Source organism: Salvelinus fontinalis, chromosome 11 (assembly GCF_029448725.1).
Source record: "Salvelinus fontinalis isolate EN_2023a chromosome 11, ASM2944872v1, whole genome shotgun sequence".
NCBI classification, from domain to species: Eukaryota; Metazoa; Chordata; class Actinopteri; order Salmoniformes; family Salmonidae; genus Salvelinus; species Salvelinus fontinalis.
In genome coordinates this window covers 11830083-11974261 of record NC_074675.1, presented here as the reverse complement: position 1 = coordinate 11974261, position 144179 = coordinate 11830083, and the positions used below count along the sequence as shown (strand labels likewise).

The window sequence follows — 144179 nt, the reverse complement described above, 5'->3', positions numbered from 1 at the left end:
GGCTGTTGAGTGTGTTTACTGTTCCGACACCGCGCAGGCAGGGGTCAATCAAGAGCCACCACTTTGCAACAGTGGATGACAGGAGAGAAGGGGATTTTTCTGTCCAATTCTGGGAACAAAGCAAACCACTTTGCTAACCTCCATTGCCAATAGCACACACATCACAACAGTAAGCTCTGAGTTTAGTGTGTCCAAATACAGTTTAACAACATTGTTAGCTTGAGGATGACATATGATCAAATCTGAACGTCCCATCAAAGTTTCCTTCCTGTTTGACCAGTCAATGGTGAATTATTCATGAGGATTTTACACCATTTCTTCCACAGGTGATTCCGCATTTCACAAATCATTACCCCCCCACCCCCCCAGAAAAAGTATAAATATGTTGACTCAATGACATTGCCCCGAGACAAGAGCAAACACCAGGTTACAAAGGAAAAACTGACAGTTACAGGGTGTCTGTCACGCCCTGACCTTAGAGATCGTTTTTATGTCTCTATTTTGGTTTGGTCAGGGCGTGAGTTGGGGTGGGCATTCTATGTTTTGTGTTTCTATGATTTTCTATTTCTATGTTTTGGCCGGGTATGGTTCTCAATCAGGGACAGCTGTCTATCGTTGTCTCTGATTGGGAACCATACTTAGGTAGCTTTTTTCCCACCGTTCTTTGTGGGAAGTTGACTTTTGTTTAGGGCACACAGCCTGTAGCTTCACGGTTAGTTTTTGTAGTGTTTATTGTTTTGTTCTGCGTTTTTTCTATTAAATAAAGAAAATGTACGCTCACCACGCTGCACCATGGTCCTCATCTTTCAACGGCCGTGACAGTGTCTAAATGCCCCCATGAAAAATACTACTGAATTCCTTAACAAAGCCTATTTGTTCAGTAGTGATTATGTAGAGACTTGTAGGGATTGTGTAGTGAAGATGTATCTTATGCACAACTCAAGATACACAAGAAGAGTGTTGTAGTGTTCAGTAAGAAAACAGTAGTTTCCAGTAATAATCAGGTAGAGACTTGTACTACTCAACACTGAAGCCAGACTACACCGGCTTTTCATGACCACAGAAGAAGACAAAATAGGAAGAAGTTGGTTGTCAGCTAGCTACTGTTTTTGACAATGCAATCATCTTCCATCTTTTGTCATCCTCTTTCATAGCCCTTATGCTGGCACCTTCTATAAGCTTTAACTTTCCTTTATGTTTTATGAATACCTTCTCGTCATTGTTTAGCTGTTTATATAACTTTTTTACCACATTAAAAAGGTTGCTATCCAAAATGCTCATGTTTAGCCTAGATGTTTGCTAGCCACATTGACATTTAATGTTTTATTTCACCTTTATTTAACCAGGAAGGCTAGTTGAGAACAAGTTCTCATTTACATCTGCGACCTGGCCAAGATAGAGCAAAGCAGTGCTACACAAACAACAACACAGAGTTATACATGGGATAAACAAACATACAGTCAATAATAAAATAGAAAGTATATTGTATGCAAATGAGGTATGATAAGGGAGATAAGGCAATACATAGGCCATAGTGGCGAAATAATTACAATATACCAATTAAACACTGGAGTGATAGATGTGCAGAATATGAGTGTGCAAGTAGAGATACTGGGATGCAAAGGAACAAGATAAATAAATAACAGTATGGGGATGAGGTAGTTGGATGGGCTATTTACAGATGGGCTATGTACAAGTGCAGTGATCTGTGAGCTGCTCTGACAGCTGATGCTTAAAGTTAGATAGGGAGAAATAAGTCTCCAGCTTTAGTGATTGTTGTAGATCGTTCCAGTCATTGGCAGCAGAGAACTGGAAGGAAAAGCAGCCAAAGGAGGAATTGGCTTTGGGGGTGACCAGTGAAATATACCTGCTGGAGCGCATGCTACGGGTGGGTGCTTCTATGGTGACCAGTGAGCTGAGATAAGGTGAGGCTTCACCTAGCAGAGACTTGTAGATGACCATGAGCCAGTGGGTTTGACGATGAATATGTAGCCAGGGCCAGCCAATGAGAGCATACAGGTCGCAGTGGTGGGTAGTATATGGGGCTTTGGTGACAAAACGGATGGCACTGTGATAGACTGCATCCAATTTGCTGAATAGAGTGTTGGAGGCTATTTTGTAAATGACATCGCCGAAGTCAAGGATCGGTAGGATAGTCAGTTTTACGAGGGTATATTTGGCAGCATGAGTGAAGGATGCTTTGTTTGCGAAATAGGATGCCGATTCTAGATTTCATTTTGGGTTGGAGATGAATAATGTGAGTCTGGAAGTAGAGTTTACAGTCTAACCAGACACCTAGGTATTTGTAGTTGTCCACAAATTCTAAGTCAGAACCGTCCAGAGTAGTGATGCTGGACGGGCGGGCAGGTGTGGGCAGCGATTGGTTGAAGAGCTTTTCAGTAGTGATCAGTAGTGACAACACTACACACACAAATGGCAGTAGTAATTCAATGGGGATTGAGTAGACATACAGCATTAATGTGTAGGCATTACGTAGTAATTCCGTAGTGAACGTGTAGGTTTTAAGTTGTGGATTCCAAAAAGCTCAGTAGTTACACAGTAGTCAAGTGCCTTGCAAAAGTATTCATCCCCCTTGGCGTTTTTCCTATTTTGTTGCATTACAATCTGTAATTTAAATGGATTTTATTTGGATTTCATGTAATGGACATACAAAAAAATAGTCCCAAAAATTAAAAAAAAATGAAAATGTAAAAGTGCTGCGTGCATATGTATTCACCCCCTTTTATATGAAGCCCCTAAAGAACATCTGGTGCAATCAATTACCTTCAGAAGTCACATAATTAGTTAAATAAAGTCCTGTGTGCAATCTAAGTGTCACATAATCTGTCACATGATCTCAGTATATATACACCTGAAGGTCTGCAACACCACTAAGCAAGGGGCACCACCAAGCAAGCGGCACCATGAAGAACAAGGAGCTCTCCAAACAGGTCAAAGTTGTGGAGAAGTACAGATCAGGGTTGGGTTATAAAAAAATATCAGAAACTTTGAACATCCCACGGAGCACTATTAAATCCATTATTCAAAAATGGAAAGAATATGGCACCACAACAAACCTGCCAAGGGAGAGGCGCCAACCAAAACTCACGGACCAGGCAAGGAGGGCATTAATCAGAGAGACAATAAAGAGACCAAAGATAACCTTGAAAGAGCTGCAAAGCTCCACAGCGGAGATTGGAGTATCTGTCCATAGGACCGCTTTAAGCCGTACACTCCACAGAGCTGGGCTTTACGGAAGACTGGCCAGAAAAAAGCCATTGCTTAAAGAACAAAAGAAGCAAACACATTTGGTGTTCACCAAAAGGCATGTGGGAGACTCCCCAAACATATGGAAGAAGATACTCTGGTCAGATGAGACTAAAACGGTGCTTTTTGGCCATCAAGGAAAAAGTTATCTCTGGCACAAACTCAACACCTCCCATCACCCCGAGAACACCATCCCCACAGTGAAGCATGGTGGTGTCAGCATCATGTTGTGGAGATGTTTTTCATCGGCAGGGACTGAGAAACAAATTATACAACCCCAAAATCTATTTAATTCCAGGTTGTAAGGCAACAAAATAGGAAAAATGCCAAGGGGGTGAATACTTTCTCAAGCCACTGGATCTAGTGATTTGAATTGTAAATATGTAGTGTTCACCTGTAGTGAAACGTACCAATGTATCACTCATTACTACAAAAATGACGACTGGTGTACTAGACATCACACTAGTAATCAAGTAGTAAAACTAGCAGGTTTTGTGTAGCTCTTGTGAAGTAGTGATGAGTAGTAATTCAGTACTACTTTTTCATGAGGGTGTAGAAGCTTGGCAGAGGCATTGGCACAGGTGTAAGGTCTTGGTGCTCCGCGTGAGTTGCAGACGGCTGGTGAAATGGGGTGCTAATTCAGGGTTAGTACGGCTTCATTGTAACTCACAGAAACGGCATTCAGCACCATTCAAATGTAGCATACACACTCCACTCTTCCATCTTTCTCCCGAAATAGCTCCTGCCTCCCACGACATTTGAGCTCAGTTCCAATCTCCTTTATCCATGTTCCAATAATGGCATTATTGAATATTTACATATGAACAGATGCAGATGACATCACGTCACGAGAGTCATTCTGTCGGTGGCCACTGATTAATCAAAAGGGGCCGTCACATTTCAGGTTGCAGCAGTATCTAGAGGCAGTGAACCTCACTGCAGCCATCTCTCCATCATCTGAAAAGGCAAATTAACCACTCTGCTTGAGTTATCATAAAGAGTGAACGACTCCAGCCTATATGGGTGGGAATACTAATGTGCAAATGACCTCACGTCTTTAAGAGCCTCTAATCCACTACAGTGATTCACGTACACCTTCTAGCAATGAACCCATGTGTGTTAATGGACTGGATGCCTTTATGAATTCACAAAGCTTGAGTGACTGGTGCAGATCCACTGACCTTTCTTGTTTTATCCGCATGCTGTACAGATCTGTGAATGCTGCACAAACACAGCCGTGTTTAGTCACCGTCTGGAAGGTCGTGACTGTCTGTGCTTGGTTGTACCCCACGGCCCCCTGGGGGTTCTTATCAGGGTTGGGCGGCCGCACGGGGAGGCTGGGTTGCCGGGTTATTGATTTGAAGATTCTTGGAATATGTGAGTGTGGCCCCTGAGGGCCGGAGGGACTAAGCACGGTGGGTGAGAGCTCTGACATTGAGGCCGTCCTTGCCTCCTGCCGGCCACTAAATAGAAACAGTTTTAAAAATCCTCTATGTAGCTAGGACCCGTGGTATTTAGTGGCTACTGCTGGTAGGCGTACAAGTTCCTGCTCTTTCATTTTCAAGAATATCTGGTGTTTTTTATTTGTCTGCTGTTCTTTTGTGAGTACAACGTGAGTAAATACATCTATTCTAGTGCGGTAGCCCTTTACACTCGTACCCATATACAGGTTGAAAATGGCATATTTGGGCACTAATAAGCATCTAAATTGGAACATAATGTCAGAGTTCTGGCTCTGCGATTCAGAGCTCTGAATGGGTTTTGACTGACAGACGTTCTGAAGTTGAACCACCCCTCCCGCAAATCAGGCAACTTTTGCACATTTTTTGCTGTCCGAGTGAGGGAAATGCTGTAAATTAAGAGGACTCAATGTATATATTTTGAAAGATGAGACTATTATAATAAATACTGCATTATAATAAGTACTGCTTTAATGTCACACAAGCAAGCCAAATGTGTCCAAATGTGCACGTCACATATCCAAATCATAAAACTCATGTCAAATAGAGTTTCATCATTTATGGTCAATATGTTTGATGTACAGTTACAAGATGACATGGCGTCACACCCTGAACAGAAGGAGCCTATGTTTGTCTACTGTGAAGAAGATTTGCGGCACGCACCTGAATGCACACATGACTCCTTTCTATGGCACAAAAAATTACGCTCTGTTTCTCTGAATTGCCTTGTGAAAACCTAACACTGTAAGATCATATTTTATAACTTAACTAGTCATGTTGGCAATAGAACAAGCTTTCAAATCATGCCCACCTGACACAGATTGAGATTTATAATGGACCGGTGTTAGTGTGATGACGGGGAAGCGGGGTTGTGTTCCAAACAAAACAACTACAAGTGTGCTTGCTGTAGTTCCTAAATGGCACAACTAGGAGAGCTAAAAAAAAAGCACCTTATAGTTCAAGACTCTTCTTTGGGTCATAAAGTGCATTGAAATTGCTTAGTAACCGTGCACACTTTGGAGAGGTTTGTGGCCACTTGGAGACACTCAAACCTTTGTCATTCTTTTGTCTTACATTATGTTGCACCTACAACACATTCTTATCATGTTACTGAATGTATCCAGAGTATTTTCAGATTTCATTATCAACAAATGCTGTGAAAAGTAGAGTGAATGTAAAATGCACATATAACAGTGTATTGTTTGGATGAACCTTTGGTCACCTTTTGTCTAATAACTGCCCCATTCTCTCCAAACTGTTTCCTTTCAATTGCTACCAGGGTTATGCATATGCTTTTCATACTTCTTCAATGTAGCCCTATCCATACAGGCCAATTCCCATGTGTGTAAAGGGGTAACACAAAATGCCTATTCAATAAAACAGTGTTTTTATATTGACAGAATTTAAGGAAATCATGAATGACATTGATGCAACAACACTGATGCTGATGAGGAACATGAGAAGACCATTTAGACATATGATTGGTTACAAGAGCAGTCTGTTTTCTCTCAAGGCAGGACTATTTCTATGGCTCGATTTATAATCCTTAAATTAAGGTGAACAGACCACAGCATAGCCAACAGTGGGCTAAGCAGAATGGCTTGGAGGTGAACAAGTCCAATCCTTCTCCATCGGCTCATTCTTCTTCTGTGCTGCCCTAGGGTGGGGCACACTAACCAATCAGAGTGTGCTGTGCTGCCCTAGGGTGGGGCACACTAACCAAACAGAGTGTGCTGTGCTGCCCTAGGGTGGGGCACACTAACCAATCAGAGTGTGCTGTGCTGCCCTAGGGTGGGGCACACAAACTAATCAGAGTGTTCTGTGCTGTCACAGGTGTCAGATAAGACAAAAAGACAGTAGACATGAGTCAAACGGACTTAGTCAGCAAGAGACTGGAATAAATGCTCTTTCAAATAACATCAAATGCTCGGAATGCTCTTTTTGCATTGAATGCTATATTAATTATGAAAGGGTTCACCTCAAATATCTTGTCATAAGATAGTAAGGTACTGTATGAATCTGATTTCTGCAAAGATAATATTAACAGGTGAATATCAGAGAAATGTGTCACATCTTTTTTTTTTTATCTTACAAAGAGCACACAAAGACCATATAAAGGAAATCTGACAGAAGATGAAAAAATGATCTAAGGTTCACTTGTTGGAGTTAACAAAGCCCTTTGAATAATTCAATGTATTACTGTATTAGCATAGTACAATCTAGTTTTAGCATGCACCTCTTGAAAGCACTGCTACAGTGGTGTGTGCAAGGTTGATTAACCCATTTACACTCCATGGAAGGAAGCTGATAAATCATTTACTGAGCAACATCTGTAACAATGCTGCATGTTCCACATGCATCTGGACTGGGGTGAAACACCTTGATTGTTTCCCACATTAGCAAAATTGTCATTAATGCCAGCAGCCTCAAAGTTTGTTGTACAATGCATGCATAATCAATGTTTCTTAGTGACTGAGTATGTTTCTGAGATGAAAACATGAGGAAATCTGCCATTATCATATCTCTGCTATCATCCACCATATCTCAGGTGAGATCTATATCATCCTGCACCAATTGGCATATAATATGCAATTAAAATAAAATGCCAGGGAAAAAAGGAATTGACGTGAATAGAATGGTTTGGCACTTAAGGTTCTTGGTTCCCAGTAGCAAATGGGAAGAGTATAGGCTATCAACAGGGGAAGGAAATGGGTGTTACGCATGCTCCACGCCCCAGAAGACGGTTGTTGCCCATCCATATAGTCCATCTTGTAGCAGAAATTTGCTGTTGGTTGTGCTAGGTGTTGCTAGGTGTTGGCCCCATGCTGGGGAGACCTAGCTGATGGACAAGGTCAGACGAGACCCAGCTGAGATCTATCTAAAAGCCTTCCCACCTCCTGTCCTGGACACACACTCCCATCCTCATCTCACTGCCCATTACAATCAATCAAACCGCAAGCCAGGGGGAAATTGCACACCCAATTTACGCCCACAACTGTTTGTTATCTACGGCTGCCTCACTTTTGTAGTGGTGGAACAATGACGACAAACCCCCTGAGTGGGGTCCTCTGTGCGCTGAGCAAACAGCTATTTGTTGAGATTGCTTTGGTGGTGTTGTATGAGGCCGAGCGATGCTAGCAGAGCCTTGCTCTGCTTTGATATACCTTCAGTTCAGAGGGGACATGGCCACAGGAAGTCTATATACTGTAGGAGGGAGTTATATTTTTGCCCCAGATCTTATCTTCCTTCATTTTCTTTCTCCTCAAGAGTATTCATCTGACTGTAGAGTGAAGTAAAAATCAATGGCGAGAGCAGTGGCGAGAGTTAGAACCTGGGCTGGATATCTATCACCGTACATATGGGAGAGGACAGCCATGTTTCATTAGAAATTCAAGGCCAATATGTGCAGGGGATGGAAGGCAGGATGTCAAGGTAATGAGTTCATTTAGGAGATAAGGAACGGCAAATGTATGCTCTGAGATTTCCCCACCAGCAACAATATGGACTCTCCAGCCACCGCCCACTGAAGAGAGGAGAAAATGGCCTCTATTAATGCTGCAATATGGGATTTCATCAAAGTCGTTCAATAGCTGCCAAATGTGATAAAAATGGCCAAATATGCAAATGTTCTACATTCTCTACATTTATTCAATAGAAAACGTTAAATATTATGCTTCAAGCTGTGCAATACAAAAGTCCCAAGGTTTAATAGAGAATAATATTATCTGTTACTACACTCCAGACTTCAGACTAGACACAGAGCTAGTATTACAGTTTAGCAAATTTAACCAGATGCATGGCTATTATCCCCAACGGGGCGAGTTGCCCTCTTGGCGCTGTGGTAATAAGTGTTGTTTTCTGTCTGACTGGGTGGACATGTTTTGGGGAGGCCTCCTCTGTCTGGCTCTGTTCCTCAGAGCCTGGCTCTCTCTCTCTTCTGACGATGCGTCCCACTGGACACAGACGTCAATTCAACGTCTATTCCACGTTGGTTCCACATAATTTCATTGAAATGACGTGAAAACAACGTTGATTAAACCCGGTGTGTGCCCAGTGGGATGTGCCATTCCGTAAGCATGCCTACTCATTTGTATTGTCCTTCAGGGGATCCCCAAATCCGTCAGACTGTTCCATTGATGGAGGGAGAGGAGACCAATCAAACAAAATATAAAACTAGGCTAGTTGTCGCTATTTTTCACTTTTTTTATTTTTCATTCTGAGAGCAGCAGAGGCAGAGCTATGGGCTTATTTTGCTATGATATTATTATAGCAATTGAAGCGCGCTTAGCTCGCGGGGAATTTCATCTTTCAGCCACAAGAGAGAAAAATTGAAGAGCCATGACTGGGGGTGTAATGTAAACGCAGCACCCTGAAAGACAGTGGACTGGAAGAGGGAGAGGCTCATTTTACAGATTAGGGAGATAACTAGATGGAGCACGTTGTGGCTTGTAACAGGGAACTGCTTGTGTTCATATACAGCGCTCACAAGGGAGGAAGAGGGAGGGGTGAGGGAGGAAGAGGCGGCAAGACAACCCACGGCAGGCGGGATACTTGGTTGCCATGGTGACAAACAAGGATGTTTGTATCAGAGGCTAATCTCGTCAGGCGGCCATGAAATCCCACACACACCTTCCACCGGCAGTAAGAGAGAATCACCGGAGCTCGACACTGGCTATTCATTCCAAAGAGATGGGGGGGGGGGGGGGGGGGGGGGGGGGGGGTGAAACAGGTGTGGGAAAGGCATACCTTTTCTTATCACTCGGCATTCCTCCTCAATCAGGGTCGAGTCGAGCCGTGACCAGAAGGGGGGTTCCATTCTAATATGAGACGGGCTGGGGCTGCCATTGGTCTAGCAGCTCTAATGTTTACTACCGCCTTGCTCTTCGGAAGGGAGGGACACTAGCATCCACATACCAGATTTCACTGTTTACTACACATTATGGCCACACTGACTGTATTTGTAGATTCAATAACAGCAGGATATCACATTTCATTCATCCTTAGTAAATGATCAACAAGGATCAACAATGACCTTGGCTGGCAGTAAGACAATAGAGGAATGTTATTGGCTAGTGTGGGATTCATCCAACCAAATCTCCTCCTACCGAGTCACATCAGGGCAGAGGGAGGTCAAGAGCCAGACATTAAATACACTGTTTATAATCAATGTTAGGGGTATAGGATGTATGGGCAAAAAAGACCGTCCATACTCACATGTACTGATGTTATTCGTTTCTACTAGGCTAATCAGGTTAATATGGCCACAAAAACTCAACGAAGGATGTTTTCTGACATGGATGCAGCAGTAAGACATTGATTGTAATTGCTTTTATGTTTTGGTGGTGGCACTGTGTCTTGTACATTGCTGTCTGTCCTGTCCTTTATGACTCATGCATCTTCCAAGGGCACCAGAGGCACTTGCTGTTGTTGTTGCTGTGCAATAGCGCAGAGGCCAATCTCTTGGAAGTAGTTTCTCTCATTTCGAAGCTGTCATGCTGGCCCTATTTGAGGGATTTCAACAGAGGGACAGGAGATAAGTAACTGAATGCGCTTTTATAGTCAAATGTAATATAACAACATAAAGCAGCTCTTCAATATCCCGCAACGTGGATCTTCTGTACTCAGGCTGCTTTGTCCAAATAGATACTGTATTAAGAAGCTATTTAGTCTAGCTGTCATGTCTTTTCACCCTAAATGTAATATAACGACATGAGCCAATTTCCCGATCCTCTTTTTATTGTTAACCTTATAAAGCAGTGAAAGGGGGTTTTCTCTGTGGTCATGGCTCTGATGAATGAGGATTCACATTATGACTCACCACCACAGTGCCCACCGAAACAAGTCTCCTCTTTCTGAAGAGACTGTCCAAACCATGTTAGCCAAAAACCATTGTACAACTCAAACAGTCATTACAGATACTAGACATAGTGAAATGAAACAGCATCCTCTGTTGTATTAGCTTTTTTTTTATCAACTCATTGCATGCTGACCACAGATGCATCTTGGGATGCCACGGAGTGGCTGAGTGTGAGCATTTTAAGAAAGTGGGAGAGCGGAGAAGAGGGGAGGTAAATAGCATTCCTTTGAATGCTGGTCCCGTTCCTTATTGCATTCATAAAACAGTCAAAATGTCCTCCAACCCACCTCTGTGGCTCGGCTTTGTAATTATTAATATGCTCAGAAGCCTGGCGTTGAGCTTTTCTCCTCCAGGGCTGGTCTCTCTGAGAAGTTCTGCCCATACAGATAGTATTAAACTCTAATAACTTGTCTCCGCACCACCTTCAGGGTAGCAACAGCAAAATGCAGCTGGGTATTAGATGCGTTTCACTTGGCTCTGTAAAAATCTGGATATTAAAAAATTGTAGAAAGCGAAAAGCAATATCCTCTTAAAGGGATTTTGAAATTACAGCTTTGAGGGGGTAGTACAGTAAGTTTGTTGGCTGACAATTAATATATATTTTTGGGCCCACCATGTTCTACTTCTCCCCTGTTTATACACCTCCAATCCCTTATAAATGACAATACTTATCTTTGATGTGGCCATAAACTAAAGGCTGCTTGAACAGGTGAAGACGTGTCGGAAGTTCAAATGTCCGACTGAATGGCTTGACAAAAAAGGAATTTGTACTCTAGCATACACTCTTAGAAAAAAGGGTTCCAAAAATGTTCTTCGGGCTGTCCTCATAGGAGAACCCTTTTTGGTTCCAGGTAGAAATCCTTTTGGGTTACATGTAGAACCCTTTGTGGAAAGGGTTCTACATGGAACCCAAAAAGAGTCTACCTGGAGCCAAAACGGGTTAATCTATGGATTCTAGATAGCACCTACTATGCTATCGCTCTTCCATACTTACAGTTGAAGTCGGAAGTTTACATACACTTAGGTTGGTGTCATTAAAACTCTTAAAACTCGTTTTTAAACCTCTCCACAAACTTCTTGTTAACAAACTATAGTTTTGGCAAGGCGGTTAGGACATCTACTTTGTGCATAACACTAGTAATTTTTCCAACAATTGTTAACAGACAGATTATTTCACTTATCATTCACTGTATACACAATTCCAGTGGGTCAGAAGTTTACATACCCTAAGTTGACTGTGCCTTTAAACAGCTTGGATACATCTAGAAAATTATGTCATGGCTTTAGAAGATTCTAATAGGCTAATTGACATAATTTGAGTCAATTGGTGGTGTACCTGTGGATGCATTTCAAGGCCTACCTTCAAAATCAGTGCCTCTTTGCTTGACATCATGGCAAAATCAAAAGAAATCAGCCAAGACCTCAGAAAAAAATTGTAGACCTCCACAAGTCTGGTTCATCCTTGGGAGCAATTTCCAAAAGCCTGAAGGTACCACGTTCATCTGTACAAACAATAGTACGCAATGATAAACACCATGGGACCACGCAACCGTCATACCGCTCAGGAAGGAGACGCGTTCTGTCTCCTAGAGACAAATGTACTTTGATGCAAAAAGTGCAAATCAATCCCAGAACAACAGCAAAGAACCTTGTGAAGATGCTGGAGGAAACATGTACAAAGTATCTATATCCACAGTAAAACGAGTCCTATATTGACATAACCTGAAAGGCCGCTCAGCAAGGAAGAAGTAACTGCTCCAAAACCGCCATAAGAAAAGCCAGACTACGGTTTGCAACTGCACATGGGGACAAAGATCGTACTTTTGGAGAAATGTCCTCTGGTCTGATGAAACAAAAATAGAACTGTTTGGCCATAATGACCATCGTTATGTTTGGAGGAAAAAGGGGGAGGCTTGCAAGCCGAAGAACACCATCACAACCGTGAAGCACGGGGGTGGCAGCATCATGTTGTGGGGGTGCTTTGCTGCAGGAGGGACTGGTGCACTTCACAAAATAAATGGCATCATGAGGAAGAAAAATGATGTGGATATTGAAGCAACATCTCAAGACATCAGTCAGGAAGTTAAAGCTTGCTTGCAAATGGGTCTTCCAAATGGACAATGACCCCAAGCATACTTCCAAAGTTGTGGCAAAATGGCTTAAGGACAACAAAGTCATGGTATTGGTATGGCCATCACAAAGCCCTGACCTCAATCCTATAGAAAATGTGTGGGCAGAACTGAAAAAGCGTGTGCGAGCAAGGTGGCCTACAAACCTGACTCAATTACACCAGCTCTGTCAGGAGGATTGGGCCAAAATTCACCCAACTTATTGTGGGAAGCTTGTGGAAGGCTACCCAAAATGTTTGACCCAAGTTAAACAATTTAAAGGCAATGCTATCAAATACTAATTGAGTGTATGTAAACTTCTGACCCACTGGGAATGTGATGAAAGAAATAAAAGCTGAAATAAATCATTCTCTCCACTATTATTCTGACATTTCACATTCTTAAAATAAAGTGGTGATCCTAACTGGCCTAAGACAGGGAATTTTTACTCTGATTAAATGTCAGAGATTTTGAAAAACTGAGTTTAAATGTATTTGGCGAAGGTGTATGTAAACGTCCGACTTCAACTGTATCTCATTTGCCAGTTAGTTTGATTTCCCCTCAATAAAAAAAGATTGCATGCAGGATGATGAAATGTTGGTGTTCATTAGTTTTGACTACTGTGAATCCATTCAATTGTTTTGAATTGTCACTTCATGCGCTTCTTCATTCCATTGTTGCGGCTCAAATAGGAAACAGACATATCCAATATAGACGGTTCACTTCTACAGGCCTCATTAAACACACTGTTTCCAGCCTGTCTACTGTCATTGGGTCCTCAGGACTAACTGCAATGGAACTGTAATTGTTTTCAGCACAGCGCGCTCTGTAAATATGAATAGAAATGTTGGACAACAACATTTGTAGGCTAAACAGATTGAGCCTCGTTAAAAAGAGCTGTTTGTTTTTATGTCTTGCTATTGCACCAATGACAATGGCCTGAAAAACTTCCACATGAAAGGAAGGATCTTAACCCAGAGAGTTCACCCAGTTGAGTTCAGTGTCAGTGAGTCACTTTCAAACTCCTCACAATATTCTTTGTACATACAGTACATTCAGGGTCTGAGACAAAACTGGAGCAATACCACAAAACAAAGATGTCCATACCTCTTATCCACCCGTTCTCTATGCATCAGCAGGGCCAGCGATTGCATTGTCAGGAAATGTTGAGTGTGGTGTGCACTGGGTCTGTATTATAGTAAAGGCCTCATTGATCATGTAATCTCTGTCTTATCTCCCCAGGTCTAACAGAGATCAAGGAGCCCTGAGTCCCGTAGACCTTGTTAAATACTGAGCCTTGTATCAGGATTTAGCCTTAAACCAGCCTAATTAGACTATCAGAGCCAGGCATTATAACAGAGTAATACCACAGGACCAAGCCCAGCAAAGCCAGAAATAAGCCATCACAAACAAAATAGAGGAGATCGATGGGCTAGAATTCAATGCTAACAAATAGTGTTTCAAAGTGCAACAAACCATTTGAGTTTCATGCTCACCAGCGAGCCAGTTATTTGAATGTGGATGTTACATCACATTGGTTGACTGTGGGCATACTGTACTGAATGTAGCACCATGGTAACACAGCTAGTCAAATGAGAGCTCCTCCCTCCAACAATCCTTCCTTGCCTGAAACCAAACCTCAACATGCCATTGAGTCATGAAGGCAATATCTCATTGTTCACTATGTACTATGTTCACTCTCTCCCCTGCAACAAACTCTTTTAAACAGCAATGTTCTAGTGGTGGTGGTAGTCAAATACATTACTGATACAAATGTATTGGTATTCAATGCTTAGCTATAAACTATATACACACAAAAGAATGTGAATGTGGATTGGCAGTAGAATGGCCTAACTGAAGAGCACAGTGACTTTCAACGTGGCACCTTCATAGGATGCCACCTTTCCAACAAGTTATTTTGTCAAATTTCTGCTCTTCTAGAGCTGCCCTGGTCAACTGTAAGCGCTGTTATTGTGAAGTGGAAACGTCTAGGAGGAGGAATGGCTCAGCCAAGAAGTGGTAAACCACACAAGCTCACAGAACGGGAGCGTCGAGTGCTGAAGCGCATAGTGCATAGAAATCGTCTGTCCTCGGTTGCAACAATCACTACCGAGTTCAAAACTGTCTCTGGAATGTCACCACAAGAAGTGTTCGTCGGGAGCTTCATGATATGGGTTTTCCATGGCCGAGCAGCCGCACACATGCCAAAGATCACCATGCGCAATGCCAAGCGTCGGCTTGACTGGTGTAAAGCTTGTCGCTGTTGGACTCTGAAGCAGTGGAAACGCGTTCTCAGGAGTGATGAATCACGCTTCCCCATCTGGCAGTCTGACAGACTAATCTGGGTTTGGCAGATGCCATGAGAACGCTACCTGCCCCAATGCAGAGTTTCAACAGTAAAGTTTGGTGGAGGAGGAATAATGGTGGGGCTGTGTTTCATGGTTAGTTTCAGTGAAGGGAAATCTTAACTTTTAGACGATTCTGTGCTTCCAACTTTGTGGGAACAGTTTGAGGAAGGCCCTTTCCTGTTTCAGCATGACAATGCCCCCGTGCTCAAATCGAAGTTCATACAGAAATGGTTTGTCGAGATTGGTGTGGAAGAAGTTGACTGGCCTGCACAGAGCCCTGACCTCAACCCCATCGAACACCTTTGGGATGAATTGGAAAGCTGACTGTGAGCCAGGCCTAAACGCCCAACATCTGTGCCCAACCTCACTAATGCTCTTGTGGCTGAATGGAAGCCGCCTTTATTTTGTGGCCGGCGTTGAGGGCGCAGTACGGGTGGCACTGTACTATCCCCCGTTAGAAACGATAGTGGATGCAAGTCCATGCAGAAATGTTCCAACATCTAGCGGAAAGCCTTCCCAGAAGAGTGTTGGCTGTTATAGCAGCAAAGGGGGGGCCAACTCTATATTAAGGCCCTTAATTTTGGAATGAGATGTTTGACGAGCAGGTGTCCACATACTTTTGGTCATGTAGTGTATTTCATGAGAGTTGGCCCTATGGCAAGGTTAAAGGTGCTAGCAGTGCGATTATATTGATTGGTTGTTGATTGAAGCCTTCTTTAAAGGATCTCAGAGGGGAAAGGTCAGGGAGGGTAGCTGGCCCAGGAGCTAAACAGGAGCAGAGAAAACCACAGACAGGAGCGTTCTCTTTGATCTGCCCAGGGGCTGTCACACCACCCTCTCTGAGCCCCGTTGTCTGTTTGAATTAGAGGTGTGAGAAATGTAACTGAATTCAAGCCTTGGAAATAAGATGATAAAACATATCAAAGGCATTTTTCCAATAGTAGTCACTATCTGTACCAGGAAAAAAAAACATTTGGACAGTATAGAATTCTGTTCCACATATACACACTGTTGCACTAGGTATGTCATGACTATTCTCCCACTCTCCTCCACTGTGAATCTGATCTTGGGACGACTTGCTGCCTGAACACAACATGATTTATCCGGCTACACTACACATCCCTGGGGACCTCTTGCCCTCATGATGTATCTGGTCCATGCAGAATGGTTAGCCAACTACAACCTGCTCTGTGATCGTCTGTCTTTGTCATTGGTTTGGATGTGAAAAGGTGCTCTATGATTCTTCACACTCAAGGAATCTAAAATGCATTGCTTTTTATAGGTGGCTATAAAAGCTTTTTTAGATGAAAATAACAGCCCATTCCACCTCTCAGACAGACACACTCAGACACCGTCATATCTGTACAGGGCCGGCTGTACAGTGGCCCCACCTCTTGACAGCTGAGAGAAAAATATATGTTTTAAAGTGAATTTCTGCAATTCTACAAATTTTGCCATGGGGTGGAGAGAACAGTTTTTAGTTTTAAAGCTACTGTAATTTCATGCAATTCGACACATTTTGCCATGACTTACTGCTCATGTCGCTTATGCCTGGAGCCGGTCCTGTATCTGTACCATCTAGCCAGCAGACGTGAGTGTTTCTGAGGCTACTGTGAAGTTGCTTTTGCCTTTGACATGGACAACCGAATTAGCTGCAGAGAGTGAAAGGTCAGCGGGACGTCAGGACTTGATATTGGAAACATTCCTCATTGGCCAACGCCGAGACACAGGCCACTTCATGAGCATGTCATTGACAGGTGCACTTCCTTTCAGAGCAACCTGCTGCCAAACGGCCGCACAATGTCGAATCATAATAGAGACTATTTTTAACCGCCTGTTTTGCTCCGACAACAGCGCCCTCCCCCTTCTCCCTCTCACCTCCTCTTCCCCCTTCTCCTCCTCAATCCCCAGCTCTCATTAACAACAGTTGTTTAAAGTAAAGAGCTCTGAGCAAACACCAAGTCATCCTGCCAGCCGGCCTTTATGACCCAGAAGCCTTGGGTTTTGAAAAGGCAAACCCAAAATAACCATGGCTGAAACAAAAGGTTAGGGCTGGTTTCGGGGCAGCAGCCTCCTAGTCCTCATTATTGGCGATTTAACGAGGATGATAAAACATGATGCTACATCCGGCGACAGAGGGGATGCTTGAATTATTTAAGGTCAACATCTGCCCCTCCCTCTCTGGTTGGGTTGTTGTTGCTCTCACAAACATTTTCTTGTTAGGGTTCCTCGAGGCCTTATTGGATTACTGGCCTAATTGGCCTTATTGTGGCGGCAGGTAGCAAAGCGTTGGGCCTGTAACCGAAAGGTTGCTGGTTCAAATCCCAGAGCAGACTAGTGAAACAGGTGAAACAAATGTGTCAATGTGCCCTTGAGCATGGGACTTAACCATAATTGCTCCTGTAAATCGATCTGGATTAGAGTGTCTGCTAAATGACTCAAATATAAATGTAAATGGATGGAAAAACCATGTCACACAGATCTACCACAACAGTGTTTCCTGTATTCCCATATGACCGATGAATGACAGAAGTATTCTCTGCCTGTTGTGTTTCAATAAGTCATCACAATAACACAGTGCACATGGCGTCCACCAGCTAGAGACCAGCCCCATCTTCCCCTATCACATCTGATTCAGTTAGTGGTTATGAAACGAAGCGTCTGCAAAGCTCTCCCAGACAGTATGTAAACAACAAGCTGCTGTCTGGAGAAATGAGCTGGGGAGGTAATTGTGATTTGGGAGAGGTGGAAGGGTGGGTGGAGGGAGAGAGGGAGAGTTGCTTCCCTTCTCGCTGCTATCACCTGGCAACAGTTTGACATGGGCACCTCCCGGCTAATATATTCACAGCGACCGAGGGAGGCTGGGGCTGAGAGGCTCAATTGCATGAGCCCAGGGCTACAGCTGAGCAAACCCGCTCGGTAGTCTCTCTCGGGTGGACTCTCATAGCAACGGGCTTATCCATACCACCTGAGATACGAGGTAATAATGGGCGGGTGGGGAAACAGGCGACCTGTGCCCATGCCTTGTTTGTCAGAGAGAGAGCAACAGTACAATAAATAGGGATATGCTTGACATGTTTCACACTGGGCTTAGTGCATGGGGATATCACAGTACCTGTGTTCACTGTGGCAAAGGCCCCATGTTAGTGGACCTGACGCCACCTGAGAGTGGTGATAAGAAGCTATCCCATTGGGGGTTTCCAACAATCACGACAATGACAGATGTTTGCAGCTCGAGGTCTCGCAACGGCTTTTCAATCTTATCAACAGCTATAGACTGCTGTGCAAAGAAGATACTGAATGTATATGATGTTTATCCCACACACCTGTGGAGAAACAGGAAGCAGCACAACTAAGTGGTTAAAGGATTGAGAGCGACGTCTGGCTCCCTATTCCAAATGGCATTATAGCTCTTTTCCAAATCAATAGTGTGTTCCGTTCCTTCCTAAGCAAGTCATGCCAAAGATAAACCCATCACGTGACGGATGGAGGAGGAAAAGACGGAGCCACAGCCGGGCCATTTTATCTGATGGTGAGAGGGATTAGCTTCCCCAGGATGAAAGCAGCTGCTCGTCTTCCGCCCCCTTCCCTCCTCCTCATCCCTCCATCCATCCACCCAGACATCAACACAGTGGTCTCTGTTTCTCAACCGGAGCCGTGCCTCCAGCTACCCACCTCTCTGCTGATATCACCTCATCTCAACCTGTACACACTGCCATCTCCTAATAACCACGGCAACACCTTGCCCGCTGGGGCGCAGCCACACAGAAAAGGGCGCCAAAAATGGTGCCACGGCAAAAGGGTGGGAGTTGTCAGAGAGTTCCCATGCCCCTCTCCCTCCACTCCTCTTCTCTTCTCAATATCAATCAGATAGCAATCACACTCACCCAAACAAACACAGCCCCTCCCCCACCTCCATGCTACTCATCCCCATAACTTTTGCGGTACCCCAGAGAGGGAATGTCTCATTTTACCTGGCACAGCATGCTGTCAACTCCCGATCCGTCCGTCCGGATGTGGAGAAGATCTCATCTGGAGGGAACGAGGGAGTCTCTGGGAGAGAGAGAGAGAGAGAGAGAGAGAGGAGGAGGAGAGCAGAGAGGAGCCTCCTGCTGCTAATGCTGATGCTGTCACCGTCTGCCGCCTTTATTTTGTGGCCAGAGTTGAGGGAGCAGTACGGGTGGTGCTCTATTATCCCCCGTTAGAAACGACAGTGGATGCCCCGAGCGCTGGGCTGAGAGAGAGAGAGAGAGAGAGAGAGAGAGGGAGGAGGTGGAGAAAGAGAGAGAAGGGAGAGACTGGGCTGTTTAAGCGAAACGTCGTCACGCAGCAGTTCCTTCGGAATCCCTCAAGTGAAAGGGGCGCTACATCACAGAGTCCTTGGCTGTGATTGGTTGAGCCGAGGGGAGATGCTAGAGACGGGGGAACTGTCGTGCTCTGCTCTGGCAGCGGTAAAGTAAGATGACCCTTTCAGCACACATAACATCCCTTCCTGTGTCTGAGCCCACCATCGCAGGGCACACCATCAATGACAAGCAAGGACACTCCCAAAAATCCCCCCTTGGGAGCTGTGTGAGTGTGTGTCTGTGCGTGTGTGTGCTTGCGAGTGTGTGAAGGGAGAGTGGTTTCAGTATGCATGGAAAACCCTGTCTTGCCTCTGCACACACACTAAGACATACTGTACATTCACACGCACGCACGCACACACACACACACACACAGGTCCCATCAGATCATGCCCATGAAGGAGACATGATTTCCCCAGAGAGGAAGGGAGGGCTCATCCATGGAGGAGCTTGAAAAACACTGCAAAGCAATCTTTCATTAAAATGATGAATGGGTCATGACTCTGACCCAGACACTAGAAGGGGGATGCTTATTCACTCCATGTTATACCAGCCTGCCTTCATTCATTTTGAAACAGCCTGGAAGGAGATCAGCAACACCATCTAATAAGTGCTATCCTCTGGCCTGCTCTGTATCCTTCAGGAAAGTTATTTGAAGAGGATGTGTAACACTGGGCACCATGATAACATTGCTGAACGTATATATTTTTACAGGAAATTGCATACAATACCTCATTATGCAACATACACATTATTCCCTCGTGGATCTTTACGTTTATAAGGAGATGGAATTCACGAAGGAAATATACAGTAGTTCACCGTTCAAGAAAGTGTTCCTCTGTGCCTCAAATCAAAATCTCTGAAACAACAGGAAGGAATCAATAGGGGATTGAATGAGGAGCAGGGCTGGCTGGGCTGAAAGGTCATGATGGAGGGCTAAGCAGGAATGCACTCTGACTCCTTTCATGTTCCCACACACACAGTGTCAAACACAGCCTTGGGGCATTCTGGGAGTGAAAAGGGGATAATCTCAATCTGGAGATGTCATATTGAGCGGCAGCCGTCTGGCTTCCACCTCATCTCTCGTGTGTGTGTGTGTGTGTGTGTGTGTGTGTGTGTGTGTGTGTGTGTGTGTGTGTGTGTGTGTGTGTGTGTGTGTGTGTGTGTGTGTGTGTGTGTGTGTGTGTGTGTGTGTGTGTGTGTGTGTGTGTGTGTGTGTGTGTGTGTGTGTGTGTGTGTGTGTGTGTGTAAAATCATTTCATTTCAATAACTTTTCAATGCATTATCAAAAGGGCTCTAGTTGAAATTCAGAAGACAGAGGGGCAAACCAAGTTGTCATTTCTTCACCTCAGAGTGAGATCCACAAAACCACCTCACCAGTCCTGAGTGGATGGGGTTCAACACGATTCTTTAAACAATTTGTACAACTCAGATGTTCCGGTATAATTAGAAAATTCTCATCTTTCTTGCCATGAGTTCTTACATATGTGCATCACCACACCAGAAAAGTGGTGGTGTTTTGAGAGAAATACATTTTGCCTATGGTTATGCTATAATGAGGATTAACAGTTTAAGCATGTTGACAAGAACAACCACTCCACCAGGTGCTTTATCAATTCCTCCATATTGATACAATGACATCATTCCCTCATCACAGAGTAACATAGTTCATGTCACGTTCCTGACCTATTTATGTTAGTTTGTTATGTGTGTTAGTTGGTCAGGACGTGAGGTTGGGTGGGCATTCTATGTTTTCTGTTTCTGTGTTGGTTTTGGGGTGCCTGGTATGGCTCTTAATTAGAGGCAGGTGTTTGGCGTTCCTCTAATTAAGAGTCATATTTAGGTAGGCGTTGTCACAGTGTTCGTTGTGGGTGATTGTCTTCCGTGTTTGTGTATGTCTTTGCACCACACGGGACTGTTTTCGGTTTGTTTTGTTCAGCGTTGTTTTTGTGTAGCCTGTTTTCTCTATTCGTGCGTTCTTCTTGTTTCATGTAAGTTCGTCGTCTAGGTCTGTCTACACCGTTTGTTGTTTTGTTAGTTTAGTTAAGTTCGTGTTTTCGTTTAAAATAAATATGTGTTCAAACTCCACTGCGCCTTGGTTCGATCAATACTCCTCCTTTTCGACCGAAGAGAAGGAGGACCACCGTTACAGTTCATTGATCATTCTCGTGGTTCCGGCAGGGTGTGCAGACACAGAAACAACATGCATCAAGAGGTGTTAGTCATTTCCACCTGGCGGTGTGCTGATCAGAAGTAGCTTCTGCCTGTGTCTTTGTGTGTCCCCTCTGGCGTGGCGTGGGGGAGAGTGAGTCATTCAGGAGGAGAGGAAAACAAAATAACTGAATCACTATGAACAGTACGAGTAAAATCATTTCACTTCTATTACTTTTCCATGTTTTATTCATTCAAAACGGCTCTAGTTGAAATTCAAAATACAAGGGGGCAAACCAAGTAGTATTTTCTGCACAGAACTAGCCTGAGTGGGCGTCATGTTTAATAACATAGCTGACCCTTTTAGGATTTACTTTGACATCGGCCCCTGCCAACAAATAGGTTACATACAGTATGCATGTAGATACACTGTGCATCTTCAGTTAGAAGCCGTTAGACGCCTGGTGGTGCCTCTGAACAACTGCTTACCTCGTACAGATAGTCATCACAAATACCTACAGTACACTCTCAGCAAACAGTCTCTGTGCACTCGGGGATGGGGGAGTACCAATGGAAGTCCTGTCTAACTAACGTTGGTGTGTAGCACCAACAGCTGCCTGGTCAGTGGCTATAATAACATAATGACAAAAGCTAGTCCTTCAGAATGGTAAAGATCAGTCGCCATTTTAGTCAAGAAGATTATTGGTATAGATGACCTTGGCAATGACAGCTTGAACCCACCTCCATACAAATGTCAATTTGATTTCCTTTGCCTTTCAGTCTATATCTTTACTCTACATAAGGTCATTTACATGAATACAGGCACATGACTATATCTACTAGATTTTACAATGCACATCAACATAACTGATGTATGAATTCAACTAGAAATCAAGCTTCCCCTGGTCTAATTCATTCACAAAAGGCAATGAACATTTTCATATGCAAGCCCCATTACATCCAGTAATTACCCTATGTCCAATTTCCTCATAAGACACTCGTTCGAGAATCACGATTTACAACCATGATTCCCATATTCCAAAGCTTCTCTCTAAAGGTGAGTCACCAAGCTCCCTGCTGAGCTATCCCCACCTCCCACACTCCAAGGTCATCCTCCTACCACACACCACAGTTACACAGAGCCATTAGCAGAGAAACATTAGAATATTCATACTTACATGTAATTGCCTTGGAACTTTGCGGCCATTCAAATTCCTCATCTCAAACTGAGTTTACTGAACTGTGTATTGGACAATTCCACAGTAACACAGTGACACAGACTCAGATTGTTCACTTTTTTTGTTGTCAAACAATAAAGAATGATTGAAAAGTTAAACAAATCATACAGCACCATGCACAAGGACTACTTTTAACAATTTCCACAGAAAATTTGACAAAAACAAATTTATTTGAAGAACGATGATTTGTGCTGTTTGTGCCGCCATTCTCTTACAAAACGTTGCGTCTGCACTGTTCTTCAAGTAAATGTATTTTTGTAAAAAAAATCTGTAGCAATTGTTCCGAGTAGTCCTAGAGTAGTGCATAGAGTTGTATTTTAAAGTGAAGAATCTAAGTTTCTGTGTTACTCTGTTAACGTGGAATTGCCCTACTATATTATTGGCTTTGGCCATAGATCTCTGTGCTGATTGTAGAGGGGGGGCCGGACCCATCTCATTTGGAGGCCATACGGCAGCTCAGTGGCTCTGGGCTGAATCCCCGTCAGCAGAGTTGGCCTGGCTGTGCGCTCCACAGTGGGGACACCAGCTGTACCCTCCCCGCTGGCCTTCACACATAGCCTGGCCCAGCGGCAGCCTGGCCAAGCCCCAGCCAACGCCTCAACCCACTACGCTCCAACAGGCCCTGGCTGGCCCAACAGTAGATTTTCTGGAGGTTAGACTTCAGAGACTAAGAGGGAAGGGGGGGGGGGGGGGGGCAATATAAGGTTAGCACAGGGGATTGACGTAATGTCATTCACCCCTAGTTGTGATTCCACAGTCTGCAGTCACATGGTCTCTATAATTTAATGTCCTGACGAGAAAATCAAAGTGACAATATTAATCATGTGGTGGGGTAAAAAAAAATGACAGACTAATAAAAAAGTTAATTAATCCCCCCTTCAGCCATCTGCACGGACAGATTACTGTTTGGCCGAGTGGGTAATGAAAGTGTGCATGCCTGTTTCTGCATGCAGTCATCAACAGCCAATCCGCCCGCAGAAACCTGAAGTCTTTCTGCCCTAATGGAGAAAATATACAACCCAATAAAACTGTCACAGTCTTCATTTCATCACCTCAGAGTGAAAACCACAAAATCACCTCGTCAGTCCTGAGTTGTGTGGGTTCATCACCATTTTTTAATCATTTGGACAACTCAAATGTTCCGGTATAATTTTTAAAAATGTAATCCTTCTCGCCATGAGTTCTTATGTGCATCACCGCTCCAGACAAGTGGTGATGTTTTGAGAGAAATATATTTTGCCTATGGTTATGCTATAATGAGGATTTAGGTTTGCCGTTGCCAGACAACCTTAGAAGAATCCTTTCAACGTCTCAATTTAAGCATGTTGACAAGAACAACCACTCCACCAGGCGCTCCATCAATTCCTATTGATATAATGACATCATTCCCTCATCACAGAGTAACATAGTTCATTGATCATGCTCGTGGTTCCGGCAGGGTGTGCAGACACATAAACAACATGCATCAAGAGGTGTTGGTCATTTCCACCTGGCGGTGTGCTGATCAGAAGTAGCTTCTGTCTGTGTCTTTGTGTGTCCCCTCTGGCGTGGCGTGGGGGAGAGTGAGTCATTCAGGAGGAGAGGCCTGCTTGGCCTGCTGCACGGGACACAGGGACGGCTGCGTCTCTCACTCCATTGTTTACAGATCCGTGGCATTCCCGGTCCGGTCGACAGCCTCTGACAGCCTGATGGATGATGTGACACGGCAAAGCGCCATGTCACCCCCGAATCTACCCAGGGGGGGAGGATGGGGGGATGGGGGTGTAGGGGTGTAGGTGGCTCAGGAGGTGTTACGGCACATACAGCATAGACGGCGGGGCCGAGTGGGCGGCTGTCAGCACGCGTGGTTGTCAACGGCTGGATGACAAGGCCAGACCTGCCCCAGATGATGCTGCGAGGGAAGCGAGGGAGACGAGACGGGCGACAGGCGGGAGGACGAGAAATTACGAAAACGAGGCCAAATGCATCTGCATGGAAATGAGAGCCGCAGTGTCCAAATTACACATCTGAGGTCTTCTCTTTGAGAGGCACACCTTCCCCATCAGGTGAAGGAAGTAGAGGAAATTGAGACCACAGTCAGAGTAGCAACACGGCCTGTCAAGAGGATTACTGACCATATTTCAATCGGGCAAATGGCATGCATAACTAATGTAGTTTTCCTGTCCACGTCGATGCTTCCTTACTCAGAATCGCACCAGAGGTGACTCAGCCTATGCATGTTCCTCGGATACGCACACAAACAAAACAACAGCCACGGACTACAAGAGATTCTTTAATTGCAAACGAATTAAGAGACGGTTCAAGCGATCAACATTGCTATTGAAGTATTCTTTCTTCCAATCAATATGATGTCTCCAGGAACATCTTAGCATGTATGAAAAGCGGAATGACATCAAAATGATGAACTGTGATCGATGCTCTTTTAGATGAGACATTGTTGTTGATCTATGAAATTCATAGACCTTTAAATAATCCCATCATCGCCCTGTCTTATTAGTAATGCTCTGCGTGCTGTTGGCTCAACCCATCGGCCTTCACATTGATCTGTTTTGTCTAGCAAAGCACTCGCTCACATAATTAAACCCGTTTTACACAGAAAAGACACAACAGAGAGAGGTCACCGGGGTTCAAACCCCAGACATAATGGGTAAGGTGTTCAACGTGAACACACATTCTCCACGGACATAATACTGACAAATAATTACAAGAATTTCTAAAGCTGAATTGATTTTTCTATGAAACATTATTTGATTCCCCCAGAAGGACAGGGATGGATGGTTAGGGAAGAATGTTTGGCTGGAAACCATAGAATTTACTAGCCATTAGGAGTGACATTCAGATTAGAATGTTGGGCTTTACAGTCCTGTTAATTGGATGTAGGTTTGGGTAATATAACGTTTATACTGTGTACTGGGGTATTTCAAAAATACCTACACTACCGTTCAAAAGTTTGACCTAAATTTTTTTTTTTTTTTTAAAGAAAAGCACATTTTTTGTCCATTAAAATAACATCAAATTGATCAGAAATACAGTGTAGACATTGGTAATGTTGTAAATTACTATTGTAGCTGGAAACGGAAGATTATTTTATGGAATATCTATATAGGCGTACAGAGGCCCATTATCAACAACCATCACTCCTGTGTTCCAATGACACGTTGTGTTAGCTAATCCAAGTTTATCCTTTTATAAGGCTAATTGATCATTAGAAAACCCTTTTGCAATTATGTTAGCACAGCTGAAAACTGTTGTTCTGATTAATAACCTGTTGAGGATGGGGGCGCTGTTGAGACTATTTATGCTAATTGGGTAATTTTTGAAACGGCTTCCCACAAAATCCTTGATCGTACAATATGCATATTATTATTATTATTGGATAGAAAACAGTCTATAGTTTCTATAGGAGTTTAAATTTTGTCTCTAAGTGGAACAGAGCCCATTCTACAGCAATTTCCCTGACATGGAGTCAGATTTCAGAAATGTTGGCCACTGTTCTGAAGTCAGTTAAAAGGGCACTGTTATTGCTATGACTATACGGACACTTCTTACGTCTTCCCCTGGATGCCTTTACGTGATGACGATTCCAATGGGGTCGATTGCGCGTTCACAGGCCCTATAAATTAAAAAACCCTGTAGCTAGCAAGTCTTTTCTTGGTGCGTCACGCGCGTGGAGGACACCGACCCTCTCCTGTTCCAAGCGTTAGTTTAGCCTGTTATATTTCTCCGGTCATCTTTTCACTCGTTATAGGAGTTAAAAACATCATAAGGTAGTTAATTTAAAGCGTTTTATAGCAATTTATATCCGTTTAGTGCGATTTTGGGACATTTATTTTTGAAACGATGTGAATAGCTGGGCACGCTTTTCAGTTCATCCCGAACGCAGTTGGCATTTCCACATGGCAAGAGGACAGCTTTCCACCAAAAGACGATTACTCCCAAGAAAGGATCCTTTGCCCAAGATACTGATGGAAGAACAGCTCAAAGTAGGACATTTTTATTATGATAAATCGTGTTTCTGTCGAAACATTTTAGTGGCTTAGGACGCCATGTTTTTTGACGTAGCTTCGCTTGGCGCAAACTGTATTGAAAAGTAAGGATAAATTAAAAAATGTAATTCCGCAATTGTATTAAGAATTAAATTGTCTATCAATCCCTGTCCACCCTATATTTTTTAGTCACGTTTATGAGTATTTATGTATAAGAGTAGATCACTGTCTAAGTGGCGCAAGGACATTTTCTGACCAGCTGAGCTACATTTCACATTGTCTAACCATGATTTTGGTGGCTAAATATAAACATTTTCGATCAAACTCTATATGGATTGTGTAATATGATGTTACAGGAGTGTCATCGGAAGAATTCTGAGAAGGTTAGTGAAAAAATTAATATCTTTTGGCGATGTTGACTTTTATCGCTCACTTTGGCTAGAATCAATGCTGGGCTGCTATGTGCTATGTGCTATGTTAATATAACGATTTATTGTGTTTTCGCTGTAAGACACTTAGAAAATCTGAAATATTGTCTGTATTCACAGGATCTGTGTCTTTCGATTCGTGTATGCTGTGTATTTTTACGAAATGTTTGATGATTAGTAAGTAGGTAAACACGTTGCTCCAAGTAGTTTTTCTATTCCATTTGTGACGGTGGGTGCAATTGTAACCTATGCCATCTACCTGAAATATGCACTTTTTTCTAACAAAACCTATCCCATACCATAAATATGTTATCAGACTGTCATCTAATGAGTTTTTTTGTTGGTTAGGGGCTATAAATATCTTAGTTTAGCCGAATTGGTGATGGCTACTGGTGTTGGTGGACAAATAAAAGATGGTGGATTATGCTAATGTGTTTTTAGGTAATAGATGTACATCTTTACATATTGTGTCTTCCCTGTAAAACATTTTAAAAATCGGACATGTTGACTGGATTCACAAGATCTGTGTCTTTCATTAGCTGTATTGGACTTTAATGTGTGAAAGTTAAATATTTTAAAAATATATTTTTTTTGAATTTCGCGGCACTGGTTTTTCAGTGGGGGGGGGGGGGTGTGCCGCTAGCGGCACGCTGATCCTAGACAGGTTTTAAAGAAGCAATAAAACTGGCCTTCTTTAGACTAGTTGAGTATCTGGAGCATCAGCATTTGTGGGTTCGATAACAGGCTCAAAATGTCCAGAAACAAAGAACTTTCTTCTGAAACTACTGATAGGCATCAACAGGAGTGTTAGGAAATCATTCAACAGCAAGGTTCCAAACTGACATTCCAACTGAATTTGAATCATTTAAATTTAAATCATAATTAATTTTAAGAGGCCATGAGTTTACCATTTCCTGTAAATTAGGCAAAGTGTGCTTGAAGTCAGTCAGATTGGATTCCACTTCCAGGGCTGTGCATGATACACTCCCAGTAAACCTATACTCTCTCTTCCTTCCAATCAAGGTGACCCCAGGTACGCACTGGGTCAATGAGGGCCCACCGCTCCTCAGGCTGTTTGACTTGCTAATCCTCTCTCTCCCTCCGTATGTCTCTCTTTCTCTGGTCTCTCTGTGTGTCTCACTCTCTCTCTAATTACTGTCTCTCTCTCTCTCTCTTGCACTCCCTGTCTCTCTCTCTCCCCATCTCTTTTCATCCCTCATCTAGGGAGGCTGTGTCGCTGTGCTGGGATTTTATTGGCAGATTACTAATACTAATCGTTTCTTTTTGTCATATGGAAATTGAGTTCAGGAAATGAGCCATTAGATGAAACGTGAGGCAATCCTCTGCATGCACAATGTGCATGATTGACTTAATGGGGAGCTGTCATTATTATCTTGTCTGTCAAGTAAACAAGCAGCCAAATACTCAAAGGAGAAGCTCCCTTGAGATGAAGAGCCAAGGTTACTCAGGTCATTAAATGAAATGATCACAATCATATCGCATTCTTCTTCTCTAATGCCAGATAATGTATATAATTTGGAGTGATACTGGCCATATTGACCGCTAATAATTTGCCATATCTTAAAGGTAGACTCAGCAAGATGTCGTTGCATGCACTACATTACAAACACAAAGTCTGGCATTGTGCTCATCTCAATAACTGCAGTGCTCTTCGTTGCAACATCGTTTCACTGGGTCTACCTTTAAGGTAAATCAGATTTACACCAAATGCTTAGAGACAACTGCAGGTGGTGGGGGACTACAGTAGCTTTAAAGGGTTCAATCCTCTTAAACCTGTTGAGGACAGAGGGCGCTGTTTTCACTTTGGGGGAAAATCGTGCCCAATTTAAACGGCCTCGTGCTCAATTCTTGCTCGTACAGTATGCATATTATTATTACTATTGGATAGAAAACACTCTCTAGTTTCTAAAACCGTTTGAATTATATATGTGAGTAAAACAGAACTCATTTGGCACAAACTTCCTGACCAGGAAGTGGAAAATCTGAAATCGATGCTCTGTTCTAGGTCCTGCTTATAAATGGGCATGATACGTATTAGTATACATGCACATCATACACCTTCCCCTAGATGTCAAGAGGCAGTGAGAGAAGAAATGGAGTGTTTATCTTGGTCTGAGATGGAATAAATCCTCTTGGAATGACGTGTCACCCATTTCCTGTTTTCTGGAAAGTGCGAGGTTGGACCTGGAATTGCCTTCTGAAAAGCTTTCGTTATAGGCGACTACTATCTCCGGCTTTGATTTTATTTGATACATGTGATAATATCATCGTAAAGTATGTTTTTTCAATATAGTTTTATTAGACTATTGAAATTTATTCGGGACGTTAGGCGTGTTGCGTTGTGTGCCTTTATTCAGGAAGGAGAGCTTCGAGCCACTTGGCTAGTGCGCTTGCTAATTCAAGAGGGAAAAAGGACGTTCTAAATCCAAACAACGATTGTTCTTGACAAAGGACCTCTTGTACAACATTCTGATGGAAGCTCATCAAAAGCAGGACCCATTTTATGATGCTATTTCATTTATCTGTCGAACTGTGTACTATTAGTTTTGCGTCCGGGTTTTGGGCACTCGCTCGCCATAACGTAAGCCTTATGTCGTAATGAAGTTATTTTTAGAATTCTAACGCGATTGCATTAAGAACTAGTGTATCTATCATTTCCTATACAACATGTATTTTTTAGTTATGTTTATGAATAGCTATTTGGTCAGAATATGTGTGTCAGAAAAAGTGTCCGAAAAATATCCGGACGTTGTGGGAAAAAGTAGCTACGTTAGCACAATGTATAACCACTGATTTCATCTCTAAATATGCACATTTTCGAACAAAACACAAGTGTATGTATAACCTGATGTTATAGGACTGTCATCTGATGAGCATATCAAGGTTAGTCAAAAATTAAATATCTTTTGCTGGTTTGTTACGATCGCTAACTTTTGCTGCTGGGAAATGGCTTGTGTTTCTGGCTATTGTGGTAAGCTAATATAACGCTATATTGTGTTTTCGCTGTAAAACACTTAAGAAATCGGAAACATTGTCTGGAATCACAAGATGCCTGTCTTTCATTTGCTGTACACTATGTATTTTTCAGAAATGTTTTATGATGAGTATTTAGGTATTTGACATTGGTGTCTGTAATTATTCTGTCTGCTTTCGGTGCAATTTCTGATTGTAGCTGCAATGTTAACTATGATTTATACCTGAAATATGCACATTTTTCGAACAAAACATAGATTTATTGAATAACATGTTATAAGACTGTCATCTCTTGAAGTTGTTTGGTTAGTTTGGTTGGTTCTTGGTTAGTTAGGTTGGCTTTGTGCATGCTACCTGTGCTGTGAAAAATGTCTGTCCTTTTTTGTATTTGGTGGTGAGCTAACATAAATATACGTGCTGTTTTCGCTGTAAAACATTTAAAAAATCGGACATGTTGGCTGGATTCACAAGATGTGTACCTTTCATTTGCTGTATTGGACTTGTTAATGTGTGAAAGTTAAATATTTCTAAAAAATATATTTTGAATTTCGCGCTCTGCCTTTTCACTGGAATGTGGGAGGAGTTCCACTGGCGGAACGCCAGAGCAGTACAGGTTAAGGGTATACCGAGCGCACAGGTCTTGAACTGAAGGCCCACCTTTGATGGCGGGGAGCCACTTCTTATTATCAGTGGATCCAGACCTCCAGCCACCTGATCTCTGCTCATGCCCTTAGAGATGAGCCTGCAGTCACCATATGCCCAGGAGGCTCCACAGACATGTGCATCATATACAATCGACTTGTCTGTCGTCTCAGCCCTCTTTAGGAGAGGGTCTGCCTGAGAGCAGAAACGTTCTTCAGGAGCCATATGAAGATGCCTCCCACTTTTGCCCTCCAGCCCAAATGGTTGTGTGCCTTGCTGACAGTATTGATAGGTATTGATAGGATGTTGTGTTTCAGTTCATACCTAACAAGAGGGGTTTAGATCTACATTGAAAACATAGGAAATCCTTGGGCATCAGCTGATGGGAAAAAAATCTATATTTTGAGTTCCTTCTCCTTCATAGGACCACAGGTAATGTATGATGGCATATATAGATTTATTTTATTTTAATATTGTTGTTTAACAGGAGAAATGTCATCAAAGTAACAATTGAATATAGCCATGGGTAATGCCAAGCCTTTACAAAACAGAGGCTGAGCTGCCCGAATTGGTTACAAGCTTACATAAACACAGAGAGAGCTAACAGGCAGGCCTAAGGTTATCCCCAGCAGAACACTAAAATATTCAGATCCATGGACTTGATCAGGCCCTCTCTGAGAGTGTCTTATTTGCACATTCCCTGCTTCCAAAACTTGCCCCCGGAGGCTCTTTATTGAAAGTGGATGGTTTAATGAGATGTGTAATCACATTATGTGGTCTTGAGATGTTTGATGGCTCATAAAACAAACAATAAGGTACAGATGTAGGATCTTAATTAGAGAGAGTTTGCTACAAAAATAATCCTGCAGCAAAAGGAAATGTGAATTATTATGTGGATAATAATTAATGGACATTTTTTTGAAGGGGTTAATACATTTTTCATTAGGGCAAATCAAGTCTGACATTTTAAAGTGGAAATTACAAACTTTAGAAGCGTTTTTAAACCTTGAATAAACTACAAGTTAGCATTTTCATCAGCAGAATTTTTTTTGACCAAATGAAGATCCTTTTATGAGCCGTTTCCGGCCTCCTCAGGCTCAGCCTTACCCTGAACGTTCTGGACTCTTTAGTATGCTACCTGATGCTCATGGTCATTTCCATGTAAAAGGACCCATGAGAACCAACATGTGAAGTTTATAGGAGCATACCAACGTTGGTGTCCTATGACAACTAAGTGTCACGCCCTGGCCTTAGTATTCTTTGTTTTCTTTATTATTTTAGTTAGGTCAGGGTGTGACATGGGGAATGTTTGTGTTTTGTTGATTTTGGGTGTTTTTATGGTAAAGGGGTTGTTGGGTATAGTATATGGGTTTGTGTTGAGTACATGTGTCTAGCGTTGTCTATGTATGTTTAGTTGTCTAGGAGAGTCTATGGTTACCTGAATGAGTTCCCAATTAGAGACAGCTGATTTCGGTTGTCTCTGATTGGGAGCCTTATTTAGGGTAGCCATAGGCTTTCATTGGTTGTGAGTAGTTGTCTATGTCAGAACGTTTGTAGCCTGTTGTATGTACACGACGTTTATTAGCTTCACGATCATTTGTTGTTTTGTTAGTTTGTATTAAGTGTTTCGTGTTTATTTTTCGTCATCTTTAAAATAAAAGAAGATGGCTTATTTTCCAAATGCTGCGTTTTGGTCCGTCAATCCGCCACACGATCGTGACAGAACTACTCACCATTACAGGACCAAGCGGCATGGAAAGCGGCAACAGGACCTACCTACACAGGATTCGTGGACATGGGAGGAGATACTGGATGGTAGGGGGCCGTGGGTACAACCGGGAGAATATCGCCTTCCTCGTGAAGAGCTGGAGGCAGCTAAAGCCGAGAGGAGGCGATATGAGGAGGCAGCACGGAGACAAGGCTGGAAACCCGTGAGTACAACCCAAAAATTTCTTGGGGGGGGCCTTAAAGGGAGTGTGGCGAAGTCAGGTAGGAAACCTGCGCCTACTCCCTGTACTTACCGTGGAGAGCGAGAGTAAGGGCAGACACCGTGTTACGCAGTAGAGCGCACGGTGTCTCCTGTATGCGTGCATAGCCCGGTTCGGTACATTTCAGCTCCACGTATCGGCCGGGCTAGACTGAGCGTTGAGCCGTATGTCATGAAGCCGGCCCAACGCATCTGGTCACCAGTGCGTCTCCTCGGGCCGGCATACATGGCACCAGCCTTACGCATGGTGTCCCCGGTTCGCCTACATAGGCCGGTGCGGGTTATTCCACCTCCCCGCACTGGTCAGGCGACGGGGAGCATACAACCAGGTAAGGTTGGGCAGGCTCGGCGCTCAAGGGAGCCAGTACGCCTGCACGGTCCGGTATTTCCGGCGCCACCTCCCCGCCCCAACCCAGTACCACCAGTGCCTCCTCCACGCACTAGCTATATGGTGCGTGTCTCCAGCCCTTTACCACCAGTGTCTAAACCACGCACCAAGCCTCCTGTGTGTCCCCAGAGTCCTGTGCGTCCTGTTGCTGCTCCCCGCACTAGCCCTGAGATGCGTGTCCCCAGCCCGGTGCCACCAGTCCCGGCACCACGCACCAGGCCTACAGTGCGCCTCAGCCGGCAGGAGTCTGCCGTCTGCACAGCGATGACTGAACTGCCCGTCTGCCAAGCGCCATCTGAGCCATCCGTCTCCCCAGCGCCATCTGAGCCATCCGTCTCCCCAGCGCCATCTGAGCCATCCGTCTCCCCAGCGCCATCTGAGCCATCCGTCTGCCATGAGCCTGCAAAGCCGCCCGTCTGCCATGAGCCTGCAAAGCCGCCCGTCTGCCATGAGCCTGCAAAGCCGCCCGTCTGCCATGAGCCTGCAAAGCCGCCCGTCTGCCATGAGCCTACTGAGCCGTCCGCCAGACAGGAGCCGCTAGAGCCGTCCGCCAGACAGGAGCCGCTAGAGCCGTCCGCCAGACAGGAGCCGCTAGAGCCGTCCGCCAGACAGGAGCCGCTAGAGCCGTCCGCCAGACAGGAGCCGCTAGAGCCGTCCGCCAGACAGGAGCCGCTAGAGCCGTCCGCCAGACAGGAGCCGCTAGAGCCGTCCGCCAGACAGGAGCCGCTAGAGCCGTCCGCCAGACAGGAGCCGCTAGAGCCGTCCGCCAGACAGGAGCCGCTAGAGCCGCCCGTCTGCCATGAGCCTACTGAGCCGCCCGTCTGCCATGAGCCTGCAAAGCCGCCCGTCTGCCATGAGCCTGCAAAGCCGCCCGTCTGCCATGAGCCTACTGAGCCGTCCGCCAGACAGGAGCCGCTAGAGCCGTCCGCCAGACAGGAGCCGCTAGAGCCGTCCGCCAGACAGGAGCCGCTAGAGCCGTCCGCCAGACAGGAGCCGCTAGAGCCGTCCGCCAGACAGGAGCCGCTAGAGCCGTCCGCCAGACAGGAGCCGCTAGAGCCGTCCGCCAGACAGGAGCCGCTAGAGCCGTCCGCCAGACAGGAGCCGCTAGAGCCGTCCGCCAGACAGGAGCCGCTAGAGCCGTCCGCCAGACAGGAGCCGCTAGAGCCGTCCGCCAGACAGGAGCCGCTAGAGCCGCCCGTCTGCCATGAGCCTACTGAGCCGCCCGTCTGCCATGAGCCTACTGAGCCGTCCGCCAGACAGGAGCCGCTAGAGCCGTCCGCCAGACAGGAGCCGCTAGAGCCGTCCGCCAGACAGGAGCCGCTAGAGCCGTCCGCCAGACAGGAGCCGCTAGAGCCGTCCGCCAGACAGGAGCCGCTAGAGCCGTCCGCCAGACAGGAGCCGCTAGAGCCGCCAGCCAGACAGGAGCCGCTAGAGCCGTCCGTCAGACAGGAGCCACTAGAGCCGTCCGTCAGACAGGATCCGCCAGAGCCGCCAACCAGACAGGATCTGCCAGATCTGCCAGAGCCGCCAACCAGACAGGATCTGCCAGAGCCGCCAACCAGACAGGATCTGCCAGAGCCGCCAATCAGACAGGATCTGCCAGATCAGTCAGCCAGCCATGAGCAGCCAGATCCGTCAGCCAGCCATGAGCAGCCAGATCCGTCAGCCAGCCATGAGCAGACAGATCCGTCAGCCAGCCATGAGCAGACAGATCCGTCAGCCAGCCATGAGCAGCCAGATCCGTCAGCTTACCATTGAACAGTCAGATCCGTCAGCTAGCCATGAGCAGCCAGATCCGTCAGTTTGCCATGAGCAGCCAGATCCGTCAGCTAGCCATGAGCAGCCAGATCCGTCAGTTAGCCATGAGCAGCCAGATCCGTCAGTTAGCCATGAGCAGCCAGATCCGTCAGTTAGCCATGAGCAGCCAGATCCGTCAGCTAGCCATGAGCAGCCAGATCCGTCAGCTAGCCATGAGCAGCCAGATCCGTCAGCTAGCCATGAGCAGCCAGATCCGTCAGCTAGCCATGAGCAGCCAGATCCGTCAGCTAGCCATGAGCAGCCAGATCCGTCAGCTAGCCATGAGCAGCCAGATCCGTCAGCCAGCCATGAGCAGCCAGATCCGTCAGCCAGCCATGAGCAGCCAGATCCGTCAGCCAGCCATGAGCAGCCAGATCCGTCAGCCAGCCATGAGCAGCCAGATCCGTCAGCCAGCCATGAGCAGCCAGATCCGTCAGCCAGCCATGAGCAGCCAGATCTGTCAGCCAGCCATGAGCAGCCAGATCCGTCAGCCAGCCATGAGCAGCCAGATCTGTCAGCCAGCCATGGGCCGTCCCTCAGTCCGGAGCTGCAGTCCCTCAGTCCGGAGCTGCAGTCCCTCAGTCCGGAGCTGCCATTCCTCAGTCCGGAGCTGCCATTCCTCAGTCCGGAGCTGCCATTCCTCAGTCCGGAGCTGCCATTCCTCAGTCCGGAGCTGCCATTCCTCAGTCCGGAGCTGCCATTCCTCAGTCCGGAGCTGCCATTCCTCAGTCCGGAGCTGCCATTCCTCAGTCCGGAGCTGCCATTCCTCAGTCCGGAGCTGCCATTCCTCAGTCCGGAGCTGCCCCTTACCCTGGTGCTGCCCCTTACCCTGGTGCTGCCCCTTACCCTGGTGCTGCCCCTTACCCTGGTGCTGCCCCTTACCCTGGTGCTGCCCCTTACCCTGGTGCTGCCCCTTACCCTGGTACTGACCCTGGTACTGCCCCTGACCCTGGTACTGCCCCTGACCCTGGTACTGCCCCTGACCCTGGTACTGCCCCTGCCCCTGGTACTGCCCCTGACCCTGGTACTGCCCCTGACCCTGGTACTGCCCCTGACCCTGGTACCGCCCCTTACCCTGGTACCGCCCCTTAGTCCGGAGCTGCCCCTTAGTCCGGAACTGCCCCTTAATGCAATGGGGTTAATGTGGAGGGGGGGCATTTGGAGGAAGCCTAGGAGGTGGTTAGGGACTGTGGTGACGTGGGGACCACAACCGGAGCCGCCACCGTGGATGGAAGCCCACCCAGACCCTCCCCTAGACTGTGTAATGGTGCGCCCGGAGTTCGCACCTTAAGGGGGGGGTTATGTCACGCCCTGGCCTTAGTATTGTTTGTTTTCTTTATTATTTTAGTTAGGTCAGGGTGTGACATGGGGAATGTTTGTGTTTTATTGGTTTTGGGTGTTTTTATGGTAAAGGGGTTGTTGGGTATAGTATATGGGTTTGTGTTGAGTACATGTGTCTAGCGTTGTCTATGTATGTTTAGTTGTCTAGGAGAGTCTATGGTTACCTGAATGAGTTCCCAATTAGAGACAGCTGATTTCGGTTGTCTCTGATTGGGAGCCTTATTTAGGGTAGCCATAGGCTTTCATTGGTTGTGAGTAGTTGTCTATGTCAGAACGTTTGTAGCCTGTTGTATGTACACAACGTTTATTAGCTTCACGATCGTTTGTTGTTTTGTTAGTTTGTATTAAGTGTTTCGTGTTTATTTTTCGTCATCTTTAAAATAAAAGAAGATGGCTTATTTTCCAAATGCTGCGTTTTGGTCCGTCAATCCGCCACACGATCGTGACACTAAGAGTCTATATTTTTGGGAAACGAAGGCATAGATATGTTTCCTATTCTAAAAATGCGGAATAAACAAGGGTTTTGATTTCTGGTCACACAGATAGGAAAATGGGTCTTAAAAAACATCTACGATAAAAGTCTTAAAATGTATTAGAAACACATACAAACATAATAATGTTGAAGAAAAGATCCCTGCCAACTAATATCAACATTTATATTTAGATTTGCAGAAATGATTTGCCTTCCATAAGTTTAAGAAATATTGTCTAGCGTTTTGTCATTCTGTTACCAAAACCCCACATATCTTTAAGATAGTCTAATTTCTCTCCTCCGTGAGGAGGGAACATTCTGAAAGTTCACAGAAGTAACAAGTAAAGGCAAATATAACAATTATTAAGTGATTAAAAGGAGTCCCTCTGTTACTAAATCGTTAATGGAGTGACTGAAAAATCTGTTGCAGTAGATGACAGTAGATGACAGTAGAGCACAGTACAGTAAAGTACAGTATACTACTCTATTGGACTGTAATATACTCTACTTTCTTTACTCTACTGTCTTTATTTTACATTTATTTAACTAGGCAAGTCAGTTAAGAACAAATTCTTATTTTCAATCACGGACTAGGAACAGTGGGTTAACTGCCTTGTTCAGGGGCAGAAGGACAGATTTTTACCTTTTCAGCTCGGGGATTCGATCTTGCAACTTTTCAGTTACTAGTCCAACTCTCTAACCACTAGTCATTTTCTATCTTTACTTTTACTCAAGTATGACAATTGAGTACTTTTTCCATCATTGCAAATTTGGTCTTGTTTGGGGGAAGATTTCATTACAATAATAGCCAGTGTGTAGAATAATACCCAAGCATGAAAAAGAGGCTTTTACATTTGTCTACCTTTGTGTACTTATTTAAGATACATCACAGTGAAGACAATGACATTCATAATTATGTATTTCTGTATAGTACAGATCAAAGACCCATGATGTCATTCTGTTACCTTCATTCTGTTACCAGATTTTGATCCACTTCACTTACTGTAGTTCAATAACCAATATAAACTCAGCAAAAAAAGAAACGTCCCTTTTTCAGGACCCTGTCTTTCAAAGATAATTCGTAAAAACCCAAATAACTTCACAAATCTTCATTGTAAAGGGTTTGAACACTGTTTCAAATGCTTGTTCAATGAACCATAAACAATTCATGAACCTGCACCTGTGGAACGGTCGTTAAGACACTAACAGCTTACAGACGGTAGGCAATTAAGGTCACAGTTATGAAAACGTAGGATACTATAGAGGCCTTTCTACTGACTCTGAAAAACACCCAAAGAAAGATGCCCAGGGTCCCTGCTCATCTGCGTGAACGTGCCTTAGGCATGCTGCAAGGAGGCATGAGGACTGCAGATGTGGCCAGGGCAATGAATTACAATGTCCGTAATGTGAGAAACCTAAGACAGAGCTACAGGGAGACAGGACGGACAGCGGTGGCCGACCACGTGTAACAACACCTGCACAGGATCGGTACATCCGAACATCACACCTGCGGGACAGGTACAGGATGGCAACAACAACTTCCTGAGTTACACCAGGAACGCACAATCCCTCCATCAGTGCTCAGACTGTCCGCAATAGGCTGAGAGAGGCTGGACTGAGGGATTGTAGGCCTGTTGTAAGGCAGGTCCTCACCAGACATCACCGGCAAGAACGTCGCCTATGGGCACAAACCCACCATCGCTGGACCAGACAGGACTGGCAAAAAGTGCTCTTCACTGACGAGTCGCGGTTTTGTCTCACCGGGGGTGATGGTCGGATTCGCGTTTATCGTCGAAGGAATGAGCGTTACTGTACTCTCGAGCGGGATCGATTTGGAGGTGGAGGGTCCGTCATGGTCTGGGGCTTTGTGTCACAGCATCATCGGACTGAGCTTGTTGTCATTGCAGTCAATCTCAATGCTGTGCGTTACAGGGAAGACCTCCTCCTCCCTCATGTGGTACCCTTCCTGCAGACTCATCCTGACATGACCCTCCAGCATGACAATGCCACCAGCCATACTGCTTGTTCTGTGTGTGATTTCCTGCAAGTCACGAATGTCAGTGTTCTGCCACGACCATTGAAGAGCCCAGATCTCAATCCCATTGAGCACGTCTGGTACCTGTTAGATCGGAGGGTGAGGGCTAGGGCCATTCCCCCCAGAAACTTTTGATTTTGACCCCCCCTTTGTTCAGGGACACATTATTCCATTTCTGTTAGTCACATGTCTGTGGAACTTGTTCAGTTTATGTCTCAGTTGTTGAGTCTTGTTATGTTCATACAAATATTTACACATGTTAAATTTGCTGAAAATAAACACAGTTGACAGTGAGAGGATGTTTCTTTTTTTGCTGAGTTTAGATTTTTTTCAAAATCAAGGTGTTATATTAATACTGACACCCCATTCTCTCTGCAGACATCTTTGAATCTTAATTTGGAGTAGATATTTAACAGTGTTTTGGAAAATGTGGTTGCATAAAAAAAACTGGAGATTTTACTGTCATTCTGTTACCAAACTTTGCATCTGCTCTGATCCTCAAGTAAATGTGTTTTAGTAAAATGTTCAGAGGCAATTGTTAAAAGTAGACTTCCGCATATTCTGTATGTGTGTGGTTTGTAAAACTTCACAATCAATGGTTTTTGCTTGGCATATATTTTTTGGTGAAAAAGTCAGTCCCAGCATCACTCTGTGACTGTGGAATTGCCCTCATGCATTAATAATGAGGACTTAGCTGGGGCAGGTGGGAGCAGTGTACAGACTGCATTTCTATTCATTAGATTAACGGTCGAGTGCCTTAGCGAGACTCTCAGGAGTCTTATCAACACTCCAGCAGGGGCTCAATGCCCCATTTGAATTAATGCATAGGGAGGTGGACATGGGGTACAGTAAGGGCAGCAAAATGGCTGCCATGGGGAGGTGCATGTCATATACATGTATCTGCATAATGACACTGTCTTTGGTCATGAAAGCAGTATTGTCTGAGACCTGAGAGTGGCGCCTGCGCAATATGAGCATCTATTGGCCCTAGTCCTATAGGCTAAAGCTCTTAGCCAGAGTGACGTACAGAAGCAATTTTGGTTAAATGTTTTGCTAAAGGACACTTTGACAGATTTTTCATCCAGTCAGCTCGGAGATTCAAACCAGCAACTTTCAGTTACCGGCTCAACACTCTTAACCGCTAGGCTACACGCCTTAATTTCATATTTTCTTCATTTTAATCTTAATCAAACCATTCCTGTGGCAACTAGCAGAGGAGGATTTCCATTGATGGGCGCATAGCATAGTACAGTAATGGGATGAGCCTCATTTACCTGACAGATACTAATTACTGCACAATGCACATTACTATGTCACTGACGGCACTGGAATCAATCTATTGCTCAATGTTGAAACTCCTCCTTATGGCAGCCATCGCTAACTGGTGATTTAATCCCCTACTTCCCTCCAGCGAGTCTATTTAGAGTTATGGGCATTATCCCCATTGTATGTTGGGAGTGAGGTTATTTTTAGGCGGGTAGACACGTGATCACACCAGCTAGCTCGAGATTTAATTATGGCTCTCGTAACAAGAATACACGGCATGTGGAGCCACACAGCTCCAACATGCTAGACCCACACAGCCCAGAGCCTGAGACAAATAACTACTATCCTGTAGCTTTCAGTATATTCAGTAATACACAATAATGCATGGCTATCTACAGACATTTTAGTCATTTCCTATGCCCTGAGGCTCTGTCAACCAACAGGCTAGTAGTTAATGTAATGGCACTGGCACTTCCTCCAGCGAAGTCTGATGGGAACTGTGATGCTTGGGGAGCCCCTGGGCAGTACACCGCCTTTACTGTAAGACAAACACACATTATCTTCACCTTATCTTCACGCCCCAGTGAACAGATATTACGCCAGTCAACCACTGTCATGTTAACTCTCTGTAGTTTAGCCTACACCCCTCTGTATGTGGTATTGTACTCACTCACCTCAACACAGGTTAAGCATGGACAAGAGAGGTCACTACTTATCAATACATCACACTTCTACGACAATGTCTAGAAATCGCGGCTGTGCTGTAAAAAAGAAAAGAATGCACTAACAAACAACAAACTGTTCTTAATGCAGAAATGTGTGCCAGACTAACACCCTCACACACTCCTGTAGGGATCGAAGCTGATCTGAGGCCAGTACAAATGAAACGGGTGTTTAAGTAGAAATGACAGAGATGACTGACACCATATAATTTACCGATGCGACTCTATCCATAATTTACCTCATTACATGGCACAAAGGGGTCATTACTCAAAAGCGCTCAATTAAATACTTTTGTTTTATAAGAATGGAGACTTTGTCACACATGGCGTGCTTGAGAGACAACTCTGTCATTTAAATTTCAAATCATCGGTGGGGGTTATAGTGGGCAGCAAGCGGCGGGCATGGTCAACTGCTTCTGTTAAAAACAGTCACAACTCCCACACCTGAGAGAAAAATGATCTAAACCTGGGGTGGTGATTTCCTGCAGAACAATGGGAGAGGTGTGTTCACTGTCAGTCACTGCACTTAAGGGGTGGACCTCTCATTATCTCTCTCGTCTGAAGCTGTAATCACCAAGCAGATTGTCTGGTGTTTTGCAAAGTTCAGCAACAGGAGCAGCAGTTTGTGATGAAAATGAAAGTTCAGGTGTTTCATGAATAAGGTAAATCGGTACATTTACTGAGAGCGTGCTGACGCACACATGCCCTCCCTTTTGTTTATCTGTTGAATTAAGAAGTTTGAGCAGGTTTTCTTAATCTCACACAGATGCAGCAAAATACTGATGGGAATAGCGGCGTATTGCCTCACTATGGGGGATATTAAACCACATTAATTTCCAGCCGAATAAATTTCCATATAGCCTTTCCTCTTTCTCACCATTTGTCTCTCACTGTATTGCTGACTGACATTAGCAGATGTATTTCTGCTTTCTCCATTTGCATTACAACTACTCAGACTTTTAGTGCATCGAAAAGAAAAAAAATTATAATGGCAAAACAGATTTGCTCCATGTTCAGACCTTTTACTAACGGAAAGGCTTTCAAAGCTTATTTTTACACAAATTATTCAAATACAAAGAGGAACGTCGTCTTTCATAAAACACGAGTGTCAGTGGAAGTCCCAGACCACTTTATAATGTAATTTTAAAGTGGGCTTCATATACACTAAGTGAGCTTCATATACACTATGCAGCAATGACAGGATAAATAGCAACCCACTGTGTGTCGACATAAAAACATGCTTAGGCGCCATGCAGACACGTCCACGTCGCTCAGGGAGAGAGAGAGAGAGAGAGAGAGAGAGAGAGAGAGAGAGAGAGAGAAAGAAAGAAAGAAAGAAAGAGAGATAGATAGAGAAAATTAACAGACATCTCCTTGGAGGCCCTGAGGCATTGTTCGAAAAACCCTCTCCACCGGCTTCCTGAGACACAATGTCCCAGCCTCATTTCAATTACGTGATGCCAACTCATGCAGATCGATAAGTGGCTATTATGAAATTAGCCAGTGATAAGCCATTCATTTATCTGACAAGACTGTGGCTGGAAAGCAGTGCCGAAGGAGGAGATGGTGGCAGGACACAAATGCAGGGGGACAACACAAGGCATGAACAGCTGCTATCTGGTACAAATGGAACTGAATGAGTATTGTACTCAATATATTTTAAATGTTAGATGTGGGTTACTATAGATTGGCTTGGTAGACTCTAAGCCTAACTCGTAGCTTCGAGCAAGTACAACGACTAAGGTAGATGTGATCTTGGGTATTTTGTACCTCTGGCACAAGGTGCCCTTTCTTGATCCGCTGTCAGAAAGTCAGAGAGGCAGGGTTTAAACCTGCTTAGTTATGCTTCTAATCAGATAGATCACATAGTCGCTCTCCTTCTCAGAGTTCAACGTACGACCAGACAAGGTCTAAGGGTGGCACAATGCCTCAATATTCAGGTCTTAAACAGGGATGTTGATAAGATGTATAACATGCATCATCTTTTTGCTGTGAAAGACATATTGCTGTATGCTCAAAGGCATGCTTTCAGTCATTCTTTCTGAAAATGTCTTGGCATCCAAACAATCCGCTTCATGAATGAATTCACATCACACAAATACTCACAAGGGGTAGAATAGCATTTAATGGTACAGTTTTCATGAACCTCGTCAACCACAACAAACATTGAGTCATGATCCCATTTCCCCTTCTAACTCTCACACAGCAGGCAAATCAGAGTGTGAGGGTCGACTGATTGCAGCTTTGCAGCCAGTCAGCTGGAGCTGCTCAACCACCATTGTCTAATCACCAGAATGCTCTCCTAAAGGGTTGGGACAAGATGGAGTACAACTACAATCAGAAGTGACTTTTCATAGCAGGTTAGGAAAGCATTCAATCTAACGCTAACCTTTTTCCTAACCTTAACCTGATTCTCAAACCTACTACGTTAATTCTCCTAACCTGCTATGAAAAAATCACTTCCATTCATCGCTGTATATCACCTAGTCAAACCCTCATGTAGGTGTCTGTTCCTTTCTGCTGCAGAGCCAACGAGGGATGTGGGTACTGTATACCCCACAGTCAAGCTCCCCACTGAAACCTATACCTAAAAACCCAGAGACAAATGTGTTTTGAGGGCACACTGGGCCAAGTCACAAGATCAGACGGACACACTCGCTATCCTCGCCTCCCAGCTGTACAATGGCATTGTGGGAGAACACTCCCTGGGCTGAGAACCTACCTGATCCCCTAAGCTGAGCGAACGTCAAGTCCTTAGATCCCATTTCCCCATATCCTGCTACTGCCAAGTCCATCTTCCCCTGGTACATGATTGTCTGTGGAGTGGCAAGTGGATATATATCCCTTTCAAGTCCTTTTATGACAGAGCATAATGGCCATTCTATACAGGCTATGAAGTGAACAGCTCGCAGGCCTGAGAGGATATCTCAGCTGCAATCATCGAAGGAGTGTGTTCAAAGAGGCGGTGATGACCTGCAATTGTTTGGCTGTGGAGTCGCACCCTAGTCAACTGTGCACTTAGTACCTACTATAAGGATTTAGTGAAAACGTATCATGGTGTCTGTCACGATCGTCTTTACGTGAATGAGTGGACCAAGGCGCAGCGTGAGAGAAATACATCTTCCTTTTATTTGACGAAGACGTAACACGAAACGAAACACACTTACAAAACTAACAAAACAATAAACGACCATGAAGCTATAAACGAAAGTGCACACACAAGCTACTAACGTTCAACATAGACAATTACCCACAACAGCCTAATGTCCATGGCTGCCTTAAATATGGCTCCCAATCAGAGACAATGAAAGACAGCTGTCTCTGATTGAGAACCACTCAGGCAACCATAGACACACCTAGACACCTACACTGAACACAACCTCATAAACTCTACTAAAACCCCCTAATACAATATAACCACCCAATATGAGACAAATACACATAAACATCCCCCATGTCACACCCTGACCTAACTAAAATAAGACAGAAAACAAAGATAACTAAGGCCAGGGCGTGACAGTGTCTTTCATGGACACTGAATCATGACTACCTACAGTACAGTTCGGCCCGAATATTATACGGTCTATACGGTCTATATACGGTCTTCTCAAGAAGTTGCTGTTCTATATTGGAGTCATTATTCTTCAGGGACAATGGCTGTAAAATCAAGCCTTTTGTTTTCTGTTCCCAAGACATGTTAATTAGAGCAAGAATATTGTCTTTTTCACACATCAGTTACTCCAGTTGGGAAAGAAGGACTGTGTTGAGTGCAACTATGATATTATCTATTTTCCGCTCTCAATTATTCTGTTTAAATTAGGGAACATTCAGAGTGTTTCTTAGAATGCTCTGATGCACACCAACAGAAAAAAGTATGTTTATTTCACGCAAGCTAAAAACGACCAGCAAAACTACAGTTACTGTCAATTGCTGATTGGTTATCCGTTTCACTTTGGAGTGCAGAGTGGTTTTGTAAATGAGATGTTTGTGTATTTCAGGAAAGCATTCAAAACAGGAAGGAGAGAGTGATAGCTAGATTATAACAGGTGATGCTAGTTCTGAACGGTATGATTTCATAGAAAAAGTTTGAATGAGGACGAAAAAATATGTAGCGGTATATCGTGTATACCCTGAAAGGAGATGATGTCACCAAGCCACTGAAAGAGTACGTCAAATTAAATCAAATTGTATTTGTCACATGCGCCGAATACAACAGGTGTAGTAGACCTTACAGTGAAATGCTTACTTACAAGTCCTTAACCAACAATGCAGTTTTAAGAAAATCCACCAAAAAGTAAGAGATAAGAATAACAAATAATTAAAGAACAGCAGTAAATAACAATAGCGGGGCTATGTACAGGGGGTATCAGTACAGAGTAAATGTGTCAATGTGTAGGGGGCAATGCAAATTGTCTGGGTAGCCATTTGATTAGCTGTTCAGGAGTCTTATGGCTTGGGGGTAGAAGCTGTTTACAAGCCTCTTGGACCTATACTTGGCGCTCCGGTACCGCTTGCGTGCGGTAGCTGGGAGAACAGTCTATGACTTGGGTGTCTGGAGTCTTTGACAATTTTTAGGGTCTTCCTCTGACAACACCTTGTATGGAGGTCCTGGATGGCAGGAAGCTTAGCCCCGATGATGTACTGGGCCGTACGCACTACCCTCTGTAGTACCTTGTGGTCGGAGGCCGAGCAATTGCTATATCAGGCAGTGATACAACCTGTCAGGATGCTCTCGATGGTTCAGCTGTAAAACCTTTTGAGGATCTGAGGACCCATGCCAAATCTTTTCAGTCTCCTGAGGGGGAATAGGTTTCGTCGTGCCCTCTTCACGACTATCATGGTGTGCTTGGACCATGTTAGTTTGTTGGTCATGTGGACACCAAGGAACTTGAAGCTCTCAACATGCTCCACTACAACCACGTCGATGAGAATGGGGGCGTGCTAGGTCCTCCTTTTCCTGTAGTCCACAATGATCTCCTTTGTCTTGATCATGTTGAGGGAGAGGTTGTTGTCCTTGCACCACACGGTCAGGTCTCTGACCTCCTCCCTATAGGCTGTCTCATCGTTGTCGGTGATCAGGCCTACCACTGTTGTGTCATAAGCAAACTTATTGATGTTGTTGGAGTCATGCCTAGCCTTGCAGTCATGAGTGAACAGGGAGTACAGGAGGGGACTGAGCACGCACCACTGTGGGGCCCCCGTGTTGAGGATCAGTATGGCGGATGTGTTGTTACCTACCCTTACCACCTGGGGGCGACCCACCTGGAAGTCCAGGATCCAGTTGCAAAGGGAGGTGTTTAGTCCCAGGGTCCTTAGCTTAGTGATGAGCTTTGAGAGGACTATGGTGTTGAACGCTGAGCTGTAGTCAATGAATAGCATTCTCACGTAGGTGTTCCTTTTGTCCAGGTGGGAAAGGGCAGTGTGGAGTGCAATAGAGACTGCATAATCTGTGGATCTGTTGGTGTGGTATGCAAATTGGAGTGGGTCTAGGGTTTCTGGGATAATGGTGTTGATCTGAACCATGACCAGCCTTTCAAAGCATTTCATGGCTACAGACTTGAGTGCTACGGGTCGGTAGTCATTTAGGCAAGTTACCTTAGTGTTCTTGGGCACAGGGACTATGGTGGTCTGCTTGAAACATGTTGGTATTACAGACAGGGAGAGGTTGAAAATGTCAGTGAAGTCACTTGCCAGTTGGTCAGCGTATGCTCGGAGTACACGTCCTGGTAATCCATCTGGCCCAGCGGCCTTGTGAATGTTGACCTGTTTAAAGGTCTTACTCACATCAGCTGTGGAGAGCGTGATCACACAGTCGTCCGGAACAGCTGATGCTTTCATGCATGTTTCAGTGTTACTTGCCTCGAAGCAAGGATAGAAGTTATTTAGCTCGTCTGGTAGGCTCGTGTCACTGGGCAGCTCTCGGCTGTGCTTCCCTTTGTAGTCTGTAAAAGTTTGCCAGCCGTGCCACATCCGACGAGCGTCTGAGCCAGTGTAGTACGATTCGATCTTTGTCCTGTATTGCCTGTTTGATGTATCATCAGAGGGCATAGCAAGATTTCTTATAAGTTTCCGGGTTAGAGTCCCGCTCCTAGAAAGCGGCAGCTCTACCCTTTTGCTCAGTGCGAATGTTGCCTGTAAACCATGGCTTCTGGTTTGGGTATGTACGCACAGTCACTGTGGGGACGACATCCTCGATGCACTTATTGATAAAGCCAGTGACTGATGTGGTGTACTTCTTAATGCCATCGGAAGAATCCCGGAACATATTCCAGTCTGTCTAGCAAAACAGTCCTGTAGTTAGCACCTGCTTCATCTGACCACTTTTTTATAGACGAGACTCTGGTGCTCCCTGCTTTAATTTTTGCTTGTAAGCAGGAATCAGGATCAGAATTATGGTCAGATTTGCCGAGGAAGAGCTTTGTGTGTGGAGTAAATGTGGTCTTGAATTTTTTCCCCCTCTGGTTGCACATTTAACATGCTGATAGAAATTAGGTAATTAGGTAAAACTCATTAAAAATCCTACAATGTGATTTTCTGGATTTTCTTTTCTCATTTTGTCTCATAGTTGAAGTGTATCTATGATGAAAATTACTGGCCTCTCTCAGCTTTTTAAGTGGGAGAACTTGCACAATTGGTGGCTGACTAAATACTTTTTTGCCCCACTGTATGTGCTTTCAGTTCGTCCCATTTATTTTCCAGCAATTTAACGTCAGCTAGCGGAATGGGAGGAAGGGCAGATTAGCCACCCGTCGCCTCATCCTCACAAGGCATCCTCATCTCTTTCCGTGAAACCTACGTTTCCTTTTCCAGCAAATCACAGGGATCTGGGCCTGGTCGGGTGTCCGTAGTATATCTCTCACATCCGACTCATTGAAGAAGAATTCCTCGTCCAATATGAGGTGAGTAATCCCACTTCTGATGTCCAGAAGCTCTTTTCGGTCATAAGAGACGGTAGCAGCAACGTTATGTATAAAACATTTTTGATCCTGATTGTGTGAGATTACTCACCTAAGTGGTATTTTCAATGTTATTTTTGTATGGAGGGGAGCCTTTGATTTATCAAAGCACTTCAAATACACATCTTTGTAAGAGCTGATGCCCATCATCCATTCAAGGTAAAGCTTGCCTATATATTATGTTGCTTGCTTACTAACAACCAATGATCAAAGCGGAAAGATGAAATTGTCAAGGCAGATTACCCTAACACATTGCCTGTAGTAGGACTATTTTGAATAATTCCCACCACAACAAAGGCCCATTGAACTCTAACCCGCTTTCATCTACCTGATGGCACACACACACACACACACACACACACACACACACACACACACACACACACACACACACACACACACACACACACACACACACACACACACACACACAGCCATCTTCTTAGTTCACTTACTAATGGCTTTGGAAAAGTATTAAAACTACCTGTTACTTTCCCTTACTAGAATCAATGCACCAGAAACGTCATCTAAATGCCATGATCATCTAGGCCAATTATCTCAGTTGGTCAGGTGTGGTGCCTAGTTGGAACGTCATCTTGCAGTACCTGCATCACTCCAGGAACAGGGTTGTCTACCCCTGATCTAGGTAGCTAAATGTGCCATTTGAGATGCTGTGGCATGTTTCCAAACTACATTTAAATTATGTACAGTAATACAATTTAACAAAATTCAAGATGACTGATCTGGTGATGGCTGCTGGAATGACACCAGTCTCTCATATTGGCAGTGATTTTGGAGTGAAATTTGAACTGAATGTGCAGAACATGTCAACAGCCTGTCACATTGCCTAAACATCAGACTGTTGCCATGGTTACTCCAGAAATGTTCAGTCTGACCGAAGTCACCCTAAAAAAGACTCAATGCGATCTACAAGCCAGAATGTTAAATAAAATGATACACTACATGACCAAAAGCATGGGCATTAATATGGAGTTGGTCTCCCCTTTGCTGCTATAACAGTCTCCACTCTTCTGGGAATGTTTTCACTAAATGTTGGAACATTGCTGCGGGAACTTGCTTCCATTCAGCCACAACAGCATTAGTGAGGTCGGGCACTGACATTGGGCGTTTAGGCCAGGCTCGCAGTTGGAGTTCCAATTCATCCCAAAGGTGTTCGATGGGGTTGAGGTCAGGGCTCTGTGCTGGGCTTTCAAGTTCTTCCACAACGATCTCAACAAACCATTTCTCTATGGACCTCGCTTTGTGCATGGGGGCATTGCCATGCTGTAACAGGAAAGAGCATTCCCCAAACTGTTGCCAATAAGTTGGAAGCACAGAATCATCTAGAATGTCATTGTATGCTGTAGCATTAAGAGGCCTAGCCTGAACCATGAAAAACAGCCCCATTATTCCACCTCCAAACTTTACAGTTGGCACTATGCATTTGGGCAGGTAGCCATCTCCTGGCATTAGCCAAACCCAGATGTCTGTCAGACGGTGAAGCGTGATTCATCAATCCAAAGAACGCATTTCTACTGCTCTAGAGTCCAACGGTGGCGAGCTGTACACCACTCCAGCCAACACTTGGCATTGCGCATGGTGATCTTAGGCTTGTGTGCGGTTGCTCGGCCATGGAAACCGATTTTTTGAAGCTGGATGAACAATTCTTGTTCTGACATTGCTTCCAGAGGCAGTTTGGAACTCAGTAGGGAGTGTTGCAACTGAGCAAAGACAATTTTTACATACTACGCGCTTCAGCAGTTAAATTCTGTGAGCTTGTGTAGCCTACCACTTCGCAGCTGAGCCATTGTTGCTCCTAGACGTTTCCACTACACAATAACAGCACTTACAGTTGACCAGGGCAGCTTTATTTCTTTATTTATTTACCCTTATTTTACCAGGTAGGCTGGCTGAGAACACATTCTCATTTACAGCAAAAACCTGGGGAATTGTTACAGGGAAGAAGAGGCGGGATGTTTGAGCCAATTGTAAGTTGGGGATGATTAAGTGACCATGATGGTATGAGGGCCAGATCGGTAATTTAGCCAGGACACCGGGGTTAACAACCCTACACTTATGATAAGTGCCATGCGATCTTTAGTGACCACAGAGTGTCAGAACACCCATTTAAGATGCCATCCAAAAGATGGAACCCTACACAGAGTAATGTTCCCAATCCCTGCCCAGGGGGACTGGGATAAAAACATTTAGACCAGAGGAAAGGGTGCCTCGTACTGACCCTCCAACACCACTTCCAGCAGAATCTGGTCTCCCATCCAGGGATTGACCAGGACCAACCCTGCTTAGTTTCAGAAGCAAGCCAGCAGTGGGATGCAGGATGGTATGCTGCTGGTAGTTTAACAGGGCAGAAATTTGATGAACCGACTTGATGGAAAGGTTGATTCCTATGACGGTGCCACGTTAAAAGTTACTGAGCTCTTCAGTAAGGCCATTCTACTGCCATTTTTTGTCTTTGCATGGCTGTGTGCTCAATTTTATACATCTGTCAGCAACAGGTGTGACTGAAATAGCCAAATCCACAAATTTGAAGTGATGTCCACATACTTTTGTATGTGTATTTACAGTTACTTTACCGGTTGTACAGTACATGCTGTTGGTGCTTTTGGAGGTAGGAGGTAGAGATTTGGTATCCACAGGAAAGTGTTCAATTCTGTCACTTGTATTTTCAATCTCTTAAAGCATAGCAGATGATGCACAATATGTAAACACTAGCCAAATGTAACCGAACATAGTCGACCGAAGCACATTTCCTCACAATCAGCTGAAATTGTTTGCAGTTTGGTCTGTGGTTCAGTTATGTTCAGCCATATTGTGCAAGTGTTTCTCACTTGCGAATTGCATCAGTATTGAAAATAAAAACCGGATGTACAAACCAATATACAGACCAGTGTACTGAAGGTCGGGTTGATAACACTTCCCTGTGGATATGTTGTATCAGATTACCTCCGACATAGGGAGAAAAACGGCAGACAACAGGCAAAGTAAGTTGAAAATGAAGTTTGTGCAACATTCTGACTTGTAATGGGACTTTTGGCGAATGCTGAGCCTACAAGTGTGTAAGTATTTCCCTCTCCGATTCTAAAAGAGGCTACCTGTCACGGTGACCCTTGCATACAACAGTGAAATCTTATTCAGTGGTAAACAATATGTTTGTGGCGGTCTGACAATGGCAGTGTTTTCAGAAATGCGAGTAGGTCTACTAGGCTTTTCTAATGAATCATTTGCTTCCAGGGAATATGTTTTGTTTCATGACTAGGTCTTATGACCTGTCCTTGTTATGATATATTGAGAGATGCTGCAGTGGCGTCTATTGTTTTGCAAATGTGATTGGCCAGTGACTCACCTTCCTCCCGTGGGATGAAGCTCACACAAAATTTTCCATCTACACTTCGGTGCTGTCACAACACTTGTGAGTTTGATAATTTCGGTGACATTTTTGAAAGGTTTGTTTTTAATGAACCGTTTCCCAGCTTGTTTATCTTAAGTGTAGGGAAGTAGCCTGCTAGTAGGCCCAAACCTATTTAGTGCAATCAAATATCACCTAGCGTGTGCGTTCGATGTTCAAACAAGCAGATAGATATGTTGTTTTATGGAAAGGAATGACTACATGTCACGAAGTCATCATTCCTTACATGATCTGGCCAATAGAATATATTTAAGTAATAAGGCCCAAAGAAGTGTGGCATATGGCCAATATACCACGGCTAAGGGCTGACGCAACGTGAAGTGCCTGAATACAGCCCTTAGCGGTGGTATATTGGCCATATACCACAAACTCCCGAGGTGCCTTATTGCTATTAGAAACTGGCTACCAACGTAATTAGAACAGTAAACAACAAGTCATTTTGCATCATAACCGTGGTATATTTAAGCAATGGCCTGAGGTGCCTAATTGCTATTATAAACTGGTTAACCATATAATTAGAACAGTAAAATGAAATGTTTTGTCAAACCCGTGGTATACAGTCTGATATACCACAGCTTTCAGCTAATCAGCATTCAGGGATCAAACCACCAAGTTTATAATTAAGTGATAATGCTTGAGAGGCCAGTGTTTGGAGGATATGTTGGCACGGGCCAACATATCCTCCAAACACCGGCATCACTTTTATACAAAGGGTTACCAACCTATTCAAATAATGATTGACATATTTTCATTAAAAACTTTATTTTGATTCATTTATTTATACTATTTCATCCTTCCACAAGATATAGTCCCGAAAACAAATCTACTGTAGGGTTGCTACCCAAGCCGGCTGGTCATTCGTTCTATTGGTTCGGTTGCCAGAGACGCAACCCAGTCGTTCAGTCTTTTTGTTCTGTATCTACGGACGCGACCCAGTCGTTCGTTCTACATGTTCCATTGCCATTCTGGCTGCAACATTCTTTTACCTTGCTTGCTAGCTAGCCAACTACGGCTGACTTACATTCACGTCAAACAGTGCAGACAGAACAGTAGCTGCATTTGCTTAAGCTGGGACATTTATTTGGATGCATTCATAACAATGAGCTAATGAGGCACGATTTCGCCTGGCATAGAAAATGTGCTCTCTCTTTAGTATACAAATCACCTCTGTTGAAAACTAAATGTCAGTCTAAAAGAAATGTGAGATAATGTCTAGATGCTTTTTGTAGTGGAGATCAAGTTTATAACTTCCCTGCCTGGGCTGATGAGACAGTGGATTGTGCAGTCAGATGGAACAGAGTAAATAGGCATGTTAAAGTCGTAGATTTAGCCAGTGATAAGTTGTGGAATAGACACCGGCTGTAATACACTTTTAACCAATCGGCATTCAAGATTAGACCCACCTGTTGTATAATGTATGATATACCACGGCTTTCAGACAATCAGCATCCAGAACCCAAACTACCTGGTTTATAATTTAAAATATATATCTGCAACGTTGAGCCATCTGAATGTCCCTATTTCATTTAGTGAGAAACGTTTAGCCTTGTGAAATAGATACATTACTCAAATAATTTCTGTTTTTCTAAGTAGGCTCTTCATTACAAAATGAGTGTGGAATTATAATAACTTCAATGCCAGGTCTTGAATGCTAAATATCCTCTGAATTCTGTAGCTACACGGTTTGTTCTTTGTAATGAAAAAGTCTATTCACAGTCACTAAGGATTCCATGATATAGTATACAAACAGAGCTCTCATCCGTTGGGCAAAAAACATTGATTATACAACTAGAGTAGTGTCCTCCATCTCTCCCCAGTAACAAGCCAACATGACCCTGGCTATGGCACCGCTGTCGTTCCGTGAGGTTGGTGACTTGCCGTGGCAGGGTGGACCCGTAGGCAGGACCACGCAGAGAGCGACCTTTCCAGTCATGTGTCACCTGCTTCTTGCGCTCAGGGAACCACAGCGACTCTGAATGTGACTGCTGTGCTGCTCCACTGGAGCATCAAAGCACTGGAGCCAAGCATCAGCCCAACATACCCTGATGGTGTGAAATCACTTCTATTCATTAAGGACTAGTGCGGTGGTGTCAGATTGTATTTCCAGGGAGGCATTTGTATAATTCATTCCACATCCAATATGGATGTTTTCTTTGTATTGTTGTTGTTCTTGCCTCTGTGTTCCTCCTATGTGGAGGCTTCTCAGAAGACGCTGCTGCCCCTTGCAGGGTCTGTGTCCACCATCCTCCAGAGCGTCATTTAACCTGTGTCAGAGGGGCATCCCCAGTGGGATCAATGGCTCGTTAGATCCTCCTGTGATACTAACCCCCAAGTTGGGTTTTTATTTTCAAAATAAGTTACGTTTTTCTTTTGAAGCGAGAAGGAGGCTTTGTTTTCGGCTCCCTTCGTGCCTGTAATTGGTTATGGTGATATCTTGTACGTACGTGTATGCCCCTGTGGCCTTATTACATAGGCTGGACACTGTGTACTGTTGGGCGATGAGCTTGGTTGCAAACTCCAAAGCCCTCACTGTACCGTCCATAAGAGAGTGGGCTGGCCTTCCTTCAGAGACTAAGTCATTGTTACGTTTTTGTTTAGAAGGCCATACTGAGACAGCTCCCATTTTACCTGTGCATCTGCATTGTCCAGCAGACAAATGACAACTATCGCCTGAGCTCACATGACAGTGTTTTGTTGACTGTGACTGATGCTGCATTCGTAACCAAGTGGGAAGTTGGAATTGACCACTTACGACTGGGGAAAATCCACTTTAATAGCCCTCTGGCAATTACTATACCTTTATCTTATTTGAATATATTTTACAAGATATTTGACCTTAATCATCTCATTAAGGTAAAATATGTTGAAAAATATATTCAAGTAAGATCAATTACTTTAGGTTAGGGCTTTCCAGGTTAAAATAAGCAAACTCATCATTAGATAATTTAGCTTGGTAAGAAAAAGGAAAGGAAAAAAAAGCAAAAACGTTAAGTGAATTATCACCTAATGTAAGACATTTAGGCTTGCTTAGATTTCACTTTTTGTAGTGGGGAACTCATCTATCATCCTGAGCTCCCACTTTTTCTACATGCTGACTAAGGAACTTTACTCTAAAACAGCATTTGTGGCAGTTAAACGCAACAACAAAACATTATTTTTCTTAAAGCAATCTATTCATACGGTTTTGGAACATAATATAATTTGTTTACAAGCGTGATAGCTGTACTTTTAGTTTATGGTTTACGCCGCTTGTTGGCCATTAGCAAATCGTTCAAAGCACGTGAATGCATCCAACTGGTATTTTTGACTTCATAACTAGTAAATCTCCACCTCCCATTTGGTTACGAACATAGCATAAGGCCTGTACATAGCTAGGGGGAAAAGCATTCCAGTTCTCTGCACTTCTGTTTGGAACAACCTTGAAAAGGTCCTGAAATTGCAGGTTTAAATCTAGGGTAAACACTATGATGGGAAATGAAGTGGGGGCCGTCAATGTTTTGACCCTTGGTTGCAACACACCACACCATCTTGCTGCTCAACGTGTAAATGTATGTTTTTTAAACTGTGGTGCTTCGTGTTTATGTTGTAAATGTGTCTGAACCTTTGTGTGCTACTATTTTGGCCAGGTCTCTCTTTTAAAATATATTTTTTTATCTCAATGAGACACCTGCTAAAAATAAAGCTAAAATAAAAAAAATTAAAAGTGAAGGCTCATGGAAACGGACATGCATAGATGAACCGTACACCCATACTGCTGGCAATCATCTGTGAGTTCATAACTGGAAAATAAAGTGTTGATCATGTCAATGGAAATGGATGGATGGGTGGGTAGATTCCATAATTGATTGATTCAATGATCGCTGAATGTTATTCTACCACAGAACCTGAATTGGAAGTTTTTATACATGACTTGTCTGATACAGTCCTATCACAGCTGTCAACAGAGTGTGAGTGAGAAAAACTTCAGGCACTTTGCTTACTGCACAAACATTATCCCCTGGAGGTATTCCGCTGTCTCTGCGTCAGCCCAGCGGATGAGTCGTGTTGTTCGTGTTTGCGTCCCCGGGGAGTACTGAGAATGAGACTGCCTCTCTCCTACAGAGAAAGGCAGCTTGTGTGTGTATGTATGTGTGTGAATCCTTAAATCATATTACATAACAAAACCACAACAAGCTTCCCCAGAAGGGGAGCCAGACAGGCTGTCATGGAAACAGTGTAAAGTGACCTTCAGGGACCATTGATGCTCCCCAGAGATGTTTCACATTCTCTATGTCGTGTGGAATTATGTGTAACCATCACAACCTGGAGATCCATGCACTTTCACTGGAACGTGACAACTACTGTTATTGTGTGAAGAATTACGTTTGGGATGCGTCACTATCATGAAACAAATGAAAGTGTCCAACGGTCACAAATATTATCAGGTTTTACAGTCCAGAATATTGACAGACTTAAGAGATCCTTTCTTTTCTCTGCCTCCATAGTATTGACAGTAACAGTCTTCTGCCTTTGTGTTTTGTCCATAGCTAGTGGTGGTGCTGTGAGAGGGAGGCTATTGTAGAACACAGGACTCCCACAGGGGCTTTATGAGTTTCCACAGGCTAGCATGCCACGTTAGCATAATAATAATACCGGCTTTCAGAACATGCTGTTCAATTGTGACTGTACAGTGCAAAGGGTATTTCTATGTAAGACAAACAACAGCATTTGACTTAATTTGACCAGCACAAAAACATCCTGTGGCGTACGGCATTAGCATCAAATAGCCCCCGCGATATGCAACTTTTCAGGGAAGTTTGGAACCAATATACACAGGCAGTTAGGAAAGCAAAGGCTAGCTTTTTCAAACAGAAATTTGCATCCTGCAGCACAAACTCCAAAAAGTTCTGGGACACTGTAATGTCCATGGAGATTAAGAGCACCTCCTCCCAGCTGTCTACTGCACTGAGGCTAGGAAACACTGTCACCACCGATAAATCCACAATATTTGAGAATTTCAATAAGCATTTTTCTACAGCTGGCCATGCTTTCCACCTGGCCACCAATACCCTGGTCAACAGCCCTGAACCCCCCACAGCAACTTGTCCAAGCCTCACCCATTTCTCCTTCACCCAAATCCAGATAGCTGATGTTCTGAAAGAGCTGCAAAATCTGGACCCCTACAAATCAGCAGGGCTAGACAATCTGGACCCTCTCTTTCTAAAATTATCCGCCGAAATTTTTGCAACCCCTATTACTAGCCTGTTCAACCTCTCTTTCATATCGTCTCAGATCCCCAAAGATTGGACATCTGCCGCGGTCATCACCCTCTTCAAAAGGGGGAGACATTCTAGACACAAACTGCTACAGACCTATATCTATCCTACCCTGCCTTTCTAAGGTCTTCGAAAGCCAAGAACAGATCACCGACCATTTCGAATCCCACCACACCTTCTCCACTGCAATCTGGTTTCCGAGTTGGTCATGAGTGCAACTAAGCCAAGCTCAAGATCCTAAACGACATCATAACCGCCATCGATAAGAGACAATACTGTCCAGCTGTATTCATCGACCTGGCCAAGGCTTTCGACTCTGTCAATCACCAAATTCTTATCAGCAGACTCAACAGCCTTGGTTTCTCAAATGACTGCCTCGCCTGGTTCACCAACTACTTCTCAGACAGAGTTCAGTGTGTCAAATCGGAGGGCCTGTTGTCCAGACCTCTGGCAGTCTCTATGGGAGTGCCACAGGGTTAAATTCTCGGGTTAACTCTGTATACATCAATGATGTCGCTCTTGCAGCTGGTGATTCTCTGATCCACCTCTACGCAGACGACACCATTCTGTATGCTTCTGGCCTTTTTTTGGACACTGTGTTAAGTAACCTCCAGACGAGCTTCAATGCCATACAACTCTCCTTCCGTGGCCTCCAACTGCTCTTACATGCAAGTAAAACTAAATGCATGCTCTTCAACCGATCGCTGCCCGCACCTGCCCACCCATCCAGCATCACTACTCTGGATGGTTCTGACTTAGAATATGAGGACAACTACAAATACCTAGGTGTCTGGTTAGACTGTAAACTCTCCTTCCAGACTCACATTATTCATCTCCAACCCAAAATGAAATCTAGAATCAGCTTCCTATTTCGCAACAAAGCATCCTTCAGTCATGCTGCCAAACATACCCTCGTAAAACTAACTATCCTGCTGATCCTTGACTTCGGCGATGTCATTTACAAAATAGCCTCCAACACTCTACTCAGCAAATTGGATGCAGTCTATCACAGTGCCATCCGTTTTGTCACCAAAGCCCCATATACTACCCACCACTGCAACCTGTATGCTCACATTGGCTGGCCTTCGCTTCATATTCATCGCCAAACCCACTGGCTCCAGGTTATAAGTCTAGCTAGATAAAGCCCCGCCTTATCTCAGCTCACTGGTCACCATAGCAGCACCCACCCGTAGCACGCGCTCCCAAAGCCAATTCCTCCTTTGGCCGCCTTTCCTTCCAGTTCTCTGCTGCCAATGACTGGAACGAATTGCAAAAATCACTGAAACTGGAGACCCATATCTCCCTCACTAGCTTTAAGCACAAGCTGTCAGAGCAGCTCACAGATCACTGCAGCTGTACATAGCCCATCTGTAAATAGCCCATCCAACCACCCTCATCCCCATACTGTTATTTATTTATTTTTGGTCCTTTGCACCCCAGTATCTCTACTTGCACAGTCATCTTCTGCACATCTATCACTCCAGTGTTTAATTGTTAAATTGTAATTATTTCACCACTATGGCCTATTTATTGCCTTATCTTACCTCATTTGCATACACTTTTGTTATTGGCTGTATGTTTGTTTATTCCATGTGTAACACTGTGTTGTTGTTTGTGTGGCACTGCTTAGCTTTATCTTGGCTAGGTCGCAGTTCTAAATGAGAACTTGTTCTCAAGTAGCCTACCTGGTTAAATAAAGGTGAAATAAAAAATAATAAAATAAAAATTGCAGCTGTTGAAGTCATTATTTTTTATTTCCTCTCAAACATACATACTGAGATATGGCAGGCAGGACTTTTGTATCCAAACAGAACAAGGGTATAGCATTAACAGGACACCGTGTGTGTAGCAAAGAGAGATATGAATCAGTGTAGTGCATATGTCAAACTCATTCCACGGAGGGCCGAGTGCCTTACGGGTTTTTCGCTCCACCCTTGCACTTGATTGACAAATTAAGGTCACTATTCAGTAAGGAACTCCCCTCATCTGGTTGTCTAGGTCTTAATTGAAAGAAAAAAACAGACACTCGGCCCTCCGTGGAATGAGTTTGACACCCCAGTGTAGTGGATTGAATAGGTTGCATGGATGTGGTGAGAACACTGCCCTCCACTGGTAGAGCAGAGCAACTGAAGCAGGGTAGAAAAACATATCTGGTACTGAACATGATTGCTATCTACCTACACAGTGTAGGTTGTGTAAGTCATTCTTTGAATTTAAATTCCTTTGAAAGTTGAAGACATTGGATATGTATGTTATTTCAACTCGTTTCTTCCACATAATTAAAATACGTGGCGCTCAAGATAGTTTTGTCCAGCAATTTTTTTTAAAGTGGCACCAAAATTCCCAGTCTATATGAGGTATTCTGTCATTAGTGTTCTCACCCAACAATGCAAAAGATGTTGGTGGAATTAGCAGCCAGGCAGGTTGTGTGTGTGTGTGTGTGTGTGTGTGTGTGTGTGTGTGTGTGTGTGTGTGTGTGTGTGTGTGTGTGTGTGTGTGTGTGTGTGTGTGTGTGTGTGTGTGTGTGTGTGTGTGTGTGTGTGTGTGTGTGTGTGTGTGTGTGTGTGTCTTCAAGGGTGTGCGCAGACCATAGTTTAGAAAGATTGATCGGGATTCGCATCAAAGCTCGTTGCCATGGTGACCAAAATGATCTTTTGGAACAGCCAACTTTATTCCCAGCTGAGAAAAGAGGTACTGAAGCCTGTTGTGCTCTGGTTCTAATCATGTATCGACAACTGTACACAAATACTATTGAATACATTCTGATTTACACAATCCATGTTGAGGCTGATGTAGCTCATTTTGAGGATGCAGCTTCAAGGTGACATTGATGCCTCCAACGTGACAGTGATCAGGACAATGAGGCACCAGTGGACTAAGAAAATAAAATGACGTTACAACTACCATTACTACAGTGCCTGGCTATCCAACTGTCTGGCCTTAAAGTGAACTTGACCTCAAGTTTGACAAAAGGACCACATATAGAAATTCAATTCCAACAATGTCTCTTGTCCCACTGGCCATCACAGACCAATGTCTATGTGGCTTTGAGGAGAGGCACTCAACTAAGAGGAAGAGAAACTGATTGTCATTTCAGAATGCAGTGGGGCACTCAGCAAAGCCAAGAGGACATGGTGTGCTTCTGTTTTTGTTTTTACTTAGATGTCAACCCCCCCCCCAAAAAAAAAGTTGAATATAAATTTTAAGTCAACAAGAAAGAGGAACAACTTCATCAAGTCTTACCGATTCCTTATTATACCTATGTAGCCCCTGAAGGGACTCCTAACAACAAAGGGGGTTTATTGTCTTCTCAGGAAATCAACATTCTCTGTGTTGTCTTGCCAACCCCTCATCACACCTCTGAGAAGAAGAGGTTCTGTTGTCTTTACATCCTATAGGTCTGATATCTGATTGAGGTTAACGTTACAGTAATAATATTGGTCAACAACTCCGATTTTGAATAGAAACAACGCGGATGTTATAAAGGGGTCTTAAAATTCATTGTTTCTCTCTTTTGTTGTAGACCTGCGCCGGTGAGATACACTTTCTTCCTTCCTTCACCCCAGGGACTCTTGGTGCATGGTCTTTCAGGCTATGACCTCTCTCACTCTCCATGAGCATCCTTAGAATAGTGCCTTGTAATGCTTGTTAATGCTTTGTAACTTAAGTTTGTGCCTTGTATAATGTAGCATTCATCTTACAAATGAATGAAATACACTTGTATTTAGAATTACATTCCTATTCCTTTATTGATTGCCTATTACTAACTCAACAATAGTCTCTTGCATATTTGATTTATCTTTATGGAATGAGATAAACAGGCTAATTGCATAGTCTTATCATGGGTCACGTGAGGTATACAGTCGTGGCCAAAAGTTTTGAGAATGACACAAATATTAATTTCCACAAAGTTGGCTACTTCAGTGTCTTTAGATATTTTTGTCAGATGTTACTATGGAATACTGAAGTATATTTACAAGCATTTCATACGTGTCAAAGGCTTTTATTGACAATTACATGAAGTTGATGCAAAGAGTCAATATTTGCAGTGTTGACCCTTCTTTTCCAAGACCTCTGCAATCCGACCTGGCATGCTGTCAATTAACTTCTGGGCCACATCCTGACTGATGGCAGCCCATTCTTGCATAATCAATGCTTGGAATTTGTCAGAATTTATGGGTTTTCCGTGTCTTGAGGATTGACCACAGGTTCTTAATGGGATTAAGGTCTGGGGAGTTTCCTGGCCATGGACCCAAAACATTGATATTTTGTTCCCCGAGCCACTTAGTTATCACTTTTGCCTTATGGCAAGGTGCACCATCATGCTGGAAAAGGCATTGTTCATCACCAAACTGTTCCTGGATGGTTGGGAGAAGTTGCTCTCGGAGGATTTGTTGGTACCATTCTTATTCATGGCTTTGTTTTTAGGCAAAATTGTGAGTGAGCCCACTCCCTTGGCTGAGAAGCAACCCCACACATGAATGGTCTCAGGACGCTTTACTGTTGGCATGACACAGGACTGATGGTAGCGCTCACCTTGTCTTTCCCGGACAAGCTTTTTTCTGGATGCCCCAAACAATCGGAAATCAGAGAAAATGACTTTACCCCAGTCCTCAGCAGTCCAATCCCTGTACCTTCTGCAGAATACCAGTCTGTCCCTGATGTTGTTCCTGAAGAGAAGTGATTTCTTTGCTGCCCTTCTTGACACCAGGCCATCCTCCAAAAGTCTTCGCCTCACTGTGCGTGCAGATGCACTCACACCTGCCTGGTGCTATTCCTGAGCAAGCTCTGTACTGGTGATGCCCCGATCCCGCAGATGAATCAACTTTAGGAGACGGTCCTGGCGCTTACTTTAATTTCTTGGCTGCCCTGAAGCCTTCTTCAAAACATTTGAACCGCTCTCCTTGAAGTTCTTGATGATCCGATAAATGGTTGATTTAGGTGCAATCTTACTGGCAGCAATATCCTTGCACAAAAAGAGCTTCACAGGCAAAGCAATGATGATGGCATGTGTTTCCTTGCAGGAAACCATGGTTGACAGAGGAAGAACACTGATTCCAAGCACCACCCTCCTTTTGAAGCTTCCAGTCTGTTACTCGACCTGACAGAGTGATCTCCAGCCTTGTCCTCGTCAACACTCACACCTGTGTTAAATGAGAGAATCACTGACATGTCAGCTGGTCCTTTTTTTGGCATGGCTGAAATGCAGTGGAAATGTTTTGGGGGGGGATTCAGTTCATTTGCATGGCAAAGAGGGACTTTGCAATTAATTGCAATTCATCTAATCACTCTTCATAACATTCTAAAGTATATGCAAATTGCCATCATACAAACTGAGGCAGCAGACTTTGTCAAAATTAATATTTGTATCATTCTCAAAACTTCTGGCCACGACTGTATAACTATCGCACTATACCTATAGGAGAAATGGCAGTCATATGCAGTATATTCTATCACACTGAAATGCTTGCAGAGTTTTACAAATCATGTAAAAGACATACTGTATCAGAAATGTAATACTACAGCAATAACATATAACTTACTATAAGCCTAACCAAAGTACACAAATACCAAGAATGTGTGATTTACACCAAACCATATCTCATATCTATGGTAACAGTTGTGGAAAAATGAAAGTATGAGAATCTATCGCACTATGAATGATACAGTCGTAGGAGTTCTGTGATGAATGAAATGCCTTTGGTCTGTCAACGGTTTATGGTTCTTATTGGTGTGAAAATGGCGCCTTTCCTCCTTATTGACGTTTACAGGGCATTTCCGAAAGGGCAGCCCAGCTCGTGGTCGTGGCCCTGGTGTGTTGAGGGAAATGTATGTGTCTTGTGTTTTTCCACCTCCACCTCTTTCTGACATGGTGTTGTTCGCGTTTCAGAGTGTTGGTGGGAGAGCACGAGTCGAACAAATCCCTCACTAGTCCAGTAGCAAGCCACAGAGGTCCATCAGGCTTCCACAAATGCCCACGCTATTAATCTGTGTTACAAAAGACTCACTGCAGAATGTATCCTAATTTTGACACGAGTGCAACGTGTGGGAGATCTCGTAGGCTCCATATCAGTAGAACATGATCTACTGTTTACGAAAGGTTTTAGAGAAATGTTATCTTATTCTAAACAAAACTCTATATGGGCAATATTATTTTAGGAGGTATTTTTCTGAGCAGATGGTTCCAAGCCAGCCAGCCAATTCATGGGAGACGAAATAACCCACATATATTCTCTCCAGCTTTCGCTCTCCCCGACCCCTGCCATCCTCAGCTGGGTGAGTGGTCGCTTGCACCAGAGATCCCAGAGATGGAAGAGATTGGCTCTGAGGACCAAGAGCAAGAAACCGCTGATAATGAAATATGGCCTCCTTCAAGAAACAAGATAAGGGTTTATTTAATTTTTTCTCCAATGACTATCAGTTCCACAAGATCAAATGCATTTCGGTGTACACGGATGTCCCCATTCCATCCATATCAACTAGCCTCCAGGCCTCATCTCAGTGAAGATCTTTAAGGTCACTGAAATAAAAAATTCTACCTCCATTACATTTCAGATCTACCAAAAAAAAACAAAGTTATTGCTTAAAAGTACAAAGGTAAAATGATATCTGATAACGCTGCAGTCCTGTCATTTCATTAGTGCCGTTAGAGCTTTGATGAGAGCCTGACTGTGTCGTGTACCAGTAAGAATAATAATTACATTAATTTAGCATGAACAAAACCTACATACCTCCATTTTCCAAACATGTCGCTGTGTGGTGGTGGTGAGGGCCTTTCAGAGGGCTGGTTGAGGAACAGATGAGGGGTTTTAAATGAAGATACAGGTAGTGGGTTAAAACTCAGTTACTGATAGTTTTACTACGCAGAGGAGAAGCAGTCAAGACTGCCAGGTTTGTGAATAACAAGACGGGAAAAAAGACAAAGCAGGCGGTTTAAAAAGGAGATTATTTCACAAACTAGAGGAAGGATGAGGAATGAACAGAATAGTTTCAGGCCTCCTATAATGTATTACTAAATCACATGCACCTTACAACTTCCTATAAAAATGCTAATAGGAATGGTGCTGGACCACCCTGGGGCAGTTCTAGGAAGATGAGACAATTACCGTTACATTAGTCCTGATAGGAAGCCCTCCTGTGCCTCTTCTCTCAAGGTGAGGGAGACTAATGACTTGGGTGGCATTGCTATATTAGTCCAGCGTCGCAGTGTCTTGGAGACGCTGCCAGGGATGGGTGGTCCCTCTCCAGTCAGACTGCGAGGTGATTGGCGATGATGAATAACCATGGTCGGGGAGCACACAGTGTGTCTATTGTGACAACTGAACCACCGCTGTCACGTTACATTACCGGCTCAGTGGCATCGTATCATCACATCAAATTAGCCTTAATGAACACTAACGAGTCGACAGAGATAATCAAACTTTTATTAAATGACTTCATCTTTTGTACATGCATAATGTAGAGAGAGAAAGAGGTGTCCCTTACAGAAAAAAACATGTCACATGATCACGTGAAGTTCATGTGATAACATGTGTCATGTAAAACGTGATAACATGATATTATGTGAAATAAATGTGACAACATGAGGCGCAAAATGTCAACGTGACACCATTAAACTACACTTGACACCATTTGAGTAAATGTGGGGATGGGGATGCAAAACTTTAACATGTGATAGCATGAAACTACATGTGACAACATTTGAGCTAGACAAAAACCTTCAGGGGACCATGACACAACATACCAAGAATGCCCTAAAAACGTCCTGGAGAAAATCCTTTCCTTGAAACAAACCGGGACCTAGATAAAACCTCCTGGGGACCACGACACAACATCCCAAGAACGTCCTAACAAGGTCCTTTGGGGACATCCCTGGAACAAAACTGGAACTAGACAAAAACCTCCAGGGGACCACGACACAACATCCCAAGAACGTCATTGAGGAACATGTTAGGATGTTTGTAAGATGTTCTCAAGACCTTTGCTTTACCATTCATCAGGACGTAACGTGATGATAAGTAAAGTAATTACATGGTATGGGAGTTTTAAAGTAAGTGGTAAGCTGTTCCGCTAAAATAGTTCAAACCTATTTAATCAATGTCATTATGATTACATTAGACATGATCACTTAGTAGTTAAGTACTGACTTTTCAATATGACCCCACCTGGGATTTGAACTAACAACCTTTGGATTTGGGGTAAACTGATCTTTTTGCTGCGCCACAAACTCTGTAGCGTTCCTCTACACTTACCAAAATAGTGGCGTCTACACTGCTATTTTAGTTAGCAGTTAATCTGACTATTCTCTCATCATTTAATTAACTTATTTCAGCAATTTGAGGATTTTCTGTACAGTTGTCTAATGTTTGTGGGGCATTTATTGTTTTAACATTACTCCTGAATCACTCCGATAAATATGTACTTTTAACAAAGCTGAGATTTCCAAAGTGTAGGAATATGTCAGAATGCCATGAACAAAGAGGTTGTGAGTTGAAATCCTAGGTGAGGACATGTGGAGTAATAATTACTGTGTAAACAAACATAAACAACGTAATCATGCATGTCAAAGTGTGCCAAATATGTAAGTTGAAAACATGATGTTAAAAGCACTGTCTGTGTGTTCTAACAACTCTGTTTTATTTGCAGGGCATCACCTGTGAAATCTCAAGTTAAAAATATCCCCCAAAAGATTCACATTTGAATCAAAATGTGAAAGGTTATGTGAAACGTCACATGTGAAACATCATTACGTTGAAGTGTTCCAAAAACACATTGTTTCACGTGTTTTTTCCTGTAAGGGCTGTGTGTGTGTGTGTGTGTGTGTGTGTGTGTGTGTGTACCGGTAGGAGGGGTTTCTATATCAAGATGTACCCCAGTAAAGTCTAAAAACCTAAAATCTTTACCACCCAGTGGGCTTTACAGAATACATGATGCAACAGCCACACGTTTGTTTCAGCACAGAAATGGGCCCATGTATGTAATGCAAAGATATAAATACGGCCGGGTTAAAGTAATAGAACTTCTCACAGCCACATCACTGTCTTGAGAAATCAAGAAGAGATGCATTTCAAAAAGTATGTTCCTTCAGTTGATTTGGTTATCATACAACAAAATGCACTGCAGTAGCGTATTCTATAACTCTTGCTCACTATACACCAAGAGCAGCTACATCTATCAATATTGCAAACAATTATAGTTGTAAACGCTTGAGTTACAGATGCAAAATGCATTTCAAAAGATTCCACATGTGTTTCTACTGGGGTGTAACCCCAAGACCTCTACCCATCAACAATACTATAACATTTCATTTTCAACATTGAAATGGCTATAAAGCATAGAATTAATGAAAACAAGTTTCTTGCTTTTTATGATTTATAATGGGGATATATATATTTGAATGACTTCAGGTTTAAAATATACCACCTGGACTAAAATCAGGGCGTCAATTGGGTTTGGCAGAGTATGGCAGTCATCATATCCTAGCTCAACACCAACAATATAAAATAGGCTACTAAAATCTTTCCAATCCCCATTAAAAGGCAATAGCAGTTTAGCGTATTATGACTGGAGTAAATTTTGCTTGTTTTTGCTGTTCTCTGAATAGCATTTTAGAGTTTTAAATTGTGTAGAAACGCAGTAAATAAAACGTCAACTTTATCCCCCCACCCATGTCACTGGCATACCCTAGGTTTCGCTGAAACGACCCCACTGATTAAAATGTACCAAGTATAAATCGGAACAAGAGAGTAAAAGCTGCATCGACATGAACAGAAAAAGCACCAGGCTTTTTTTTTATCCCCTTGGGGAAATGGAACTAATGGATTTCAAAAAAGACGTCCGTAACATGCAAGGCATTATGCCCACTTTGGCTGATGGTAGCAGGGATTTTGTCTTGAATTTGGTCTAAATGACACAGGCTCCATCACAGAGCCAGTTCTTTCACGTGCGGATGGAGACCAGGTTTTAGTGCTTTGAAGGACAATACGGCCTCTGGGCTGACAATGCATTTACACTGTAATAATGCAGATAAACAGAAGCACAGAGAGCCGGTTGCGCATAATCTACGCAAGTACTGTACACCTTGGTCGACAGATCATTAGAGTCAAAATGTCCAAGAACTCTTTTAGTTCCTAAAACAAACAAAGCATCCCTCATGTGCTCGGTGATGCACCACGTACATTCAATTTCCTTTTTAAGATTAATCAAAAAGAACAACAAATCTAAATTGCCTATGTACAAGAGATTTACATTAAATATACCATCACAGAACCTCATTTAGACACCCCATGGGATCTAAATAGGACTAGAGCTTTCAGTGGCTTCAGTTTCCCCTCAGAACTGAATAAAAACATCCTCAGGGAGGACGCTCAAGGTGCGTTTAAGACACAAAGGCTCTAGAAGCTACTTTTAAATGTCCTCTTCCACCCAGCGACAACAAGAGACACCACCGACACAGAGAACGGACATGCTGCTGCTGGACTTGGAACGAGGGTGGAAAGGGAAGGGTGGGTGAGAGCAGGGGGTGTAAGGCCTTGAGAGGGGCACTCCGTTGGAGGGGTGGGGGGTGGTTTGTTTTCTTTTTGGAAGTGGAGATCCGTGGTTCGTTGGGTTCTACCTCGTCAGCTGGCCCACCACCTTCAGGAGAGTTTTGTTCTCCTGCTTCAGCTGCTCGTTCTCATCCTCAATGTCATCGAGGTCCTGCAAAACAAAAACAAAGGAGACAGCTCCACTTCAGCTTGATAGAAAGGAAGTCATATACCATCATTATGCAAGATCTGCCTTATTTTTACCTCAGAGGAGTTAGCGTGTCAGTTTAGAGAAAGATGAGAGAGTGAGAGGTGGAACGAAGAGTATCACCTCCCGGGTCTCCCTTCAGCAGAATTGCCTTGATAATAACGAATTAAACTTGAACAGCTCCAATTAGGCACAAATGAGGAGCCCTGTTGCCACGACGCCCTCTCATCAAAGCGCTGATCTAAAAGTGACACTTCTCATTTTCGGCTTCCTCCATCACTGCCGGCAGTGACAGGCGACCGTCAGGATTAGCTAAGCCGCACTTGTCGGAAACTTAAAAAGCGAGGTAGTCTGCAAGTCAAACACTGGAGGTCACAGAGCCACAGACATGGTGTGGCTACAGAACAGCTCACTGTCTGAGCTCTGACAAGGGGAGAAAAGCCGTCTCATTTCGCATCAGACGGCTGCTAGATTCACTCGATAGCCATGACATCGTTTTTCTGGCCTCCGGCATACCACTTGAACCTTTTTAAGTTACAACCGACTAATAACTTTATTCACATTTCATTGAATCTCCCAACATAGATTATATCTACATGTACTTGCAACCTGCTTGAGCCTGTATTCTATGTAGCCAATACCCAGAGTCAGATGTTCTCCGGGGTCATATTGTCTGCCAGCACCTCTGCCTTATCCAAGTCTTCCCTACAAAACAAACTTTGCTAGTGAGTCACAGTTCAATCTTCAAGCGCCGCGAGAAAGAGACGCCACACTGGATCTGTTCCTTATCTCCTGCCTTCCCATCAGGCCTTGCAGTAACCTCTCCGAGGGACATTTCTGATCACTATCGCCCCGGTGAGTGTTCCCACAGGGAGACTTCCTCTTATGAGGTCCTGTTCATGTGATGCTATCCGGGCTCTCTGATCCAACAGTTATATGGCCTCCTTCACATGGCCAGATGGCTCATAGGCTGTAGACTGCAGTAGCTATCTTAACGAACAAATGTGACGATAATAAAGACAGTCAGGCATAGAGGACCCTTGCAAGTTCCTGAAATGTGCAAAATCAACACTGACCAGCAACTGTATTTGTTGGCAGGGGAGACACAGTGCTTGTTTGCATTGGAATGCCTCATCGAGGAGGGCTGCAAACTCTCTTTTGGAATATTTCAGAGATGAAAGGCTTTTGGGAAACCCAGCAGGAGGCCTCCAATGCCAAAAACATTGCCAAAACCTGTGACCCAGATAACGGGAGCAGGGGTCATGCGATGGGGAGATTTTGTTGATGGTCTCAGAGCGCTGGGAACACTGGAATACTGGCCCAAGACTGTAGACTCAGGAAACAGAAACTTTGACCTCTGATGAAACCAACAGCAAAGAGACCCGCTGTTGATGTTGCTTCTCAATATTCAATGCCAGGAGCTAGACAATGATCTATGAAACCTTCAAAGTGAGTGAATGCCATCTACTTTAGAAAAATACAAAATAACAACATCGGGGGAAATGCTGAGGAATTTGTGTTTCTGAGGACCCCAGAATTTGCCTCTCTGCATAGTGTGGGTCTACAGTAGGTATGGAGACAGGGGGTGGGGTATTTGTCTCTCTGCATAGTGTGGGTCTACAGTAGGTATGGAGACAGGGGGTGGGGTATTTGTCTCTCTGCATAGTGTGGGTCTACAGTAGGTATGGAGACAGGGGGTGGGGGTATTTGCCTGTAGGCTGTCACAGATCTGACTCCCTGGTGCCAAGGAGAGGTAATATAATTGGTCTCGGGAGAAAGAGGCACATGAGACACAGCTGTCTCTTTAAATTCAGAGTCTTCGGATTTAGCCTAATATATGGACTACTAAATGGTTACATAACATTCAGGAGCAAATAGGAGTGGAGATTTAGTAACTCTTGACTAATGACGAACTAATTACAGGCTGATAACCCTAGTGGTTATAAGTCACGTTACATCTCAAGGGATGATTGAAATCAGACTTGTACTCCAAACTAGAAGCGTTTCTCTTAACCACAGTGTGTAGGATGTTGATTGGCATAAGGACTCTTGACTTATAGCAGGGGGCTAGTGTTTTCTTAAGACTAGATCCAATAGACTGCCAGGGAAGGGAAAATGTCATGTTTTGAAAAGAGCAGCTGTTTTAAGTTAGGCGGCACACAGCGAAACTCAAACGTTGTTTCTCCAAACTGCCAAGGGGTGCAGGGGAGTGGAACTGAAAAGCTCTGCACCTTGAACACGTCTGCATATCGTTTACTTCAGGCTCTGCAGACCAAAACCGGATGGGGTTACGAACCGTGCGGTTGACAATGAGTTTAAAATGTTGATAAAATACCAAATCAGATCCAGTTCAGAGGTTAGGGTACGGAAGATAAATAGAGCGAGAGAGAACATGAGAAAATCACTTTTTTGGGGGGGGTGCCTGTGCGAGTGTTAATCCTTGCAAGCGCTGGATAATTGTAATCTTCTGCTTATCCGAGAAGCAGCTTTACAATATCAAGCTGATTGCCTGCAGATAGCGACGTGGTAATTTGGCAATCGGTTCTATTTAGTCCTCGGCTTCACTCAACACAGCTGTGTGAGACTGAATATCTCCAAGTTTCCTCTGCAGTGCACAGTTACTAAAAATGACAAGCTTTCAACTGACAAATAAGAGAAACTATAATAAGATTCACATAGAAATGGGTGTTATAGATCAGTCACTCATTGAAAGCAAGTCTAAGAAGTGGTAGATCTGTTCAATGTGTGCTATTTATATGCTTCCCTTACATTACATTTTTAACTTTTAGTTTTGTACGCCAGCTTTAAACAACTGAAAATACAATATTTTGGGTTATGGAAAATACATTTCCCAACAGCTTAAATGGTACAATGATTCTCTACAATATACTTGCCAATTGTCACAAACTGAAATTAAGCGAACTATTCTAATTTTTGCAACCAGGAAATGGCGGAGCGATTTCTGCTTTGTGCACCTTTAACTGTGGCAGTTAGACGTGGCAAGACAGAGTTGTCCATCAAAGGATTACTGGTAAAAAAAACCACATAGATAAACATTACTATACCTGTGTTCAAGACTAGAAGGGTACCATACATATCACACATTATAATTTAAGGAGCATACTATTAATTACTAATAATTGTGAAAGTATATGTATTCAAAATACCTGTAAATGACTTAACTCTCAGTGCCTTAGTGGCTGCCCACCCTAGCCCACCTCTACCCCCTCAACCCTGGGCGACCGTCTCCAACACTCCCCACCCTAGCCAACCTCTACACTCCCAACCCTGGTTGACCCCCCCCCCCCCTCAACAATCTAGCCCACCTCTACCCTCTCAACCCTGAATGACTGTCTCCGACACCCCCCAGCCTTGCCCAACTCTACCTTCTCAACCCTGGGCGAACCCTCTCCAACACTCACTCTATTCAGCAAGTCAATCTCCTCCTTCAGCTTTCCAATTAGGTCGTCTTTTTCCTGGTGGGCTTTCAGCAGCTGCCCGTTCTCCTGCCTCTGTCTGGCCAGCTCCTGAGGAAGAAGGGACAAAGAGCTCTTTAACGTTAGAACACATACTGCAGCACGTTGGTACGGTCCACACACACACACAGAGAGACAGAGAGACAGAGAGAGAGAACAAATATAGACGCCTCAGCCATGTGGACATATGGTCACGCTTCACGTTGATCTTTACGCTGCTAAATGAAGGCTTGCCAGGAATCTGCCTCTCCAACTTATCTGTAGTAAAAACAAAGTTAAGTGTGAACTGGTTTCCATGGAAACCCATATAGCAACGAGAAAACATCAAACATAATGAATATAGCATGACGTACCGTGGCAACAATAAACCTTCAGGATGCAGAAGACAAATGTTATTTTATGGAGGGTTACCCGAGTTACATGGGTAACTGAAGGTTCAAAGTAATATTTTCATTATCAATGACAGCAATCAAGGACACTGCACATTTGTCAATGTTGTATAAAGCTATGAAATCTACTGCATTTAAACAACAAGCCTGAGACCAGCGACAGAACTTGCTGAAATCAATACAAAACTAAAGTGCACCGACTGCTCTCTCGAACTCGCCAGTGATGTGCAAACTCTTAATTTTACAGGCGTCATGGCAAGTGAAAGCAGTAGATTTTCTTTTATAAATGGACTGGACCGGGGTGACATTTGAGAATGTAAAAAGTGATTGCGAGGGAGTACAGAGTGTTTCATAAGAACAGGGTGATGGGGAAGAGAGAACTCCCACTCTTCCTAACTCCGGTAAAAGACATTCTCTGACTGAACACAGAGGAGTTATTGCAGACAGGATTATAGGAAGGGCTACATCTGACTGAAGACGAACAGCAAGGCCAGACTGGGCAGCCGCTCAAACGATTCCGAGAGGAATTCATCTTTTACAAATAAATCCTCAAGATTTATCAGGATGCTGATAGCCGCTTTAAAAACAATTATAGGTCACCTCTCCCCAGGCCCTGCTGCTATCAAAGTATCTCTGCCCCTGTGACGGAGACAGACAACACAGGGCTTTCAGGAAATGTGAGATGGATATAGAAAGAGAAATCGCAGTAGACCGGAAGGATATCAAATACCAACAATAAAATGTCAAATGTGCCAAGACGCATAACAGTCATTCTGAAGTAACCAACTAAAACATGTCGTATTTTAATATTTCAAACATCAGTCACATTATAAACATTAAGCATCTCCAATCCAAAATTAAATCTAGAATCAGCTTCCTATTTTGCAACAAATCATCCTTCACTCATGCTGCCAAACATACCCTCGTAAAACTGTCCTAGCGATCCTTTACTTCGGCGATGTCATTTACAAAATAGCCTCCAACACTCTACTCAGCAAATTGGATGCAGTCTATCACAGTGCCATCCGTTTTGTCACCAAAGCCCCATATACTACCCACCACTGCAACCTGTATGCTCTCATTGGCTGGCCCTGGCTACATATTTATCGTCAAACCCACTGGCTCATGGTCATCTATAAGTCTCTGCTAGGTGAAGCCTCACCTTATCTCAGCTCACTGGTCACCATAGAAGCACCCACCCGTAGCATGCGCTCCAGCGGGTATATTTCACTGGTCACTCCCAAAGCCAATTCCTCCTTTGGCCGCCTTTCCTTCCAGTTCTCTGTTGCCAATGACTGGAACGAATTGCAAATATCACTGAAGCTGGAGACTCACATCTCCCTCACTAGCTTTAAGCAGCAGCTGTCAGAGCAGCTCACAGATCACTGCACCTGTACATAGCCCATTTGTAAATAGCCCATCCAACTACCTCGTCCACATACTATATTTATTTATTCATCTTGCTCCTTTGCACCCCGGTATCTCTACTTGCACATTCATCTTCTGCACATCAATCACTCCAGTGTTTAATTGGTATATTGTAATTACTTCGCCACCATGGCCTATTCATTGCCTTACCTCCCTTATCTTACCTCATTTGCACACACTGTATATAGACTTTTTTTATTGTATTATTGACTGTATGTTTGTTTATTCCATGTGTAACTCTGTGTTGTTGTATGTGTCGAACTGCTTTGCTTTATTCTTGACCAGGTCGCAGTTGTAAATGAGAACTTGTTCTCAACTAGCCTACCTGGTTAAATAAAGGTGAAATAAAATAAAAATTAATAAAACATTGGATAGTGATGCTGGATAGACCTGTGTTGAAATTCAGTTGTCAACTAGATAGGCAGAACTAACGCAGAACCTTCCCCCAGCTATGCTTGCTTGCACTAATCCAATGCGTTTAATGCATGAGGGGGAGTGACCGAGTGCACATTTCTGGCGGAATGGTAGAGCAAGCCCAATTTTGAGTACCTTTTCCAGTTCCTCCATCCTCCTCTCCAGTCCCCCGGGTGCGGCGGCGTTGCCGTGGCGGTTGCGGCGGTGTCGGCAGTTCCCCCCCGCCGCCTCCTCAGAACCAGGACCTCCAGAGCTGCTGCTGCTACAACACACACATCAATACTTCTGACCAACACCAATGTCCATGCTTTCAACACTGACTCATGTCCATAATAAAACTGGGTACAGTACACATGCACAATGCGCACACGTAGTTTGTGAAGTAAATCCAATAAACAACATGTAAACCTTTTGAAAGTTCCCTGACATTGAAAAGCATCACATAAAAACTGAAAAGCTGAGGCAGCGTATGACTCAGAGCCTGCTGAACACACAATACAGCTCTAATGGTCAGACTTAAGTGTGAGGAGAACAAGTATTTATACCTTTCTGAAGCTTTTTTACCTTTTATTCCATTAGAACATAAAAGCTGTCAGAGTTCTATCTCGAAGGGCAAAGAATGGATCCTGAATATGAGGCAATTTCAGTATGACCATCTTGAACGCTGAGATGTGTAAAGAGCGCCCTGCATAAATCCACTTCATGTCATTAGCAAACAAAGCGTCCCTATTCATTGACTAGTGAAGAGAGGTGCTACGGGGTCCTTGGTCTGCAGCAAGTGAGGAACATAAATCTCTCTCTCCCCCCCACACACATCTCCCCCCCCCACCCACCCCCCTCGAAGACTCCCGAGGGCAGCGATGGGAATATTGGAATTTATTTCCTAGTGGCTTATTTAAAAAAATTACCGACGTGGAAGACTAGGAATGACTTGCGCTCCTCCTATTTTTACCCATGCGGATTGTGCCCGGTCCAATAATTCTCTCCGGGAATCAAATTATTGGGCAGCCTCTGGGCTTCACCTCATTGCTTGAGAGTGTTGTCTGCATATTTCTCAATGAGGACCACCCAAAAAAAAGTGAAGCTTCTGGAATTGCTACAGAACAGCATAATATTCCATTGTATACCACCTGTAGACGTGTGTTCAGACTGCTACCCACTGAAAATTCAATAGACCAGTTAAGCTAAGAGTGATCCCAGTCTCGTGGAGGAGTACAGTATGTCTGCATTACAGGAAAGTAAACTTCAATACTTTTTAAATGAGGTTGAATACCTACTTATGCTGAGCAGTAAAAAATATACAATTTCTGAGACTAAACAATCACAAGCTCCCTAGAGGCAGAAATCAGACCTATCTCTCCCCTTCCATCTCTTTTTTTAGCCAGGAGGCACCACCACTCATAATAAAAACACTCAGATAATAATGCCGTTTTTTGGGGCTATTTGACATTTACTTCCCCACAGAGATTATTTTCACTCTTTTCAGAACTAAAGAGTGTTGTGCCCATTGCTTTTGATATAAAGTCCTTGAAATGCTCTCCATGGCACTTGCCTACGCCAAAATACAAAAATTAAAATGCTGAGGGTCTTCGAGGCCATTCTTCCCTTGTAGATGCACGCACGCGCACACACACGCTCTCTCTCTCTCTACATCCCTCTGTCTCTAGGGCTTGCAGCATCTGCCAGGCACCCAGTCTAAACAGCCATGTCCTCAGTGCTAATCACCCCATCTGGTCCATTAGCACCCCGCAGAGAGCACACGGGAGACAGGCAGAGGCAATGATCCACTCCTGGAGGTCTCAGTAGGTGGGGGTTGGAGAGGAGAGGCAGAGCCAATAACAGAGTAGTAACCCAATGGCCACACCCAACAAGCACTGAGATGCCTGGTGTGGTCTGCTAGCAGAGCCCAGGGGAACAGAGAAGGCCCATCCATCTTAAAGTCATAAACTATCTCCAAAGACTGACAACCAGCGACAGGCTGATCGCTATACTAGCCCATTTCGACCATAACGATAGTGTATTGAGAGAGGATGGTGTGAATGCATTAGCAGCCTGTTGTATTGTTTCGTTGGCGTTCACAGAGACAGGGTTGTCCAATCTCTCAGCCATCTTGTGGCGCACACCTGGCAGCCACTCCGCTCCACAACACCGGATCATCCGACAGTGGAGGCCAGCCAATCCCAGGAGGACATCTTTACTGGGCCAGATTGGGAGCGTCAGCCGGTGTGAACTTGGCCGGGATCACACAGAACTTAACAATTTGATGGTGATTGTCCTTATGCAAATAGTGGAAAAGAATGTCCAAATGGTGGTTAGGAATTTAGCAGTGTGGTGTCCAGAAAAACGGAGGTGTCAATGGCCACACCATAAGCAAGAAATATACAGATTTGGTGTGGATTAATTGGCTCTTGTATGCTCCAATATGTCAATCCTAGTAAGTGTGTGGTATAAAGAGGATGTAAGCTGTAATCAGCAACAACTCTTTCCGACCTTGATTGAACTTCAACCCCTTATCGAGACTTGATCGGCTTGATATGCCCTCATGTCACGTCAACTTTGCATTGCCTGCAAACGATAGTCTGAACAAAATGTACACGCCTGTTGTTGGCGTACAGTCAACTACTAGAGCAGGGTCCGAAGTTGAGAAATCCTGTACTGGAGGACACCCGGCGAGTTAAGCTGTGTTGTCATTTCTGATGCATTGAAATAAAAAACTGGAACTAGATGTTCTGACAGGCACCGTAAACACAGAGGATATTTTCAATTGTGAAACTTTTAAATCTATTTAAGTACATGCAAGGTCATCTGCTATGGTAATTAATGACCTAAACTGCTGCCTTCTCTTCCAGGTTCTCCGTTTCTTCACTTATCACCACATTCACTCCCACCATACCAGAAACAATAATACGCGCCCTCATTCTCAACAGAAGTAATGGAGAAGGTTTCTCACCTCTGGTGGTGGCCACTCCCGGATCTTGGAGTATCCTAGGAAAACAAAGGAGAACCATGTTAGAGGAAGGGGATACTCAGACAACAAAAGGGCCAGGGTTCTTTTGTACAGTATATTACATACTGGTGGGCTATGTCAGGGGGAGGGCCATTTCTAATGGCTAAGAAATACATGAACAAAGGCAAGGGAAGTCTATCATACACAGAGGTGGATATGTTTGTTAGGATGAATACTCTATGTGCCTGAGGAAAATTGATGATCTGTAGCTTGAGTTATGAAGCTGTTTAGTCAGCATTTTCGTATTCAACACTTGTGTCCAGATTATGAAATGCACCGAGGAGACTCTCTTAAAATAATCAGCTTGAAAAGCTCATCACTGCCTGACACAAAGCCCACCTTTCCTCATTAATCTGCCTTGGGTGAAGACAAACACACACGCACAGACGCACACCTAGGCTCACACACATACAGTGCAGGGGCATGTACACGACAACAATATAGCATTGCGTCAACATCAGCAGAGAGTCATCAGGAGTAGCTACTACAGAGAGCCTGTAGGTTGCGTATAAGCCTTCTTGAACCTCTACTGCTGAACTGATATAGATCGCTCCTCTGAATCTAATAGCTCACCTATCACCACACAGCCTCCAGTTAAAGGAGTTAAAGGTCCATACATTGGCGATGTCCCCACTGATCCCCTATGGTACAAAAATCACATAAAAAAAAAACAAAAAAAGTCAGGACCAGAGATGCATACACACTACGGATGGATATCTATTCATCCCCTCAGGCCCTGAACAGTGAAACTCCTCTGGTGTGCTTGAGGGTCTCTGCCTCACCTCCACTCGATCAGAGAGCGTGGTTTAGTTGGTGCCGGACCTTAGTCCCTACTGCAGCTGTCTCCCTGACAGTAGAACCATAAAGGCCCCTAAATAAACTCTGGAAGAACTTCAAAGGAATCACACTTACTTAGAAGCTTTAGGGCTTCAAATACATAAGACATAGGTTTCTCGCTATAGAGAAATCAGAATCATTTTGTATGGTACAGAACTTCCACAGAGCACTTCAAATGGTTGTCTAAATGCAAATCTGTAAGTGTAGTGTGTAAAGTAATATGTTTTATGAATTGACTACAGTTGTTCCTAGAGGCTCTGGCTTTCTATATCTATCTACTCATGTCCTTGGGCTTCGGGATGATTATGCTTATATCCTGCTCTACGGTGGAAACACTGCTGACAGTTTAATGAAAGAGGCACTGACACAGGGCTTTACTGTCAACTGTTGTTTTTCTACTTGTGTTAGTATGAGAAATACTAAATAATGCATTGTGTGTACACCAGCCACATACAGGTAACTGCCAAAATAAAAGAAACGTTAACATAAATTGTCTTAATAAGGTGTTGGGTCACCGCGAGAACAGCATCAATTCGCCTTGGCAAAGATTCTACAAGTGTCTGGAACTCTATTGGAGGGATGCAACACCATTCTTCCACGGGAAATTCCATCATTTCGTGTTGTTGATGGAAAACATTGTCTCAGGCGCTGCTCCAGAATCTCCCATAAGTGTTCAATTGGGTTGAGATCTGGTGACACACACACACACCCTGTAAATTCTCTATGCTCCTTTGAGACCTCTTTCAAAGTCACTGAGATCTCTTCTAGCCATAGTAGCCAAAATAATGATCAACTGGGCATTTTTAGACATAACCCTAAGCATGATGGGATGTTAATTGCTTAATTAACTCAGGAACCACACCTGTGTGGAAGCACAGCACTTTTTATCCCTCATTTACTTGAGTGTTTCGTTTACTTTGGCAGTTGTCTGTATATTTCCATAGTGATAAGATCAAATCAGATCCAAAAGGTTAGTGAACATAGCAAATGTTTTCCTATAAACCCTGGGATTTATAAACACACGATCAAGAGAGTAGTAGATTACAGCAGCTCTCGCATGTTGTGGTGCACAATGCATTGATCAAATAGATATTTGACTCGATAAAACAAGATGTACTTTGTTGTCCATTAGCTTGCAGAGAACGGAATTAATGTCTTCCTGCTCACAACCCAACATGCATGCATGCATACCTGAAAGTGTCTTAATCTGGTGTGTATAAAACACACACATGGTTACACAACCATACTGGCTTAAATGTGAGTGTCTGCCAGCCCTTTTACGGAGCGGTGTGCTGCTCTGCACGACTCCAGGAATACCAAGGGAGTCAAGGACTCTGAGGCCTGCCTGGCTGTTCTGTCGAGAGTTGTGTGAGAGAGAAATACGACGCTGCTGCTGTGTGTCACGTTCTCAGATATTCTCCCAGTTTGCATTCATCACCGTGCGGCAGTTGCTTCCCTTTGTGCTATCTTGCATCCCGGGCTGGGAGTTGCTGAGACAAGGTTAATGAAATTTAAGTGAGGAAACTTCACAGCATTGCATTATGGGGCTGTGGGCTCTATTTATCTTGCTTAACAGCCTCTGCTGCGGCCCTAAGAGACACTAATACAGAGAACAGACAGGCCTCAGAAAAGCAGAGAGCGTCGGAAACAACACTATGAATGAGCTGTATTCATGTTACACTCCCAGCTCTTATGTTTAAAGTTTTTTTGGTTTCAAGTTCTATTGATAACACTCATATAGAAGTCAATACAAACAGAAATCCATGAGCATACAACATATTAATGGATGACAGCAACAATATAAACAGGTAACAAAAAAAAGATCAATGTCTTGTGGTCTTAAAGTGACTCATTAATCATGAGCAGACATATGGGATTGGTTTTGTCATGTACCTTTCTGTTCTAGACTTTGGTATAGTCCGTTTGTTTTGGCTGCGGGTGTTCCTGCCTCTGGTCAGGGGGTAGCCAGTCTCTCAATTTAGACTTTAGGAGGCTGACAGCTAAGTCAGTGCAGAGTTGTGTCTTTCATGAAGCCACGGTAGGCACAGCTGGCGTTCTTTTGATTTCATAGGTATACATATGACGGAAGAAAGAGATGTACAACGGGATCTTAACAATAGAAAACAATCAAACCGAAACCATTTATATATACCGTGCACATGCCGGCACCGGTGATAGTGGGAGTAGGGGTATGCAGATGTCGGTGGGCGTCTATTTTAATAAATCCATTGAATATACACCATCACAAAGAAATCTATGATGATTTGGTTTAGGCAGGTGCTAAGAACCATAAGACTAATAAAATGCATTTTCAACGGAATGAAATAGCATATTTACTGTAACATAATAAAATATCAATAATATTTTCCCACAACTTGAGTGTCACGGTAACGCATGGAAACGCTGCCATGTAACAAAAAAAGTTTTATTTTGAAACGGAGCCCATGCCCTCATTTTTCAGAGTTTGTAAGTGATTGTATGTTAGAAACCTTAGAATCTGCTCTTTCCAATAATGTAAAGATGGATGAACCTCCGTAGGATGATTTGAAAAAGTCACTGTTTTATCCTCCTTATATCCTTAGATATCATGCACATTGATATCTTGCTCACAAACGTCCTCGCCAACTGCCTTTTTAATAGTAGGCAGCAGATAGTTATCCACAGTAAATAGGACTAATTGTAGGGTAGGGCAGCTCAGCCCCCGAAGTCACTTAACAACCGTATGCAAGAATCTCCTCTGTGTTGTCTTAGGAATTCAGCATTCTCAGTTTTATTTCTCCAACCCCCACTGTCTCACCTCTGAGAAGCAGAGGTCACATCATATAGATCTGATATCTGATTGGAGGTTAACTTTACAGTAATACTATTGGCCAACAACTCAGATTTTGAATCCAAACAACTCAGATGCTTAAAAAAAGAGTCTAAGATTCATTGTTCTTTCTCTTTTTTCTTCCTGACCTGCTGTAGTGAAATACTCCCTCTTTCTTTCCTTCTTTCTCTACCCCATAGATTTCTGGGGCATGATCTTTCAGGCTATGATTTCTCTCCTTCTCTCTCTGATCAGGTATAGAATAGTGATTTGTTAATGTCAGTATTGCCTTGTAACTTCAGCTTTATGCCTTGTATGTGAATCCATTCATTTTCCAAAGATGTTCCATTCTCAGACATTTCTTGATTGCCTATTACTGTAACTCAACTATAGTGTTCTTTCATATTGCTAATTATCTTTATGGAGTCAGATAAACATTTTAATAGGCTAAATACTTAGTCTTATTACGAGTTGCACTTGAGGTATTTATAATATCATCTACACTGTACAAATATCTACACTGTCAACTATTACTTCCCACTACAGTAGCAAAACATGTCAACAAGACATTGTAGCCTATAGCTTTGTGTGACTCCAGGAAAAGAGGAATAGTGTCGTGGCAATGCTCTCCCTCTCATAAATCACATGCACATTGTTTAAAAAGGAATTTATGGGTGTTTGCGATCTGAAAGCCTTTTGACGCTTCACAGCCCATTAAAATTTCAGGAATCCCAGAAGGCATGCTTAAAAGTTCACATTAAAAGCCGACTTGTAGTTTAAGTTTGACACGTATGTATATTTACCCATAAGTTCTTAGGTAAATATAAGGATCTTTAAAAATGTACCTGTTAAATGTACAAAATACAAAAATATGAAATGGCACATTCTTGTGTGCGTTCCCTCAGGCTAAATGCTAAAGCATTTCTGTGACAATAGACAAGTCCAGCTCAAGGACAGAACTACAATAATGTAAATGGAGAAAATAAATGCATTAAAAGGAATTCAGTGAAGCTTTGTAATTGACAGGTTTGATGTCGGACAAAAATATAATGTTCATGATTTATTGTGTGCCAAAGCCGGTAAGATAAAGGGCAATGTTTTATACTGAGGTGTTGGCGGGACTATTAAACATATTACTGCATTAAAGACTACCTCGCCAAAGAAAATCAATGTACAGGCTTTGTTACAGACAATACCTTTCATGGTAAAGGTGGCAGCATTTCGAGTCAGTCAGTCTGTGTCGGTCTTCCCATCTATGCATGGCCAAATATATCATTCATGACAATGTTCTCCCACTCATAAATCACATGCACATTTTTTTTTAAAGAAGGAATTTATGGGTTCGCAATCTGACAGCCTTTGTGCGCTAGACAGCCCATTAGAATGTCTGAAATCCCAGAAGGCATGCCTAATAAAAGTTCCACAATAGGCCTACTTTTGCGTTCCAGCATCCTCCATCTATGTCTCCTTGCAAGGCTGCTAAATATCCCTATCTGTTACTCTGGAGGCTCTCGGTCATATTAGGAGTCCACGATTGACATTTCAAAAGGTGAAGCCGAAGAATTCAACTGGAAAAATGAGAAGACTACAGCCAATGACCTATTTTAGCTGGCAGCAGTCTTGTAAAGGATAAATATTAATCTGGTTAACCTGATTTACAGACTTGTAATCTTGATCAACAAAGGTGATAGCCTCTGAAAATATTGTCTCAGGCGAAACAACCAAACTTCTGAACAGCTTAAAGAACATTACATCTAAGCAGGGAAACTTCAGTTAATGCATTTGAAAACTGTTTAGGCAGGGAGGAGAAAGTGCCTGCCTTAAAGAAAAGATTCTCAAGCTTTGCTGGACTGACAGGTGCAAATAAAAAATGGAAATGAGGGCTGTTAAGGTGTTGGATACCACAATGGGGTGTGTGTAGGGGGGGTGTATGTGTCTTATTCATGTAGTTATGCTCTAGAAGGGTTCTGTTTAAAATAATTTGCACATAGAGTACCACAATCAAAACATAATTGTTTTGCAAAACCATATACTGTAGCTACATGTGTATATATTTAAATGTAGTATACAACACCTGCTCTTTCCATGACAGACTGACCAGTTGAATCCAGGTGATAGGTATGATCCCTTATTAATGTCACTTGTTAAATCCACTTCAAATCGGTGTATATGAAGGGGAGGAGACGGGTTAAAGAAGGATTTTTTTTAACCCATTTTTGTCTCCAATTCCGTGATATCCAATTGGAAGTTACAGTCGAGGCGAAGGTCGAGAGCCATGTGTCCTCCGAAACACAACCTAACCAAGCCGCACTGCTTCTTGACACAATGCCCACTTAACACGGAAGCCTGGCGACTGTGTCAGCGTGCATGCACCCGGCCCGCCACAGGAGTCACTAGAGCGCGATGGGACAAGGACATCCCGGCCGGCCAAACCCTCCCTTAACCCAGACGACGCTGGGCCAATTGTGTGTCGCTTTATGGGTCTCCCGGTCGCGACCGGCTGCAACAGAGCCTGGGATTGAACCCAGATCTGCACAACTGTGCCACTCGGGAGGCCCCCCCGCCCCCCCCCCCCCCCCCCCGCCCCCCGCCCAGTAAGTAAGTAAGGAAAGCAAAGGCTAGCTTTTTCAAACAGAAATGTGCATCCTGTAGCAAACTCCAAGAAGTCCTGGGACACTGTAAAGTCCATGAAGAATAAGAGCACCTCCTCCCAGCTGCCCACTGCACTGAGGCTAGGAAACACTGTCACCACCGATAAATCTACGGTAATCGAGAATTTCAAGAAGCATTTTTCTACGGCTGGCCATGCCTTCCACGTGGCTACCCCTACCCCGGTCAACAGCTCTGCACCACCCACAGCAACTTGCCCAAGCCTCCTTCACCCAAATCCGGGTATAGTTGAGGTTTTGAAAGAGTTGCAAAATCTGGACCCCTACAAATCAGCTGGGCTAGACAATCTGGACCCTCTCTTTCTAAAATTATCGTCCGAAATTGTTGCAACCCTGTTACTAGCCTGTTCAACAATTGTTGCAACCCCTCTTCAAAGGGGGAGAAACTCTAGACCCTGACTGTTACAGACCTATATCGATCCTACCCTGCCTTTCTAAGGTCTTCGAAAGCCAAGTTAACAAACAGCTCACCATTTCGAATCCCACCGTACCTTCTCCGCTATGCAATCTGGTTTCTGAACTGGTCATGGGTGCACCTCAGCCACACTCAAGGTCCTAAAAAATATCATAACCGCCATCAACAAAAGACAATACTGTGCAGCCGTATTCTGGCTAAGGCTTTCGACTCTGTCAATCACTGCATTCTTATCGGCAGACTCAATAGACTTGGTTTCTCAAATGACTGCCTCGCTTGGTTCACCAACTACTTCTCAGACAGAGGTCAGTATGTCAAATCGGAGGGCCTGTTGTCCGGAACTCTGGCAGTCTATGGGGGTGCCACAGGGTTCAATTCTCGGGCTGACTCTTTTCTCTGTATACATCAATGATGTCGCTCTTGCTGCTGGTGATTATCTGATCCACCTCTACTCAGACGACACCATTCTGTATACTTCTGGCCCTTCTTTGGACACTGTGTTAACTTCTTATGGATGGAGGCAGTAGCTTGGATGAATAAGATGCCCAGAGTAAACTGCCTGCTACTCAGGCCTAGAAGCTAAGATATGCATCTTATTAGTAGATTTGGGTAGGAAACACTCTGAAGTTTCTAAAACTGTCTGAATGATGTCTGTGAGTATAACAGAACTCATATGGCAGGCAAAAACCTGAGAAGAAATCCAACCATGAAGTGGGAAATCTGAGGTTTGTAGGTTTTCAAGTCTTTGCCTATCCAATATACAGTGTCTATGGGGTCATATTGCACTTCCTAAGGCTTCCACTAGATGTCAACAGTCTTTAGAACCTTGTTTCAGGCTTCTACTGTGAGGGAGGAAGAGAATAAGAGCTGATTGAGTAAGATGTCTGGCAGAATGCCATGAGCTCAGTCAGGCGTGCGCCCGTGAGAGGTAGCTGCGTTCCTTTTCCTTTCTAAAGACAAAGGAATTCTCCGGTTGAAACATTATTGAAGATTTATGTTAAAAACATCCTAAAAATTGATTCTATACATCGTTAGACATGTTTCTTCGAACTGTAATGGAACTTTTTGACTTTGTCTGGCCTGCGCCTCGTAAATTTGGATTTGTGAACTAAAAGCGCAAACAAATAGGTAGGAGGTATTTAGGAGGTATTTGGACATAAATGGACATTATCGAACAAAACAAACATTTATTGTGGAACTGGGATTCCTGGGAGTGCATTCTGATGAAGATCATCAAAGGTAAGTGAATATTTATAATGCTATTTCTGACTTCTGTTGACTCCACAACATGGCGGGTATCTGTATGGCTTGTTTTGGTCTCTGAACGCTGTACTCAGATTATTGGTGTGCTTTTTCCGTAAAGCTTTTTTGAAATCTGACACAGTGGTTGCATTAAGGAGAAGTTTATCTAAAGTTCCATGCATAACACTTGTATCTTTATCAACGTTTATTATGAGTATTTCTGTAAATTGATGTGGCTCTCTGCAAAACCACCGGATGTTTTGGAAGCAAAACATTACTGAACATAACGCGCCAATGTAAACTGAGATTTTTGGATATAAATATGAACTTTATCGAACAAAACATACATGTATTATGTAACATGAAGTCCTGTGAGTGTCATCTGATGAAGATCATCAAAGGTTAGTGATTCATTTTATCTCTATTTCTGCTTTTTGTGACTCCTCTCTTTGGCTGGAACAATGACTGTGTTTTTCTGTGACTAGGTGTTGACCTAACATAATCGCATGGTATGCTTTCGTCGTAAAGCCTTTTTGAAATCGGACACTGTGGTGGGATTAACAACAAGTTTATCTTTAAAATTGTGTATAATACTTGTATGTTTGAGGAATTTTAATTGTGAGATTTCTGTTGTTTGAATTTGGCGCCCTGCACTTTCACTGGCTGTTGTCATATCAATCCCGTTAACGGGATTTCAACCATAAGAAGTGTTAACTAACCTCCAGACGAGCTTCAATTCCATACAACTCTCCTTCCATGGCCTCCAACTGCGCTTAAATGCAAGTAAAACTAAATGCATGCTCTTCAACCGATCGCTGCCCGCACCTGCCCGCCCGCCTAGCATCACTACTCAGGACGGTTCTGACTTAGAATATGTGGACAACTACAAATACCTAGGTGTCTGGTTAGACTGTAAACTCTCCTTCCAGACTCACATTGAGCGTCGACATGTTGAGCGTACAACATGTAATCTAGAATTGGCTTCCAATTTTGCAATAAAGCATCCTTCACTCATGCTGCCAAACATACCACCGTAAAACTGACTATCCTACCGATCCTCGACTTCGGTGATGTCATTTACAAAATAGCCTCCAACACTCTACTCAGCAAATTGGATGCAGTCCATCACAGTATCATCCTTTTCGTCACCCAAGCCCCATATACTACCCACCACTGTGACCTGTATGCTCTCGTTGGCTGGCCCTCGCTTCATATTCGTCGCCAAACCCACTGGCTCCAGGTCATCTATAAGTCTAGCTAGATAAAGCCCCGCCTTATCTCAGCTCACTGGTCACCATATGTCCTGACGAAATGAGGCTGTGTTGAGGGGGAGGGAGGTTGTTAGTGTTCCTAATGTTTCATATACTCAGTGTTTACAGCGCACACCGTTTCAGAACCCAAACCACTCCCCCCTTTGGACCAGGCGCCACATTAGAAGCAGATGAGTCGGTGGAATGTTACCTATGGTTTTGTTTATCTGACAAGGCTCCAGGTTTAGGGAAAGTGTTTTCCTTGTACGGCTCACATACCACAGAGGGGTAAGGCCTGATAACCATGACCACATGGGGTCCCCAGAGAGAGGGCCTCTGTGACACGAACATCACTGAAACTACACTTGATTACACTACCTAACAGAGGAACGCAACCACAGGCAAGGAGAGAAAGACACCAATGTGTGTGTGTGAGTATTTGTATGTGCGTGCGTGCGTACAGGTGTGTGTGTGTGTGTGATTCCATGTGTATCACAAGGTGATAGTGTGTGGGGAGGACGGGTTGGCAGCAGGAGATGGGGATATGAAATAGATGAGTAGGAACAGAGAGAGGATGACAGTGGAGGAGATAGTGCTGCAGCCATTACAGGACTCCCTCTCTTCTCCCTCTCACTGAGACGGGCTGGTCAGTAGTGCCGGGAGGACACCAGTATCACGATACTCATTAGTATCGTGGCAAGGAAACAAAACACAAAGTGGATTTAACGTCTTTAGGAAAACAGCCCTGATGTTGGAAACAAACATCATTATGCTGTCATCTAGAGTCACGTTTATTTATTTCCAAACTGTAGCACATTTGACATACAGCAGGTTTTTAAAGGACCAAAGAGTTTGGTCTGCTTCGTGTTTTCCTTTTTTCCATGGAAACCATATTGCAATACTGGTATTGTCACAGCCCTACTGGTCAGTGCTAAAATGCTATTACCTAGTCTCATCTCCATGAACGGGTTGTTATAGGGCAGGAACACACAGTGCTCCACAGAGGAAGAAGAAGGGGAGGACAGTGTTTTACTTGGTTCAGATAGACAGACCCAAGAAAGGATGAAAAGAGAGAAATATGAATCAACTATCAAATGAAAGTCAGAAAGCTCATTAATCAAGTTCACTTCTTATTGATGCAACACCGTGTGGACTCAAAACGGTAGGGGATTATTTTGTTCTGCAGAAACGTCAACGTTTCTTAGTATTTGAAGTTGCCAGTCCTGCCTCAGTCCAGACATCTTGATACCAGTGCAGAAGCTAAAAAGCCTGACAGTTTGATCTCGAAGTAGCTGTATATCACACAGACAACATGGAAACGCTTGTCTGTGTGATAAATGGGGTCAGAATGAAGTGGCACATTTTTGGAATGCTCTGTCTTTACAGATGTCGGCTTGACAGGTCTCTGTAAATCCACTCTCCAAATTCTCTACTGCTCTCTCTCTCCCCCCAAACCCCCACCCTCTCTCTCTTTCTCTGTCTGTCTCTCCTTCCCTCCTGTCTCCTTTCCTCTGTTAGCTCGTCACTAAGGTCACAACGGCATGACACACAACCAAATATGACCGTCAAAAATCCCTAGACCAAAGGCAGGGAGTGGCAGAGCAAATGGGTGAGATGCAGTGCGGGAGATCCCCAGTGGTTAGTCGTGGCAGTGCCCACATCTGCTCTGATTTAAGGGGAATATGTTGTAGTGGTAAGGTGGGCTCAGCAGGTCTCATTTCCAAGGGCTGAAGTGTAATCTGCTGATGTTTCAGCGGGAAGGACGTGTTACGGCATGTCACCGGAGTAGAAGTCTCGTCACTTTCAACACAAATGACACATCGGTTAAACGAGTGGGTGACTCTTATTTCTAGTGAATTAAGTGTTTGTGGACCTACTGACTTGATACATTAAATGATTAACTACATTTGGAAAGCTTTATATGAATATATCATCTGATACTGTATAGTACAGACAGAAACCATATCTGTTAATATAACACAGGGAGGAAATCCAAATCGTATTATATTCCAGCTCATAGACGAGTGCTTCCGCGGTTGCCTTCGTTACCAACATATTCTCGAGTCCTTTCATGTCTCTGCATAGAGCGTTTGACAGCACTTCAATTGCACACTTGTTGACTGCACAGTAATGATCTCCTCCAGACGAAAGTAACAGAAAATTATATGTCCAACGTCACTGCTTATAGAAACAATCACATCAATCATAACCAACCTGATAGTAGGGACTCTGTCTTATTCACGTATGTTATGCTCTGGAATGGTTTACTTTCAAATCAATTGCACAATCAAAACATAATTGTTTGCAAATATACTTATACATATACTGTAGCTACATGTGTATATATAACATCCGTTTGGCCTTCCTATGATATCTATTAACGCAGGGGACTCAATAGGCAGGGACTCCTCTGTTCCCAAACTGCATGCTCCATATCAATAGCATGTCATACATGCAGAGTAATTCCTGATACGGCTCTGAAGTGTGTTTTTAGAGACTTGCTGCAACACAGGCTCCAAATGAACCTGTTAGCACTTAGCCCTGTGGACCTTGGAGCTGAGCTGAGCTGTGTTGTGACCGTCTCAAAAACACAGCTATCTAAGCAATACGTTTTTAGTACTGCTAATGTCATCACACCCAGAGAATGGTTATCGAATCAGAACGCATTTGTATTTTGTAGCGTATTGTAGTGCATCATTTTGCCATACGAGCTGGTTTATATAGAGCAATGCATTGGTTGCGGCGCCCTCCTTCTCAAGCAGCCTATGTATGGAGCGCTTTCTCTCTGACCAACAGTGCCTCTGTTTGGTGGCACTGTAGTATCTATCTATCTCATCATCACATTCTGCTCAAGGGAGGGGAGTGTGTAAGTTGGGGCTGGACTCAGCTGTAGATCACCATGGGAATCAAGAGATCTATCTTGTTTTGTACTATACACTTAGAAAAAAAGGGTACTTTGGGGTTCTATATAGAACCTTTTGGTTCTTCGGATTATATTAAATAACCCTATACTAAATATATATATATATATACTATATATATATATATATATATCCAGTGAAGACAAAGAACCTTGAGGGTTCTATCCCTCCCCAGAGTGTAATGGGGATTTTAGAAATTAAACAGCAAACGTAAGCTAACCCAGTCACATCAAACTATGAAATGACAGCTAACATTCCCTCTTAATTTGTTTGAGCTGTTTTCCATTGACATTTATATCCATATTAATGATGCTGCTCTATGACTTCACCTGGTCAGAAAAATGGCGAGCTGAAGTCTGACACGTTAAATCTTTCCCTTGCCATAGAGAGCTAAGTCATATTTTGCAACATTGTTGCCAAGGTCCGAGTGGCAAACAGCCAGGCACAAACGTGTGCCTTTGCAAACTATTTCCTCTTGCTTCTAGCTAGAGGCAAGAGGAAATAATGTGTTTTATAAAAGCACACAATCCTATATAAAAAAAAGAGGTTCTGGAATCTTTTGGTTAACTCAAAATGTAACTACTATTCCTATTCAAAAACCAACTACCAATCCATTCCAGCATGACAAAGCAAGAGGACGGGGGATGAACCCACTTGCAAAGAGCACGTTATTTTTCAATGTATTAAGGTAAGCAAAGTTGATTATTTAATTAGAATATATGAACCCAAAGTCTTATTATAAGCTATATACTAGATAAATAAAGTTGAAACGTTATTAGAATGAGTGTTTGTAAGCTAGCTAGCTAAACAGAAAAAGCTAGGCTACTTTAATTTGCCACTTCACAAGCTAGCTTTCTCTTTCTAATAAACTATTTTTTATTATGAGATATGCCAAATAGAGCTACAGACCCAGTCTAACATTGGTAATTAGCTAATTCTCTCTTTCATTTCAGAGTCAATTGAGGGGACTATGTTCATTAAAACCATTAGAAGACTGTTTCTGAATGAGAAGAGGTATGTATAAATGATTTATAATAAATTATGAATAATAAGTATTGGTGATTCAATAGCCTAGTTAATCACTGCATGACTTTTAACACACAATCTATGTTTTGCTCTGTCTTGCAGTAACCCAGAACTATCACAGAGGCTCTCTTTCGGCTGCTGCGGACAACGACATGTAAGTTGTTCTTCTACATCATAATAATTGTATGCCTGCATAGCCTTTTAGCAGGTTTACTCATGCTTATTTCTGGAGATTAACTCATGTTCATTTTTTCTTCTTATCTGGAACCAGTCAAGCAGGTAGTCCAGTGGCTAAGGAGTTGGGCCTGTGGCCAAAAGGTGGCTGGTTCTAATCCCGGGCCGTGCCTTAAGAGAAAAGAAGAATGGCAGAATTGATCTGACAACTGGAGGGCTGCTGGGTTCATATCCTCAAAACATTCCCTTATGTTAGGCCCTTGAGCAAGGCCCTTAACCCCCACAACATGCTTTCCATCAAGGGGCGATACATGCAGCTTGAACCTGTGGTCGTCTCAACTGTATGTGTGATGTCTGCTGTTAGGTGGTGGTTGAGAATAGAGCAGAAGACACCTTTTTGTTGATCACTAACTAAGTAAAAAAAGTATTGTACTTCATATTTCCAAACTATGTTCGCATTGAATGGCAAATAATTCTAAAAACTATGCTGGTATTCTTTTGCCCATTATTTAATTGTTTATTAAAGTATATTCTTAGCTCAAAATATGATTATTTAAGAGTAGTAGCCATAATTCATAAATGGCACCATTCAGTGTTCTCCAGTATATGGAACCATTTTGTTTCAGTGATCAAAGAACCATATAAGTGTGTACAATAACTTGGGGAGCCAAAAGCCTTATTGGTTGATATGACTTCAGCCCAGAGTGTTTCCTGGTCCGGTTACATGGTCAGGCTAAACTCCAGGCCCTAGGTATTACACTAAGTGCTAAAGGTCAGTGAGGTTGGGTGACATGTGACCTTGTCCTCACCTGTAGTAAGTGGGTGGCAGCCCCAGGGTCAGAGGTCATGGCTTCGTTCTGTTCCGTGTTGAGCTGTGTCAGCTGCTGCTCCTCCTCCTTCGCCTTATCCCCTCCGTCGTCATCATCCAGCTCATCCAGGCTCTGCAATACAGAGAGAGAAAGAGTTGAACACACCTTTATTGAATAATTAAGGTGTGAATAGAGGGGTCAACTTATTGAATGGTTTTTAGGTGCAAATTGTAAAAAATTATGCTATAAACTAAGTAACATATCAAAAGGATGTACATATATTGTAAGAGAGAGAGAGAGAGAGAGAGATACAGCGATAGAGAGAGAGATACAGCGATAGAGAGAGAGATACAGCAATAGAGAGAGAGATACAGCAATAGAGAGAGAGATACAGCAATAGAGAGAGAGATACAGCAATAGAGAGAGAGATACAGCAATAGAGAGAGAGATACAGCAATAGAGAGAGAGATACAGCAATAGAGAGAGAGATACAGCAATAGAGAGAGAGATACAGCGATAGAGAGAGATACAGAGAAATAGAGAAATAAAGTGAGAGAGGCACGGGGAGTGAGACACCACCGTTGACGTGCGGTGAGAGCCGGGGTCATTCTCACTGTAACCGTGGTAACCTCCAGAGAGATGTGGCCCAGGTCCCCTTAATCCTCTTAAGACATGATTTCTTTCACAGCACCTGGACAGCTCTAACGCAGCCTAGTCCACATTCACTGGGACACGCAGGCAACAGGAAGACGGCCGGCAAGGGGTCCTTACACTGCTGCTGTGGACGTGTAGTCAGAGAGGCCTTTTTGACAAGTGGAATGTCCCCGAAAACACTGGGAGTCAACAACACAATGTGATGTAGGGGTCAGTCAGGGCACAGCGAGAAATTGTGCACATCTTTCTGAGAAGGCTTCCAACTTTACTGAGGCATCTCTGCTCTCAGCTTCATCTTAAATAGTTTATAATATATCATCTTGACTTCCTATTTAGGCAACTTATTCATGAAATATGCGATTGAGTTAAGTAGTGCATCAAAATAAATGAAGATACATTGAGAAAATGCAGTTTGACATTGAACTTGCTGGTTGTATCATCTGTATTGACAGAAACAGGAGCCAACCTGCCACTCGTACAGAACAAAAAACAGTCTTTCCTGTTTCCACGCTGTGCAACGAAGAAAAAAAGTGCTTACCGAACGAACAGGCCCTTGAATGGTAAAGATAGCCTTAGAAAAGGCTAAAAGGAATGTAGTCATTTGCAAAGACCTTCCTGCCAAAACATTTATCAGCACGCCTGGGGAAATGCCAACTCCTTTCTCCTCTAACTCAGCCAGAGGTGGACGCTGGCTGTTCTCATCTGGCCTATGACATATTGAAACACACACACACACACACACACACACACACACACACACACACACACACACACACACACACACACACACGAAACAGACTTTCAGGAGCATGCTGCCTGTGTCCGTGCAAACTTCCTCAGTAAACACACACTGCTTGCTTTTAGCCATCTGACCCCTGCAAAGGGCACAGGGATGCTCTGTGCTGTTTGATTCGCCAAAACGTTTCCCTGCTCCCTCTCAACTGCCTACAGCAATACACAGCTGTAGACTCCAGGGGTCAGAAACATAGAACTAATAACAGCCATATGGAATAACGAGGGACATTACACAGTCTAACATAAGTCTGTCTACATCGACACAGTGATTTAGGACTAAAAACGTTGCTATGCAACAGTTGCCCAAACAGAGGGACTTCATATCTGGAACTGGGTTAGGAACGTTTATTTTGGTTCACAGTGCTGGCTGTTTAACCCACTATTACTTCAAATCATTTCCATTCATTTGTTTTATTCCAGATAAAAACAATGGGAGATCCAGGCTCATCCTTTTAAAGGGATGTTTTTGTTTCTGATTTCAGTATATGCGAATGTATATGACTAATGTACAGTAACTAACTATTAAGATTGGGTATATAGTATCATGGTGTAACTTCACAAATTATCCAACAGACAGCTGTATTTATATTTAAAATTCAGATAAACACACTTAGAACACATACACACACCTCAACTAGGGACAAGTATCACCTACTGAAAGCAGGAAGTGGGCACTAGTGGTTGCCCTGGGAAACACTGAGTACATCTCTTTCCGTGGAGGGGCTCAGATAAAGTGGTGATGATGACACACACCAGAGGGGAAGTGGAGTGAGTGCTGAAAAGAAGCAGCCGAGACCCAACATTCCTTCCTCTTCCTGTTTATAATGTGTGGGATCTCGGCAGGCGTAAAGCGCCAGGCCTCTGAAGAGCGTTTACTCAACATGTTATTGAGGTCTCCAAACGCCATAACACCGGTGTTCATGGGAAGACAAGTCCAGTTAAGAAGCTACATCTGGGCCCGACTGTGGCGGTCTATTAGGAATGTGTGTGCTGGGTGGAAATGTGGTCTTTTTGGGGTAAAGTGATCTGCAATCTATCATTCTAATGCTCTAGCCATGGCAGGAGGAATTTGCAAAATGTCTGACTTTTGGTGTCTATACCTCCCTGAATGGACATTTCTGTGTCTCAAATAACACTGCTTATGTAATGGAGGTGAAGAATCTGAACAGTTTACAGCATCCTCACCTTGTTATAAGATTTTCTTTTAAATCCTCAAGAACAATTTCCAACAGCTGCTCGTTGACAGAACTATAGCTGCAGACAGCTCATACAGGCAGAGCACTCATAACATCCTCTCTCTCTCTCTCTCAGTGTGGTCATACTTAATATTCCCTTCCTAAACACTAACAATATCTCTCTCTTCTCAGTGTGGCCATACTTAATATCCCCTTCCTAAACACTAACAATATCTTCTCTCTCTCCTCAGTGTGGTCATACTTAATATCCCCTTCCTAAACACTAACACCTATCTCTCTCTTCTCAGTGTGGCCATACTTAATATTCCCTTCCTAAACACTAACAATATCATCTCTCTCTCTCTCCTCAGTGTGGTCATACTTAATATCCCCTTCCTAAACACTAACACCTATCTCTCTCTCCTCAGTGTGGTCATACCTAATATCCCCTTCCTAAACACTAACACTCATAATATCCTCTCATTCTCACTCTCTCCTCAGTGTGGTCATACCTAATATCCCCTTCCTAAACACTAACACTCATAATATCCTCTCATTCTCACTCTCTCCTCAGTGTGGTCATACCTAATATCCCCTTCCTAAACACTAACACTCATAATATCCTCCCTCCCTCCCCAGAGGACCCATTTGAAAAATCGAACCTGACCGCCAGCACCGACTTGTTAACGTGCCAGCGCTCTGTCCGTTTACTCTTCAAATGTATTAATCAACAATCAAAAAGGGCACCTCCGTCCACTGGTCTTGTCTTCCCACTGGAGGCTGCTGCTACAGTGGTATTGTGCGACCGTGCTTAATGACTTGTGTGCATTAATTACCTGCCGCATGCCCTGGCACTGACTGAGTTCATTTGGATGATGTGTTAGAGATGGAGCGGAGAGGAGCAGTGAGGAAAGGAGAGGAACAACGGCACTGAGGTGATTCACACACTGCCCACTGTCCGTTAATCATCAGCGTTGTTCGTTCAGCCTCAGCTAGGACCTGGCTCACAAATACAACACAGAGCTCTCGGGAGGGACTGGAGGATCTCAGGTCTGGCAGAGATCTTAGGGAGAAAAAACATCCACCGTGAGAGTCGGGGGGATAAATGTGACACTTGAGGACGTTGTTGCCTACGTGGGTTAATGTAGAGGTTTGCCAGCTATGAGGCCTGAACCATGTCATCTGACAAGGTCATAAGAGCTTGTGTAAAATATGACTGTCTGGTTATCGTAACAACGTATGGTCCTACGTGGAATCATAATATCATGGAGGCAGATTAGGTGAATGCTGAATTAAACTATGGTTGATTCACTGAGTAAAGAGAACAATGTGAGGATACAAGTGCATTACCCACAATGCCTTTTGGCGGCATAAAGAGTCCAAGGGAGTGGTTTTCAGTGCCAGGATTCAGGCAAGCTGTCATGGCGCACACGCACACACACACAATGAGAGCGATGAAGAGGCTGCAAACTGCTCAGTGGGCTGTCAGACAGATGGAGATGCTGGTCAGCTATGGGGCCAACCTTAGAGGCTCAGGGATGGTTTAAGTCAGTGCCAACTCTCTCTCCCCAAACTCAGAAAGTGGGATTTATCGCCCCTGTTAATCCCAGACTGGTTTTGTTCCCAAAATATGTTGTTTTTCATTTAACTTCTGGGTTGAAATTCCAAATAAACTTGTTTTTCCTTGCAGGGGTTGGTTTGTGCCTTGAAGTCAAACTGTGTACAAGACATTCTCATAAAATGCAGTTTGTCTTGGCTGTGAGTACAACTTCTTTATGTATATATATATATATATTTGGTAATCAATGTTTATCAAGCACAAGCCTGGACTGGGAAAGGACCAATAAACTTGGTCTAAAGCAGAAGTACATATTTCCCCTTTTTATCAACACTTTTCAGCAATAACATTTTAACAAGCACGTTTAATACTCCACCAGACCTCACAGGGACGGAATCTCCACGTGGGGTGACAGTATGCCATTACAAAACATAGACTACAACTACTAGGAAATGCACTATATTTCATGAGACAGTAGCAGCATCAGCTTCCCTCTCTGTTGTAGTTAGACCTGGGCAGCCAGGAGGCCAAGCAGAGGTCTACTGTCTCACCTCTGGCCCCAGCTTTAATCCATCTGTGGGAATAGACCATGCACCAACAATGCACTGTCTCTCACTGTGCTCTTGTTTTGCCAGCCTCATTCTATGCTCTATAACCTCTGTGGTTTGGACGAAGAGCCAGGAATTGAACTGCTGGGCATGTTATGAGGCTTTGGGGGAAGAGTTTGAGAGAGGGCAGAGAAGGTATTAAAACAGACTCAGGGCCTAAACTCCTAAAATGGTAGCTTACACTGCAATACCACCCAGCTCTCTGTACTAACCCCATTCCTCATGTTGTATCACAGAATGGGGTCGTCTTGTTTTCTGAGAGCATTACGATTTTTGGATGGACTGTGAAAGAGAATCAATGAAATGGAGCAATAACTGCCATGTGTAGCTAATGGATAACAATGTACTATACTGTTTGGTTGTCCATCAGTCTATGTAGCCCCCAGGAGAAGCCTGAGGCAGACCTTATTAAACCTTGAATATATATGCCATTTGGCAGACGCTTTTATCCAAAGCGACTTACAGTCATGCGTGCATAACATTTTCCATATGGGAATCGAACCCATGACCCTGGCGTTACAAGTGCCATGCTCTACCAACTGAGCTACAAAGGACCACCACTCAGTCTCCTGACAGAGGCACTGCTTTAGACAGGATGAGCCCTGACCTCAGAGGATGTGTGGTCGTGACCTCTACCCGGTTTCATCCGCAAGCTGACAGACCGGTCATAAGAACAATGAATGATAGTTTAGTGAGTTGCTCAACCGCCATGAAAATATCAAAGGCTTTTTAATGGATACAAATAGGTGACAACATACTTAATTACATGTATTGAATTACGCATTCCCGGTGCAAAATTATCATTGATTTTCATAGGCATCCTGCTACTAGGAGAGTTCTCTGCCTCGTGTTTTATTCCCAGCCTTAAATGTGGCGTGCAGTCAGACAGACATTCAGTCAGAGACAGTGACAGAAAAGATGATGGGTTCAGGTGAGCATTATTTAAAATGACTCAAACGGAGAAAACAACCTTGGAAGGAAGATGATGCCACACAACAAGCTCTGAAAAATCGTGTAAAATATTATGAATGCATGTCATTCGCTGATCTTATGTTACGATGTAGCAATTTTCCAGTCATATGGAGAATTGCTTAATTACATGGTTGCCTCTTTATTCCTAATGAATAATTAGCAGCTGGATGTTTGGTTGAATTTATGCAACAGAGGATATTGGCTACTGTACACATGAGACTGTCTGCACACAGACTCACCTTGTAACTGTGATGGCCAACAGATCCACTCTCCCCCCGTTGTCATCCCTCCAGAACAAAGTGATTTTACACTGTGTAAAAAGGCAGCTTGACGTGAAGGCACATGTATAGCCCGATCCAGCTGTTATGATTTTGGACCATAACATACATCTTTCATACCAGGACATGGCATCCATTCATGAAATAAAACATGAATATTCAAGACAATAGATTTCAGCACAATAGTTCTATGTTGGAGTCCATTCAGCACATTTGGGCTCATCAGCATCCAATGAGAGCAGTGTTTAATACATCGGTCTAGTCTTCGTAACCTATCAGATCCTCCTATAGAAGCATCCCAGCAGGACTGTATACTGTGCAGACCAAACTAACCTGTTGGCCAGGGGGTCTTTATCTCTGTGTGTTGACTCTAGCGCCCTGCATAAACTCTGCTTGCCTGGGTCTGATAGAAGGGTATGCAGCTTGTAGTTAAGGCCCCATTAGCAAGTCTACTGTTTGTTTTCTCTAGTGTTTGACCAGGGAGGAGTGCCACACGCACATTCAACTGCAAACACATTCGAATGCAAACACACTCGGTCTGGTCCACTGCTCTGGCTACCCTAGAGCAGCTGGTTTGTGCAGGGAGACTCATTGTGCTATCATGATGACAGGAAACCTCTGCATGACTCGAGGTTCAGACATGCCTGTCCACAGGTATAGGGAAAGAGAAAGGGGGTAACTAGTCATTTGCCAGATGTTAAATGCATCTTCAGTTTCCTGCAGACAGTTTCAAGGCCCTCACGCCAACTGAATGCATTCAACCGAAAGGTGTCTCCTGCATTTAACCCTCTGAATCAGAGAGGTACGGGGGGGCTGCCTTAAATCCATGTTCCAATCATTGGCGCCTGTGGAGCAGTTGTTGGGGGTTAACTGCCTTGCTCAAGAGCAGAAGGGCAGATTTTTCCAACTTGCCGGCTCTGGGATTTGAACCAAGCCCTCTGGTTACTGGCCCAACGCTCTTAACCGCTAGGCTACCCGCTGCCCCTATTGAAAGGCAGTGTGGTTTACAAATGATACCAACAGTTACGTCCAACTCTTCTAGTATGACACGGTTGATACTCTTCCTGTTGGCATGACAACAATAACAATACCATCACGTCTCCAGAGTTGGCGTGAGGGCCTTGAAACTGTCTGAAGGCAAGTGTAGATGGGATACATTTAACATCTGGCTCTTCTATCCACAAGCTAAGATGCCTGTACTGTACCGTAACGCAGACCAGTGTGAAACAGTGAGACCAGGCTGATGGTGGCTGGGACCTGCTAGAGTACTTAGACCCACAGCTCTGGAACCAGGACCATCATAATGAATCCCTGTAAACCAGCAGTAATAACAGGGTGTATAGTGGTGGTATATGGAGTCAGCAGGGAAGCTGGTACAGTGTTTTGTCTAACGCCTTGATCAGACTGATCATCATTGGTTTGGATACACCAGAAGTAGATTCATATCCAAAGGATAAATCCAACGTATTAATCAAATTGTATTCGTAGACTTGACAGAAATAGCAGCAAAAGGTGAATGTTGAACTGTTGTTGCACACACATCCAGAACAAATGTTGGATAACCTTTGACTGCAGAATTTATTACGCCGCATTGATGCAATGACGCTGTCTGATCGAGGCGTAACCTCCTAATGTTGTTTCCGGCCTCAGCACTGGCACAAATACTTACACACCCCCCCCCCCCGTTCTAACCCCTTGACCCACCCCTTACACATCCCCCACGAGGGTCACAGTGTTCCAACACATCAAATCACATTTTATTGGTCACATGCGCCGAATACACATGGTGTAGACTTTACTGTGAAATGCTTACTTACAAGCCCTTAACCAACAGTACAGTTCAAGAAATAGAGTTAATAAAATATTGACTAAATAAACTAAAGTAGAAAACAATCAAATAAAAATAATGGAGGCTATATACAGGGGTTACCGGTACCGAGTCAATGTGCGGGGGTACAGGTTAGTCGAGGTAATTTGTACATGTAGGTAGGGGTAAAGGGACTATGCATAGATAATAAACAGCGAGTAGCAGCAGTGTAAAAACAAAGCGGGGCGTGTGTCAATGTAAATAGTCCGGGTGGCCATTTGATGAATTGTTCAGCAGTCTTACGGCTTGGGGGTAGAAGCTGTCAAGGAGCCTTTTGGACCTAGACTTGCACTCCGGTACACGTAGAACAACCCCATGGTGTGAGGCTGTTTCTCACCCAGCGCCAGGCCGCCAAGCTCCCTCCATTGTTCTGTCATTCACCGCACCATCCACACAGTCCTACAGAAGCATGCAGGGGGAAGCAGTGCAGGTAGCCAGGAGACAAAAGGGAAAGCAGGGCAGCCTCAAATGAGTCCCCTCCCTTCCTTCCTTCCTTCCTTCCTTCCTTCCTTCCTTCCTTCCATCCATCCTCAAATGGACAACCATGCGTGGCCGTTCCGCTGGCTGCCGACTCACGCTTAGGGGGATGTATGGGCGTCAGGGGAGGTGGGCGGTGCTGTTCGGGAGTTACCACGGTGGTGGGAGGGAACGATGGGACAGATATACAGTGTATTCGGAAAGTATTCAGACCCCTTGACTTTGTTTGTTTTTCTTCATCAATCTACACACAATAACCCACAACAACAAAGCAAAAACTGTTAAAATATATATATATATATATATATATATTCTCCACATTTAGAAAAAACAAAAATTCAATGTCAAGAATTAAGACCCTTTACTCAGTACTTTGTTGAAGCACCTTTGGCAGCGTTTACAGCCTTGAGTCTTCTTGGGTATGACACTACAAGCTTGGCACACCTGTATTTGGGAGTTTCTCCCATTCTTCTCTGCAGATCCTCTCAAGCTCTATCAGTCGCTGCACAGCTATTTTCAGGTCTCTCCAGAGATGTTCTACTGGGTTCAAATCCGGCCTCTGGCTGGGCCACTCAAGGACCTTCAGAGACTTGTTCTGAAGCCACTCCTGCGTTGCCTTGGCTGTGTGCTTAGGGTTGTTGTCCTGTTGGAAGATGAACCGTCGCCTCAGTTTGTCCTGAGAGCTCCGGAGCTCGTTTTCATCAAGGATCTCTCTGTACTTTGCTCCGTTCATCTTACCCTCGATCCTGACTAGTCTCACAGTCCCTGCTGCTGAAAAACATCCCCACAAGATGATTCTGCCACCAGCATGCTTCACCTTGGGGATGGTACCAGGTTTCCTCCAGACGTGAAGCTTGACATTGAAACTAAGATTGAACTCTTTGGCCTCATCAGACCAGATAATCTTGTTTCTCATTGACTAAGAGTCCTTTAGGTGCCTTTTGGCAAACTCCAAGCAGGCTGTCATGTGTCTTTTACTGAGGAGTGGCTTCCGTCTGGCTACCCTACCATAAAGGCCTGATTGGTGGAGTGCTGCAGAGTTGGTTGTCCTTCTGGAAGGTTCTCCCATCTTCACAGAGGAACTCTAGAGCTCTGTCAGAGTGACCATCGGGATCTTGGTCACCTCCCTGACCAAGGCCCTTCTCCCCCGATTGCTCAGTTTGACCGGATGGCCAGCTCTAGGAATAGTCTTGGTGGTTCCAAACTTCTTCCATTTAAAAATGATGAAGGCCACTGTGTTCTTGGGGACATTCAATGCTGCATAATTTTTGTTGGTGCCCTTCCCCAGATCAGTGCCTTGACACAATCCTATCTCAGAGCTCTATGGACAATTCTTTTGAACTCATGGCTTTGATAGCAAAAACTATCAACTGTGGGACCTTATATGGACAGGTGTGTGCCCATCCAAATCATGTCCAATCAATTGAATATACAACAGGTGGACTCCAATCAAGTTGTAGAACTATCTCAAGGATGATCAATGGAAACAGTATGCACCTGAGCTCAATTTTCAAGTCTCATAGCGAAGGCTCTGAATACTTAAGTAAATAAGGTATTTCTGTTTTGTATTAGTAATAAAAATGGGCAAACATTTCTAAAAACCTGTTTTCACTTTGTCATTATGGGGTATTGTGTGTAGATTGATGAGGATTATTTTTTTTTTGAATAAGGGGTCTGGAAAAAGTCAAGGGGTCTGATTACTTTCCGAATGCACTGTATGAGGCTAACCCAAGGTTTAATGGTCTGCTTATCTCCTGAGCCAGTCCTACTGTGTCTGCAGCCCATTACAACCTGACCTCTAGCCTCATACGCCCTGTTGGAGGCAGACAGACCCACATTCTCCACACACCCTTCATCTTTGGAATGCCTAGTATCTGTACACATGAACCACCCATCAACCTCTGTCTGACCTGTTTTTAAGAATACCAGTACAAAAATGGGGCATTACACAGTAGCTGACACCCCATAATATTCTGTGTCAGCCTTTTGAATGCTTGGATCTAAGGCTACCTAGCAACCTGGCACAGAGAGGAGGGCTCATCCAAGCAGCAGGGGAATCAGCAACAGCAGCACTTAACACCGGGTTATTGTGTCAGTAGTGGTTTGCCCCAACAAAAGGAGGTAAGAGAGATGAAGAGATGTCTTGGCCGTGCCAGTACGAGCCAATAAGACCCCTCGGGACGCTTAAAGAGAAGAAAACCATCGGTTCTTCGTCCCTTTGATTGGGTTTATATAAAAATATAAAAGTTTTGCCAGCGACAGTCAGAGCCAAGCGCCATTCAGTTCCTCGCTCCTTTTGTGTGAGCCCTCGCATTTTTTGGGATCGGTTTCTTGGCAGAAGCTTCTTCACTCAAACAGTCTCAACTCTGGGACTATTGGGGTTTCATAGAGCTATCAAAAGAGCCAAAGAGACGCTGGGCTGCAGCAAAGCCGGTCCAGAGCAGCCAGCTAGAGCAGTAGCAGCAACAAATGTCTATCACGTCAGACTGGAAGATATCATCACTTCTCATGGCCAGGATGAATTCAAACAACCTAAAGAGCCATGGTACAATACCACCTTCCTTTGTCCTTTCATGGGGTAGAATAATATATTCTGTCTAGAACATGAGAAAGGATGTGTAAAACCAAATATAATAACAACTATGACCATGTAAAACACAGAGCTAGGACAAACACAATGCATGAGAATGGAACAAGTCCTCTCTGACCGCAAGGTTGTGGAGTCAATTTCCAAGAGAGGTCTCAATAACTGTCACAACCTTTGCTTGGAATCCAGGTTCTTTAGATTCAGGTTAAACAAATACAAGAGGGAGATACGAATAAGATGGCTGTGCAGCTCTTCTGTAACGCATCAGGGTGCCTGCTCATCAAGTGACAGAAGGAGATGAGGAGATAAAAAGAAAAGTAGCGGTGAGTCAGACCAGTGTGTTGTGTCTCTATGGTTACTGATGGGCCAATAGGAGAGAGCAGAGCAGTAGTAGCCTAAAGGCACCTGATGGCAGTACTGAACCATCCTCCCCTGCCAGGCAGCCACCTTCCTCTACTATACACCTTTACAGGTCTACCACAGATACACCGATACAGCCACAGCACAACACACACCTCCAACAACACAACACACACCAACAACACAACACACACCAACAACACAACACACACCTCCAACGGGTCTCCTAGAAACGCACTGACCTCAAGTACATGTAGGGAGCATGGAGCTGGACAGAGTGCAGAAGTATATGTATCAATCAGAACGATCTGATGTTAAATGCAGTTTCTACCTCTCTCATACTCTGTCAGGCCCGTCCGTTTCATTTTCTGCTTTAGCTAACATTTTTTGGTCTTGTAATGATGTGGCGTTGTTGGTCTGGCACCCACGGCAATTTCAAAGTAGTGTGATAGCACAAACCACACTGTTATTGAGGGGGAACTGAGGACATTGAGTAGTGGGAGAACATGTTGTCCCTTTCTACTACCCATCCTTCACTTCACATTGGAGGTTGAGTTTGAAGGGGTATTCATCATTCAATCAAATACCACACACATGCTGCCTTCAATGTGGTTTCACTCTCAGGAACGCTAGAGTGGTGGGGTATTGCTGTGTAGCCTAGTTCCAACAGCTCCAAGGCTGGACTTTTTTAGTGTGGGCCACTAGAAAAGTATGGCACTGAAGACTTGATTTCCTCCACAGGATATTTTTCCTCCATCTCATTAAGCAATTTCAACATTACAACAAGCTAATGTCTTATAACAAAACAAATACCTCTGGCAACCAGTGCAGGGCACTGATCTAGAATAGCTCACAGTTCAATTATTTCAGATGGAGCTCCTTGTTCTCACAATGAGAGAAAAACAGAACACACCAAGACTGACTCCAAGAATCAAATGTAGTAATGGGATTACCGAGCCTTGGGAAACAAACTGTCCTCCTATTTCCTTATTAGCTTTGTCATTCATGCTCATTTTCTTCTTAGCTTTTGTATCATCCCCCTTTAATTTGAAGGAATCAAAAGAAGGAGCAAAATTTTAATTAGGCTAGGTTCTAAAATGAAATGCCACACACAGAGTATACCGCGTCGTCTCCCATTTGTACACCGGATCATCTGTTAGTCAAAACACATGAGGCGGCAGCGTTTTAAGCCGCGCAGTACATGCAGGGAAAAATGCCAGCCACCCTCAGATCCATGAGTGGTTGCTACTCTGGCAAAATATCAATCCATCTGCACCAATCCATGTTCCATCAACCACCATTTATTTACAGAAATCCTCATTTGTGCAGATGCACGGTACACAGTTTACATAAAGACGATCCCTCACAAAATATGGCATTTCCTTGGGGGGACGTTTGGAGGGGATTAACGCTGCATGTTTCTATGGCAATTTATAAACCGAGGAGCATGGTGCAAAGTTGAGGTTTGGCATCAAATTGATGGACATCCTCCTCTTGGGCTTTGACTAACACTTTTGCGGTTGACACAATTTACATTATAGTGTTTATTAGTCATTTATATTTAGAGAACTATGCTAATGCACTCCTCCCAAACAAAGCATTTGAAAAGTAATGTGTATAAAAGCCCAATGGCCCAAAGAAAAAATGTGCATGACCCTGGTCCTTGCATGGGTAGCCCCACGTAAAGAATTCCCGATTGAGGTTAAGTTCTGTGTTAAGCTCACAAGAACAGCCTCTCTAAACACACACAGGGCTGACTGAACACCTACATTAACCTAACTACCTACCACGGCTGTGGGAACTCCAGGGGACTATTATATCTGATTGACAGTCCTCTGGAAGAAATAGAAAAAACAGGAGAACACTGAAGACATCCCTCCCACCTCTTATTCCCCCCAGCCAAGTCCCTTCAAAGCTCATTCCTACATTCATTTCCTCCAAGGGTTCTTGAAAGGGGGACCGAAAGGGAAGCTGGGAACAGGAGGCTCGGAAAAACACTGATGTTTTCTACAAAAAAAAGAGAGCTCAGCTGAAGAGTTCATTATTCAACAAGACAGAGAAGCTCCCTGAATTCCTGGGCATTAACTAATGAGGAACTAACGAGCCGAGCGGAGCTCCCATGTAAAGGCTGGATAAATCACACAGCGCAACACAGGCTCCCGGATTCCTCTAAGGCCTTGCGGCAGCACAACCCAACAACGTCAACACATTCCGCACCCATTTGTTATCATTTAACAACGCAAAACCGAGAGCATGCACTGTGTACACTTGCACATATGTTTATTGTGGATCAAATAACCCACACATAGCTGAAAGTCCAAGAAACACAGTGTCCAAGCCAGGTCATATTCACCAGGCAGGGCAGTGGGTGAAGCATGACGAGTGGACAAGTGCTGAGGACAGCCACCACACTCCCATTCTGATTGGTTCAGGCTGGGGTTGGTCCAATGAGGGCAGAAGGCCCAGAGACAAGTCTCTCGGGGCCCATGTACAAGTCTAAAATACTCTCTCTGCATTAAAACTAAGGTATAACAATAGTTAATGGGATAATCATAAAGTATTATGGCTTTAGGGTATATCACATATGTATAATTCTTAATCTCATAAAGACTCCTTTGTGACTTATATACTGTAATAACAGCGTTAACTTTTCAAGCCCATTGTATAAAACACACAGAAGGTAAAATATGGACGTTAATGAATCCCAAACCGGGGCCCAGTGTGTGTGTGTCTGCAGATGACTTGTGTTCTGGGGCAAATGTAATGAGTCTGAGTCCCCAGAGTGAGTTCTAATATCAGAGGAATGTAAATGAACTGAGTGCGGATCATCTGAGCAGTGGTGGCCAGTGGGAAGCTCATCAGGTTTCTGAGGGTTTTGCTTTGAGTTCTCTGCACTCCCAGCCATAGTGAGGGATGAGTAGCAGACTTTTAAGCAAATAAACCAGATTTCTAACAGCTCCCAAACAAGAAAATAGTCTGGTTGAGTGATTCAATTTTTGGGGCCACCGCCCAAATATTTTCGGCGTCACCGCCGTGCAAGAACGCTGGGCTATGATTGACGCTGGGGTGACAACAGGATGACAGGAGCTAAAGAAGCATTGGGGTTCTAGGCCTGTTTGTTATTGGTTAGATCCTCAGGACAGGAGACCCAAACCAACTATGTAATAAAATGGTGTTGACTTCTCATTTTGAAGACTAGAAAGTATGGGATTGATGAGAATGACAGACAAAACCTGACTTGAACAGTGTCCTATAAGCAAGGAAATTGCCCAGGGTGCTTTATAGAGAGAGACCCCACACAAAACACCCACAGACATCCCACTTGTTTCAGGGCCAGGTTTATTCTTATCCCCCTATGTTTGCAAGGCAAAATAAAAGAAATGAGTGAGTGAGCTTTGAGGCATTCTGGACTTCCTCTCCTCTCACTCAGTCTGCGCCTCCAGGCCGGGGACAAACATTCAATGTCTTTTTTTTGCCAAGAGTGGCATTCAGGCACACGAACTTCAGATATGAAGGGAAAACAAAAACATTTTCTTGATATCGCTCTCTCTCTCTTTGTGTATTTCATGCTTCCTGAATCAGGACAAGCTGGGGTAATGCAACTCTCCTGAGGCTGGATCACAGCTGATGAGAGGCTTCTGTCTGTGAACTCTTTCTCTAATAAACATACGATTTGTTTCTAGGTTGAGTACTTCGGGACTGAACAGTGTGCTATAGGAGCACTAGAGGCTCTCTTCCACGTAGCCTGCTGTGGGTGGAATCACATGTAGGTGGATTGGAGCTGGAGGGAGAAGCCTCTGCCTGTGGTTTGGCTGTGTGATTCTCTTATGTAATCTCAATTGGGTCTAACAGAATGCTGTAATAATCACAGCAAGTAGGCTCACCATCGTGTTCCATACCAGTTTGTGCTCCATACTGATTACGTTTTGATTATGCTCTGCATTAGTGTCTAATGGTCCTTATCTTTTGTAGAGGAACTATTTCCCCTGCAGGACGATGACCCAGCCCATTCCTGCCAGACCCCTAAAGGGTATAGTACACTGGAGAGAAAGAGCCATCTGATTTCCTCAGTGCTACTGTACATCTCTAGAGCTACTTAAACCTCATCTTCAGTTCAGCCCATAAAAACAGTGTTTAAATACAATCCACAGACCATAGATACACTTGATTGGAGTAATATCAAAATACCCCAGTTGTCCAATGAAGCTTTGCACAAGTCCCAGCATGCACTGCAAATCCACAAGCACTATGGGAAGAGAAGAGAGTCATGCAAAAGGGTAGAGATTCATTGGCATCTGTTCATAGACACGATGACGTCCACTGCACATGGATACAAACAGACGGGGATTTGGTACACTGGGCATTAAAAAAAACATGGCCGCTGTGCCAAATCCCCAACCTATGCCAGAGGCTGATAAAGCACTTCACAGCACTACCGAGCTATAAAGTATGAACCAGCGCTCTAATGCCAGTTTACCCTCCTTTCCGGGACGAGCTGGCTGGCCTAACACCACCACCCCCGCTACCAGCTCTGGCAGCCCACCGTGTTAAAATAAGTCTGGCTAAGGGACACACTGCCACCTCTAAGGCTTTGAGTGAAAACAGAGCCATGGCCACACTGAGTGAGGTAATGAGAGTGAGAATCATCAGCGTGAATTACAGACTACAGGTTCAACTCAAGTCATCAACTCCAGGCCCTGAGAGGGCAAGACCACCCACTCTGAGAGGCTATTCTACCATGTAGCAACTTCGGCCGTCACCGCTTAGCTTAAATTAACCTGGAATTAAAATGTTTGCTTTGATGTTGAGCAAAAAAATTGTTCAGGGCCGATAAGCAACTTGAAATTGAAACCAAAGTCAAAGAACCTCAAATCCTCTGTGAAGCGTCGAAGATAGAGCATAATTAAATTCCATCACCTCTGATATCAGAAGTTATTTGATCCATGTAAACTATTTGCCCTTTGTAGAAGATTCCCATAAGCACTAGGTTTTAACAGCACACAGCTTCAATAACACTTCTCTTCCACACATTCACACTTGTTCTCTCTCTGTCTCTCTTTCGCATGTCCCCCAGAGCAGTCTCTCCCAGTCCTACCCATCCAATACACAATCCAGTCAGAACATGTTAAGCCAACGCCCTTTCACACCTGCTGCTTCACAAGGCAATGCACTAAACTACTCAACACAAAGGAGACTAGCATTAGCTAACATGTATAAGGCCAACATGGTGGGACTATGATACTACATACACCTTAGCCAAATACATTTAAACTCAGTTTGAACAATTCCTGACATTTAAGCCTAGTAAAAATTCCCTGTCTTAGGTCTGTTAGGATCACCACTTTATTTTAAGAATGTGAAATGTCAGAATAATAGTAGACAGAACGATTTCTTTCAGCTTTTATTTCTTTCATCATATTCCCAGTGGGTCAGAAGTTTACATACACTCAATTAGTATTTGGTAGCATTGCCTTTACATTGTTTAACTTGGGTCAAACGTTTCGGGTAGCCTTCCACAAGCGTCCCACAATAAGTTGAGTGAATTTTGGACCATTCCTCCTGACAGAGCTGGTGTAACTGAGTCAGGTTTGTAGGCCTACTTGCTCGCACACGCTTTTTCAGTTCTGCCCACAAATTTATGGGGTTGAGGACAGGGTTTTGTGATGGCCACTCCCATACCTTGACTTTGTTGTCCTTAAGCCATTTTGTCACAACTTTGGAAGTATGCTTGGGGTCATTGTCTATTTGGAGGACACATTTTCAACCAAGCTTTTAGCTTCCTGACTGATGTCTTGAGATGTTGCTTCAATATATCCACATAATTTTTCTTCCTCGTGATGCCATCTATTTTGTGCAGTGCACCAGTCCCTCCTGCAGCAAAGCACCCCCACAACATGATGCTGCCACCCCTGTGCTTCACGGTTGGGATGGTGTTATTCAGCTTGCAAGCCTCCCCCTTTTTCCTCCAAACATAACGATGGTCATTTTTGCCAAACAGTTTTTGTCCCCATGTGCAGTTGCAAACCGTAGTCTGGCTTCTTAATGGCGGTTTTGGAGCAGTGGCTTCTTCCTTGCTGAGCGGCCTTTCAGGTTATGTCAATATAGGACTCGTTTTACTGTGGATATAGATACTTTTGTACACATTTCCTCCAGCATCTTCACAAGGTCCTTTGCTGTGGTTCTGGGATTGATTTGCACTTTTCGTCCCAAAGTACGTTCATTTCTAGGAGACAGAACGCGTCTCCTTCCTGAGCGGTATGACGGCTGCTTGGTCCCATGGTGTTTATACTTGCGTACTATTGTTTGTACAGATGAACGTGGTACCTTCAGGCGTTTGGAAATTGCTCCCAAGGATGAACCAGACTTGTGGAGGTCTACACATTTTTTTCTGAGGTCTTTGCTGATTTCTTTTGATTTTCCCATGATGTCAAGCAAAGAGGCACTAGAGTTTGAAGGGTGGCGTTGAAATACATCCACAGGTACACCACCAATTGACTCAAATGATGTCAATTAGCCTATCAGAAGGTTCCAAAGCCATGACATAATTTTCTGGAATTTCCAAAGCTGTTTAAAAGCACAGTCAACTTAGTGTATGTTAAACTTCTGACCCACTGGAATTGTGATACAGTAAGTGAAATAATCTGTCTGTAAACAATTGTTGGAAAAATTACTTGTGTCATGCACAAAGTAGATGTCCTAACCGACTTGCCAAAACTATAGTTTGTTAACAAGAAATTTGTGGAGTGGTTGAAAAACAAGTTTTAATGACTCAAACCTAAGTGTATGTAAACTTCCGATTTCAACTGTAGCAATGTAAAGTACCTACGGAGCCAGATGGAAGGAGCCCAGGACGGTGACTGAGTGTGTGAGTGGAGCAAGTCAAGGAAATCCCAAGACACTCTGTTTTGACTGGCATACCCTGACTTGGGACATCTACTTATCGTACAGGCAGAACACACTGACAATGTTTCAATGCCTAGAGGGGGAGAAAGGGGTTGTAGAAACATAATGAGAGGGTGAACTGAGGAGATGAAGACAGAGAGAGAGAGAGTGTAAGAGTGAGTGAGAGAGGGGGGTGGAGTTTGAGAGAGAAAGAGATTAAGTGGGAGAGGGAGAATGTGGGGAGAAACTGGATCAATGGCTGATTTTTACAACAGTGTTACATAAGACTATTTAAAGTTTGGCAAGGCTCTTATCTGGGATGTGTTGATGACTTCCAGGGTATTGTTCTTCTGGAGAGACTTCAGAGAGATCTGGATTTCTGATGAAGTGAGAGGGTGTCACGCCAAGGCAGTGGAAAATCGCCAGCTCATGTGAACTACACCTGTTGTTGCAGAGTTCCTGCGTTTATGACTCAAGTGAAGATCCATAAAATGCTAATCTGTTCATTACTAACACATTACAATAAATGAAAGATGGTAAACAAGGGTTTCTTCAGTGTAAGTTAAAAGACCTTTTAATGATCGTGTTAGCATTGTTGGTTTGGTCAGTGTGGCGATACCCACTACAGGTCAGGAAGAGAAGAGTATTTTTCATAAAGCAAATGCTACAGATACACAGAAATGTTTTAACATTATCTTTATTTGAAAAAGGAGAAAACACACCCTTCCATGTTTCTCCAGGGCTTCAAGGAGAATGTATTGCAATAGTTTGAACATACATTTTTAAGCCCATCATTTTCCCCCAACGTAATTCTCCGTTGTCTCCAAACTAGAGGTCGACCGATTATGATTTTTCAACGCCGATACCGATACCGATTATTGGAGGACCAAAAAAGCCGATACCGATTAATCGGACGATTTTTTAAAAATGTATCTGTAATAATGACAATTACAACAATACTGAATTAACACTTATTTTAACTTAATATAATGCATCAATAAAATCAATTTAGACTCAAATAAATAATGAAACATGTTCAATTTGTTTTAAATAATGCAAAAACAAAGTGTTGGAGAAGAATGTAAAAGTGCAATATGTGCCATGTAAGAAAGCTAACGTTTAAGTTCCTTGCTCAGAACATGAGAACATATGAAAGCTGGTGAGTCTTCAATATTACCAGGTAAGATGTTTTAGGTTGTAGTTATATTAGGACTATTTCTCTCCATACGATTTGTATTTCATATACCTTTGACTATTGGATGTTCTTATAGGCACTTTAGTATTGCCAGTGTAACAGTATAGCTTCCGTCCCTCTCCTCGCTCCTACCTGGGCTCGAACCAGGAACACATCGACAACAGCCACCCTCGAAGCAGCGTTACCCATGCAGAGCAAGGGGAACAACTACTCCAAGTCTCAGAGAGAGTGACGTTTGAAACGATATTAGCGCTCACCCCGCTAACTAGCTAGCCATTTCACATCGGTTACACCAGCCTAATCTCGGAAGTTGATAGGCTTGAAGTCATAAACAGCGCAATGCTTGAAGAATTGCAAAACGCACGAAAGTGCCGTTTGAATGAATGCTTACGAGCCTGCTGGTGCCTACCACCGCTCAGTCAGACTGCTCTATCAAATCATAGACTTAATTATAACATAATAACACACAGAAATACCAGCTTTAGGTCATTAATATGGTCGAATCCGGAAACTATCATTTCGAAAACAAAACGTTTATTCTTTCAGTGATATACGGAACCGTTCCGCATCCCTAAGTCTAAATATTGCTGTTACATTGCACAACCTTCAATGTCATAATTACGTAACATTCTGGCAAATTAGTTCGCAATGAGCCAGGCGGCACAAACTGTTGCATATACCCTGACTCTGCGTGCAATGAATGCAAGAGAAGTGACAATTTCACCTGGATAATATTGCCTGCTAACCTGGATTTCTTTTAGCTAAATATGCAGGTTTAAAAATATATACTTCTGTGTATTGATTTTAAGAAAGGCATTGATGTTTATGGTTAGGTACACGTTGGAGCAACGACCGTCCTTTTTCGCGAATGCGCACTGCATCGATTTATATGCAACGCAGGACACGCTAGATAAACTAGTAATATCATCAACCATGTGTAGTGATTATGATTGATTAAGTTTAATGCTAGCTAGCAACTTACCTTGACTTCTTACTGCATTCGCGTAACAGGCGGGCTCCTCGTGAGGCAGGTGGTTAGAGCGTTGGACTAGATAACCGTAAGGTTGCAAGATTGAATCCCTGAGCTGACAAGGTAAAAATCTGTCGTTCTGCCCCTGAACAAGGCAGTTAACCCACTGTTCCAAGGCCGTCATTGAAAATAAGAATGTGTTCTTAACGGACTTGCCTAGTTAAATAAAGGTGTAAAAATAATAATAATAATAAATTAAATTAAATAAATAAAATAAAAATAAAATAATAATAATATATATATATATATATATATATATATATATATATATATATATATATATATATATATATATATATATATATATATATATATATATATATTTTATTTTTATTTTTATTTTTTTTATTTTTTTTATAATCGGCAAAATCGGCGTCCAAAAATACCGATTTCCGATTGTTATGAAAACTAGAAATCGGCCCTAATTAATCGTCCATTACGATTAATCGGTCGACCTCTACTCCAAACCCCTTTTCATCTGTTTCAGAGATGTGCCTGTGTTGCTCAGCTTCGATGGAAGACACAGAACACCAACATAGATCTAACTTAGCCATATTTAGCATTTAGCGAACATTAGCTAAAATGGAGTAAAACAAATAACTCCATAAACCGGAAATACTTGTCAAATGACTAAGTCTGCTGTCCCCACATGCGTCAAGATGACCACCATTGTTTCTGTTCAAGAAAGCAAAGGTTGATTACCAACAACGACGAGATAGCCTACAGGGAGGAGGTGGGGGCCATCGGAGTGTGGTGTACGGAAAATAACTTCTCATTCAACGTCAACAAAACAGATGATCGTGGACTCCCCCGCTTAGGAGCCAGAAACAGGGTGGCCATGTCTATAGGCACCATCTTGATTATCATTGTCATTGATTTTAAAATGGAAAACATTTCTAATACAATAACAATATTCCAAGGGAGAGTAGAGAAAACACAAGAAACGTGTTATTCAAACGAAAATTCCTGAATTCTGCGGCTAAAACATCAAAACAGCTGTTTTGCTCAAGATCAGATGGGGAGAAAATGTTCAACTTTAAACTCTCAGCTTGGCATAGAGAGGCAGTAAAACACCTATTTGGCACTGTAATAATGAGGATGGTGTTGGGCATGTCTTGTCTGGTATAAAAGAGAGTTCTGCTGCACGTGTGGCTCAGTTGGTAGAGCATGGAGCTTGCAACGTCAGGTTGTGGATTCAATTCCCACGGGGGACCAGTACAAAAAATTAGGAAAACTGTATCCACTCACTACTGTAAGTCGCTCTGGATAAGAGAGTCTACTAAAGGACTAAAATGGAAACAGCTCTACTTCTGAGGCTGAAAACAACACACTGCCATATAGAATATGCGGCTACCTTTGATGAAATATTGTTGGGAAGCACTTAACTCAGTTTACAGTCACATAAAACAGATTAAGTGAAGCTTCATGAGGGAAACAGTTGTTTCTTTGTGGCTAAAGAAAGCTGAACTTTCACTTTGGCACACACACAAGCCAGCTTCAAGCTACTCCATTGCCATATCAAGTGAGAATGCCACAATGCCATGAAGTTGGCATTCCTTCCTTTGTCTGTGTGCATTTGAAAGACACACCTGGAAATGTTGGTCAAACACTGCAAGACAGGTGTGGTGCTGTCATGGCTGCTGTAAAAAGTAGAGAGAAACTCCCATCCTGGTGAGACACCATTCATTGTGAATGAAGTCCATTGTTTCAGTGGTACAGAGCGGGGGGATACCATTCACCCCAGTGTTTCCGCGGCAGTTCATTCACTGTGGCGCTGCGCCATGGCAAAATGATTGCCGCTACGTCAACAAAATATGGGACAGGAAAAAATATTTCTGCAGAGGCGCACTTTGAAGATGCTAGAACAGTCCACATTTATTTTCCTCTGCAACAAAATGAGTAATGAGGAGAAAATACATACAACCCTAAGGTAGAATAGTTCTATGCAAGAGAAAAATCCCTCTCAAGTTGCATGTATAGGGACAGAAACATGCATTCTGACAAGCAGTGTCAACGCACAACATAATGCAATCGTGGGGAAAACATCAGTTTTAATAGCCTTTCTTATAAAGAGGATCCCGGCTTTCCATTCCTACTTTATTTATTTCTCAACTACTAAATATCTTGCGAATTTTAAACCAAGAGTTTTTAGCAGCGGCATGGTGAAGCACCTTACCACTCTGCAATCCACCATGAGTACATAGGGGAGAGTGGGGCTGAATGGAACACGGGTCAAATGTAGGGCAGCTTGGGGTAAAACGAGACCCTACCTCAAAATATTTTTTGGGACTGACAAATTGTGATGGGTGGGGTGGTTTCAGTGAGATGTACAGGTAGGGGCGTATTACCCCAGGTGCCGTTTTACCCTAAGTTACCCTAACAGGTAGGCCTACATTATATTCACTGTATTTATGCAAGTTTTTGATATAAAATGAATCAATTTGATGATAACTTGTTAAAAGATCACATTTGGGATTTAGCTAATGATTAGCTCAACAGGGTAAATGCAGATAGTCTACCCCATGCTTCAGCCTATTTATTTCTAGCCACTATGCTGCATCAGTTGGGATACAGGTGATAATGCTGATTGCTAATAGCATACCTGATCATATTGACCATGAATAGGCTATATGCATGGTCCAATATGTTAAAATCATTCTACCAATATGTTATTGGGCTCATTTCTGGAGGTGGAAATTATATTTTTGACAGTGTTAGAATAATTTGATTTAAATTCATTTTGGAATAGAATGTCCTTTTAAAAAGTCACTAGAACTGAGATCACCAGTCCTTCTACATAAAAGTTATCCGGGGAACGACAGACCCCAAAACCACAGGGTTGCCCATCTGCATTTACCCTATAATAACTACCCCCCCGGCAAACGTTTCCCCCCACTGCAACTCTTTTCAGAGGAAACACTGATTCAGCCTAGATTACTGAATGTGTCACAACATTCCCCTCATTGCAAAACAAGAAAAGGGGAGGAGATGCTCTTCTTGGCAGAACAAAACACACAAAAAACAACGCACTTTCCCGACAACAGTGAGACTTCCTCTGCAGCAGCATTGTTTGGGTCAGAGAGAGAGAATGTAGCCAGATGGCCCAGGTCTGATCTGAGGACTTTTGTTTTGAAGTGCTGACAAAGGAAAGCAATCTGGCAGACTGGGCTAGGCAGGGCAGGGCAGCAGAGTTGCGTGAATAGTGCATTCCTCACTGCCGCTCCATTGGCAAAACAGTTAGGACAGACAGAGACAGCGGGTGGGCTTAGAGCAACAATGATAGGCCTGATAGGCCTCTGTTAGAATGGATCACAGGTGGTAATTTACTCATGAACCCACCGGGCCCTTTCATCACTCCGAGACATGAGACAGTAGATTAAAAAATGGCCACTGTGTTACCTGAGAACCGTTACTGAAATCCTCCTATCGTTCCCCTTAACCTGGCGGCGCAGGATGAGGGAACACAAAGAGATTAGAAACAAAGTTGGAGGTCGCCCCAGAGATAGTGACGAGAGGAATCACCTCATGCCAGGAACATACACACAAATCAAAGTTTATTTGTCACATGCGCCGAATACAACAGGTGTAGACCTTACAGTGAAATGCTTACTTACAGGCCCTAACCAACAGTGCAATTTTTAGGTGAACAATAGATAAGTAAGGAAATAAAACCAAGTGTTAACTTCCTGACTGGTGTCTTGAGATGTTGCTTCAGTATATCCACATCATTTTTTCCCCTCATGATGCCATCTATTTTGTGAAGTGCACCAGTCCCTCCTTCAGCAAAGCATCCCCACAACATGCTGCTGCCATTATTGTGCTTCACGGTTGGGATGGTGTTCTTCGGCTTGAAAGCCTCCCCCTTTTCCTCCAAACATAACGATGGTCATTATGGCCAAACAGTTCTATTTTTTTTTTATCAGACCAGAGGACATTTCTCCAAAAAGTACGATCTTTGTCCCCATGTGCAGTTGCAAACCGTAGTCTGGCTTTTCTATGGCGGTTTTGGAGCAGTGGCTTCTTATTTGCTGAGCGGCCTTTCAGGTTATGTCGATATAGGACTCATTTTACTGTGGATATAGATACTTTTTTACCTGTTTCCTCCAGCATCTTCACAAGGTCCTTTGCTGTTTTTCTGGGATTGATTTGCACTTTTCGCACCAAAGTATCTCTAGGAGACAGAACGCGTCTCCTTTCTGAGCGGTATGACGGCTGCATTGTCCCAATGTGTTATTTACTTGCGTACTATTGTTTGTACAGATGAACTTGGTACCTTCAGGCATTTGGAAATTTGTGGAGGTCTTCAAAAAGCAAAGAGGCACTGAGATTGAAGGTAGGCCTTGAAATACATCCACAGGTACACCTCCAATTGACTCAAATTATGTCAATTAGCCTATCAGAAGCATCTAAAAGCCATGACATAATTTTCTGTAATTTTCTAAGCTGTTTAAAAGGCAGAGTCAACTTAGTGTATGTTAAACTTCTGACCCACTGGAATTGTGATATAGTGAAATAATCGGTCTGCAAACAATTGTTGGAAAAATTACTTGTATCATGCACAAAGTAGGTGTCCTAACCAAAACTATAGTTTGTTAACAAGAAATTTGTGGAGTGGTTAAAAAACGCGTTTTAATGACTCCAACCTAAGTGTATGTAAACTTCCGACCTCAACTGTTAGATAATCAGAAAGTGTTCGCAGTACATCCTGTGCGTCCTGCTTGTTGAAGAAAAAAATCTTTGTCTAATCCGAGGTGAGTGATCGCTGTCCTGATATCCAGAAGCTATTTGCCATAAGATATGGTGGCAGAAACATTATGTACAAAATAAGTTACAAATAACACGAAAAAAACACATAATAGCACAATTGGTTAGACGCCCGTAAAACTGCTGCCATTTCTACAGGCGCCATTTGCTACACCAACAGTTTCCATAATTAGTGGGCAGTGTGGGCGGTTGACAGTTGACACACCAGGTGTGGTTCCGGGACAGGTGGCTGCGGGATAAGAGGCATCTAGAGGTCTTCACATTCCATTGGTTCCCATCAGCAGAGGACAGCCGCATGGCAACTTCCTCCCTCGTTTATCTAAACAACACCTAGAGGGTAAAGCACCATCTCTGTTGTGTATTAGTCTGTCTACCGTCGCATTCATAGTATACATCTCCTCCCTTTGCTCAAGTCTCGCCTGCAGAGAGGATCACTACAGAAATGTGCAATGGACCCGGTGTGGCTTTCAAGGGAGCCGGAGGGTCCAACGTGGAAACAGTGAGACAGTAAATGTAAACGGCCAAGAGCGCAGCCCAGCATGCCGTTTGTTATTCATGATAAAAAAAATGGCTCCCTGCTCCCCCCACGAGGATCTGGGAATGTTACTGTCTAGACAAAGTAACCTCCTCTCTCCCTTGCTCTCTGGATCTGAAACCAGACGAAGACGGCCGCCGCCATTACAGTGTTTACGACCTCTCACCCCATCACTTCTTATCTGGCACAGAGGGAAGGGCGGCAGAGGGGAGTTCAGCGTGAGGTGAGGGTGGAGACAGAGAAAGTGAGAGAGAGAATGAGTGAGAGTTCAGGGTGCAGATGATGGATTTCCCTGGAAGTAGACCAACAGGTCAAGCATTCACTGGGTAACAGTCTCCAAGAATTCATCAGGGAAAATTGCAGAGAAGGACAGAGGCAGGGGAAGTGAGATAGAGTGAGCGAGAGAAAGAGTGAGAGGGATAGAGTGAGGATTTCAGAGCCTTGCAGATATGCAAGCAGCCAAGTTCAACCAATGAGGAGTTGACAAAACAATCATAAGGCAGAAAGTGTATGCATGCCTGCATAAACCGGACAATGAGGAAAAATCTCAAGTTGAACTAAATCTCAAACACCTCTTGGAGGCATACATCTAAGGCATGCACGATTTTGACTACACCTGAAAATAGGCAAAACACGAAAGGGAAGGCCTCCAGAGCGAGATTACGGGGAGATATCAAGTCACGGCACCACATCATTTATCACAGCTAGCTGATAGCAGTTCCTTGAATATTTTAGAACCAAAGCGATCCGTTTGCCTGCTTCAAAGCGCCACTCGGGGGTGAGAGGGAGGGAAAAGGACCGGAGAGGGAGGAGGCAGTGTTTCACATGTTATCAGGGAAGCCAACTGGAAACATGTTCATCTGATTAATGGGACTCTGGCAACCGTGTCTCCACAATATAGATTTAATTACCTGATAAGGACAGCAGAAGCCAACAGGTTTAAAGCGGGTGCTGTTGTGTTAGTGATGGTCATGCAAGCACCGATTTAGGCCACTACCCCTCCTTTTCCTATTGTATCCACACCGATGATGATGATGATGATGATGATGATGATGGTGACAGTGTGAATTCACCCTGATATAAAACAATGTTAATGATCGGCGTAGCAGCACAACGTATTTGGATGACGGGCCTCCCTATATTATTGTAATGGCTATACCATATCTGATATCTACACTGTGATAGGGTTATATAATACACTGTTCACAATATCATTACATAACAAGCCTCCATGACCAATTGATCCACTACTAATAATCATTTTAACATAAAGCACTGATGTTTTACTGGAACTTTCTCAGCTTTTGTTTAAGTAGGCTGGCGGCAGACAGGGGGAGTTCTATCCTCACGCTCCATTGCAGAACCTCTCCCTCCATCTCTCTGCATGTGACAGCATGCTGGATCTCACAACAATAATTCATCAGAAGGAGAGAGGAAGCAAAGCGAGAGATAAAGATTCAGAACACTGAGGTCTGTACTTTCTGAGTAATTATTCCAGAGATATTAACCCTCCTCAGAGAGGGAGAATAAGAGGGAGTGACGGGAAACCAACTGCCTCTACACTACAGGCATGTTACAACAAAGAAGCATCATCACCTCCAGGCATTTTAAGTGTCCTTATTACGCAACAGTCATCTGCTGCAAAACTACTGCCTCAACTTCTCCAAAGTGGGGGGGGGGGGGGAATCAAATCCATGTACACAAACAACAAATGTGAGGTTAAAATTGGCAAAAGACACATTTCTTTACACAGGGCCATGGGGTGAGACAGAGATGCAGATTAAGCCAGGATCACAAATATAAATTCCATCTAGACACCGTAGCCCTAGAGCACACAAAAAACTTCCACAAAGCTGTGAACAAGCGGAGAGACAAGGCAAGAAGGGCCATCTATGCCATCTAAAGGAACATAAAATTCGACATACCAATTAGGATATGGCTAAAAATACTTGAATCAGTTATCGAACCCATTGCCCTTTATGGTTGTGAGGTCTGGGTTCCGCTCACCAACCAAGAATTCACAAAAAAATGGGACAAACACCAAATTGAGACTCTGCATGCAGAATTCTGCAAAAATATCCTCTATGTACAATGTAGAACACCAAATAATGCATGCAGAGCAGAATTAGGAGGATACTCGCAAATAATCAAAATCCAGACAAGAGACGTTAAATTCTACAACCACCTAAAAGGAAGCGATTCCCAAACCTTCCATAACAAAGCCATCCCCTATAGAGAAATTAACCTGGAGAAGAGCCCCTTAAGCAAGCTGGTCCTGGGGCTCTGTTCACAAACACAAACAGACCCCACAAAACCCCAGGACAGCAACACAATTCGACCCAACCAAATAATGAGAAAACAAAAAGATAATTACTTGACACATTGGAAAGAATTAACAAAAAAAACATAGCAAACTAGAAAGTTATTTGAATTGAAAGAGCGAGAGAGAGAGTGTTAACATATGCCAATAAAAGCCCTTAAATTGAGAGAAGCAAAGAAGAAAGGAAAGCGAGGGACTGTTGGGAACATGAGGAAAAACCTGACAGTCTGCATGTGACTGCTGCAAGGCTTTGTGCCTGCCATCTCCTCCACAATCTGTCTGAAGTGTCTAACGTGACATATACTTTACGTTCCTCCCCCGTGACTTTTAGCAGCAAAGAGAAACATCAGAAAACCCTCACTCACCTTCTGCCAACACTGCCTGTTCCAGGAACCTAAAACTTTCCCAACGATAATACTAATAATTAGGTATTATGTTAGAGAACACCTACTGTGGATTGATGGTGGTGACAACCTCATTTTGTGGATTTGGGGAAAAGTGCTAAGTTAATCTGATAGAAGACACCTTAAAGTCCATATGTTTTAATGATTAAGAAACCACTCCTGGGGTGGTTTTACCATTGTGCTTGGGACAATGTGGTTTTGGGAGTAACATTCAGGGAAAATAAAGTGCACCTTGCATGGCATGCCTAACGAGTAACACAATCTCCCAATATTCTGTGTCGGGAAACGGTTAAGGCATGTTTTGCATTCCTATGAGAAAGGGGGCTTTGTGTACAGTGGCCATTGTGTTAGGGCATTGGCAGACTAGAGTAGACCATGAGTCATAGAGAGCACTGTCTGGGTTCCAAGCAGGAGCCACTGGGATCACTGGGAATTGTGGGAAAGGTTAAGTCCATGTTTGATCAGGGGGAAAAACAGCATTTCCCTATCCCCCTTTTCACCTGAGAACTATAGATGTCCAGACATGACACAGAACACAAAACATCAGTACAAGAGCTGAACTGTAAAGAGAGTGGTTTTTAAAATGACAGTTGTTCACAGAGCAAATAGCTTTTCTTAGCGTGGGGGGCTAACAGCGAAGCTCGGGAAACAGGAAATTCAATTTCACGTGCCGTGCTAACCACATCAAAAAGCTGCTGCTGCAGGCAAACTCAATTGCTGGAAATGTCCTCGTAAAATGTTGGGATCAGCTCTTTCGGGAGAGCTCCCCTTGTGAAGATCATCGTTCTCCTCGTGGTATCTGAGTTATGCTCACTGGGAATACTGGGAGAATGTTCACAAGAATGAAGGCTAAGTGAGTTATTCTGTGAGAGAATATCCTCCTGACCACTATAACCCTATGTCAAGTTGTTAACACATTTTAAGAGAGAATCAGAAACAGGAAGCCATGATTTACTACTACGTTATACTGCCTTGGCACGACGCCCTGTCGTTACATTAAAACGACAAGCATATAACTAAGTTAGGTAGATAAATAACGAAAAGACAAGTGTTCAATATAAATATCATTATTATAACCAACAGGGGAGTGTTGTCATGAAACATCTGTCTGATATTAATACATTAAATTGGCTAATGCCTTAGCGCATTGCTCTGTATGAATTTGGTTGAGTTTCTTCCTGTGCATTCCTTTGAAAGTAAATTCCATATACCCAGAAGCATGCGGTTTTCATTTGCATCATTCACGTTGACTGGAGGCACTCTATCCTCTATGTCCCTTTCTCCCTCTCTAGATAATGCTGGTCCATGGACTATTTGGACTTGATTGTGTGACCTTTGAGGTTGAGGAAAATAAATCCAGAGCTATGGACAGACGGAGCAGACGGCACCAGCCCCTTCATCCTGCTGGGGAAGGATCCAGCTATCTAGCTTTCACCGCTGGCCCACATGGGAAAGGGAAAGAAGGGGGAGAGAGACTGCGCTAGAGACACAGACAGAGCGAAAGAAAGAGAGCCAGAGAGAGAGAGAACCACACCTCATGAGCCCGGGCCACACACACCTCATGAGCCCGGGCCACACACACCTCATGAGCCCGGGCCACACACACCTCATGAGCCCGGGCCACACACACCTCATGAGCCCGGGCCACACAAAAGGAGGAGCAGTGCATCTCCGACTCTCTGGACAGTGGACACAAACAAACACGGTCTGGGCAGACTAGACGACTGCCATGCAAATGAGCAATTTCACAAGAAAAGCCAGAGAGGAGTGACCTCTCTAGTCACCAGTCCAGAGAAAGAAAGGAATGCAAAAATGTGGAACCGGCCTAACATAAATAAATCATGTGTATCCACAGGCTAAATACCATGCGAGGACTCGAGCAGCTAGCCGAGCATAAAAGAGGAAGAATAAGAGATGGAAAAAGGGAGCAGAAAAGGGAACGGGCGGAATCCCAGACCAGGCATCCACAATCAATGAGGGTGTTTTGGGGATGAGAATCCCATCGGTCACGCCAGAGTGAAGCGTTTCATTGGCCGTGCATCTTTTAAGAGGCCGCTGGGCTCCACAGACAAAAAGGTTCATACCCACAGAGGAGCGGAGGCAACATGGCGCAGGGCAAGCTTGCTGGAGTTTATCATTTGGTTTCTTCTCTATGAAAATGCAGTCTATGAAAATGCAGGAGATTAAAGGGAGGCATTCTCCATCTCTCAGAGACTCTTGCTCTTCAACTTAAACTTTTGTGCAGGGTGATGAGAGATGAGAGGTGATGAGGGGGGTGACGCAAACTGGCAAAACCAATTAATCCTGCATTAATTATGCAACAGAGTACTTTTGAAAGAGAGGAGGGGGGAAAAACTGTTCCAAACGGATACTTATCAGTATGCAGAAGGAGAACGTCTAACAAGAGATAAGTGCTGGCGGGGACAGAGCAGTAACAGACTTCATTGCACTGATCTGACCACTGGACAGTTTTACAATGTAAGCGAGCAGATGATCTACATTGGAGGTGTGAGCAGACTCCTAGAGACAAACAGACAGGAAATGACATGTATATGCTCTGTCTGTTTGGAATTACATTGCCGTTCTGAGTGTCGCTGTTTAATATAACCCTTTGTCACTGTGGAATTTCTTGCTACTGGGCAATTCAACAGTAACAGAACTGCCATTTGACTCTGTTATCATACTTTAAAATGTAGGCCAAAAACAATTGATTTAAAAGTTTAACAAACATTAAAACTATACACAATGACTACTTTTAACAATTTCCTCTGAAAATTGTACAAAAAAACGAATTTAGTGGACGAACTGTGCAGATGCATATTTTTGTAATTGAATTAGGGTAAAAACTCCTTCAGGTTTTTATGCAAACACGTTTTCCAAAAATGAAAATATCTGCTTTGAATTAAGATTCAAAGATGTCTGCAGAAACAATGCGGTGTCAGCTATGACATCGCACCTTGAGTTTGAAAACAATTGTTTCGGTTATTGACCTACAGTAAGTGAAGTAGATTTACACACGGTAAAGGCATTCCGGTAACAGAATTATATAATTGGTCCCTGATCTGTACTAAGCTTGGGTGGTATACCGTATACTGGGGAATTTAGAAAAAGCCACAGGATGTTTTCTCTATACCGTCAAGACAATTTATTTTACGTTTTTCAATAAATGTGAATATTTGTAGCTACTTTAAGTTAATACTTGCAGTCAACTGCAATACATTAGGAGATAAAGCAGATTGCTTTCTTCATTTCACCTGTCACATTAGTTTACATTATGACGCTTACCGTCGTTCCCCAGAACAGTTGAGCCAGTCACGTGTATGTTTGTAAATAGCACAACGGGAGAAGGTGATGATCTGGTGAGTCCATAGCGTTTTAGATCTAAATCGGCAAGTCTCTGTTATGAGGTGAAGAAGTTACACTTACATTTAAGTCATTTAAATTGGAAAGTTCATACATATTCATCCTGGTCCCCCCGTGGGAATTGAACCCTGGTCCCCCCGTGGGAATTGAACCCACAACCCTGGCGTTGCAAGCGCCATGCTCTACCAACTGAGCCACACGGGACCACGGGACCACACGGGACCACTTGTATGCAATTCACTACAAAATATTTGCCATCAGATATCTTAGAATGGCTTTCTGCCAGAAGTCAAAGCTCGGGAACAGTTTTTTTGTGCTTCCCACTAGTGGTTTTTCCTGCTCCGTTCTTCTCCCCTCTGCTCCATGTACACATGCTGCTCTTCCTTCAGAAAAACATCAATCACAACATTGTACATTTGCATAATTTAATCTTGTTCATGATTGCTTGTAAATGTCTACACTCACCAAAAATGACATTCGGTAACTACTAGCTACGCTTGTATAACTTTATAAGCTGGATTTGCCAGTCTTTAGTTTTCACTTGTTAGCATTACCAATTTTCTAACGGAATTACAAGTTTTAAATCACTTAATGATAAAAGCAAAATCACTATAACTAATTGGTAGGTCTACCATTACTTGTTACTTCTGTGAACTTACATTATCCTCCCTTTCTCACGAGGGAGAGAAATGAGAAAAAATCTTAGACGTTTTTGGTAATGGAATTACAAGGCAATATTTCTTAAAACGTACAGAAGCTTTACAATAAAAAATATTAAATATAAATTGTTGATATTATTTGGCAGGAGACTTTACGTCAACATTGTGTTCTGATGTATTTCTGATACCATTTAAAACTTTTCTGGTTTCTAAGACCCCTTTTCCATCTGTTTACCCAGAAATCAAAGCCTTTACTTATGTCTAATTTTTAAGATGGAAAACGGTTGAAAAAAAACTCTGTCCAAAAATATAGACAGATTTCCTTTGGCACCCAATGTGATATGCTACTATGAACTTAACATGTTGGAGCTCATGGGTCCATTGATGGAAGTCCCCTAAGGTGAAAATACATTTCAAATACATTTGAGGAGGACAAAGAAGTGCTACTCTGTTTAGTTTCAAACTGCGATGGTGGGCAGGTCACTGCGGTCTTGGACAACGGCTTCTCTCTGAGCTTTCACTTAGAGGAAAGATACCATACATGCCAACACCTCTTCATAATGGCTATGATTATCAGTGATAAATGGAGGTTCACCACTCATGCACTTGACAGCTTGTTAAATGCCAAGACGCATGCAATTGGGTGTAATAAACCAGCCTTGAGTAAACAGAATGACCCTAGATACTGTAGGCTACGTGGTTGCTCTGTTTTGATAGGACGTGTGATGAGGAAAGTGTGCCTATTGACAGGGCGTGTCCATATTGTCAAGATTCCTCAGCTCCGGGTTGGGGACACTGACACAGGGTTTGTTGATGTATCTGCCCATGTGATTCTAGAGCACCGTGTTTACTTTTCATGCCAGGCCACGTGTCACCTAAGGCCACCGGGTACAATACCGGTATTGTAGCCTAGTGGTTAGAGCTTTGGACTAGTAACCGAATGGTTGCAAGATCGAATCCCCGAGCTGACAAGGCAAGAATCTGTCGTTCTGCCCCTGAACAAGGCAGTTAACCCACTGTTCCTAGGCTGTCATTGAAAATAAGAATTTGTTGTTAACTGACTTGCCTAGTTAAATAAAGGAAAAATAAATAAATAAATAAAGCAATCTTCTGATAGCAGAAGAATGGAACCTTCGGCTGGGTTAATCGTCACCGTGGGCGTTACAAAACACACAACCGTTCTGTAAGACGGGATGTCACTGAGGGGTGTAAGCAATGAGGGGTGTAAGCAATGAGGGGTGTAAGCGGGCCAGACCAGGAGCAAGTGGTCTGGAACAATGGGGCGACTACTAATCCGGGTGTTCTGCTCCATGTCTCTGTTGTCTTTGGGCCTTGTACGCCTCCTAGCAGTCTCAGGGAGGAAACCAAGCCTTCCTCCGGACCATAGCACATGGCTGGCATGATCCACATAACGGAGTCTTTGGGGCTTCCAGCACAAAAACAGGGATTTGGACAGTATCCCAGTGCCCCAGAGGCTTGCTGGAAAGATGTGAGACGTTGGCGTCTTGGTTGGAAGGCCACCTGGGAACACATACGTGGGTCACATGGGATGCGCGGAAGGTAGGTATGCTGCCAGTAGCAGCCAATCGCTGGTCTGTTGTGGACATTGTGACGTGAGTGCCAGTAATGCATCATAGTTCAACACAGCTAAGTTGGCCCTCCGTCTACCCACAACAGCATCAGTAGGGGAAGGACACACTCACACACAAACACACAGAATGAGGTTCCAGCTTTATAGCCAGGGGTAGGATGGCATGTAGTTACTTTAATCCTCTAAAACACATGAATTTGTCTTTGTTTGGTTCAACAACTTAAAGATCAAGGCTTTATATCCACAGGCACTTTGAACCCACATTTTCATTCGATTTAGAGTGTTTATAGGCTACATTCTCAAGCTGTTTTCCTGAACTTTCATTTGGTTCTCTTTTGATGTGAGCCTGCCTGGGTGTATTTTCCATAAATCAACAAGATGAGCCACACTAACAACATGCACGTCAAGTCAGAATATTCAATTTCCTCAAAGCATTATGAATTCCTCCCATTTCTCCGGCTTCCAACAAATCAACTTAAGCCTCCTCAGGTATGCATGTAAAGTGAATGTGTTTTTAAAGATGGAGAGCTAGGCTTAAGACCCCCCCACCCCACCCAACCGTCCTCCCAGCAGCACACAGTGGAATGCCAAACACTCCTGACAGCCTCCACCTGTAGATCACCAATCGTATTCCCACACTCAGCTAGGTGTTGCTATGACATCCAGAAGACACTCTCTCCCCCTTATCCACATGGTGAAGCAGAATGAAAAGAGCAAAGACTTTTATGACGTATGATTTGCATGTTTATTATTCATCACCTTGGTTAGCTAGATTGTTATGCTGCTGTGTCTGATACCGTAGCCTACTTCTGCTGACGCTTATCAGGGGACAAAGTCTGACAGGGAACCATAGTGCCATAATGGGAGGAGAGAGAACCCATTGGCCTGTGGTGGTGCTGGATCTCTCTAGCTGTGTGTGCAGTACCAACATAACACTCTGGAACTCTTTTAGAGACACTGTATGTTGACATATCATCTATAAGAGCTCATCCATAAAAATGAAGCGAAAGGTTTTACCAAGAAGAACATCCCACAACAACTGGTTCCGTGCCCATAGAAAGAGGAGAGAAAGAAAGAGACACAGACAGAAGTAGCAGCCGCATACTATTCTGTTCTGTAATGAATCGAAACAGACAGTTCTCCTGAATGCCTAATCATGCAGTGGCCTGATTACAGCTGACTCACAAATCCCCCACTGCTGCCAAGCACACAGGAATGTCCAACAAATAAGTTACATTTATGCAGGAACACACACACACACCACAGCTACTGTCAATCAGCAAGCTGATCAGCAGACAAACCCCAATCCACTGAATCTCTCTATGGGATCTCTGCATGCAGCAGTTGAATGTGGCAGCCCAAGCTTCCACAAGAACACAGTGGGGGGTTCTTGTGGAAAAAGGGGAGGCATGAAAACCACTACCCCATGCGTCCGTGTGAAACCATAAGCTATTAGTAGATATCAGGGGCAGGACATTTCAGTTACAATAACACGCAACAGTTCATGTTAATACTGTTAGCGTGACGGCTGGTACTGGAGGGAACAGATATGGAAAAAGGAAAACTTAAGCCTAAACGTATGACAGATGAAAGGAAATCACTGTCTCCACATCTGCTAGTGGATTATGAAGGTGTTAACCTCAACGAGGGGAGACAACAACTTAGAAATTCCCATTTAGTCCAAAGGAGAAGGCTTCCATGTTCCGTGACACAATTCCAAAGCATTGGCATTTTACTCTAGGTCTTACTGTAAATCATGAAGTGTCTCACGGGGAATTGGTACCAAATTGTTTGTGTCCAACGAAAAGTTTGGACACAAACAACACACCAAGAGTGAAGATCAGTCACGCTATGATTTACTATTAGAACAGCTGACTCATTATTCATAGTCACATTCCACAACACAGTAGGACATTAACCTCAACAACACCATATTAAGTAACCAAGAACACTCCCATATTGCTGCACGTCCTGGTTTTGATTGCGAGTTAATGATTGGCCAGTCAGACAGCCCCTGCGTCATCCAAGCAGTGACAGAGGAGCATGTAATTTCTCACGCAAACAAAATGTGCAAACAGGCGTCTCTGTAAAAGGTAGATTCCGGCATACTACTGTCCATTGGGACCAAGACTGTGTGGTTCTGTTGTGATAAAGGGAGGGGAACGGGTTGTTACTCATTCAGCAGACACATGCTCCAAACGTCAATGCCCATTGACCCTGGGCAATCAGCTTTGCATTCTCGGAGGCAGGCAGCACAAGGGAGCATTCTTTTTTGGACAATAATAATCTACCACATGGAGCTCCTATAGCCTCATAACTAAAGAGCACTGACTCAATTACAGCAGAGAAATCTATGGCCTGGGTTAGAACAGAACACTCTTCAAACCTACACATTCGGAACAGGACTCCAAATTAGGCAGGCTATTTTCTTGTCAGGCCTGCTGAAATGGATACATTATTTTTTTTAAACACTCCTGTGCTGTGATCGTGTTTTGTTACAAAACGTTTAGAACTGGATTCCTTGCCAGAAAGTGAGCTCATTAACCTGTCACAAGCAAAGAGGATGTGGGGAGTAAGCAGAGACCAGGTCAGCCAGAGGGCCATTAGAGGAGCAGCCGGGACTACTGTATTCTGAGTGAAGGCTCCAGTTTTCACATACCCTTGGTCTGATTAAGTGATATGATTCACCCTGACAGGGTAATGGACAGCTATTCACTGGGCCTCACCTAGTCAGAGGGCACATTAATGAATGCTGTCGTTTACGCAAGATTCCAAAAACATGCACAAAACCATGTGCCACATCCCATTAGCGGGAGCGGGGTGTTTTATGAGGTGCTGAGAGAACTTCGGGTGCCCCCTGTATTAGGGGCCTACCTGGTAACCATGTCATGGAACAAGGCGAACAGTAGTTCCACACTCTTCCTCCTCTACAACTTCCTGTGGAATTCCCCTAACTTTCACCACACAGCTCTATTGGGACTTCTTTCTATTAGTCCCACCCCCCTTAACTTATTTTGCGAAAGATATCCTCGTAAACAATCAACAACTCCTGCTAATTAGTCAACCTGTCAAATGTTCTTGTAAACTCACATAACTGGCAAAGGAGCCTGGATATAAAAATAATAATCATTTAAACGCTCTTTGGATTAGAGTAACATAACTTCACAAATTCCTTTTGTTCCACCAACAGCCCAAAACCATGCACAAATAATTCCTTGCTTATCTAAGTCCATGATCCAATCCCTATGGTATTTCCAGTGATGTGACCTTGTTTGGGAAAGGTTTTATGAGCAAGTAAAACAGGCTCCACCCAATGGCACACTTACATTAATTTAAAACAAATGTATAGAAAGCTTTACATTTTACCTAATTACCTTACAATTAAATAACACCCTATTGCACTGCTACTCAAAACATTCCCTGGCCATTGCTTTCATGCCTATTAGAAGTGAATGACATCCATAACTGCAGTCTGTGGGAGGCCTTGAGAACAGAATAATTTATGATCGTACTACAGCAGGAGGAGAGGTATTTTCAGAGGGGGGAAACTGAACACAGATGGATGAGAGAAAGTACCACAGCCACAGCATAAAGGTAAGGAAGCAGAGGAGCAAAAACGTATACAGCTCACAGAGGACGGGCAGAAAGTGTAGCAGCATGAGAGGTCTGCCGTGCTAGGATGTGTGATTTGATTTATTAGGATCCCCATTAGCCGACGCCAACGATGTACATGCATTTAAAAACAACATGCATTGTGTGTGTGCACGCATCTATCAGTTACACATAGAGTACCAGTCAACATTTTGGACACACCTACTCATTCAAGGGTTTTCTGTATTTTTACTATTATCGACATGGTAGAATAATAGTGAAGACTTCAAAACTATGAAATAACACATATAGAATCATGTAGTAACCAACAAAGTGTTAAATCAAAATATATTTTATATTTGAGATTCTTCAAAGTAGCATTGATGAGAGCTTTGCACACTCTTGGCATTCCCTCAACCAGCATCATTAGGTAGTCACCTAGAATGCATTTCAAATATATATATTTTCACCTTTATTTAACCAGGGAGGCCAGTTGAGAACAAGTTCTCATTTACAACTGCGACCTGGACAAGATACAGCAAAGCAGTGCGACAAAACCAACAGATTTACACAAGGTACAAACAAACGTACAGTCAATAACACAAGAGAAAATCTGTATACAGTGTGTGCAAATGAAGTAAGGAGGTAAGGCAATAAATAGGCCATAGTGACAAAGTAATTACAATTCAGCAATTAACACGAGTGATAGATGTGCAGATGAGGATGTGCAAGTAGAAACACTGATGTGCAAAAAAAGCTGAAAAAAATATGGAGATGAGGTTGGTTGGATTGGGCTATTTTACGAGGGTGTGTTTGACAGCATGAGTGAAGTAGGCTTTGTTGCGAAATAGGAAACTGATTCTAGATTTAATTTTGGATTGGAGATGCTTAATGTGAGTCTGGAAGGAGAGTTTACAGTCTAACCAGACACCTAGGTATTTGTAGTTGTCCACATATTCTAAGTCAGAACCGTCCAGAGTAGTGATGCTAGGCGGGCGGCCTTGTTAACAGGTGTACCTTTTTAAAGTATCCTTCTTAATGCATTTGAGCCAATCAGTTGTATTGTGACAAGGTAGGTTTGGTATACAGAAGATTATTTGGTAAAAAAACAAGTCCCATATTATGGCAAGAACAGCTCAAATAAGCAAAGAGAAACTACAATCCATCATTACTTTAAGATATGAAGGTCAGTTAATCTGGAAATTTTCACGAACTTTGAAAGTTTCTTCAAGTGCAGTCACAAAAACCATCAAGCGCGATGATGAAACTGTCTCTCATGTGGATCGCCACAGGAAAGGAAGACCCAGAGTTACCTCTGCTGCAGAGGATAAGTTCATTAGTTACCAGCCTCAGAAATTGCAGCCCAAATAAATGCTTCAGAGTTCAAGTAACAGACTCATCTCAACATCAACTGTTCAGAGGAGACTGCATGAATCAGCCCTTCCTGGTCAAATCGCTGCAAAGAAAACACTACTAAAGGACAATAATAAGAAGAAACTTGCTTGGGCCAAGAAACACGAACAATGGACATTAAACCGGTGGAAATCTGCCCTTTGGTCTGAGGAGTCCAATTTGAGATTTTTGGTTCCAACCGTGTCTTTGTGAGACGCACAGTAGGTGAACGGATGATCTCCGCATGTATGGGTCCCACCGTGAAGCATGGAGGAGAATGTGTGATGGTGTGGAGGTGCTTTGCTGGTGACACTGTTGGTGATATATTTAGAATTCAAAGCACACTTAACCAGCAAGGCTACCACAGCATTCTGCAGTGATACGCCATCCCATCTGGTTAGTGCTTAGTGAGATTATCATTTGTTTTTCAACAGGACAATGACCCAAAACACACCTCCAGGTTGTGTAAGGGCTATTTGACCAAAAAGGAGAGTGATGGAGTGCTGCATCAGATGACCTGGCCTCCACAATCACCCAACGTCCACCCAATTGAGATGGTTTGGGATGAGTTGGAGCACAGAGTGAAGGAAAAGCAGCCAACAAGTGCTCAGCATATGTAGGAACTCCTTCAAGACTGTTGGAAAAGCCTTCCAGATGACTACCTCATGAAGCTGGTTGAGAGAATGCCAAGCTGTCATCAAAGAGAAGGGTGGCTACTTGGAAGAATCAAAAATATAAAACATATTTTGATTTGTTTAACACTTTTTTGGCTACTACATGATCCATATGCGTCATTTCATAGTTTTGATGTCTTCACTATTATTCTACAATGTAGAAAATAGTAAAAATAAAGAAAAACCCTTGAATGAGTAGGTGTGTCCAAACTTTTGACTGGTACTGTACATGTCAGTACATACACACAAGTAGGTCACATGGTGGAGAGGCGTTGTGCTGTGAGGTGTGTACATTCCCACACCTTCTGGTTGTGAGAGTCAGACTGGCTTTACCAGGAATTTTTTTGAAAGCAAGAGGGGTGATAAAAATATAAACTAGAGCCGGGCCACTTTATCACATCAATGTTACATTCCCCAGGGCTTCAGTACAGGTCGAGGGGGGAGTTCATGTAGTTATAGGGCAAAACTCTGTCTCACCACATACCATATTTTCTGCTTTACCTCTCATTGACACCACTGCTACTTAAAGCACAACAATAGCAAGTGATGCTGAAGAAAAACTGGGTTTCAACATGACGGTGTGTGTCACTCAAGAGGGTTTACAGATGTTTAGATGGTGTAATTGTAGCATGATGGCTTTGAAATACATTTGTGGTCTGTCTGCAGATAAGACTAAACTCACTCACCTGGAGAGAGCCTGTTGTGCATATATCCAGAGCTAGATATGATCCGATGGATCTTTAGAAACTGTGGGTTCAAACTAAACATTTTGAGGCAAAGCCAACTGTCAAGCAATGGGCCTTCCATTTATTAGCACTTTGTTGATGCAGATTCTCATTTGAAAACAAATGTTATAATCACATTGCTTTGTCCGTGAAGTGAAAGATATCAGCATGATTATGTACAGTGAAGACACACTTCTCTTAGCTCATGACAGATATGCATAAACTACAGAAAAGTGATTCAACAGCAACCAGGAAGAAGCTCTGAGAAATCCCCTCGGCTAAACCCTCGGCCCTATCCTTTTTACATTTGACATTTTAGTAATTTAGCAGAATTAGGGTTGAGTGCCTTGTTCAACGGCCCAATTACAGAATTTTTTAACAAGTCGGCTCTTGGATTTTAACCAGTGACATTTTGGTTCCTGGACCAGCGCTCTTAAAATCCCTAAGCTACCTATCAGCACAGTAACGGAATTACGCTGAGACTCACTTTAACATTTATGCTAAACAAAAAAACATTGACTTCAAAGTTTAACAAACCATACAACTCTATGCACACTTGGAACAATTTAAACAGAAAATAATTAAAAATTTCCTGGAAACACAGTGCAGATGCAAATTTTGTGTTTTGCAAAATATCCTGTGGAAAACGTTAAAAGTAGCCCTTGTGCATAGAGTTGTATGATTTGTTAAACTTTGAAATCAATGCTTTTTGTTTGGTATACATTTTAAAGTGAAAAAATGTGAGTCTCAGCGTATTCCGTTACCATGGAATTGCCCAGTGCTAATTGGCACCAACGTGTAGCCTGCCCTATCATGCCGCCTGTTCGCGGTTGCTACTGACGAATGGCCCTGGGTGTTCCAGACACAACAGCAGCAGCCTTGATCAGAGAGATCCAGCCCGCCACATGAAACAAAGTTCACGCTCCAGAGTGAAAGCAACTCAGTCTCCAAGCAGAGCCTTATAACACACTGCTGGTCATAAAACATGGATGGCCCCAGACAATGAGGCTCATCAACTAGGCCTAAGCCAAGGTGAGGCCAACAGGAAACAGACCACTGACAAAACACACACACCCTAAAGAGAGAGAGAAAAGGAGAGAGAGCGAGATTGAAGATAACGCTGTCTGAGTGAGTACTCACCTCGAATGAGACAAACGCACACATCACTTAAGCAGTATTTCATCGTTCAGTAAGCATTTGTTAAGCAGGTCAGAGGTCCCCAACAGTGAGTAGACACATACCATTCTCCGTCAGAGAGGGTCAGACTGAAACGAGACACCTTCCTGGAATGGAGGAGGTGGTCCTGATTGACACTCCACAGAAGAGCCAGTGTTTGCTTCGGTTAACCGTGAAGCCATTATCAGCCCATCATAGGGAGAGTGGCGCGATTGGGTTTCCTATTGCTCTGAAACCCCCTCAACAGCTATTGTGCCCCACAGAACATGCAGGCTGATTATGCCCCGGCATACCTTTTCAATAAAATTCATAACACAAGGGGCCTTGTGTGAAGAGGGTTCAAATCATACAGCGATCGCGATGTCAGGGTTTAGATTTACCATGGGAAAGATGCAACGCAATAAACACAGGCAATGTTGTCGCATGGGGCATGATCGCACATAGTTTGGCATGATCTGTGGGGTTGAAACCTAGCACCAACGGCTTGGCTTCTGACAAGCTTCTCAAACTCCTTGATTGGCATTGCCGACCGCCTAATAACAGGCTGTCACCAGCCAACTGAGACACTGGTCAACCTCCAGGTGAAACTCCACAGTCGGCAGCATGCTCTGGGTCTGGGCAGCTGTCAGAAGAGCCAGACCCCTAATATGTAGACTACACTCTGTGGCTTCAAGGCACTGAGCCAGTGTCAACATCATAAAACATGCCCATTATACAGTGCCTTCAGAAAGAATTCATACCCCTTGACCTATTCCACATTGTTGTGTTAAAGCCTACGTTAATAAAAATGGATTAAATCGAAAAGATTCTCACCCATCTACACACAATAACCCATAACGACAAAGTGAAAACATGTTTAAAATTTGTGCAAATTTATTGACAATGAAATAGAGAAATATCTCATTTATGTAAGTATTCACACCCCTGAATCAACCTGTTAGAATCACCTTTGCCATCAATTACAGCTGGGAGTCTTTCTGGGTAAGTCTCTAAAAGATTTGCACACCTGGATTGTACAATATTTGCACATTATTTATTTTTTTATTCTTCAAGCTCTGTCAAGTTGGTTGTTGATTGTTGCTAGACAGCCATTTTCAAGTCTCGTTATAGATTTTCAAGTCAATTTAAGTCAAAACTAAGTAGGCCACTCAGGAACTTTCAATGTTGTCTCCCAGTGTCTGTTGGAAAGCAGACGGAACCAGGTTTTCCTCTAGGATTTGCCTGTGCTTAGCTCTATTCTGTTTCTTTTTATTCTATAAAACACTGAATTCCTTGCCAATGACAAGCATACCCATAATATGATTCTTTTTATTGAGGAATTAAAGTTAATTTCTTTGCCACATTTTTTGCAGTTGTACTTTAGTGCCTTACTGCAAACAGGATTCATGTTTTGTAAAATGTGTATTCTGTACAGGCATCCTTCTTTTCACTCTGTCATTTAAGTTAGTATTGTGGAGTAACTACAATGTTGTTTATCCATCCTCAGTTTCCCTTATCATGGCTTCATGGTGAAATCCCTGAGTTGTTTCCTTCCTCTCCAGCAACTGAGTTAAGAAGGATGCCTGTATCTTTGTAATGACTAGGTGTACTGATACACTATCCAAACTGTAATTAATAACTTCACCATGCTCGAAGGGATATTCAATGGCAGATTTTTTATTTATCTACCAATAAGTGCCCTTCATTGCGAGGCATTGGCTTGAATCTGTGTATGATATTGACAGCTCAAGTGAGGGACCTTACAGATAATTGCATGTGTGGGGTACAGAGATGAGGTAGTCATTCGAAAATCATGTTAACCACTATTAATCGCACACAGATTGAGCCCATGCAACTTAATATATGACTCGTTAAGCAGATTTTTAGCCTTATTTAGGCTTTCCATAACAAAGGGGTTGAATACTTGACTCAAGACAATTCAGCTTTTCATTTTTTATGAATTTGTAAACATTTCTAAAAACATAATTCCACTTTGACATGATGGGGTATTGTGTGTAGGCCAGTGACACAAAATCTCAATTTAATCAGTTTAAAAAATCTGACTAACACAACAAAATGTGCAAAAGTCAAAGGGTGTGAATACTTTCTGAAGGCACTGTATACATATAATTTCCCTGATGGTGGAAGTTCTTAGAATAACAGGACAGACATATTATTGAGTGGCGGACTGGTGGTTGACAAGCTTTCATCAGCGTCCCTGCTGCCAGGCTGTGACATGATTTAAGTGCAATAACAACGATACTGCTCACTCTGCACATTTTTAGCATTCTCATGGAGACTTTTTCATGTCTCTGCTAGACAGAGGTTCTACATAAACACTCGACTTGAACAGACATGTTTATGTAGGCCTTTTGAAGGCCAGAAGAACGTTTTATAACCCCATTTGAATACTTCTTATTAGTCATTAAAGCTACTCAGTCTCAAACCCTTATTTTCCCACAAACATCCAACCCATTTGGTACATTAAATGTTTGTTTCATAACGATAATAACACAACCTAATGGATAGATAAGTCCATCTTTAATGCCGTCTTTTCCACAGTGGTTTCATCAACTTTTATTTCTCGCATTGGCTACAGGTTGCCAGCACAGAGTGTAAACAGTCTCATCCTACACCATGCATCATGCTTAATAACTAGGCGATGATTTGTAAACAAATGAAAGTTACAGACAGCTTGGACTCACCTCGGTGGACGGCATGCTGACAACACCTGTTGATCTGCGCTTCTCCCTCAGCTTTCTCTTCTCTATCTGTCCTTTCCCCTTCCTGGCGCTTGGACCACTGTTTTTCTTCTCTTTGCCTTTACTGGGTGAGGGGCTTTCCTTGTCACTGCCATGGTCATTGCATGCAGTGGGGCTGGACTCTTGTGGGGTGCAGGGCACTTTCTCCGGCTGCGGTGTCTTCTTCAGGTTACTCCCCGGTGTATCCGCTCCTCTGACGGCTGGTGTCGGGTGTGGATCATCGTCAGGTCTCTTCAAGGCTGAGGAGGATGATGAGCGAGCCATGGGGTATGATGTCCCGCGGTCCGGGTTGCCGTTGTTGTTAAGTTCGGTGCTCGAGGTAGCATTGCGCATCTCACTTTTGTTGCTGTGGCTCCCCAGGGTCGCAGGGACAATATCACCAGAGCACACGCCGGTGGCCGCAGCGATGTCCCCAAGCATTTTTGCCCTCATTTTTTCCCGTTTAGCCTTCCATTCCTCCAGAAAGTCTGTCTGTGCATTTGGTTTAAATCCACCCGTTGCCATGTTCCTTTTTGAACGTGTGGGTTTTTCACCAGTGGCTTTACTAAGTTTGTAAACTACGCTCCTTCAGCAGTGAATTTGTAATTTCCGTTTTTAATCAGGTTACCGTGCAATCGTCCTTCGCTTCTAATGGCACCACATTTCTCAAAACGACTCGGTCTACAGGTAATGGAGAATCACAGTTAGTGTAAATGTGGTCCAAACTTCAATGAAACGACCTCATTTCGAAATTACTATCCGTATGTAAAGTGTATCAAATTGTTTTTACAAACTAGCCTTCCCATATACAAACAGGGTTTGAACTATATATAACTCATAGCAAAGTTGGTACTCCAGTATATAATCACAACAAGTCGATCATTTTTAGAAGTTATATTTTCTCCCTCAAAATGTTAAAGTAACTTATTGGAAATAAAATGAATCACTTAGTGAACCATTATAACAGTGACATGCGTTGCTAATAAGACTCACCTGTTATTTTGCAGTGCTTTCGCTCTCTCAGGTGAACATTCCGTAGGAATGAATTGTAGCCTACTTCACTGCAAACTCGATTAGTCACATGCAACCTAGGGAACAGTGCGGCTCGGACTCAACTCCCTCTCCTGGGCTTCTCCGAACCCTTACGAAGACTCACGAATACATACGAAATGAAATGGATGTAGCCTATTCCGTTGTTAAAAATGTTTGCGTTGTACTTGCTGTGTCTAAACACCTTTCTTTAATATTTTCCAAATAAATGTTTCTTTTTTTACAGCATCTAGGCTACAAGGTAGAAATAAACAATAAGAAAAATGTCTCAGCCTAATCATAGACTATATAGTGTATATTCTTCTTAACCTATAGGCTGTATAGGTGGATGTTGGTGGGAGGAGCTATAACAGTCTGACTACACCACTAGCGTCGCGTGCATGAGCATTGCAAAATACATTTAAAAATCTATATTATTCAGTTATTGCACCCACACTGCTCGCGAGCGTCTGCGTTGGCAAGGGCTAAAATAGAAGTCAGTTCTATTTGTGACGCAGATCGCGCTGCAAGTTCCACCTCTCCCATCTCCTCATTGGTTTATAGAAGCAGGTACCCATGTGCCATCTCCTCATTGGATATACCCACGTGGGTGACTGAAAGACGAATAAGGTCGGTGGCAGTAATGCACCTAATTTATGAAAGTTGCCAATCGCAATATAAAGTCCAGAGAAGAAAAGCCTGGAAGAGGAGAGATGACTAGAAACGATTTGGCTGACCGTTTTATGTGTGGATTAATTGTCAGAGTAGAGGACCTTGTGCATTTCAGGTAAAATAACAACTCAATGTTTACATCCCAGGACACATTAGCTAGCAACAGCAAGCTATCTAAATAGGACAAATTAGTTAGCAAGTGCAAGCTAGCTAAATTGCCATAAATGTTTAATGCTTTTTGGCCTGTCCCCAAATTAATGTAATTGGTTCAGAGTTTGTTTTGATGTTTTAACCTGCGTGTCAGGATCGCGTTTGGTGTGGGGGAACAAAATACACTTATGCACGATGGCGCACGTGAGCAGCCAGTTTGGGTTCCGTGCTGGCCCTTGGCAACGCAGACGCTCGTTGGCGCGCGTGAGCAGTGTGGGTGCAATAATTGAATAATATAGATTTCTAAATGTATTTTGCACGAGACACGTGCAGTGTAGTCAGCATGTAAAATAGAAGTCAGTTCTAATTGTGACGCAGATCGCGCTGCAAGTCCTGCCTCTCCCATCTCCTCATTGGTTTATAGAAGCAGGTACCCACGTGCCATCTCCTCACTGGTTATAGCCACGTGGGTGACATAAAGACGAACGAGGTTAGTGGTGGTAAGGCGTTGGATGAGTCACCCTGCCCCAGAGCACTTCAGAGGTGAACATTATTAATGTCCAACCCACTACGTGGCTATGTGTGAGGGTCATGATGTAAGTGCATAGTTATTTCCACACTTCCCATAAGAGCTGGTTGAAAATAACCCTAGGATGAGTGAGGGTGCCAGACTGATTCACAGTGATTTTTTAATTTTTTTATTTTACTAGGCAAGAACTAAATTACATTTTATTCGGTTAAGAACAAATTCTTATTTTGTAAATAATCTTATTTTGTCATTGTCATTATTTTGTCAACACTCTAACCACTAGGCTACCTGCCACCCTTATATAGTGATGGTAATACAGCCATATGGATGAATGGGAGAAGACTCACTCCGATATCCAAGCTGGGTTCAAACAAGACAGTGACCTTGGCTGAGCAGCCAGTATGCAGCCAATAGCACCTTTACCATTCACCACACCAGATTAATTACGTAAATGCAGGGGGTGCTTACAGTGTAGGTTCTCTTTGGGTTGATTAGGTTCTGTTCGGTTTAAGATATTTTACAATCATACCAAACAGAACCTAGGAACCCACTATATTCACATAACAAGCTGTGATGATGTGAATATGGTCGGTGCTTATATTCAGCTCTCTTGCAACATGCTTTGGAAGCTGCTATATCTCCTGGAGTTATTTACATTTTATTTGGTCCTTATTTTTATGGATCTCTGTTTAAGGAAATATACTGCTGCATCTGTTGCGGTGTAGCGATGAATGCAGAGCGCCAGTGCAATAACTCTGGTTGACATTCCTAGCTATTCAATCTGTGTTCTCATTACCATTCCACTTCTCTGTGCAGCTCTTGCCTCCCTCTGAGGGCCCATTACTCCATCGCTACTCACCCCGGACAAGCCCTAAACTTATAGGCTCTTGCTGTTTGAAACCTAATTTCATGCCGTGATAATGGCTCCATAGCTTAACTGTGCTGCTGCACTGGGTTGGTTACTGCTGAAGGAGTGTGCTCAGGGTAGATATGCAGGAAGCTATAGCCTGTTTCCTAAGGTTGCACTGGTGTTTAGGCAACATTGTCAATGTCCAGATATGTGTTCAATAAAGACATGGCACACAGTCAGAGGACAGGTTTTTTTTCTGACCATGTGACCTGACCAGGAAAAGCTCTAGGCCCTAGATTTTTTTTTTTTTTTTTTACCTTTAGTAAGGAGTCCCATTGAGACCAAGGCCTCTTTTCCAAGGGAGCACTGCATGAACACAATTAATAAAATGTGCAACATTGAAACATACAACGTAATTAGAACATACAATACTACTAGCAATTTAAGAAGTAAAACACATTCCTCAACAATGAGGTCATCCATTAGCAATTGAACTACATTCTATAAGGTCTATATAATAATCTGTTTGTAATCTACATATATTAGACAGTTTTGTACATGTTCTGAAGTTATTGATTGGAGATAAAGGAGAAAAGTACCTAGGTGAAAGGAATTAGACACCTTTGTCTTAAAATAGTGGCTCATCTAAGGGTAGAGGTCACACTGCTGCATATTTAGCCTTTTTCTGTCTGCTTTTTGGGAAGCTGAAATACGAGAGGGCAGTTGTTGTCGCTCACAGCAGCTCGCTCCATGCCAACACAAACTGTGCTCCTCTTTCAACTAAACCCCACTTAGCAGTCCAATAATGCATTTCCCCGGAGAGAGATACGTGTGTGAACTCCCTTTCTGAATGTCTCACAGTGTTAAGACTTATCTCTGGTGGGTTAAAGACATTCTGTAAAAGCAGTCTGGTGCTTTCAATAAATGCCCAGATAACTTTTTCCTCCATGTTACACATAGCCCAGACTGCACATTTCCGGTGGAGTTGAGAAAAATACAGAGAGCAGCCAAACAGTAAAATCTTCCTAGCCAGTAATCTCAAAACATAACATAATATCCAACATTTTTGGTTCACAGTTTTTTATCCATCCCACAGTTATGCATTAAGTTAAAAGCCATGAGGTGGTCTATAAAAGGAAAATTATTTCCCTTTGTTCAGTTTCAACTGGAGCTTTTTGTGGATATAAACTTAGACTGAGTGGACAAAACATGACATAAACTGACCCGGTAAAACCCGGTGAAAGCTATGATCACTTATTGGGTTGTGCAACTCAGTATTAGGAAGGTGTTCTTAATGATTTGTACACTTTGTGTATATTGTACTAACTCTATGAAAACATTCACATTCCGAAGGGATACTCTCACCAAACGGCATCATCCCTCACCACTACATAACATTCCCTTATTTACCCATTTTGGGTCATAATACTTAATTTTATGGTCTGAGTCATTATCTCCTTTCTGTTAGTGACTGGACAATCAGACGCACAACACAGACTGCACCATATGCCTTACAAGTCTTGTGAGTGTTTGACATAGCAGAAGAGCTGAGGAGAAGGCATATGCCTCTCAGTAGAATGTACAGCATTGCTGACTGGCCCTATGAAAGAAGCTTGGCCAAGGGCAGGAAGGAAGTGAGGCAGAGACGGACAACAGAGCCCTGGGTGAGACTTCCTCACACACTGAAGGAGTGAGGGAAGAGAGAGAGACTACCCCAAATGACATGTAAAGAAGTTGACTAGCCACGTCAGAACCAGATCATTCTCTACTGAACCAAAGGCCCGAGTCAGGTTTAGGGTTGCCTGTACTCCTCTGGTGATGTGAACTCTGACTCCATGGATCCATTCTCTCTCTCAGTCTCTCTCTCTCTCTGTCCAGAATGTGTAGGTCCGTTACCCCTCCTGTGCCCTCCAACGGCCGCTCATGCCATCTGCGCGGTGCCATCTGGTGAGTGTGATGTGGTGGGTGACTATGTGAGACAGTTAGCCAACCTGTTCCATGTTCTGTACCACAGAGTCAGTACATCCCTCTGCTGATTGGCTTCTACTGTGGTTTAGCCAACAGGATGTCAGCTACAGATGTTGCATCAGTAGATGCATCATACCATCGTAGGCAGAGTGTGCATGAATCGATAGCCCTATTTCTGTCTTCCGTTAGCATGTATCCTTTGTCCTCCTGATCTTGACCTGATTTAGTCTATTTACACTTGTAAGATCTGATCACAGTCAGATCACAATGCGTCGTTTAATCATCTACACTAAAAATGTGGGCAAGATCAGGACAAAGGCTGCATGTTAGAATCATGTATCAACATGGCTAGAATAGGCTAATATGGTTAGCTGCATAAAAGAGGTGTTGTCTTGTCTGAACTTGCTTTGGTCTAATCCATTCCTATACCCTGAGTGTCTGAATAATATGTGGTTTGTCTGCTGCAGTAACGCTATGTTTATGACTCCCTGTTTGACACCTCAGTGAGAGGGAGTGGAGAGTATGAGGGTGGGAATGGCAACTCTCAATGTTTTGTAACCCCGTTCTCAACCGCCCTACTGTACTGTACTGTATGTGGGGAATGACAGCGGACACAGAGACAGACAGACAGACAGACAGACACACAGGCAATTTGAACACTTCCAAAGCACAATGTTCTTCTAATTGCTCCAATTAACATTGTGTTTTCATTAATCATGCATCCAACTCGTTTGAATAGTCCAATCTACCAGATCTGTGCTCCCGTAATGCGAGTATGGCACATGTTGTAACAGCCCGGTCAGCTATTGTACCATTGTCTGTCTGTGGAGCAGAGGGGCTTTGTTCACCCAGCGTGTCTGATACGGGCGGCAGAGAGCTTTGTGCTCGTCAGCTGTTCTGTTCTGCCTCTGTTAGTTAGCTCACCCCACACTCTGCAACTTCAGCAAAGTGCAGGACAGGGGAAAGGGAGATGAATAAGGCACAGACAGCAGTGGAAAAAATGAGGAGAGAAGGGAAGGAATCAGAACACGGTGTACGACAGGAGCTGCTGTGGAGATCTAATTCCCCTCTCTGGGTGATTTCAAACCCAGAAAAGCACATCATCTTATGGCAGAACAGTTGTCAGGAATCAAAGAATCAGGGCTCGCTACCAATCATGAGCTGCTTTTGGGGCTAAGCCCCTAATGATTTGCTTTGAGCCTCAGTGAGGAAAAATTCTACCCTATCAAATACAACAGATGAAGTCTGCCTCTGATGAAATGTTTATGCTTCATTCTATTTACCTACTGAAATCTCAGGGAAACAGGTAGGTTGTCATCTAAGTGTTTTCTGTCTGGTCCACAGGTTCACAGTGGAGACCAGGCACAACAGAACACATTCATCCTTTGCAGTGAGAAGAGCGATTCCAGCCTGTGTGTGTGTGTGTGTGTGTGTGTGTGTGTGTGTGTGTGTGTGTGTGTGTGTGTGTGTGTGTGTGTGTGTGTGTGTGTGTGTGTGTGTGTGTGTGTGTGTGTGTGTGTGTGTGTGTGTGTGTGTGTGTGTGTGTATGTGTCATTAAACACACAGAAACCACTACAAATGTCCTCTAGATGTGTTTGGTTTGATCATAATGGTATCATCAGATACTAATAAGAAGTCCACATACGCAGTGTCCTGACTATGTTTCTCAAACACTTGGTCTGTAATGCAAACATATGCCATTGTGACAATTTCTGGTCTACAGTACCATTGTACTCTCTCTCTCTCTTGGGGATGCTGGGAAAGCAATGAATAAAATACACTAATTAAATCCATTTGTTTCTATAATTATCTCTGGTCATTTTCTAAACCTGGGAAGCTACCCAACTGATATTTTTCCCATTAGCTTTGCGCAAGGTCCTGAAGAAGACAATGTGTTTGAGGTAGCTATGGAGGAATGTCCATATGGACACCAGACACAGACCAGGCTCAGTCCCACTATCATTATGCTTGTGCAAAAAATAAAATGGAAAAAGACAAGTATTTTGCATGCTAACTCTTATCCCCAAAGTATTATCTAAGCTTGGAGTTGGTTCTTTGAAGAGCACCCTTGGAGCAGGGCATTCTCTCTGCCAAGAGCAGTCAATGTAAATGATTAAATATTATTTATTAATAAGCAACTCCATCGGTTTTATTAAAAATATGTACTGACCACAGCAGTGAACTGTTGAAACTCTGGCTTGAGGTCTGATCCTCTTAGGTGGATCCTTTGTTCCCCATCTGATCACTGGATCAACTTAACCCTGATTAAATAACTGTCACCAGTATCCATGACATTGGTTGCCACTGATATTGACCTTGTAGTGTATATTCTTGTGTGTATTTATTTTATATAACTTAGTATCACTGCATTGTTGAGAAGGAGCTTGCAAACAGCAAGCATTTCACTACACTGTTTACACTGGCTGTATCCTGTGCCTGTGACAAATCAACTCTGATTTGGGAGAGAGAAAAAGAAGAGGAGCAGACAAGAAAGTTTAAAACAATGGAAGTCACATTTGATGGGATATTCCCAGCGGTGGTAAAAGTACCCTATCATCATACTTGAGTAAAAGTAAAGATAACTTAATAGAAAATGACTCAGGTAAAAGTAAACGTCACCAAGTAAAATACTACTTGAGTAAAAGTCTAAAAGGATTTGGTTTAAAACTGAAGTATTACAAGTAAAAGTATAAATCATTTCAAATTTCTTGTATTAAGCGTACCAGAAGGCACCATTTAATTTTTTATGACAGATAGTCAGGGGCACTCTCCAACACTCAGACATAGAGTTGAAGTCGGAGGAAAAAAGTTAAAAAGTATTCATATCCACAGTAAAACGAGTCCTATATCGACATAACCTGAAAGGCCGCTCAGCAAGGAAGAAGCCACTGCTCCAAAACCGTCATAAAAAAGCCAGACTACGGTTTGCAACTGCACATGGGGACAGAGATCGAACTTTTTGGAGAAATGTCCTCCGGTCTGATGAAACAAAAATAGAACTGTTTGGCCATAATGACCATCGTTATGTTTGGAGGAAAAAGGGGGATGCTTGCAAGCCAAAGAACACCATCCCAACCGTGAAGCACGGGGGTGGCAGCATCATGTTGTGTAGGTGCTTTGCTGCAGCAGGGTCTGGTGCACTTCACAAAATAGATGGCATCATGAGGAAGGAACATTATATGGTTATATTGAAGCAACATCTCAAGACATCAGTCAGAAGTTAAAGCTTGGTCGCAAATGGCTCTTCCAAATAGACAATGACCCCAAGTATACTTCCAAAGTTGTGGCAAAATGGCTTAAGGACAACAAAGTCAAGGTATTGAAGTGGCCATCACAAAGCCCTGACCTCAATCCTTTAGAAAATTTGAGGGCAGAACTGAAAAAGTGTGTGCGAGCAAGGAGGTCTACAAACCTGACTCAGTTACACCAGCTCTGTCAGGAGGAATGGGCCAAAATTCACCCAACTTATTGTGGGAAGCTTGTGGAAGGATACCTGAAACGTTTAACCCAAGTTAAACAATTTAAAGGCAATGCTACCAAATACTAATTGAGTGTATGTAAACTTCTGACCCACTGGGAATGGGATGAAAGAAATAAAAGCTGAAATAAATCATTCTCTCTAATATTATTCTGAAATTTCACATTTTTTAAATAAAGTGGTGATCCTAACTGGCCTAATACAGGGAATTTTTACTTGGATTAAATGTCAGTAATTGTCAAAAACTGAGTTTAAATGTATTTGGCTATGGTGTATGTAAACTGCCAACTTCAACTGTAACTCAGACATAATTTACAAATGAATATTGTGTGTTTAGTGAGTCTGCCAGATCAGAGTTAGTAGGGATGACCAGGGATGTTCTCTTGATAAGTGTGTGAATTAGACAATTTTACTGTCCTGCTAAGCATTCAAAATGTAACGTGTACATTAGGGTATCAGGGAAAATGTAGGGAGTAAAAAGTACATTATTTTATTTAGGAATGTAGTGAAGTAAAAGTAATTAAAAATATAATACACCAAAAAACTACTTATGTAGTCCTTTACACTATTTCTACTTAAGTACTTTACACCACTGAAGATTCCATAGAGTCCATAGTCTAGCATGGTATGAGTTGCAGTGGCCTCTATACCGTACCATGCATATGAGTACAAAGCATTGTATTATCGACGTGACCTTACCTCCTTTAAGCTTTGGTCCTGTGTACTCGTCCTCAACCACGGCATAGTGGAAAAACAATATTTGTCACAAAGTGTTTAACAGCAACCCAACCTTGAGGAAGAGCATCTTCATTTTAAGAAGGGACTCAGGGCTATGCTCAGCCCCTCTGCTGGCTTACTTCCCTAGGACTGGTCCATCTCTCACTCGCCCCAGTTTCCATCAGCTACACAATTAAGCACATGATGGCACGGATAAAAACCCAGATGTTACTGTAATATTTGAACATTCAATTGTGTCAACCAGACCACCCAAAAACCACCCACAGCCCTTAATGTTCATAGATATCAGAATTGTAGAGGGGTAGGTATAGCCAATGACTTACTTTCTGCAAGTGGCCATAA

The 144179-nt window shown here is 43.3% G+C and overlaps 2 protein-coding genes and 1 long non-coding RNA gene across 6 annotated transcripts in view; 1 reads left to right on the top strand and 2 right to left on the bottom strand.

The window, feature by feature from the left end:
• Window positions 1-19366, bottom strand: part of LOC129865047 (synaptotagmin-1-like) — a 221717-nt gene extending 202351 nt beyond the window's left edge. For both annotated transcript variants that reach the window (XM_055937473.1, XM_055937475.1), the window contains exon 1: window positions 19015-19366. The gene's annotated coding sequence lies outside the window, so the exon portion shown is untranslated. The remainder of the gene's footprint in view (window positions 1-19014) is intronic.
• A 44515-nt stretch (window positions 19367-63881) lies between these two features.
• On the bottom strand, window positions 63882-135562 carry LOC129865046 (PRKC apoptosis WT1 regulator protein-like). 3 transcript variants are annotated; one of them, XM_055937467.1, is made up of 7 exons: window positions 135417-135562; window positions 134388-135104; window positions 90072-90203; window positions 75863-75897; window positions 73048-73174; window positions 70628-70732; window positions 63882-67169 (listed from the first exon to the last, which is right to left on the bottom strand). In XM_055937467.1, the coding sequence occupies exons 2-7, from the start codon at window positions 134946-134948 to the stop codon at window positions 67083-67085; spliced, it is 1047 nt and encodes a 348-aa protein (XP_055793442.1). In that variant the 5' UTR covers window positions 134949-135104; window positions 135417-135562; the 3' UTR covers window positions 63882-67082. The 3 variants fall into 3 exon arrangements, with proteins under 3 accessions (XP_055793442.1, XP_055793444.1, XP_055793445.1); XM_055937469.1 differs by having other exon boundaries at window positions 73048-73171; XM_055937470.1 differs by having other exon boundaries at window positions 73048-73168.
• Window positions 135563-138142: 2580 nt separating this feature from the next.
• On the top strand, window positions 138143-141410 carry LOC129864787 (uncharacterized). Its single transcript, XR_008761248.1, has 2 exons — window positions 138143-139600; window positions 140966-141410. It is a non-coding gene; the product is annotated as an uncharacterized LOC129864787 (long non-coding RNA).
• Window positions 141411-144179: the final 2769 nt, after the last annotated feature.

What these genes read in the sequence shown, in the direction of transcription:
- LOC129865046 (XM_055937467.1), bottom strand. Translation starts at nt 134,948, where the DNA reads ATGGCAACGGGTGGATTTAAACCAAATGCACAGACAGACTTTCTGGAG. An exon ending in CTGCCACCCACTTACTACAG is followed by an intron (nt 75,898 to 90,071) that starts GTGAGGACAAGG and finishes TTGTTTTCCTAG; the next exon opens with GATACTCCAAGATCCGGGAG. An exon ending in GGGAGTGGCCACCACCAGAG is followed by an intron (nt 73,175 to 75,862) that starts GTGAGAAACCTT and finishes TGTGTGTTGTAG; the next exon opens with CAGCAGCAGCTCTGGAGGTC.